This window comes from Maylandia zebra, linkage group LG23, assembly GCF_041146795.1.
Source record: "Maylandia zebra isolate NMK-2024a linkage group LG23, Mzebra_GT3a, whole genome shotgun sequence".
NCBI classification, from domain to species: Eukaryota; Metazoa; Chordata; class Actinopteri; order Cichliformes; family Cichlidae; genus Maylandia; species Maylandia zebra.
The window spans coordinates 7,345,830-7,490,008 of NC_135188.1; the positions used below are offsets into that span (position 1 = coordinate 7,345,830).

The following is a 144,179-nucleotide window of genomic DNA, read 5'->3' on the forward strand; positions in this document are numbered from 1 at the left end:
TTGCATCTGAACTGCGTGAACACAGAGGTCATCCCACATATGGTCCACCCGTTAAAGGGGGACAGAGGGCCTCAGGATCAAGAAAACCTGGACCTTGCGACCCTGGAGTGCATGTTGTAAGTGATCTCTTTCAGAGATCAAAAGGGGGAATTATTAGATTATTCTGTTATCATATGTTACCTTATATATGTAATCAAAGTAGTTGAATTAGAATACTGCTGTAGATCACATTATACCCTTTAATATAGAGTGTGTGAGCTGTATGTAGTGTAGTTCTCATTATACTTTTGAGTTAACAGAACATATTCACATATTAGTTCATTAGATAAATGTGCATCACTCTGTATCCTTGATCTGCTGGGAATGTGTTACACTGTTTTCTTGACATGCTTAATTGTTGAATCATGAAGAGAAGGTTGTAAGCAGGAGACTCTGTGTCTAAAGACAGGGGAGATAGATAGACCACATTCCACACCCCCACCTTACAGAAAGCAGAGAAACAACTGCCGAGGTCATAACTTAGGCGCTGTAACAGAGAAAAAATGTGATGTTTTGGCTTTTACGACTAGCTGGGGGCCACTAGAGACTATAAAAAGCTGAGCAACCCGTCACCATTTTGAGACATGTGCCTGACCCTCTGGTAGCATCTCTCCCGTCCGGACGTTGTAATGCTCTGACTGTTGAATTGTATGGAAATAAATGATTGTTGATTGAGCATTGATACACCGAGTATTGTCCCTCCTTCAGCCCAAAGATTCAAAGAATTGGGAGATTTCAACATCATTTTGCATATTATTTATCAAAACATGAATAATCAGTCAGTCACTTGAACTCTGTGATGAATCAATGAAAACCTTTCATCACCTTTTAACGGCCAACTCATCAAATATTACTGACTTTGGGAAGAGTTCTGCAAAGAACTAAACAAAACAAAAAACAAAAAATGCAGGCCTAGTGAAGAGTAAAAGTTTTTCAGAAACAAAAATAAAATGTGAAAGATTTTTTCAAAACTTTACAAAACTGATGGAATCGAGAATATATATATACACACATATATATATATATATATATATATATATATATATATATATATATATATATATATGATCTAAGAATATAGCACCAACTACTGTACAGTCCAGTAAAGTCATGCTACACACATTCAGGAACCAGTTTATTAAGTCCGCCTGTTTCACTGCTCGTCACAGTAATCCACATATCTAGTCAGCAGCAACTCAAAGCATTTATGAATGCAGTCATAACCAAAACAGCCTGCTGAAGTTCAAACCGTATTTCAGACATTGCTGAATTCCTGGGATTTTCCAACACAATCAATTCAATTCAATTCAATTTTATTTATATAGCGCCAAATCACAACAAAAGTTGCCTCAAGGCATCTGGAATGAGGACAGGGAGCGTCAGTTCACTGCAAATACCTTGCTGATGTCAGAGGAAAATCGTAAGACTAGTTTGAGCTGATTGGAAGGCAACAGTTACTCAAATAACCACTCATTAAAAACAAGTTATGCACAAAAGCATCTCTGAAGGTACAGCACATCTGGCCTTGAAGCAGATGGGCTATAACAACAGTAGGCCGCACTGGGGGCCTCACCTGTCAGGTAAGAACAGGAAACCGAGGCTACATTTTGCACAGAGGATAAAAGACTAAAAAGCGTACCCTCCCACTCTCACCAGTCGAGTAGAGCATCCTTGGGATGTGGTTTTGTTGAGCAGCTGTGATACAAGACTGTAGGTTTTTATTTGTATTTGTTGCAAGAAATTCTCTGAAAATGTGTTACGGGATTTGCTCTTTCACACATATTTGAGAAAAGCTTGAAGTAATTTAATTGAAAACACTACTAGATTGCTGGACAGTAGTGAGGAAAGTCAGAAATCTAGAGTTGAGACTAAAAAAAGTACAAAAAGTCTGTTTTGATGAGTTGTCATATTCAAGTGAGAAGTGCATGAACACACTAACAAATATCTTTCGTAGTGAAGTACGTGTAGGAACCAGTGTGTGTAATAGCAATAAAAAAAAAGTCTAAAGTGGGTGAGGAAATGTTTTACTGATTTGAGAAGTGCACTAAAAGTAGTGAGAATGACTTTTCTGCTATGAGAATTGAGGCAGAAGTGATCAAGAAAGACAGTAACGTGTAATTTCATACCATGAACAGTGCTCCAATCCTCATCTGACCCTAACTGTCTTTTTTCTACAGGCTAAAGCTTAAAATGAATAGACAGGAACTACATGTGCTTTAAGTAGTATACTTTCACACACAATGCCATCCTAAGTTGGAAACATGTTGACAGAGTGTTTTTAGTGTTGTTTTTCCCATTATAATCTTATGTAGGGCAGAAATACATGTTTGGTCTTACATGCTGAAATTAAAATATCTATAAATAAAGATATTTTGTTTGATGATTAGGCTTTCATCTTATCATCTTAGAAACAATAGTAACATTTATTCAAAAAAGGCTAACTATTTATTGTCCGGTATCTGGATAACAAAAGGTTTCATTGCGACATTTTTACATTACGGCATGTGTCATATCCCCACACAGTTGGTAAACTTCCGTTCTCCTGCTTTTGTAAATCTCTCTTGTTCAAGCGGAAGTGAAAGTTTTAATGCGGCGGCTTAGTCTAGGCTACAAGGCAGTGTTTCATCATCATGATGCAATATCTGAAGTAACACCTCTGGCTCTCCTGCCCCAAGTATCCACCTATACACATTCAAGTATCTGTGCTTCACCCAGCCAAAACCAGATACCTAACACCACGTTCCTATTACACTCAGGGGACTTTCAGTGACTCAAATATTGCCATATTTTTGGGAAATGTGGGAAATATAGATGAGGCTTGGGACTTTGAATTAGAATGTGACTAACAAAGTTGCAAAAAAGAGCAGCTCACAAGCACACGTTATGAGCCTTTTTTAAATACCAAGTATGACTGACAAATCTCAATGAATAATGCACTTGAATGTCATAAAAGTTTCAACTCTAAACTGGAACTGATGAAAGTGACTGAGATGAAATAAGGTTCTTAGTTTAGAGCCGTTCTTAAAACAATTATAGCAAAGAAACAAAATGCAATGTGAGACGACATCACGGTGAATTTAGTTCAGCTTGTCAGTGAATGACAACCTCTACAAAAATAATAACTGCCTGTAGTGGTCTGTAGTTATGTAGGAACCAACACATTACAGTTTCTCTCAGGTTTAGTGGAAGCACCACACTCGAATAACAAAGGTTTGAGTTTAAGGTAGGATGTTTAAAATAATCCAAAATTTAATAAATCACAAATTTAACCCAAGTTGTCTCCAGCTCGGGGGCTACATGCTGGTCAGACATCATTAAAATGATTAAAAGTTTTCTATATCCTGCAACCTCTTCTTCGGTGTTGTCCTTGAGCTATATCAGATCGAAGATATAATACGCAAACCTTTTGATAATGAAGTTTCAGTCTGCCTGAGCTTTATTTGTTGATATTGAGGTTTCTGGGGGGTTTCTTTTCAGTTAGTTTAGCCTTTAATGCTCCCACACAAATTCGTAACGGAAGCGTAATACTCTCTGTTTGTGCCAAGATCTCTTTTAAACTGTTAACTGGTCACATCCAAGTCTCTTCCGCATGAATTTTCAAATCTATGAAAGTTTCCCTAAAACCCAGAAAAATGGGTGCACAGCACAGTCTTTGACCGAGCCATTGCGATGCCTCGATTCTTTTCTTTTTCAGCCATTCTGTTGTAGATTTGATGCTGTGCCTAGGTTCATTTTCATGTTTTGTGATCCACTTTTGGCCAAGTTTAAGCAGCTGAGCAGATAGTCTCACATTTTGCTCTAGAATACTTGTGTTTGACCTGTGGCTGGAAAACAAGTCCAGTTGGTATAGTATTTAGTTTCTTGGTTTTTACCAAAAATGCCATTAGGTGAACTTCTCCACTTTGTTCTTATCAAAGGACACTGATAATTATTAGCAAAATGAAATCATTCGACTTGTCATTTCGGTGGTATATGTCCTGTATTCTATAACCTTTTCTTAGGTCTTGTCCTTGAGCTATAGCAGATCAAAGATAGTGTAAATGCCAAAATGGCAAAGCCACTTTACTTTGTGCTTTTATTTACAAGAGTACCTTAGCACTTCCTCTTTTATTGTGTCACACTACCTGTTCTGTTCTCAGTAAAACGACACAAACACGTTGCTTCAGAGTAAAAAAAAACTTTACTTTTGGAAATATTCATGTAAAACCTTGTACTTTATTTGCCTGTCACATGCTATAACTTGGGAACGTTTATACAATGTGGTTGAATTCTGTGTTTTTCTATATGCATGTCATTTGTTTGTGGTGTGGAAAGACTGGCTAAGAGATGCTCATGGAGGAGGTTGTTAGCAGGTTCAGCATGATTGGCACACTTGGAAGCAGAAAGACTTTGGTTTAATGATTGCAAACGATTGTTTATGCATTTAAGAGACAGAAAGGTTGTCTTTAATTCATTTTATTAAATGCTGTAACATAAATTATTTAAACGCTATTGATTTATGTCAGTGTCATGAATTGAGTTCATCAAAATAATTTTCTATATAGTAAAATGTGAACATTTCTGCACTTTCTACTAAAATGTTATAATGGCATTTGTTTTTGCATCTTTATAGTTTTCACAGTGCCACATTGTCCGTGGTTTAACCCTTTAAGACAGGCATACTGATGTGAAGAAATGTTTTTTTTTAATTATTATACGAAAAATGGTTTAATATGATGGCAGAGTGTTACAGGCATGGCCCTTTAAGACTGTAGCCTCATGGGCGGTGTAGTCCTTGCTGCAGGGAGAATTTGTGGGACCGCCCCTCCCGCTGTGTATGTGTGAGCATGAGGGAGGGAGAAAAAGGAAAGTGAAAAGTACGAGGTGCTACCAAGCAGAAATGGGAGATGGAAGCATGTAAATATAAAAATAACCACTGCAGCCAAAAAGAGTGCCTGACGAGCCCAGTAAGCTATTAAGACTCGACTGTACACTGTGTTTGTATTTTCCTCCCAAACAATAAAGTTCTGCTGGAGCAGCCTTTCAACGCCTCTCTCTCGCTAGCAAAGTTGACCCAGACAGTAAAGCTAGTTCCTGGCTACGAGCCCGACATAGAACCCAAAGTATTAGCCAGAGGTCACCTTACCACGGTTCGGAGCCGCGGACCTGGCCGAGGTAACAAGAGAGTGCAAACATGTTGAGGGATTGGCTGTGTTAGTTCAGTGAGAGATTTATTTGGAAAGAAAACAATTTTCACTTGCAGTCGAAAACTAATGCGTACGCTTATGCCTGCATTTTTATTTTGTTAAATACAAACAAAATTGTAGCAAAAAGTGCTGCCATGTGTCTGGCCAGAAAGAGCTGTTTATTTGGTAGTTCAATGAAACGACTGTACTATACTGCTGAGTGACTGTCTTCTGCTCGTCAAATACATTTCATTGCAATGTTGACCCTGTGCTGACTTACATATGACAAATGAAACTGAAAGGCTTCAGATAGTTAATAGTGAGAAAAAAAATTGCGTTCATGTTTGCAATTTTGTCTTGTTACACAACAAAACAAACAAAACACTACATTTTAGTGGGTGTTTTCGTGTTTTGTTTTTTTGTACTACTTGGACACTAAAGTGGCCCTCCAATGAGATGACGGTGCCAGAAGTGGCCCGCGGCTTATTTGAGTTTGCGACCCCTGCTTTAAGACCTACCATAGAATCAAGTCCGCCAGAGCTTATCTTGATATTTTTACATGCTGTAGAGCCATTTTTGGGAGCATTTCAAGTTGCTATACATCAATATAATCGTTATAGCCCAAATTTTAATAATATCTATGCATTAAATCAAAAGAAACTACATAAATTGCAAAAAAAAGTGCACTAAACTAAAAAAATCGTTTGAAAATCTTTTTTTTTTTTTTTTTTTACATATATTTCTAGTTAGAGAAATTTAAGAGGTTGATTGCTCAAAACTGTAAATATAAAAAGTTGCACAAAATAGTTTCCAATCACAGGAAATTTATTTTGAGTGTCTTCATAGTTTTATTTTTGAGATACACCAATTTTTATATACTGCAAGAAAAATGAAAATAAATATTATAATGCGAATTTGCAAAAAAACAGCATGTGCATCAAAATAAACTATTTCCAGCAGTGCAACTTGAGTTCTAAGCATCCCAGAAACCATACAGAAAAGATTAAAGCCAAATACGACTTTTAAAAACACAAGTATAGGCTTATAAGGCCCTGAAGGTAAAAAAAAAAAGAAATTCAGTGAAAATGACGTCATATTTCTCCTGTAATGCAATACATGTCTATGTTTAAACTGTGACAAAACTATCAATAAAAATTACAGTGCCAAAAAAAAAGAAAATGACGCCACTTCCGGTTTCGGCCAGGTAATGGCGGACATAGGATAGTTTGCGCTGACGTCGATTCCAACATCCTCCGGTTTCATATGCAAAATAATTATTGTGCTACCTTACGTGGTTCCAGTTCTACAGAGATTTAAAAATAGCTATGCTAAACGGAGCGTGCCCGCTCCGATCGGTTTTAAAGGGCTAAAAGAGGAGAGAATAAAGTTGAATCTGTCGAAGCTCTCTGCGTCACGAGTGGTAATTCCAAATGGGCAGCTACAGATAGTGCACGCAAGTCTGTTGATAATAGATAGTAGATTCAATCTGTCTTAACTTTATTTTTCCATATTGAGGTTTCTGGGGGTTTCTTTTCACTTACATGTACTGTCATAAAGTTTAATATTGAACATGCTGAGGCCTATAAAGTCTGAGATGCATCTCTTGGGTTTTTTTGCAGTTTCTCTGCACATCGTCTGGTTTTAGGGTAAATTTGCTGGGACATTCACTTCTGGGAAGACAAGTGTCTTGAATATTTTCCACTTGTGAATAAACTTTCTTGGTGTATAATAATGGACTTCAAATTGTTTAGAAATGGTCTTATAAGTCTTTCCAGAACTTGCTCTGATCATTTTATCATGCATGCGTCTTGAATATAGCAAACTGTCTCAAACAGAGTGCCAAATAAACTGATCTTTAAATATAGATATATAGACTGGCTGTTACAAAAATAAACACGACCCCATTTACACAACCAAAGAAAGTTGCTCAGGGACAGATCTTACTCATTTAGAGAGGCACTATGACAAGGTGAGGCAGTTTCAAGAAATTCTACATAGAAAACAAATGTATGTTCTTCGTGATCCAGATGTTTAAATTTGCAAAGATTTATACCGGATGTCCTTCCTGACGCAGCCCTCTGACGATTGGGGCTTGTGATTCCCACATAGCTGGGTTCAGACAAAATGCAACATATACACACACACACAACACACAAAAACTAGTTTTATATTGATATGTAACTGTATATTGACATTTTCAAATATAAATAAATGATTTAAACAGCATCTGAATTACTTTGGCTCTCAGAGGAGGCGGGCGCATCTTTCACCCTCTCCTTCCCTTATCTCCCCTGCTGCTGCTTCTATGTCTTTGTGTACTCACCCTATTAGAGCACTTCGCTCTCGCACTGCAGGCCTACTTGTTGTTCCTAGAGTATTTAAAAGTAGAATGGGAGGGACAGCCTTCAGTTTTCAGGCCCCTCTTCTGTGGAACCAGCTTCCAGTTTGGATTCGGGAGACAGACACTATCTCTACTGTCAAGATTAGGCTTAAAACTTTACTTTTTGCTAAAGCATATAGTTAGGGCTGGATCAGGTGACCCTGAATCCTCCCTTAGTTATGCTGCAATAGATGTAGGCTGCTGGGGATTCCCATGATGCATTGAGTTTTTCCTTTCCAGTCACCTTTCTCACTCACTATGTGTTAATAGACCACTCTGCATTGAATCATATCTGTTATTAACCTCTGTCTCTCTACCACAACATGTCTTTTATCCTGTCTTCCTTCTCTCACCCCAACCGGTCGCAGCAGATGGCCCCGCCCCTCCCTGAGCCTGGTTCTGCCCGAGGTTTCTTCCTGTTAAAAGGGAGTTTTTCCTTCCCACTGTCGCCAAAGTGCTTGCTCATAGGGGGTCATATGATTGTTGGGTTTTTCTCTGTATCTATGAAGCACCTTGAGGCAACTTTTGTTGTGATTTGGCGCTATATAAATAAAATTGAATTGAATACTCGTCTAACTCTAACCCTCAAAGAGTCTCTCAATCTTGTTCTCTAAAACTGAAAGGATTATGGATTTGATCAACTGATTCCGTAACGAAATTGACACCCTCCTGGGCTTGGGAGAGCCTAATTGTCCTGCTGAGACGTTTGCTGTCGTCGATGGTCGGTTGCATCATGTGTCTGGCGACACTCTCGATGGAGGACATTGAACAACATCTACCAATTCGGAACCACGTTCTGGCTGATTGGAGCTGGCTTTGTGTATTGTATGTATGGTCAGCAAGGTCTGTCATCTCTGTTGTGGGCAATTGAAACTGACAAATAAAGGCTATCTCATCATCATCATCATCATCTACATACAGATGTGTGGAGTGTTTGATTCACAAGAAATTTGGAAGCAGGGCCCACCAAATCTGCAGGTGTACTGAGGCTGTTACTGCTGAAACAGAACTTACACATGATGCAATGATATCACAAAGCGCTTTATTAAGAACACCTTTAATGCACTTATCCAATGAGCCAGTCATGTAACGACAATGCAGTATATAAAATTCAGATACAGTTTGTAAGCTTTGGGATTAGGAAAGCCTTAAATGTGATATGTTTTTTTTCTCAGGATTGTCTAAGTGTTTCTAAAGGAGAGCTAATCTCCTTAGATTTTCAGAACTACAATTTAATTCTCTCTAATTTGTGCAAAACAACAAAACCCTCACCACCACCCTGTATCAATATGGTTTTCCTACAAAGCTATCTTCAGGCCTGAAAAACTTAACCAAACCCAGACACATTCCAGGCTGTTAAAATGTACTGGCGAGATCAGTTTTTCCAAAACCTTGAAGTTTGGGGAATACCAATATCATTCCTGTGGCATTCTTGTTTTGGTTACTGTGAGGAGAGATAAAAGAAATAACATTTGGGTGATGTCTAATCTGCAGACAGTGGTTCAAGGCCATGTTTCTGTCTCGTCTGTGACAGAAAAACTCATTTTCTAAAACAGGTCCAAAATAAAGGTAATCCCTATAAACTACCATTTGTTAGGGGGACGGAGGAGCCCTGTAATCAGGCCAGAATTGCTAGTTATATGGCTGATGGAGTCAGTTCACTACCAGGAGAGAATTTACTAAATAAGAGTCTGCCTGTGTGTGTGTGTGTGTGTGTGTGTGTGTGTGTGTGTGTGTATGGATGTCTTATAATGTCTTTTTTGGCCGACTCTTGATGTTTTTTTAAATGTGCTATATAAATAAAGCTGACTTGACTAAAAAATAAATCAACAAAGGAGACAAAGAGATTAAACATAAAAATTACAAATAGTCTATCTGGCCAGAAAGAATGAACAGCGCTGTGTGGCGATAGGAATAGATAAGAATCGAATGATTCCGATTCCATTCTCAATATCACTAATCACTTATTGTTACTCAAAACAGTAATTTATTACACAGAACACTTTTCTTAAAAGTGATTGCCGCAGTGATTCTACTCTAGAAACATGAGCAGGTAGAAACGGAGGCTATAGTCTGAATGCTCATCATTGCTTTTGTTACCTGTTAAACTTTAGCATCTGGCTGCTGGGCTGGGGTCGCCATTCAGTTTTAACATCATTCTGGGCTCTTGGCAGGATTAGCGTTAGCATGCTGTCTGTGCGGATGCTTGCAAAAAGCCAAAGTTATATTAGTAGCACAATGCAGTTGTTTCTGTCCTGGATGTAGTTTTGCACTTTTCCATTGCGCCCTTGTCCTTTTCAGCAATAAAAGTAAAAGTAATTTCCATGCTGTGGACAGCACCCTTATTTCCCCCCTCCAGCACATGAACAGTACAGCTGAGATCACTTTCTCAGAAATCCCGAAGTTCGGAGAATATAAATGTCATTCCTGTGGCATTCTTGTTGGTTACTGTGATAAAAATGCGGTAGCAGAAATAACATTCGGTTGATGCTTAGACTAATCTGCAGACAGTGGTTCAAGGTCGTGTTTCTGTCTCATCTGTGCATTCATTTTCTACAACAGCTCCAAAAGAAAGCTGCCATCCTACAATGCATAATCAAGTCGTTTTTAAAACTATCTTTACAGACTGGCACAAAAATGGTTTCACTATCTTTGGATAGATTCAAAACAACTGTACAGTGTAAGGTTCTTAAAAAAATCTCATAGCTGTCTGGCAGGCTGCACCTCCGCTAAAGAGCTGTGAAAAAGTTTTTCTTGGTTTTTTTTAAAAAATTTGGTTGGTTTTTTGCATATTTGTCACACTTACATGTTTAAAAAAATAGCCAGAGTAAATTAAAAAAGCAGTTTTTAAATGATAACTTTATATATTAATGGATGTAACAAAGATGTTTAAACCTATCTGGGCTCCATTTAAAAGAAATGTCCTCCAAACCCACTGAGAATATTATAATAAAGCTTTGATTCCTTATTTGTCTCAGAAAAATCTAAATAAAATTGTCCACACTTTTCTTAAACTGGTCTGGTGTCAAGAAACAAAAAGTACCAATGACACAAATACTTGAAAAACAAAAATCTTTATTTAGAATTGTGTTCATTAAACGTTGTAATAAAGCATCCTTATTTGATCTCTCACCCAACCTTTAATGAGCAATCCACACATGACAGGCTTTCATCCAAAATTTGGGCAAAACACAGTGAGTAACTCAGGTTATCAATAACAGCTATAAAAGCCCAACTGTGGCTACTACAGGAAAGAGGGCCAGTGGCTAACTGTAGCTGGTCAGAAACATTTATTAGGGGGACAGAGGAGCCCCATAATTATATGGCTGTGTAACGGCCTGGGGGATCGGCGAGACGCTGATCGGCCTTTTTCTTTCTTTTCTCTCTCTCGCGCTCGCTCTCTCCTCCTCTCTGTCGCCGGGGCGGAACTCATTGTGGGTCTTCGCTGGATCGTTGTCTACCACGCGACAGTGAGAGTCAAGCTACAGCTCAAGATAAGTCAAGTGTCTTTTGTGAATATCGCACTCATTCCTGTTTCCTCATCTACAGACCCCCTGGATTACCTTTCCCGTGTGAATCTGTGTGTCAAGTGTGAAGAAAGGAACTGCAGTCGTGTATGTGGAGAGTTGGAGAGCGAGTGATTCCCCCCTTGGATTTCCCTGGAGCCCCGTCCCTCACATTGTTGTATATAGCACTGCCCGGCACTCTCTGTATATACACCTGGTGAACTCTGTAAATAAATACTTGTGTTCAGCTGATTCAGGAGTCCCGCGTTTGAGTCCCCTGCGTTGAACCTTAATAGGCTGATGGATTCAGGTCACAATCAGGAGAGAATTTACTAAAATTTAATGAAGAAAGGAGACAAACAGAGATTAAACACAGAAAGCACAAATGGTCCATTGTCTAAAAAGAATGAACAGTGCTGTGTAGGGACATCCATCCAGCTTCTTCTGCTTATTCGGGGCCAAGTCGCGGGGGCAGGAGCCTAAGCGGAGAAGCCCAGACCTCCCTCTCTCCAGCCAACTCCTCCAGCTTGTCCGGGAGATATAATCGTCCCGGTGGGACATGCCCGGGAGGCAATCAGGAGGCATCCTTGTCAGATGCCTGAACCACTTCAAATGGCTCCTTTTCACTCTGAGCTCACTGAGCATGGTGCTGTAATAGTCAGTTCCTGAAGTATATCCCCTCTTAAATATTCCACAATCAGCCATCTGTGGTATTATTGCAAAATGGAACCGTTAAGCAACTAAAGCAACTCAGACACAAAGTGGCAGACCATGTAAAACTGTGTGCTGAGAACTTCACGGCAGGGTAATGTGTAGGTGGCCCAGAACAGCCAGTTCAACAAAAGTTGGGAAGCTGTTGTAAAATGCAAATAAAAGCAGAATTAAAAGATTTGCAAATGTCATAATCCCAAACTCTATTAACAATATCAAACATTTAAAATGAGAAAATATTACTATTTTAATAGAAATAATGGCTTGTTTTAATTTTGATGGCAGCAACGTGTCTCCAAAAAAGTTGGGACAGGGCGGGAACTGAGGAGACGAGTTTCTGGACTTCCCATTGTTGTCTGATAGGATTCTAGCTTTTGTTTCAGGTGAAAAATCTGGGCTTTGCGCAGGCTGGTTCAGCAGCTGGGGTCTTCTACTACGATGCCATGCTGTTCTAATAGATATACTATGCAGTTTAGCATTGTATTGCTGAAATTTGCATTGCCTTCCTTGAAAAATACATCAACTGGATGGGAGCATATGTTACTCTAAAACCTTTCAGCTTCTATGGTGCCTTCAAGTGTGCAGACTGCCAATTCAGTAGGAACTATTGCTGGGTATACAGTGTGCAATTTTTGGCTAATTTTGAGACGATTTTTCAGTCGTTCGACCGTTTTGGTGATCGGCCCGAGTTTTGCCTTCATCGTGTGTCGTGCATCGTGGAGGTACGTGGAGTAACGATAAGCGATTAACACCCCACGACTAGCTCCCGATCATCAATCGCTTGGTTGTGAGAAAATCAAACCTGTTTGAAATCCTGGCGACCATCGTGAGGGTGTCAACGCAGCCTCTCACACTGTGCACGCGCAAACACAGAAATGAAAGTGAAAAGACAGAGCAGCACAGCAGTGCAGCGTGTGATCTGGACACAAGCGATTGAGGCACAACTTGTAAAGCTTTGGCAAGCTCATCTGAGCCTTTTTGATGTGGCCGCACAAAATTATCATGACCACAACAACCGTGAAAATAATTGGATGGACATTACTACTCAATCACAGCTGATTGATCAATGTTTTTCAAAAACAATTTAGCTAAGTTGATAATGGTGGTGTGCGTGTCTGTGTGTGTGAAAGACAGAGAGGGAGAGAGAGGGAGAGCAAGTGACAGATTTTCTATTATAACCTTCATGTTATGGATGCACAGTGTGAGCACTCAGGTCGCATCAGAGCATCGGGCCGTATATTGTGAGACCCTGCATCATGAACTCCAAACTTCTAACTCCTGCAAGTCAATCGTGCAGTTTGAGCAGAAGCTGAATAACGTGACTGGAAAAAAATCGCACAGTGTATGCCCAGCTTAATGCACCTCCCAAGACATATGGTCCCTGTCCTCTTATCAATCAATCAATCAATCAATCAATCAATCAATCAATCAATCAAGGCTTTATTCGCCACGTGCAGGTTGCCCTGCAGTGAAATAGGAACCCCCCCCCCCTCCCCGACCTTACACACACAACACAGACATCACATGGGGATACAGGTCAGAGATCAGTAGTGTTACAGAAAAAAAAACCCACTGAAATATACACTACAATGGGAAAGTACAAGAGGAAAAAAAGAGACCTCTACTCATGCTGGGCTCCTGGGAGGACAGCGTGAGAACAGGAAAAAAAAAACTCCTCTGCACAAAAAAGCACATAAATGTCCACAGCACAACATTATGGGACACGTGACAAGCCACAGGGTCGGGTGGGGGGATGAAGTGTCTATGTTTTCAAAGAAATTCTGCCTCCGTAAGATGCTTTGTTTTGTTTTACCAATCATGTCACTGATCTGTTGCCAGTTAACGTAATTAGTTGAAAATCTTTCTCTGTTATTTTAATTACCATTTAATTCTATAGACTTTGTTGTCCCTATCCCAACTTTTTTGAGACATGTTCCTGCCATCAAATTCAAAATTAGCTTGTAATTTTTTACAATTTTGACACTTGATATTTTTTCTGTTGCAAATAAAATATTTGGTTATGATATTTACAAATCATTGAATTCTGCTTATGCATTTTTCAGAGCATCACGACTTTTGCGCAACTGAGTTTTATATAGATAATTCAGTGTTTAAAGATTAATGTACAAAAAAGAAATACAAATTACATTTAAACTGGCATATACAGTTGTGATCAAAGGTTTAAGTACCCTCTTCATGGATACATGAATGGTATGCTAATTGTGTGCTTTTAATGTTTTTTTGAACTGTTCTTGTCCATGGTGGAATGATTGTACTGCATACATCATACAGCATAAACAAGTTTGAGGGTCAAAGTATACATACAGACCCACTAATATTTGGTTAAATATTCCCAAAACTTCAATCTTAACCCTATTAAAATTTGTGGATTGTGCTTAAAAGCTGTGCTTCTGCAAAAAACAAAACAAAAAACAGCCTAGTTTTATGAATTCTAACATTTCTGTCATAAAAGTCAAATATCCAACCAGAATTATGTCAGAGACCTGCTGGTGAGTGCCAAAAGTATCAGATTGCGATATACAGTGGGGCAAAAAAGTATTTAGTCAGCCACCAATTGTGCAAGTTCCCCCACCTAAAATGATGACAGAGGTCAGTAATTTGCACCAGAGGTACACTTCAACTGTGAGAGACAGAATGTGAAACAAAAATCCATGAATCCACATGGTAGGATTTGTAAAGAATTTATTCGTAAATCAGGGTTGAAAATAAGTATTTGGTCAATAACAAAAATACAACTCAATACTTTGTAACATAACCTTTGTTGGCAATAACAGAGGTCAAACGTTTACTATAGGTCTTTACCAGGTTTGCACACACAGTAGCTGGTATTTTGGCCCATTCCTCCATGCAGATCTTCTCGAGAGCAGTGATGTTTTGGGGCTGTCGCCGAGCAACACGGACTTTCAACTCCCGCCACAGATTTTCTATGGGGTTGAGGTCTGGCTAGGCCACTCCAGGACTTTCAAATGCTTCTTACTCCTTTGTTGCCCGGGCGGTGTGTTTTGGATCATTGTCATGTTGGAAGACCCAGCCTCGTTTCATCTTCAAAGTTCTCACTGATGGAAGGAGGTTTTGGCTCAAAATCTCACGATACATGGCCCCATTCATTCTGTCCTTAACACGGATCAGTCGTCCTGTCCCCTTGGCAGAAAAACAGCCCCATAGCATGATGTTTCCACCCCCATGCTTCACAGTAGGTATGGTGTTCTTGGGATGCAACTCAGTATTCTTCTTCCTCCAAACACGACGAGTTGAGTTTATACCAAAAAGTTCTACTTTGGTTTCATCTGACCACATGACATTCTCCCAATCCTCTGCTGTATCATCCATGTGCTCTCTGGCAAACTTCAGACGGGCCTGGACATGCACTGGCTTCAGCAGCGGAACACGTCTGGCACTGCGGGATTTGATTCCCTGCCGTTGTAGTGTGTTACTGATGGTGACCTTTGTTACTTTGGTCCCAGCTCTCTGCAGGTCATTCACCAGGTCCCCCCGTGTGGTTCTGGGATCTTTGCTCACCGTTCTCATGATCATTTTGACCCCACGGGATGAGATCTTGCGTGGAGCCCCAGATCGAGGGAGATTATCAGTGGTCTTGTATGTCTTCCATTTTCTGATGATTGCTCCCACAGTTGATTTTTTCACACCAAGCTGCTTGCCTATTGTAGATTCACTCTTCCCAGTCTGGTGCAGGTCTACAATACTTTTCCTGGTGTCCTTCGAAAGCTCTTTGGTCTTGGCCATGGCAGAGTTTGGAGTCTGACTGTTTGAGGCTGTGGACAGGTGTCTTTTATACAGATGATGAGTTCAAACAGGTGCCATTCATACAGGTAACGAGTGGGGGACAGAAAGGCTTCTCACAGAAGACGTTACAGGTCTGTGAGAGCCAGAGATTTTCCTTGTTTGAGGTGACCAAATACTTATTTTCCACCCTGATTTAGGAATAAATTCTTTACAAATCCTACCATGTGAATTCATGGATTTTTTTTTCACATTCTGTCTCTCACAGTTGAAGTGTACCTCTGGTGCAAATTACTGACCTCTGTCATCATTTTAAGTGGGGGAACTTGCACAATCGGTGGCTGACTAAATACTTTTTTGCCCCACTGTATCTTGCTAAGGGACAGTAAAGTAAATATGAGCCTACTTTTAATGTATATATTTGAGCCAGTATGTACAATTTTGATCCTCTGTGCATGAGAGGAAATCCAAATTAAATTCAAACCTGTGTACCTAACTTTTTTCTCTTTTTTTAAAGTCTTTGAAGTAGTACACTCCAAAATCATTCCACTTTCGAAAATGAACAGTTCAAAGAAATCATGAAAAATTCCAAATTACGACAACCACGATGAAAAGATGGAAATTTTTTACCACAACCGTATTGCATATGGTAATCGATACTTTCCCAAATAGGAAACTAGTGAAACTGAGAGCAGTAAAAAGTAAAAACAGCATAAATATATCACATACACTAAGTATCAAACTATTCATTAAGTATTTGGAAAAAGTGAAGAATCTCTCTTTATAATAACGTATGATCATGTATGTACTTGTGTAGGTGGTGAATAATCTGAATACCTCTGACCTTGCTGTAAGGTCATGGAACTGTATGTTGTAGCTTGCAGGTATACGCAGGTGTCACAGAGTGATAGAGAGCAGCCAAGGTGAAGACACTGATGGGTTTATCTGTAAACGTTTAAAAGGATCTTTTTCACACACGTATCACCATTTAAAACTCTTTTCTTAGGAACAGCATGCAAATCTCGGAGAACTTTGTATTCTCAGTGGGGAAGATTTTGAATAGTCATAGAACAAGATGTCTCTCCTCATTTCAGTTGATCATTTCACAAACTGTAGAACAGTAGAAGATGTCAAATAAGTCAAACTTTTAACCTTATTACTTTTAACCTAATATTGCTTGCATGATATCTTTTTTACTTTTCCATCTCTGAAGGAGGTTTTAAGCTTCTATGTGAATGAGGTCATGGTATTATAAAGACTTAAAATACTGGTCAACAGTGTAGGTTTATTTTCCAGCAAGATACCCTTTACATTTTCATTAAGTGTGAGAATATAATCGTGTGAAACCTTACCACGTCTACACCTACCTATGTTAGCTGACATTTCTGGTAATTTTGATCATGGTCTTGGTTTGTAGGTGATCAATGTCATCTGGCTCCAAACTTAGGGCTCATTGGAGAGAGAGAGAGAGAGAGAGAGAGGGAGAATCATCAGAATCTTCACTTTCAATTTATCTTTCATTTGATCCTTTTTGTAGTTTATTGTTTTCTCTTTTCTGTTCTACAAATTCATTTGATTTTACGTTTCTTGTTTTAAAGTGGCTGTAATGCAACATTTTTAGAAAGGTCTTGACAGAGTATGGCATCTGTGTGGAGCTCCTTTTTATAAAAGTGTCAATGAATTTCATCTCATTGTTTAGCTGTCACTACAAATTTAACTTTCTGTCAAGATTATGTGTAGTGCTCATATCCGATCACGTCACATACTTACACATCATTATGGAAAGAAGCCCAACCACTTCCCGTGACCACACATATGCATGTAATTAATAACAGAAAAAAATGAACGAGTTGCTTATTCAACTTATAATATTAAATTATTTAAACATGACATTCATGCAGCAATGTAACACTTGCATTTGTACTTGGATATGAAGGAATGCAGTTTTAATTACAAAAAATAATTACATAGTGTAGTGCTGCTAGCGTTAATCTCGTTAAAATGATGTTAACGCCATTAGCGAGTTAGCGTGGATCGCCCCATGCGTGGGGCTGCACGCATTAGGGTGGTTAGCTCATTAACGCCGTGTTGCGTTAACGTCATTTTAATGAGATCAACGCTGACAGCACTTCTACATACACATTTCAGTTTCTAATAAAGAGAAAAAAAAAGTTGTAGCCTTGTAAGAGTAAATCTTGAAAATCAGGGTAAAAAGACTATTGTTCATTAGTGTGACTTATGTTTATTTGGCCCATACAGTGTATATGAGAGATGGACATAATTTGAAGAGTTAACAGTGAATCCCCTTAAACCACTTTCATCCTTATATATATATATATATACTGCATATATGTGTACACACATTTTGCTTTTTTTGTATTATTGTTGGGTCCTTACTAGGGGTGGGTTTTTATAATCGATTCATCGATTAAAATAGATTCTGGCTTGGATAAAGTAAAATCGATTCATTAAAATCCTGAATCGATTTTTTTAATATAAATTTATTTTGCCCGAAATGCCAGAATCTCTGGTGACATCTCACAAAATTTCAAGAACCACCAAACAGTTAAGACAGTAAATGACAGCAGGTACACAGATTCTAAAAAGAAAAGAAAAAAAAAGGTACATGGATTCTGCACATAGACTTAAACACACAGCGCGACCCGCGGATCAGAATCAGTTAGATGTCGCCTTTCTCACGGTCGGGGCTGAAAGCCGACAGCTCGCTGATTCTGATCTGTCGGCGGGTCCGTGCTTTGTGTTCACGCCCTTTATGAGCCGATTCTAAAGCTGTTAGTTTGATCTCTCTCCAAACAATATTGACCGAACCAGCAGCAAAAGAAGACCCAAATGCTTCACATAAACATCGTCATGACTTCACTCTGACTTTTACTGTTTTGCTTCCACCGTGATGCACAGCTCTCTCTCTCTCTCTCCCTCCCTCTCTCTCTCTCTCTCTGTACTTCAAGAACAGTTTCCCTTTCTTCATTATTCGCTTGCTTGTTACGCACCAGTCTACTGTTGTTTACAGCGCTGTCAGCCGCTGTTTTTTTTCCCTTTTACATTCTTCCGAAAAGAAAACCTCATTTCTGCTGTTCAATACTGAACAAATTTAAACTTTTTAAAATTATTCAAAATGCAAAACGCTTAACCGTGTCTCTAATAAAACCGCTGTAACTTCAGAGGTAATGTTCATATGTTGATTAATGGTTTTCTTTCGTTTTTGATGTACTGCAGAATATTTTTATAAAATCCCAGGCCAGGAAAATCACCTTCATGTTTTTCTGTGTTTTATCTTCAGCTACTTTGACACAAAGGCATCTGCTGTGATGCTCACACCTTTGATAAAGTCTTGCGTGTGTCAGCTTCCTTTTTATTGATACAAAAATATGTAAATGTACTGATCTGAATTATAATATTTCTGACTGTCAAAATTTCCCAGATTTAAATCGAATCGAATCGAATTAAATCGAATCGTGGATCGAATCGATTCGGGACCTTGTGAATCGGAATTTAATTGATTCTAGAAATCAGTGACGATACCTAGCCCTAGTCCTTACTATACAACAGGGGTTGGCAACCCTGGGCACGCGTGCCACAGCTGGCACGCGAAGGGTTAACTGATGGCATGACCATAGCTGGACTGGCCATCGGGCATATTTGCACATTTGCTCGGTGGGCCGATGGTGATTTTTCGTTTTTATGGGCCAATGATTTATTTATTTTTTTGTAACGGCATAAACAATGAAAGTAACATTAGCAAGTGGTGAAGGCCAGCAGGTACATGAGGGAAAGGGGAGGCAAGAGGAGAGACCTTCAGGTAAGAAGTTATGACCTGCAGTCTATCTGGGTCAGATATAAACAAAGTTTAGGTGGAGTTTATTTTTGTTTTGCTGACTTTTTACAGTCAGTTACAATAACTCGTACTGCATGCTAGCTAGCATGACGGAGTTTCTATACAGCTGGGTGGGTGCTATGATGTTACTGATAGTGAACTTTATTTTATTCATAAGGTTAATTAGTAGAGTTGCCAACCATCCCGTAAAAAGACTGAATTGCCCCACATTCAGAGAAAATATTAGGCATTTCGTATTGAGCTGAAAAGGAACGCAGTTTGTCCCGGACTTCAGCTAGAATGGAAAAAGACAGAAAGCTGGAGTTATTCTGTGTCTTTACACTGCAGCTGCCTCTTCTTTTCTTATTCTCTCCCCCTCTCCCTCCTGTTGCTACTTCAATCATCAAACTGATCAATGATCAGCTGTTGTTAGAATTTATTTAATATTAATTTCTAGTATCAGCTGATGTTTGCTGGAGCCACAGCTGTAAAGCTGCTGGTCATTATGTTGTTTTGGATATGTGAGAGGGAAACATACAGATGAAACCAGGAGATGTTCTTACTGAATCATCAGAACTGAACAGGTGATGGAGAAACAGGTTTACCTTTTAGGTGACATGAATGAGTTGAAAGGAAGTTGTGAAATTTTCAAATGTATATCGTGATAAATATTTTTGGTCATATCGCCCTGCTCTATTTGGCATCATTCTTTTCAGCACAACCTCACATGTCTGAATTTACTTATTTTTTCATTTTGACATACTGTATCAACACAACTGATCTAAAATCACACAAAAAGCATCTCTGAGTAGAAAAACATGATACAACCATTTAAACCAACTACTAAAACTAAAATTAGAGAACAAAAACGTGTCACAATAAGATGCCACACAAATTATTTGTGGAAGTCCAGAAAATATTTTCTGTCAACCACAAAAGGAGGAGCACACCGCAGGCCTAAAACCTGCAGGCCTGACAGCAGGAGACGTATCACTCCCCCTGTTTTCCACCTGGACACAGCATTTGTATTGCAGTTTACATTTGGTGACTTTTTAGCAGCAACTGTGACATTCACTAGTGCCCTCATTGTTGTGACACACAAAACAAAACAAATGACCACACCGCACACTAACTACACACTCCAAACATGCTAAATGTTACAAATCTCTCACATGTGAAAACTCGCTTGCTCACTCTGTCGTGCCGCCGTCACTCCCAAAACATCCCCCTATTTCTAAACAACCACATGTTGCCATATAATTTTTTTGTCCATCCATCCATCCTCATCCGCTTTGTCCGGGGCCGGGTCGCGGGGGCAGCAGCCTAAGTAAATAATTTTTTTGATTGGTCAATATGGTACATTTTTTCACCAATATGAAAGGGGTCATGGTTTTTATTCATGCACTGTCCTGTAAGATTAGGATTTGACCCCAGGGGGTTAACCAGTTGATGACTTCATGGTGGCTAGAGGCATCTTTTATTTACGGTCTGTGGTTTGTACTTTTTCTCTTGATCTCTTATCACCACCACATCTGCGGTAACAATTATTTCCCCCATTCAGATGACATTACTCTTTCCACCACAGATGCAACGTTGACCCCTGAGTTGGTTGTTCAGGTCTCGTATTCAGGAAACCTGCTAGTTCTTTCACTGTAACTTTCTCACATTTTTGGTTTAAACGTGGCAGAAGAGGAAATAAGGGTGATGGTTGGGGATTTTTTTTTTTGGTAAGCATTGATCAAAACTTCCGTTTTTCTGAGAATCAAAACTTAAAAGAGATTAGAGCATGTCTTGTGTCCTTGGTTTTTGGTCATAAAAACCCCCCAAAACAAACAAAAATGCATAGAGATGACACAGGTAGTGAACTGCTTGTGTGCATGTGCCCTAAATATCAGTCAAACTAATGAATTATTTCATAAGAAGGTCATCACAGTTCTTAGGATAATGTGTAACATAAGCAAACAAAAACTCACTGAAACTTGACCACATGTTTTAAATTGTTTAGCATGCTTCCCAGTGGACTCAGAGTAAAAGACGGCCCAGTGAGTTACATGATAGTGAAGATGACATTTAGCTTGTGCTGAATGTGCATTTTAGGAAGTTCAATCAAAGCATAAACTGGGGTTAGTATATATATATAAATATTTTTCCCTTCTTATGTATTCGGGAAAGTCTGTGGTGTGCTGCTGTACGTCATAAAACCATTTATTTTTCCATCTATACCACAGTCCATCAGGTTGCCCCGAGATCAACTTTATACTCCCCCCGCTGTGTCTATCTGTGTTTCTGTGTGTATGTCTTGTACATGTAGCGCACGCCCACAGTCTCTCCACCATCATCCATTTCCTCTATTTTTTTCCTCAGCCGGGGGAGGTGAAGCTGGAACACACTATGTCTAGCATTATCAGTGGTCTTAATTTCCGTTGTGACACATAAACATCCTCTTTCTGTCACCATAGATCGCCCCACACAGGCCAGCTGAGTTCCTCTGTAACTGCCTGGTGCTCAGGGCAGGTAAACAAACTGTCCATTCAGATACTCTCACATATACTCTCAAATTTAGGTATAGTTGATAAATTGATTGTTTATTCAAACTCACAGTCATAGCATTCATATGATTATATTCTACTGTGAATGATAGAGTTAATTTGTGTTTTGTTTGGTTCGTTGCTTTTTTTTGTCTGCAGTAATTGATATTTGGCGTTATGGTGCCGCTGTGGGATCATTGTGCTTTAATGCACATATATGGAAAGCTTAAGGTTGGGTGTGCAGCAGTAAAAGCCACAGCTTAAGGACTTTTTTGGGATTACTGGTGTTGTTTTACAATTGTTTTTGGTTGTATCTATCTGAGAGATCTTTTGCTGTCTGTATGCATCTAGTGTTGTCTGAAACATCAGTTCTGCCTTCCGGGGTATCTCAAGGATCAGTTTTAGGTCCGGATCTCTTTTTGCTTTACATACTCCCTATAGACCAAATTATCAGACGTTACAGTAATATTTCTTATCATCTGTTCTTTTAAAGCTTCTGAGTTTTATAAATGGTCTTGTTTAAATAATTGTCTGTCAGAAATCAAACAATGGTTAAATGACAACTTCCTCCAGTTAAATACATATAAAACAGAAACTTTGATTATTAAACCTGATCACACGTTCTCAGAAATTAAGCAGCATATCAGTTTTTTAGACCCTGCATTTCAGTTGATTCTCAGAAATGTAGGTGTTATATTTGACAGTTCAATGTCTCTTGAAAAACACTTCAAACAACTGTTTCATAACTGTTTTTATCATTTAAGAAACATTTCTAAACTCAGACTACAGGTGTTTTAAGCTACGTTCACACTGCAGGCGAAAGCACATCAAATCCCACTTTTTTCACCCTATGTGACCCATATCCGATCATGGTATGACAGTGTGAACAGCATAAATCTGATATTTTCAAATCCTATCTGGGTCACTTTCGTATGTCGTACTTCTTCTCGTTTGGATTATTTTAATGGTCTTTTTACTTGTCTCAACAAATCAGCTTTGGATCAAGACTCCTAACTGGCACAAACAACAGGTCAGACAGTTTCGGCTTCTCTTCATTGGTTGCCAGTAAATTTTAGGGTTCATTTCAAAATTTTAGTCGTAACTTTTAGAGCTCTTCACAGCAAAGCTCCCCAGTACATCTCTGACCTGTTGAAACCTTATGCTTCATCCTGAGCACTTAGGTCTTCAGGTCAGAGGTTACTATTGGTCCTACGTACTAATTTCAAAACACGTGGGCATTGGCTTATCAGGCACTGGCACCAAGGCTGTGGAAATCTCTTCTGTTGTCTTTATGCTGTCTAGACTCCACTGACTCCTTTAAAAAGCAACTGAAGACATTTTTTTTTATACAAACAAGCTTTTTAATAAATTTTTCATTGTTTTATATTATTTTATTTATATTTCTGGTTTTATTGTGAAGCACTTTGTGATTTTTATCTGTTAAAAGTGCTATGTAAATATTTTATTTATTTACTTACTTACTATCTCAAATAGCGAGACCTGATATGTCACTGATTATGTCAAACATTGTATGAAAAGGAGGGGCTGGAGTTGAAGTTGGTTTGCAAAGAGGCTCATCATCTGTGGACAGGTAAACGGTGAGCCCTATATTGATTTGCCAATTGAATGCACGATTGGCAATTGGCTAAGCTATCGGCTATTGTGCTGACATCAAGTGAGCTTAGACTTTGTGACCTGCCTGTCTGATATACTTAATGTAATAAGTCTCTAAAGGTTCTCAGTCATCCAGGTGATTGTAGTCTAAGCAGCTTGGAAAGAAAAGCATCTGGACTTCTTTAAGTTGCTTGAAGATTGTGGTCTGTGGTTTCAGGCCCAGCCACACACTCAGTCAAAAACTGATTCATCCCAAAGACAGAACTCCTAAACAAAAACTTAACAATGTGGTGTATGCTGTACAGTGTAGCAAGGAATGCCCAGACCTCTACATTGGAGAGACCAAACAGCCACTTCATAAAGCCATGGTACAGCATAGAAGAGCCACCTCCACTGGACAAGACGGCTGTCCATCTGCATTTAAAGGACAAAGGTCACTCTTTTGAGGACGCCAACGTTCACATTTTGGACAGAGAAGACAGATGGTTTGAAAAAGGAGTAAAAGAGTCCATCTATGTCCACTGTGAATGACCATCTTTGAACAGAGGCAGTGGTAATGATACTAAGTGCCTGTCATATATAATCCAGTTTTGAGATCCTTTCCCAGACGCCTTAACGCCTACTCACATCCTGGGCCTTTTGGCCTCCAGAAATCACATGATTAGGGTGGGGCTAGGTTTCAGAATGGGTTCACCCGAAACCTTGGCTGATTGTGACCTACACACATTTTCACACCTTGGCTTGTGCAATTAGGTAGAGGATCAACAGGGGGTCCATGTCTCTCTTGGGGGGTCACTCCCATAGGGCGTAAACCTGGGACTCTCCACCATTTGACCTTAGAACTGAAGAAGCTTCTCGGATGAGAGGCGAAACATCTTCAAGCAACTTAAAGAAGTCCAGATGCTTTTCTTTCCAAACTCCTTAGACGACAAGGAGCTTGTCGTCATGTAATAAAATGACTATTCTCTGAAAAGCAAAAAAGACAGAACAATGCTGATCTGAAAGAATAATAATGGTTTGAAGTTACATTATAGTCACAATCCACTTCAAATGTTTGATAAAAAATACATGCATAGTGCTTTCAAGGGTGAGAAAACAGTGGTCCAAATGGAGATGCAATGCTAAGGCTGTAATGAAGAAAAGGTCAGTGATTCAGGTGCAGATAAAGGGGATTTCCTTCAGTGTGTCACGGCATTAATGGTAATAAAGCTGTCACATCCGAGTCTTCATCTTTCCTTTTATCTGTGTCTCTATCTAAGTGGAAGAAACCATTGAAAGTAAACAGATCGTGGAGATACTGTGGTTTCACTAATCGGTTTATGAACCTGCAATTTTTTTTTTAAACCTGTCCTGTTCAGCAGTTGTAGCAAGCAGAATTATGGGCTGAATGCTTTGTTGTGGTAGACGTATTTTCTTTCCCAAGAGGAGCACCGTAGACTCTCTGTTGGCATCTCTTGGTAATGTTTTTCCCTAGTGGATGTTTTGCTGGAGCAGACAGCGGATAAAGGCCAGATGCTGGGTCTCCAACTGCTGCTTCCACCCCAGCCTCTGAAGTGTGGACTGACAGGTGCCACCCCATAGCCAGCAGTGATCCTGGGATGCAGTTAACCTGTCCCTAGACCCAGCCAACCCCAACGCCAGAATCGTGTAGGAAGTGGGGATGTAGAAGACCCGCCTACTCCCCCTCCCTGCTTGTCGATGTTAAAAATGGCCTGTTTGATTCGTGTGTTGGTATACGTGAGTGAATGAGATGTAGAAAGCGAGTATGACTGTATGAAAACTTGAATGCTGTTAAAATTCACATGAGCCCATTGGCAACAGCATACCCAGCAAAGCCACTTGAATGGTCCGACCAACTGTGGTCTATGCAGCTCATGTTCACCCACCGAGACCCTACGTGTGTCAGTGATGTGTTGTCAGAGGAAGTGGGTGGAAGAGAAGGCTAGGGATGATTAAGACTGAGATTCAGAGGAGAGAGCCAGGAAAGCAGGTTCAGTAAGCTCTTTAGTTTTTATAATTATATTTTTATATTTACAGTAATGCCTTTGGATTTAGTCTTTAACATTTTAAGGAACACTGCAAACATATTAAGCAACTATTTATCAATGAAGCCGATGATACAAATCCACTAGTTGAATTACAGGCACGTCTTGAATTCATAAATTCAGACAAAACTGAATTTATGAATTAAATGAATTAAAAATCTGAGAAACATGGTGTCTAACCAGATACCGATAATGCCACAATCAAAATGCCCATCTTGACCAGGGTATGTCCTTCAGTATGCATATTAAACAAATATGTATTTATATTGTGCATTCGCCCAATATTTTCAAACGTAAAAATTTAAATAATGCCATAAAATATCTCTAAGCTGTCTCATAGTCATGCTGAGAAAACTGGGCTCGATTATTATCTGGTTCTAAAAACTATCCCTGAAAAGTCTTCACAGTGGAGGCTCCTTTAACCTCCTAGGACCTGGCATCCACATATGTGGACACCACATTTTGGGCAAAATACTCAATTTTGCTCTACAAGGGCCTGATATCCACTTACGAGGATATTATACCATTACTGTTCTATCAAAATTTTAAACAAATATCCTCATATGTGGCTCTCATTTTCCTAGAAACAAAAATTAGGTAAAAAAAAAAATCTGGTAATTCTTTGTTTTTACATTCATCAGGTCCCAATATGCCCAAATATCAAAGAGAAATTAAAAATGCATGCCATGAATGAGTTCGGGTCTTAGGAGGTTAAAGCACCCATGTCCTAACTATCTGGTAAAAAAAATTGTATGTAAAGTAATTAGACAATTTAAATAAAAAAAAAAAAGGCATATTCTGACATAAAAGTGAAATAATGTGTCTGTTTCTATCACCAAGTATGTTTAGACTTTGATTTACACATATGTATACAGTGAGCTTCCTCGGTTGCTATTCATCAGTGGTTAAGCATTTAAAACTTGGCTACACCTACAAAAACAAATGAAAGTCAGAACTCGATTAGAGTGGGCAGAAGTTGTACATGACATCACCGTTGTCACCCACTTCAACCCAGTGAGAAAAGTTTGTGTCCTACATCATATGCTCAGATACCAAATGAGAACATTTATTTTAAGGGCCTTCAGAGGGGACCTATTAGGCTCTTTTGCAATTCAGAGAAGTTCCCAGTTCTATATAATAATGTGTCTTAAACTTGACCTTGGAGCAGCAACTTAGTTCATCCACTGCCTGAAATTGTGCCTTTATGTCAGGAAATATTCATTAATGTTGTTTAGGCATTCAGCAGTTATCCGTCGCGCCACCTGTTAATCACAATTTTCTCACATTCCACACTTTGGACTCAACCACATTAAGATTAAAAGAGTCCCAGAAGTCTTTCTTTAATGGCCTAATATATTACATATTGCTTTTAAATGCTTTTACCCAGTGGACCTTGTTGTGATGGCAAAACACAGACTCTGCTATTAGTGTTTCTTTTTTTACTCGCCCTGTGTTTATACACCACTTTACATTTAATCATTGGTTGTTATTATTAATCTCTGACTCTTTTCCACAGTTTGACCTTTGTCCTATCTCCTTCCGCTCACCCACAACCAGTCGCATTAGATGGCTGGTTCTGCCAGATGTTTCTTCCTGTTAAAAGGGAGTTTTTTCATTCCCACTCTCACCAAGTGCTTGTTTCTAGTTTTCTTTCTATTATTGTAGGGGACTGACCTTAAAACATAAAGTGTCTTGAGGTGAGTGCCTTGTTGAGATTTGGTTCTATATGAACTGAATTTAATTTAATATTAACAGAGTCTCATCCCAGCTACCATTAATTTTATTATAATGATCACAGCATTGGCCCACCATTGCTTTGATATACAGCTATATCAATACTGAGTTCACAACTTGTGCCTGTTGTTCCCAGCAGGGGAGGCCAAACAAACATTTAATCAGTTACTGCAGATTTCAATATTTCAGATTTGCCACTTTATTTCTAAAGCCTCTTCCTGATGCTTGTGAGTGGCACTAGGAATACACTGGATGGAGGTGGAGGTAAGCACTGATAACAAGAGAAATGAAAGTAAGTAGAAGATGTGTGTAAAACAGAAATAGGCAGGTAGAAAGGTAAAAATGCTAGTAGTAGAGGTCATGAAAGTGGATGAGTTTAAATAACTGGGTTCAGTCATCCAAAGCAATGGATAGTGCACAAGGGAAGTGGAGAAGAGAGTGCGGGCAGGGAGGAGTGGGTGGAGTGTTAGGAGTGATATGTGATAGAAGGATAGAGCAAGAGTGAAAGGGAAGTTCGTGCGACAGTAGTGAGATATGCCGTTTGGTTTGGAGACAAACAAAAAGGAGGTGGAGTTTGTGGTGGCAGCTGAAGATGTCATGATTTTCATTGGGAGTGACCAGGATGGACAAGATTAGAAATGAGCACATCTGAGGGACAGCTGAGGTTGAGCAGTTTGGAGACAAAGTATGAGTTGTAAAGACGAGATGGTCTGGATATGTGCGCAGGAGGTATAATGTTTATACTGGACAAAGTATGTTGAAGATGGGGCTGCCAGTCAGGAGGACCAGTCGAGGTTTGTGGATGTAGTGAAGGACATTAAAAGGGCTGATGTGACAGAGGAGGATGCTAGGATAGGGTGAGATACAGGCTGATGGTCAGCTGTGCTCACTTCTAAAGGAATCGGTCAAAAGATCTGCTACTAGTGTCAAAGCTAAAACATTGAACCATGCTGTTCATAAATCGTTTTGTGAGAGGTTGCAAAGGCAGCATAATTATCCTTATTACCCTTCTTTGCAACATTACCACTCTTTCCCATGCACTTGATTTGCATTTATAGAAAAACACTTTCTTTCCATTTTCACTTTTTCCAGAAATTTACATTTTGTGTAATTTGTGTGTCTTTATCTTTATCGCACTTTCAGGCTTGCAATCTTGGATGTACTGATTTAAATAAGTAAAAAAAGATAAATTTTTTGTATTCTTGCTTTCCAGTGAGCTTGTCCAGAAAGTAAAAACCGCTTAGTTATTTGCAGAAATGATTGTTTGTTTAATCAAATGATCTGCAGCCCACATTTCTGGTAAATTCATACTTTCCATTTCATTCACACAGGGAGAAGATGGGCACATTTCTTGGACAATACACCCACACTTTTTGGTACTCTGCTCCCAAAACAGCAAAGTGTGATGGTTGTGGGGAGTGGGGAGCACTGTGGAAAAGTTTTCTGCAGCTGGCTGAGTCATTATGAACCTATTTATGCATCAGAAAGGACAGAACCAGAGGGACAATGAAGGGGAGAGAAGCCTAGATAAACATTTGACACTTTTCTATAGAAAATCAAAAGTGCACACGTGGCAGGGCAAGATCAAACTACAGTGGATAGATAGGAGATTGAAATTGAGATACAAAGAAAAAAGAAAGGGAGAGGAGAGGGAAAAAACTGACAGCGAGAGAAAGAGAGAATCAGAGACAAAAAGAGAGATAGGTGTCCCTACATATGGACAGGGGAGTCCCCAAGGCCCTGCTATGGTGAGGCTTATTTGTCCCACCTCCACATTGGGCTAGAGGCTTTATCTTGTATCTCGAGTGGGCTTTTGTCAAAAGTGTTTATGTCTGGCTATTTAATGTCACCTTTCCTAAACAGACTCATAGAGCTTTAAGATGGTATGGGGATTCCCCCCTGTAGCTTTCTGCCCGTATCTGTCAAGTTCTCCAGCCTGCAAAAAGCTTCATAGACATGTTAAAGGCATTTGTGAGCAATTTATAGACATTAAAGGCATACTGTACAATTCCAGGAAGCCTTCTGCTGACTAAAATAATAAAAACTGGTGGACCCCCTTAGAGCTGTTGTTAATGCACTGTCAAAAGAAAAGGTACAGTCCCTGTAGACATTGGATGCCACTCTAGCTTTTTTTTTTCTTTTCTTTTTTTGGGAGAACGTTGTAGTCTCAGTTTCAGACAGGCAGTTGAGTTCTGTCTATGAGTGCTATCTTCATAATAAGTGAAGTTTGAAAGAATCAGTTGAGATTACATTAGAAATCGAGTTTCTGTGACTGCCGTGTTAGTCAGTGGCAGATGCACAGAATGATAAAGATACTACAAGAATGTATGTGGAAAATGCTGAACACTAATCATGCAAATTACACATAAGTATAAGCACGGGCTTGACTTGCATCTTTGTACATCATTCACAGTGTTGGCTTCTTTGTCTTTTTACCCTATCTTGCACAGACACATATGGGTTAGATGCTTAATGATCTCTTGAGACCTTTCTGCAAGAGACCATGTTCTGCAAATTTCACAGAGTCAGAGATCTGTGTGTGCATGGTTAAGGTCAAGTGCATTACATCAACAATAGAAACGGGAGTGCTTAATGTACCTATAAGTAGAAATGATTTCATTCGCTATCTCATATAATGATGTGGCTTTTCAAAGTGTAGCCTGCAGACCAAAGATGTATGTAACACAATCTCAGTGGTGATAGGATTTAGGACAGGACCACCCTCCCCCAGAGTCTAAATGGTGGTGGTGGTGAAGATGAAGACTGAGGTTTGAATGGACCTCTGGTTTAGGTGTCTGAGGGGAGGTGGGGGAGGGGGGGGGGGGGTCTGAAAGGGAGATTTAAACCATGTGAAGCACAAGCTCCAAGATGATGGGTGAGAAGATTTGACTACAGTACTGATGTCAGTATTGTGATTGACAGCGTGGGAAAGATGTAGTCATGTAAGGAACAGAAAAGCAGCCAAACACCCAGGAAAGCAGGCAGATGAGTGATTACAGATCTACCTTATTAAACTTCATAAAATAGAGATAGTATCAAGAATTCGACCAGCCATCTCAACTAGTGGTTAAAAAACCCCCCAACAACACATGAGCACCAATATAAAATACTAAAAGTGCAGGCATTTTCCCCACGCAGCCTTTAATCATATGCTCATACCACTCAGTCATAAATGAATAATTAGAAACTTGAGCTGTATTTCAGGAAGGCAACTTTAAGTGTGATGATTTTATTGATAATAAATGAGAAAAGAGACAATTTGCAATGTTACGGGAAACATTTTGATTGCTTTTACCAAATGTAAGACTGCTGCACCTGTGCAGTTTGGTGTCTCATAAATCCTTTCATATATGGCACAGCATTTAGAACAATTTAACTCCTGCATGGCTCAACAATGGCACAATTAAAGCCAGTGACAAAAGTCCCTATCGTTTTAAAGTTTGTAAGATTAAGTAATTTAGGACTAGTGTTTAGTTATTCAAAACTTGAACTAATTAACTTGAATATTAAGTAGTATGAAAAGGTGAAGGAAATGCCTTATTAATGTTTATTATTATTATTATTAGTCAAATTTGTCAGTGCAACCTGTCTGTTGAGAATTTTTTTTTTTTGCCCGCCCCGTTTGGCTATTTTGCCATCAGAATTATTGTCTAAAGGCGTCCGTTGAGATTTTGAGATGAGGGATGTTGACATGACTGTAAGTAAATAAGTCTGTCCTACACTATTTCTGCAATAACTCAGAGGTTAACAATACTGATAAATTGTAGCTAAAAGTGGGATGGGTTTTTCAGATCACAGCTACATAAATCAACCGTCAGTCAAGAAAAGACCACAACAATGGAATGATTGCATTCAAATCTGCCAGTCATATTGCTTTTACTTTTTTGATATCACAGAAACCAACCTTTATGCTGTGGGAGGGTGATATAACCAAGTTTTTGTTTACTGCTGAGTAAATGAACCGTTTAACTGTTTTAAATGTAATTAGTGGTGGGCCCCAAGTGAAACCTAAAGGGCAAATAAACTCACTGTTCAACTAAGAAGGTAGTCCCAGCTTTGACGTTACTCATTTTTCATGCTAATGCAGACACACACTGACAAGGTGAAAAAAATCCATACACGTGCTCACACACACCTTCACATATCTTAGAAACATTACGCATCATTTAGAAATGATTTACAGCAACAGTGGGGATCTCAGGTCTGTTTTGACCTCCTTTCAGTTTATTCTTTTTTTGGCTAGGAGAAAGATAAAATCTGTACATCGAATATGAAGAGAGACATTGTTAGCTTAGTTGGAATTTAAAAACTGTCATTATGTGAAATTGCTGCCCTGTAACCAAAACCCCAAAGCCCCCAAATTAATATTTTATATCTAATTTGTTACATCTATATGAAAACCAAAGTTCAATCAAGAGCAACATGGCTGCATAAACCTTAACCCGTAGTTAGAGTCAGGCTATTTCTGACCCACCCTTTGAAATCTTGAGTAAAAAAAAACACAAATAAAATCAGTGATTAAACTAGCAGGTGAAAGCAGCAGCTTCTCTTTTTCCATTTTTTCTTTTAGCCAAAAATCTTTAAAGTTTAATTTTGGCTTTGATAGTCTGTTGTTTTCTCTTAAAAGCTGAAGTCTTTTTGTTATCTTTGTTAATTCCTTTAATGCCATTTTCCAGGGCTGACAATTAGACTCCTGCTTTGGATATAGCTTACAATCCAGTTCTAGAAGTCAGAATAGAAACGGAGACTATTTTTGTTGCAGGTATTCCAGAAAAAGATACTACGGATGTGGGTGGCATGGTGGTGCAGCGGTTATCGTGCGAAGCAGGCTATCACTTTCCTGGCTGTCTAAGGCCTTCTTCTCCTTCTCTGGAGTTCCTTTTGGTATTCAACCTTCAGTCCAAAGACAATAATGTTTGGTTCATCAGTGACTTGAGGTGACTTGACTGTAGATGTACAGATGTATAGACTTCTGTATAGCTTGGCAGCCTTTTCAGGCTGTAGCCCTTCTCTCACCCTGTGACAGCTGAAAGAGACTCAAATCTCCCCATGACCCTGATTTGGATGAGTGTTAAATGAAGGAAAACTGTTATCTTTGCTTGAGTAAATAAAAGAAACCCTGCAATAACAGAAAGCCCACTAATTAAAATGTTGTATCTGAGTTACATTTGTATGAAAACCAAAGTGTAGCAACAAGTAGCGTGCATATTCTAACATAACTTTGATATTTCTGTTTTTGTTTTTTCTGGGCAATCCTGCTTCCTCTGGGAATCTATAGAAATCGATGTTTGGTTATTCACTGACTCGAGGAATTTACTGCAGATGTGGATGTGAGAGTGTGTGGTGTGTCTCTATTTCTCTTTAGACTTGCAACCCCTGCAGGGTATTAACATTTTGCAGACACATGACCACTAACCAAGAGACATTAACTTAAATTTTGAACAGGTGATAGTCAGGCTGACAGTTTATGGTAAAGTGTCATGCAGGCCTGCAGGCTTTGGTCAGCGGTCCCCTGGCAACCACCCCTTGCTGGAAAAACATGCATTGCCCAACTGGGTGGAAAAACCTTACATTGCCTTGGTCATGCTATCATATTGCTGTGGTCGTAGTTTAAATGAAAGTGATGGATTTTTCTGGAAACTCTGTCCAGCTACACTCCAAGCTGAAAAGTGCAGCACAAACAGGTAAAAAAAGCAAAAAGTATGCCTTTTGAAACACCTTCTCCGTTATTTATTTTGTGTTGCACTATTTCAAGTTTAATAGAATAGCCTATTATTTTCATTGTAAATGTTCAACAGTTACAGCTGTTGAACATTTACAATGAAAATTGTAAATGTAAAAATTGTAAACCCCCCCCCCCCAAAAAAAAACCAAACAAACAAAAAAAACAGCATCCCCTGTTTCATCCAAGAGTCAGCAAGCTCCATAAAGCACTGGCAGATAGTCGGGAAAGCACATTTTTCCCGGCAACAAGTGGTTGTGTCATGAGGGCCAACTCTTGAGCAAAGTGCAAATTGACATGAGAAATCTCAATATCCCACCTCTATCTATGTGTCACACACACACACAAGCCACCCACACACACACCCACGCACAGGGCTAATACGTAAGGCTAATTCTTACCTGCTGTTATGAAATACCTTATGATTTTTTTTCTTTAAAGTTTCATTTTGGGATTTTAAATGTAAACATGAATTTTTGTTTAATGGCTTACAAAATTTAGTTATCTCTGTTATTTTGTAAAACACTGAATTGTTGTGTGTAATGTCATTTCACATGGCAAACAATAAATACATTTGGAGAACTTCTAATCTTGTACAAACTTGTTCTTGTTCTTGATGCCACAACAGAAAGTGAGAGCATTGGCATGTCAGGTATGCCAGTAAAATATGTTACTGTTGTTTTTGTGGGTTACTCAGTTCCTGGTTTCACCATCCTGGTGGTCTGGGGCCTTTCTATGTAGAGTATGCATCTTTCTGTGTCTCTGTAGATTTTCTGTGAATATTCCAGGAAATCTACAAATACCAGAGGAATAAATGTTTGATTAGTCAGTCATGACTAATCAGTTGATAAGTTTGTAAACTTTAAACTTTTCCTTGTGATTTGGTCTCTTTTCTTTTCACATGGAGATAAATCCAAGTGAACTCCAAGTGAACCAAAATGCACCACTACAAGCCACTAGAGAATGTTCGGCTTGCTTATTGGCCAGGTGTGTAGGACAGGAGCAACAAAAGGTAATACAGGAAGAAGGTGCTGGGTTCCAGACAACTGGAGAAGATGGAGAATTTACATTTATTTCATGGCTAGCTGCCCGAACAGACCTTTGCACATCTATAGTACCTTGTCGTATTCAGAATTAAAAGCATATGTGTCTACAGGAAGTCTTTTTTTTTTTAGCTCATACTTGCAATGTACACTTGGTAGTTGGGTTGGATCAAAGTAAACAAACAAACCGCACTGAACTTCATTTGGAGGAGACCACCTCCTCCAAAGGGTCTTGGTGCGGTTGTTTTTGTTGGCACCTGAGTGCGATTACTGTGTTCACACATACGCAAGCGAACCACACCAATGGGGAAAATTCACCAGTGACCACAGACCAGCAACACAAGTGACATCACACCAATGACCAAATGACCACTGGCATGGATGTAATTGTGTGTGGTTGACTCTCTCTCTCTCTCTGTTAGCTTGTAATGGACTGCCTACCTGTCCAGGATGTATCCCACCTCTTGACCCATGACAGCTGGCAGAGGCTGTTTACTTTTTGCAACCTACTTTTAGTCTATTGTTATTTGTTGTGAAACTTCAAATTGAACTGAGCTATATTTTGAACAATATTTTTCTGGATGCACACATGTCAACCCACGCTAATGATGTCATGATCAAAGCTCGGAAAGTTCCAATTCAAATGCCAGATGCTTAACTTAAAAATAACCATCTTTATCTTAAAAAGCATCTTTATCTTAAAAATCCGTATTGCATGACTGAAAAATGAAGCAACTCAAATACTAAAAGACAAAACAAAAACTGGAGCTGCAAGCCATAGCAATGGTCGAGCAGAGCTATGGCTCAGGTGTCATGCACACTTGGGGTGCACCGATACACAAAATTCACGGTTCGATATTTTTTTGATACAAAAGAATGTTCATGCCTTTTTAATTTGTCATTTATTAAAATTACAAATATATATTTTAACTCAAAAGTACCGTTTTTAAATTTAATGTTGCTGAAACAACAAAGTAATAAAAAAAAAAATCTATCTGATGGAGAAATCACTCATCTTTGGAAAAGAGAGTTTATTACAGAGAAATGGCTCTTTCCAAAATAAAAGCTATACTATATGCTTCTTCTGGGCTATATTCTCAGCAGCATATTAAACATATCAGGTCCCCATAAGGAGAATCATGTGCTAACGGCTGTCTAAATGACTCGGGTAAAGTTTGTAGCATGCGTGCTTGTTGTTTTTGTCTGCTTCCACTTGTCTTTGCACTAGGATGCTGTCGGCGTAAATGTGCCGTCATATTCGTTGTGTTCCCACTAGTGCTGTCAGCGTTAATCTGAAATGACGTTAACGCCACAACACGGCAAATCTCTGTTAAAGAACTACCGCGGATCGCCCCGTGCGTGGGGCTGGACGGCCAACACCTTAACAAGCTAACTGCGCTAACGCACTAGTTCCCACCAATGTAATTGAGCATTGCGTGGCACATCCGACATGCTGTTTTACTTTTGTCCATGACGCGCTTACCTTCAGGGTCATAATTCACATGAAAACCAAAATAGTTCCAAACGCCAGATCTGAATGAGGGTGGGGGAGGTTCAATTTGCCATGTTGCAAGGAGAGCTTAACTTCTGTCTCGCTAGCTTGCCCTGTGCTCAGTGAATCTGCGTTGCATCCCTAATTATCACCTACAGTATATTTCTTGTTGCTACTAGGTGGCACTATGACTCTGACAAAATATTGACACCTACACACCTTCACATTTGGAATCTGGAAAACCTATACTTGAGACATAAAATTTCGGATACTGCCACAAATGACCCAACTACCGCCATTACCACATCCTTTCATTCAAAATTTAACAACACTGAGATCTTTAAATTGAACTCCCCAAAGATCATGTTGATTAAATTAAATCTCCGGGAGGATTTTGTTATAGTACAAGGCCCGAGAATGGCAAAAATGTTGGCAGCATTACAAAATTTAAATCAAAATGGCTAACTTCCTGTCGGGTTTAGAGTATAGCTCCAAGAGACTTTTTTTTCCAACCTTAAGACATTACATAAGGCTGCTGAATCTCAGAGACCTTGATTAAACTAATATATATTTTTTTATATTGTAGGTGGCACTATGGAACCAGTTTGCAAAACCCAGAAAAAGCCACCATAAATTTTTAAAGCCATACACTCCCGGAGGGTGTGTGCTAAGTTTCATGACTTTTTAAGCTTTCCAATCCTCTCCACAACAACTTCTTTTTTCATGGCAAATCGCCATACCACCAGGGTCTGCTGTTAAATAAAAATTCAGAACTTTCACACTGAAGCGCTGCAACTATAGTTAACTATTATCATAGTCATTTGTTCTGGACTGGACAGGTTATCACACTACTATGAGATTTGGGCCTGATTGGATAATGTACATGTGAATGATAGCAACTTAAAATTTCATGGCTGAATGATCAAAATTTAACATTGTGCATTGGACACACTCTTCAATAAAAACAGAAAACTTTCCCAATTTAGATTGATTAACTTAAGCTGATAAAATCAAGGGGCCTTGGGATTATTTTGTACATTGGCATTTGTTTACCAAATTTCATGTAGCTCGAACTATGTGTAGGTTATATTCTAGAGCAGTGCTCCCCAGCCCCTGCACCACAGACCGGCACCGGTCGTTTGGTACTGCACAGCGAGAGTTGAGGCTCAGGTGTAAAATGAATGTTTTTCAGGGTTTTTATCAGTTTTTAGCGTCATTTTTAAAAATAAAAAATCTTTTTTATCGTTAACTTTGTTTCCCTGGTTCTTTCCCCTTGTGTTATGAATAAATCTTCTCTTTTTTTGTTGTTGCATTTATCCGCGACATTTTAAAGGCCGGTCCATGAAAATATTGTCAGACATAAGCCGGTCCGTGGCACAAAAAAGGTTTGGGACCATTGTTCTAGAGTCATTGCACAAAGCCCATTTCCAAAACCAATGAAAGAGGTAAAATTTCACCAGACCTGATGTGAACTTTTATGAGTTTCTAAGCATGGTTAGGCAATCTAAAAGGTGATGAGTTATTCCATTGATGTTTAACCCCACACACTGCACTACAAACTGTCATCAAGACAGCAGTTTTATATCTGAGTGTGTGTACAGTAAACATATAGTATCATCACATTTAGTCAAACTCAACATGTCACATACAATTTACGTTAAATTTAAAGTTGAAATTGAACATTAGAATTGGAATTATCGGAATTAATACAATATTTATGAAGTAATTTTACATATGCAAAAGAGTTACTTGTGCTTCCTAAATACTGGCTGGCAGTACCAAGGAGTGTTATAAAATGATAATTTGGCGCCCTCTAGTGATAGAACCTGAACTTGCATGTTGACATAAAGTGAATCCAGCGGTGGGGAACCCCAGGCCTCAAGGGCTGGTGTCCTGCAGGTTTTAGATCTAACCCTGGGTCAACACACCTGAAACAAATAAATTACCAGGCCTCCAGAGAACTTCAAGACACGTTGAGGATGTAATTTAGCCATATAAATCAGGACACATCTAAAACCTGCAGGACATCTGTCCTTGAGGCCTGGAGTTCCCCCAGCCTGCATTATAAAGAGCAAGGTTCTGGAATATTACACATTCAATTATTTATTTATTTATTTATTTCAATTTTTAAGTAATTTATGACACATTTCATTAATTAATTATATATGTAATTAATTATTGGCACATTTAATTGTGGGTTTTTTTTTTCAAATTTTAATTAATTATTGACACATTTAATACATTATTTAATGATGTATTTATTTAATTCAATTTTTCATTTCTGGCCCTCCATACTGGAAATTTATGGAGCATAGTTATAAAAGGTCCTCTGCTAACTGCCGCTGACAAAATAACATCAGCACAAAAAGGAGCTTCAGGGCAAGGGTTTCTATGGCTGAGCAGCACCTGTAGGCTGTGTCCACATATAGATAATATAGTGGCTAAATATTATTATTAATGCACAGAAAGAAAATTAAATTCAGTTTAAAATTGCACATGCGCTTGTATATGATAAATAATCACGTTTCAATATTGTCTGTGGCTGAAGTGCTGTGGTTTCTAAACGCTTCCACTTTGCAATATTACATCTTATGGCTGGTTGCGAAATGTCTAGGAGGGAAGATTTGATAGACTGACATGTTGCAATGATGACACCTTATTACAGCACCATGGTTAAATGTAGCAACCTCTTTAAAATAACCTTTACAAGTTGTGTAAAAACAGAATGCATGGACTACGCTCTTCCTCACATCAATGGGAAAGATTCCAAGATAAAACATCTATACATTTATATCTTCAGATTTGAGCATTTATTTCACTGGCATTAATAATTATATTGTTATTCCACCAATCCATCCATTTATTTTTATATATTTAGGGTTTCCAGCGGGCTGGTGCCTATCGCTGTTATCATAGGGTGAAAGGTGGGGTATGCCAGGTCACCAGTCTATTCTCACATTCACACCGATTGCCAATTTAGAACTGGAGTCCATGCATATCTTTGGACTGCTGGTTGCTGGTGCATCTGGAATGAACCCATGAAAGCAGGTGGAGAACATGCACTGGCAGGCGGATTAAACGCCCTGTTTTGTTTTCTCTTTTCTTTTCTTCTCTTTTCTTTTCTTTTCTTTTCTTTTCTTTTCTTTTCTTTTCTTTTCTTTTCAGGAAGAGGCTTTTCATTTTCACAGTATAGTTTTAGTCTACCGTAGTGTGATGTGAAAGTAGCTCAGTATGTAAGAATTTTTCTGGATGCACACGTCTGTATAAACACCCACACTAATGATGTCAAAAACAAGGCATGGAAAGTTCCAGTGCTTATCGCTCATAAAATCAGTATCGCATGACTGAAAAATGAAGAAAACTCAAATACTAGGAAAAAAAAGGGCAGTTCATGTGTGATAATGACTTGATATGGGGAATTTTGACATAGCTTTGTATCATGAAGGTGGTCCCGAGCAACTGAAACTCTAGATGTGTCAATAACCGCACTACATGAAATTCCCGATTTAGGCTCTCTTTTAAACAATGTTGCTGTTTAACCCCACTACAAACTGTCAACAAGACAACAGTTCTATATGTGAATAAGTTTACAGTTACTTTAAGTGCAATATTACCTGCCAATCATTTTCATAAAAAACTATCAAGTAGCACAATTTTATCTTCCAACTCAAGTTGTACTTCAATGTATTGTTGTGTTCTTTTCGCCGCAAAATTATACGTAGTTTAAACATGATTTTCACTTGGTTGCACGGTCGGTTTGAAGTTTGGTGACTTCATAGTTTCGTGCAAACATCTGCCCACCTGTGGCTGAAGATGAATTACAATCAGTGCCATGATGTGCTTTTTGATAGAGCCAGTAAAGGGCGCCAAAGTACTACTGTTTGGATTTAATGTGAATCAACCTCTATGTTCAGGAGTAACATCATTACAAGCACCGATATTAATATTCGCCTTAACCCCGAAGAAAATGATTTAGTTCGCCGAAACAGTGTAGTGAGAAAAAATAAAGTGAGCCGTAGCCTTTCACTTCTTGTCACAGCTTCAGCCAAATGATGGTGCCAGGCACATGACTCAGTGGCTGTGTGACTTATTTACAGTAACACAACAGAATAGCAAAAGTTTAGAACAACTGAATATCTGTTCTCAAGATCTAGCCTTTTTTTCTTTTAGTATTAATCCGCTATTATTTATTCATTTTGCTTTGCAAACCCAAAATCTTCTTATTCCGGCTGCTCCCTTTAGGGGTCGCTAAAGTGGAGCTCTAGCTGAGATCCTCCTCTGCAACACCAAACCGAAGGGAGACAAGCCATGCCTCCCTTCACTAAACCTCCCCTGTTGTGTTTTCCTCTTACCTGTGTATCCACCATCTCTCCTTTTCACATTTCCACACCATCTAACCGAGCCTGTCGAACTTTATCAACCTGTGTGTGTATATGTAGTAGTCAGTCTTTTTCTAATGGATGTTTATTTTTTGCTTTTAAACCACTTTAGCTTCAGACACACACTCAAGCTCTCCTTTTCACACAGCGTGTTTAATCTATGTCTCCAAACGCGTCAGTTCCTACAGCTATTTAATGGTGAATCACATTCACCGTAGGCTGCGCCTTTCAGTTTCAGTTTCCTTACCAGCTAACGTAGAAGTCTTTTTTCTTAAATCTGATGAGTGTTTAGTCCAATTACTGGCTGCTACACCGCCGAACAGACATCGGGAAAGGTTTATTCCTGCAGGCCTACCTTTGATGACTGCAGCTCTGTCAAGGCCACGTGCTGCCAAAATAACTGGTTTATCCAAACTGCTGCTTGAGGCTTCGGACGAGGACCTTTGTGATGACTTTGTCTGTTGATGACTCTTACGGTGACAAACTGTTTGTGCATCAAAGCTGGAACACGTCTCACGTGTAAGCTAAACCTTCCTGCAGCCGCTTTGAAGTCACAGCTACGTGGTTTTGCTTTGTCTTTCAGCCTGATAGATGTGAAACCTTATGAAGACTCCTTTGATCTTCCTCAGTCTGATTTTTTTTTTTTAGATGAGTCCATTGCTGAAGTGATCTGTCTTACAAGTACTGAAGGGTAAATTAAGACATAAGCACATAAATAACCTCATTATGATTTGGGGAAATGCTCTTGTTTGAGTCTGATTGCTACAGGGGTGTGTGTTATTTCTTTTAACCAATCTGGACGCTGCTGTGTAACTATGAGATCAAACTTTATTTGATTGCCTTCCTTACTCTATTAAAAACAAAACCCCCTGCAGTTTACTGAATATCAAGCCTGTGGCCAGAGCCGTGGGTTAACCCCTTGAAGTTAGGGGAACTGAAATAAGTGTCTCTGTATTTGTTCTTGTCTGGTGTGTAAAACAGGCAAAACTTAAATTACCTGCCCCACACACTCGAGAAACGTATATCATTACTGTGCCAAAAAGGTGATCCACTGCCAAAAAGTGATTTCCGGTATTTGCCAAAAACTGATTGCCTGTATTTAGAATGCTATAAATGAATTGTTGGCCTATAATATGTGAAGCATATGCCAAATGTATCCCTATAATAATTCATAATATCAATTCATCTTGAGCCACAAACAGCATTCCTGTCACAGGGTAGAAGCCACAATCAAACTTATATACAGTCAAGCGCATAATTATTCATACCCCTGGCAAATTTTGACTTAAAGTTACTTTTATTCAACCAGCAAGTTTTGTTTTGGGGTTTTTGTTTTTACTGGAAATTACACAGGCGTCTCCCCAAAAAATAATAAGACAATGTACAAAAAGCATCATTGTGGAAAAAATATTTCTCAGCTTTTATTTATATTTTAGCAAAAAGTGTCATGTCCAGAATTATTCATACCATTCTTAATAATCAGTTGAAAAGCCTTTATTGGCATTACAGCAATCAAACGCTTCCTATAATTGGAGACCAGCTTTTTGTGTGTCTCCACAGGTATTTTTGCCCATTCATCTTTAGCGATGAGCTGCAAATCTTTCAGGTTGAAGGGTCTTCTTGCCATCACCCTGATCTTTGGCTCCCTTCACAGAATCTCAATTGGATTCAAGTCAGGACTCTGGCTGGGTCACTGCAAAACATGAATGTTTTTGTCTGCTAACCATTTCTTCACCACTTTTGCTGTGTGTTCTGGGTTGATGTCACGCTGAAATGTCCACTGGTGCCCAAGGCCAAGTTTCTCCGCAGACTGCCTGATTTTGTTGTTGCGAATCTTCATGTATTGCTCTTTTTGCATGGTGCCGTTTACTGTGATTAGGTTCCATGGTCCATTGGCTGAAAAACACCCCAAACGCATTAGGTTACCACCACCGTGTTTAACAGTGGGGATGGTGTTCTTAGGGTTGAAGGCTTCTCCTTTTTTACGCCAAATGAAGGAAACATCATTGTGACCAACCAATTCAATTTCTGTTTCATCTGACGTAGGCTGCCGGGGATTCCCATGCATTGAGTTTTTCCTTTCCAGTCACCTTTCTCACTCACTATGTGTTAATAGACCTCGCTGCATTGAATCATATCTGTTATTAACCTCTGTCTCTCTTCCACAGCATGTCTTTTATCCTGTCTTCCTTCTCTCACCCCAACCGGTCGCGGCAGATGGCCGCCCCTCCCTGAGCCTGGTTCTGCCGGAGGTTTCTTCCTTCCTTTTCCTTCCCACTGTCGCCAAAGTGCTTGCTCATAGGGGGTCATATGATTGTTGGGTTTTTCTCTGTATCGATGAAGCGCCTTGAGGCGACTTTTGTTGTGATTTGGCGCTATATAAATAAAATTGAATTGAATTGAATTGACCATAACACAGAAGACCACAAGTCTTCTTCTTTGTCCAGATGAGCATTTGCAAAGGCCAAGCAAGCTTTTGTGTGCCTTATCTGGAGAAGTGGCGCCCTCTGTGGAACACAGCAGTGTGCAGTGTCCGTTGGACTGTCTGCCTTGAGACATTGCCACCAGCAGAGCCCAGATTCACCAGGATGGCCTTGGTGGTGATCCTTGGATTCTTTTTCACCTCTTTCACTATCCTCCTGGCCAGCACAGGTGTCACTTTTGGCTTCTGACCACGTCCTCTGAGATTTTCCACAGTGCAGAACATTTTGCATTTTTTAATAATACTTTGCACTGTAGCCACTGGAACTTGAAAACATTTAGATATGGCCTTGTAGCCCTTTCCTGACTTGTGAGCAGCCACATTGTGCAGCCGCAGGTCCTCACTGAGTTCCTTTGTCTTAGCCATGTCTGTCCACAAACCAACTGCAGAGAGCTGCTGTTTTTCACCTGTTGAGTTGATTAAAACAGTGATTCTCAATTAACCAGGGTACTTAGGATGCTTTAGAACAGCTTGGACTATTTGGAATGATATAGAACTTTGAATTTTCCCAGAGACTGTGACAGTTTGTGAAGCATATGAATAATTCTGGACATGACACTTTTTGCTCAAATGTAAATAAAAGCTAGGAAATTTTTTTCCCCCATAATAATGCCTCTTGTACATCATCTTATTATCTTTTGGGCGACACCTGTGTCATTTCCAGTCAACAAAAAAAAAAAAAAATGCTGGTTGCATAAAAGTAACTTTAAGTTAAAATTTGAATAATTATGAGCGTGACTGTATCCTTTATTTACCCAGTTAAATAAAGTCTTGTTGACATCAAAAATGTAGTTTTGAAATGTCCAAGACATTAACAGAGATTGCAGCTAATATAACATCATAATTCTATAAAGATATTTTAAGTGACCAAAAGGGACTGGATTGATTATAGTGAAGGTACAATAATGCAGTCATAAAGATACCTCTTTCATAATTTCTTTATTTTATATAGAAATTTATTTATAAATCCTGTTCACTATAGTCTATTTACTAATATAAGTAGACAAAACACATATTAAAAAAACACATTAAAACAATTGAAATCACTTTTTGCCCGGCTTACACACATTATTCTAACACAGGTGCGACCTGGCCCTCAGAAGTTTAGGAGATAAATATCCTGAAATATCCAGAGAGGCACCAGCTTGTTCAAAATGTCTGTAAGGACATTCATCAGGGACGGTGTGTGAATCTCTTTTGTGTCATGGTGGTCGATAACCATGTTTTTAATCCCAAATTAGAGAATGATACTCAGATGAGGGGAAAATTCCAAGAATTTCCAGGGGGATGAAGGTCATTAATCTGATGCTTTTCTAACCTTGTAGTTGGTCTTTAGCATGTAACGTCATTTGAATCAGATGTTGTACACCATAGGACGTGTTTCAGCATCTTTATCTACAGTACTATTGTTTTCACTTTTGCACGGGTCTTGTGATGTCTGCCTTTTGCGACAGGGGGTGCTGCAGACCCCCGCCTCCCTCCTTTTTGGGTTCTTGCATGTGGCACTAAAAATATGATGAAGTGTGCAATTTGAAAAAGGTTCTTAGGCTTTGGAAACAGGGGCAGTTGGCAACACAAATGGTAAGGCGGCGAATTGAAGCTTTAATGAAGTGATGTATCAGGCAGCAATTACTCACACATTTAAATTCACTTGATGAATAAGATCTCGGTTTTTTTAAATTTGTTTTTATCACTATGATCATGGGTTTTAGAGCATCACCCTAACGTATGAGACTTATACATTAAAAAAAGAAACTCAAAATCACACCTTTGCGTATTTGTTAAACGTACCACTCCAAAACCATGCCCACTACAATAAAAACTCCACTCATCTCAAGACTCTGGAACTGCAGAGAACAGTGAGGTTGATGGTGATAACGTGAGAAGGTCGGTGTGATGCTTTGCATTCCATCTGAAACTCAGTCGGATACTCAGTGTTGTCAAGTGGGCAGAGCTTGGTTGGAAAAAGGTGATGACAATGGGTATTTTCCTATTTAATCATTAAAACAAACCTCAGTATTTAGAGTCCTTGTTACTTGCATAAATACATCTCAACGTACAAGTTCAATTACTATGAAGCTGTTCTGTGAGTTGGCTCCTAAAATATTTCTATATTGACCAGAATTCTTTCCTTACTTCACATCAGCTTTGGTAAAACCTTTGGCACAGAGAGTGTAACTTCGATCCTTTGATCTCTTGCACTTATTTGGAAAACACTACCACCGTCACTACTACTATGCATAAGAAAAGTAGAACAGAGCGACAGTGCGCGAGAATTCATAATAGCAAAAAATAAACCAGAGACTCTGTATGGGTGGCAAATAAATTTTTAATCTTTCTAGTCATCTACTTGACTTTAATTTTCAACATGTTTGTGTCAGCCTCTTTGGTGGATCTAAAAGCCACAGGGGATGTTTTGCTCAGGCAGAGAGTAACCGCTTATCGCTTAGCTTGATCGTGTGATTGAGTTATACATATATCTATATATATATATATACAACACTCTTTTGCCACATACTATCTAATCTAGTTGTCAGACGTATAAGGTTGCGATTAAGTCTTACCGAGGAACTCATTTTAATGTGTGTTTTTGTTTGGCAACTTTTTACGCAAAGTTACAAAAGCTTAAACGTAAGGATTTCAGTTGCAGGGCCACCACAGTGAAATGTGTGTACAATAAAGATTGTGCAGTAATGCAATAATTTGGATTTGTTTTATAAAGTGCAGCAATTATATTCCTGTCTTCAGAGGTTTAGAGGGCTTTGGAGGCAAAAGCGAGACTTAGTATAGAGTATTGCTTTCAACAGCCAGTATCGAGATGATTATAAACAGTGAATATTGGAACAAGATGAAACCACAAGCCTAGACCAAGGCTTCACCAGACGGATTTATACCGATGAGTTAACGCTGAACACCTTCACAGCAGTGGTTTGAATAACGCTTTCTAGATAACTCTGTACAGCTGCATCTGGAGGAGAGGCCTCAGCAAAGTAGAACAGACGTGGTTCACTAAATGACGTTGAATTTGTTTAGCACAGCAAAAGAAACACAATTAAATGCACTTCACTTGCTCAACTGTAGACTTCCTTTAAGGACTGCACAGTGCATGAAAAATATGTTTCATTTTTGCTCTTACTGATCATTAAAGACTGTGAAAACAGTAACTGCTGAGATAGTTTAATCCAAATTATGATGTTTTAAAGGATTAGTCAGGTCTCATTCACAGTTGTACAAGTGTCTTTTAAGCACAAAGTCTTTCACATAAATCAGGATGCACGCATGCACGACCCTCGTGATAGTCTCACAGGAAGGAAACACGTCAACCCTGTTTCAGTTTTGTCCCTTCATTTGTGCCCAAGCTGCATTTTCTCACATCTACTAACATGTGTGTTTGTGGTGTACAGAAAAAGAACAGAGCAATGAGGGTGCTAAACTGAAAAAAAAAAAAAAAAAGTTGCAAAAATGCAAGTACAGATGCAGCGTGGTCTCTAAATCATCTATGAAACGATTAGCAGGAAAAGGAGCTTTTAATGACTGGCTGGTTTTCAGGCTCCTTTTCAGATTTAACTGAAAGCTTTAAAGAAAATCTCCTGAAGTGTTAAACTGATGCTGAATCTGAGTGGAACATATGGAAATGAGGGTCATTATCAGTAGTAAATTCAGGTTGGTGTCTTCATGTGAATACTTTCCAGTGGTCATACTCAAAACTCATGTAGGTGTTCCTCATAAGACAGACTCCTCACACACCAGATGTCAAATGGAAATACTTTATTTATTAACAAATGTTTGCTCTTTCGTCTCCTGTTGAAAGAAAATAGGAGTATATACTTTATCTGTATATACTTTTAAACTTAAGCATAACAACATTAGTTTTATAGACAAATATTTAGATCAAAACCAAAATAAATACTTAGAAAATGCTGAAATTAAATCAGAACTTTAGTGTCAAGTGACTCCCCCATTATCAACAAAACACACAATACTTCTTTCTGCATGTGGTTAATTTAATGTCACTGCCTTTTTTAAGGTGCCATTCACGAGAATGTGCACTATTTCCCTGTTTTTACCTTCAAAGATCATATTATGCAGAGTGCAGTTATTGTGTATGATAGAAATAACATTCGATATATCAGTCAAATAAAGTAATGAGTAAGTTTCACTTCTGCCTGAGTTGTTTACATTCAGTTGCGTACAATTTCAATATAGGACACAATGCCCAACACCCCGGATTCTTTAGATTTTGTATAGACCAAAGAAGTTGCCATAATGCGAGTGACTAAGATATCTTGGGTGGGATACATTCACATAAACTCTGTCATATTTTTCCAAGTGCTCGACCGAGCCGAGGTAACTCTCTGTGGTCCACGAGTAGCTCGTCTGCTGAGGGCAGAAGCCCCCCCTGTGGGCTTTCATCAAAGTCCGAGGTCGGGTATCTGTTGCTCTCCTCACAAACACAGTGTGATCAAATGAGGATATACGTGAGCATTCCTTAAAGATCAACTCAACCCGTGAGTAAATGTGGTAGAATCCGGTCTCATTGACCTGCAGAGCACCATCTGCAGTGAGATAAGCCACTGCTCCGGAGATGAATGCCCGACTCGCCCTTGAATCCCATCTTAAAGTCATAGGGTATTCTGTTTTCTCAATTCGCCCTGCCAAATGAAAGATCTGATGTTAACAAATGTGCAGTTTGTAACAATCAAAGAGCATGGCTTAAATTTAAAAAAAGACTTACCTATCACATGTGCTGCAGATCTTTTGCTTTTGTCCTGACCATTAAGGCCAGATTCATCAAGACCTGAAACAACACACAGATTAGAGTCACATCATCTTTTCTTATTCTTTAATGGGAAAAAAAAAAAGCTGTGTGATGAGAGAGGCCTACCGATTTGCTTCTGGGGTACACTAAACTCAGCCGCAGGTTGGTTCACCTTCAGTAAAACAAAAGTGACATAGAAGTCTCAATACCACATCATAGACGCTGTGTCTCAGTGCTTATTTCTAAAACTCGCAGAGAGAGGATATCCTGTCTCACTGGACTGGTGACCACAGATGGAACAATGAAGCCCTTGGTATGCCTTTTAAATGTCAAGGCACAGCTAAAGAATAACACATCTGTAAACAGTGCCAAACCGAAGTTAATTAATTAGTAAACTTTGCTGGTCTGCTAAACTTTCCAACTACTCTTCCATTCTCCCACCTTACACCTACCCATCACTCCCCCTCTATGCATGGGTGACAGTAGTCACCTTTTTCACTTTTGGTGCGTGTCACCAATTAACACATCTGAAAAACCAAAACCGAACATAAAGGAATGTTATTAAAATTATGTCTTTGCAAATGTTACTTACTCCCCTGCTTTGTTAAGAGTCATCACATCATTACTGTATCTCTTTCTTGATTGCACTAATCATTAGCTTATTAACTCACTGTAAGATCGTTGGATTTGTTCATTCTTATGAATTTTCCATGTTAGTCCTTACCTCTCCATCACTGTTCCTCAGTTGGTCCTCTATCCTGGAAATCTTAAAGGCTTCAAATCCCAGGGCTGCAAACACGAGCAGAAACAGAAAGAGCACGACCAATGCAAGCCCGGGGCTGATTCCCATGCAGCCCTTACTCTTCCCACGGCTCTTCATTCTCTCCTGGGCAGGCGGGAAGGACCAGCAGGGTATAAGACTTGGAGGCTGAGCAGAATCCTGCTGTCTTCCTCCTCCTCCTCCATCCACAAGAAACATTTGTGGAAATGGATAGTTCTGCTCAAAGTTCACGGTGCAGGCCATACCACTGATCTGTGATGTGTGACAGATATGTGCATCTATGTCCTCTGCAAAAAGGTGGTGTGTGCTTCTGTCTGAGCACCTCTGACTTAAAAGAAGCTGTCAAGGCATTCACCACCCACAACCCTCCCACGCATTGAAGAGAGCATGTCATTTTACATGAAAATTTTAACCACTGCTTATTTCCTCTGGGCTGTTTTGTTGTTTTGGGTTCGTTTGTGTTTTTCAAAATATTGCCATGTAACTTTTTATTTAAACTTTATCAAATAATTTGGTTTTTCTATGCTTCATAGGTCACCTATATGAGTGTACTGTGCAACTAAGTCTGAGAAGAAAGGAAGTTAGAGGTTTCAATTGACCCTCACCTCACTAACCACCTTACAAGTCACTTGAGACATGAAACTTTTTCACAAATTCCACAAAAGGAAAGATTGAGTAACTACAATCACCTGCACTGGATGTTAGAAAAGTGTAAAAAGTCTAGCTGCCCAGTTGACATAGTTCTGAGCTTCTTTACTGGCCTTTCTGGTTTGACAAACTGAAACTTGAAATTTGAACCAGAGAGAGATGTCGCACAAATCTGAATCGTTTTAGAGAATAAACACGTCATTGTCAAATGGTATTTTTCCTTTGATTTACTCTTAATGAGACACAGTCTGTTAGTAAACAGTGATACAGCAGTTTCAATAGCACACAGAGTATTCTTGGTGGGATGATTGTGCTGCCACATAAAAGAACGCACATCTCTGCACTGGCTTTCCTGCCGTCTGCTTGTGAAGACTTGACAGCAACGATACTTCAGAGGTGAGACTCAACCCCAACCAATACCTCAGAGATGGGCTTCCAGGAAAGCTGAGCACACACCGCTTCCCTCCCTGCTCAGTGCATTGTTAATAGCGTTGTGGTCTTACTGACATTTTGGGTTGGTTTCCTAGGATATGGAGCAAATGCGCCTGCCATCTCATAGTTGTGGGTGCAGCAGTTTCCATTACCTATTATCTTTCAATCACAAAATTCTGCTTACAAGCACAAGTAACCCCTATTAGTGGGCTCTTGGGACAAAAAAAAGTGTCTTTCGAGTTTCGACCTTGCAGCTGTGAGAGCTGCAAGACATTTAGAACTGCATCGAAGCAAACGATTTACATCAGCTGTGAATTTAACTAATAACGCCCATTGTCTAGATTCTGTAGTCTTTATCTTTTTTTGGTATTGGTATATTTTAATCAGTTCGGTGCAAGTCCTCAGTCCTGTCCTCAACTGTTTCATTTTTCCAAGTTCATGCAGAGACAGTGGGAACTCCACCATAAAGTGTGCAATAGGTTCGAAGTAAAATGGCAACTACGTCACACTTAACCATAAATTGCACAGACTGCATTTAGTCTACAAGCTGATGTATCTGTTTCCCAGAAGTGTCATGCTGAAAGCGGTCCTCGCAGCAACAGTAGCAACAGCTTTAGCAGCAAAGAATGGGTTAGGTGGGAGGGTGGGGTTTTGGGGTCTAACCAGGCCGTCTACGCGGCTGCTCCAGTTAATATAACCTGAAAGAGAAGACTAAAATGAATCACTGAATCAGCAAGTGACTCTATCAATTAGTTGTCTTCTCACACATTCTTCTTCTGTTGCATAATGGAAGTTGATGTGGTCAGGATGACTGACTTTGCTCAGAGGTGCCTGAAAATGACAATGAACTTCTCTACCTGAAATCAACGACATTACTCATCCTCTTTGGAAACATGCAATTTCCTTACACAGCAGGTTTTGTAACTTTGTCCTAAAATACTTCATAGTTTTCATAAATGAAGGTATTGTTATGACATTATATGACAAGAGACATTTATATGCTAATATAAACTTTGGATGGATGTGCTAAATGAACACAGGAGATGAAAGAGTTTTCAATAAACCATTGTATTATAAAATATGTAATATAAAAAACAAGTTATGTGTCAGAGTCATCATCAGAAGAAGAATAACAGTCTAGTCCCAAGACATGACCAGTCCTTTCCTCCATTGTCTCAATGTTGGATGACTTCCCAGGTATCCTCCCTGCTGCTCCACAGTTTGAGTTATTCTCTTGGAAGGCAGCTTTCTGCCCAACAGTCTCTGATACCCCATCTTTGCTTTTCTCTGAATATATTTGTCTTGAATGGGAATTATTAAGATTTGGCAAGCCACACTGCAGGATCCTGGCAAGACTCTGCGTTTGAGAGGAACTAGGCTGAACTGGTGTTCCTCTGAATGAAGCAGCAGCCACTGCCAGCCGAGTTTGATCAAAAGAAAGCGGCTGGTCCTGAACTGCGCACATGGCCTTTGAGGTTTCAGAGACCAGCTTAGTGGGTGCAAAACATCCTGCCATTCTGCTAATAAAGACACTTTCATTTTGCTGACTGCCATCGTTTTGTGAGTCACAGGTCCGAGGGTTTTTAACTGTAAATAAAAATGAACACACGTGAGATATATGTATGACCAATACCACTGTCTTAAAGCAACAACAAAACACACAATGTTAATTTCACAGGATAACAATTTGTGTTAAAGATGATTATGTTTTAATATAATTTTTTTACGCTACATCTGGCAATTTAAAAATTGTGTTGTTACTGATATAACTGTTTGTTCTAATTTTTATATTGTTATTTTTTTTCCAGGTGGTCTCAAAAATATTATAGAATATTTTACTGAGTATCAATATGAGAGATTGAAATGCATTATGTAGCATGAACGTAATGATGCATTAACCTTCTCTTTCATGGCGTGCATTTTTAATTTCTCTTTGCTATTTGGGCTGATTGGGACCTGATAAAAAAACAAAAAAACAAAACAAAGAACTGACTTTTTACCTGACTTTGCTCTACAAGGGCCTGATATCCACATGAGGACATTTGTTTTAAAATTTGATAGAACAGTGGCAGCATAATGTCCTTGTAGAGCCAAATTTAGTACTGTGGTCTAGACCAGCAGTCCCCAACCCCCGGGCCTCGGACCGGTACCGGGCCGTGAGAGTTGAGGCTCAGGTGTGAAATGTGCGGTTTTCAGGGTTTTTATCGGTTTTCAGCGTTATTTTGTTATCGTTTTGATCGTTAACTCGGTTTTCCTGGGTCTTTTCACGTGTGTTATGAATAAATCTTCTTTTTTTCAGTACCGGTACTAGTTTTATTTTGTTGTATTTATCCGCGACACATTAAAGACCGGTCCGTGAAAATATTGTCGGGCATAAACCGGTCCGTGGTGCAAAAAAGGTTGGAGGCCGCTGGTCTAGACAACCCAAAATGTGATGTCCACATATGTGGACACCAGGTCCTAGGAGGTTAATATTTACAAGGTAAACACCTTACATTAGTCAAATGTAATGTCAGCTCAAAATAAAAAAAAGATGTATATGCTAACTCACAGATTCTATATTGTTTAGTAAAGTCTTGTTACAAGGCCTTGCGTTACAGTTGTGGTCTGCAGTTTCCATCCAGTCATCATGAGCATGAATGTAAGGATAGTTGTAGGCTCTTCATGATTTCCTTGAATTGTTTTTTTTTTCCAGAGAAGATTAATTATGTAACATTAAAATTAAATGACTTTAAAAAACAGGAATTGGGGCGCAGAAGTTTAAATTATCACTTATTCTAATTATTATTATTGAATTTCTCTAATTCACACAAGATCAAAATTTAGGATGAAATATATAATTTGATAACTCTCGCTGGATGTTTTACCACTGTTCTTGGCAAAATTACTAGAGTTCATTTAAATTGGTTATTTTCATGTCACAGACCTGGTTATTCAATAGGATTGAGGCTGTGGCTTTGGCAAAGCCATTCCAGGATCTAAACACATCAAAAAACATGTGGACACTTGTGTCCATGTTTCAACCATTTGGCTGTTAAACTGAAGGGAAGTTGTAGAAGTTGAATGTAGTCCCCTTTCATTATATCGTCTACTTTGTGTAATGTACCTGTTAGGGATGGGTATCGAAAACCGGTTCTTGTTGAGAACCGGTTCCCACTGTTTCAATTCCTTGGAATCGTTTGCCATTTTTGCAAACGATTCCCTTATCGATTCCAGTCGCCCCGAATGACGTCACCACGTTGCGGAGCGTCATTTACCTGGCAGGAAACACGGCCCCTAAGCGGCTCAAACGCTCAAAAGTTTGATTATACTTTATGAGAACCGATGACAACAGGGCAACTTGCAAAGTAGATATTTCATTTAAGGGAGGAAACACTACGAATATGCAAAAGCATTTGCTCACAAAACACGCGATGACACGCGTTTTTAATTCCGCTCCGGACTCGTGACTCTCAACCCAGCAGCAGCGCTAACGTTTGCACGTCCTCTCCCGTTAATGCGGCAGGTAAATAATCAACTAACAGTGCATATTATGTTAGCGCAATCTGCCTTATTACAAGACCTGCCATTACTGTACATGTAGGTGACCATGATGAGAGAGACAGACAGAGTCTGGCTCAGATGCTGGCAGTTCTCGCTGCAGTCTACCGGTAGCGTCTCCTTTCAGGCCAGGATAGACTAATGTCACCGAGCAGTGTCTAAGTTTGTGGTCAAAGGCTTGCACCCATTTGCCACAGCACATGCCCCCGATTTTTGGTAAGTGAATGTGTTTAATTGTGGGCAGGGACATTACTGGATATTCTTGTGTAATTGCCAGAGAACAATTTATGTTATACTTTGTTATTGCTACAGAAGAATGTTGCAGCTTTAAGGCAGGGATGACTCCTGGAGTTGCTTTCTCACTGCATATGCTTTATTTCACAATCAGATCGATTCGATAACAAAAACATACAGCAGCTCCTCTCCTACTCCTAGCCCTTCGCTGCGGTGGAAAAAAGAACGACTTCAATCCCCTTCAAGGAACATACGTACAAAATAGTTTTCCTGATACACCAATGGGGCGTTCAATGCCATCTTGTAAATATGAGTACTCTGGCAGAGTAACAGTTCAAATGAAAAATACACCAGAACAAACAAGCAAACAAAAAAAGAAGTGTGGGGTACCTTTGAACCAATGAACAAAGTATAACAATTTATACTTTTTAACATAACCCGACCCCGTCAATATGTGATATGTCTCACAAGAATATTTATTTTATTATTTTACATTTACAATTTTTTTTCCTGGGGACCCTGTGACACCCCATTGAAGAGCCGTAGGCTGGATCTCTCAAGATCTCACTGTTGGGTTTGTAAGGCCATGTTACTCCTAAATTTCTATCTTGTTCAAAGAGAAGATATAAAACAAAGCTCTGAGCTAATCGACCTTAGTGTTCTCCTTTTTTAAAAAAAAAAAAAAAAAAGAATCGATAAGAGAATCGATAAAGAATCGAATCGTTAAACAGAATCGAAAATGGAATCGGAATCGTTAAAATCTTATCAATACCCATCCCTAGTACCTGTACCACTGACAGCAAAATGGCCCCACAGCTTCATGCTACCACCATTACCAGATTTACCTGAAGGTGCATATACTTTTGACCCTCTGAAAAGAAAATTCAAAAACTCATCCTGGAAAAAGAACTGTTCAAAGAAATCATGAAAAATTGCCATTCATGGTATTGATGGTACCATTCATTCCTCTTATTCATGCCCATGTTGAGTGTATACAAACAACTAAGTGTTTTCACCGTCAACATCTTGGAGTTTTGAAACCTGATGCCACGAGCTGGTGATGGATCTGAATGCGAAACTCAAAGAACACACTCACCAGCTCAGCTTGCCCTGGTCTATCCTGCTTTCTGAAACTAATAATGGCCATCATTTACAAATATTTTATTCAGTATGAACTAAAAGTAGCAAAGTTGTTACTTAGGAGTCACTTAAGCTTTAGCTTCACTTTTCAGACTTGGAAATTATGTATATGGTTTATCTTATTTCCACATTACACATTCAGACTGTATTTTTTGTGACATTCTAAGATGAAATATTCTCATAAGTCAAAAAGAAAAACTATTAGTTTCACTCAAAGCAGAAGATTAACTACTTACCAATTGCTGGAGAATCTTGCATATCTGCTCTTCGTTTGCAATAAGCTCGAGGAGTCCATGGCTTGTGTTTACAAGATGGATCAAGAACTCGTAGTTTGGCAATGAAGCGTTTGTACTCTTTCTCTAAGGCCTCAATGTGCAGCTGAAACTCTCCTATCTTCCTCTCCGGGTAATGAGAAAGTTGTGATTGCTGGAAAAACAACAAGAACTTGGTAAAGTATAAATAAATAAATAATAAAATAAACCCAATCTTGCTTTGTTACAAACACTCACCTGTAGATAATACTCAATTTCATTCTTGATGCTGGGGATCCACTTTTTCACAGCAGCAGCTGAATTAAGAGTAGACTGTGAAAGGAAATGGCTTGATGAAATTAGCCAGTTAAGTGAATTATGGTGACAATTTCATGACTTTTGTGTGTTTTGTTTGCTTCTTCATTACCAGCTTTGGTCGACGCTCGTGAATATCTCTGAGGCGTCCCTCTGTAAAGGAAAAGAAACCAGTGTAGCCAAAGTCCATCTAGAACATAAGTGAGCCCCCCAGCGAGGTGCAATACCATCTTAGATAAAGTGCACAAAGTGCCAGTGAATATCTTCATCAAAACATGGTCAAAGGTCACAAGGAAGATATTACTAATAACATAGATAAATTAACTAACGAACAAAAAAATCCTGCTAAATATTCTTTTCAGTAGCACAACAGTTACTTGCCTTGAGATTCTTAGCATAATGTTGCCTCTTATTAATTATTTTGTTTTCCTGCAGAATAGCCCGCAGGCCATATTTTATGTGTCTGTAATCTAGAAACATGTCTAACCACTCAGCCATCTTGGTCGACCTAAAGGCAGTTATTTGGGCAGTTATTCTGCAGCCTTATGAAAATGACCTTAAATTTCATTAGCCATCTGGGCATGAAATATTTATTTACAGATTCACTTGATGAAAATGCTTCTAGTATCATCCACCTAACTTTATAGATAGATATAGATAAAAGTTACTCCCCTCTTGTTTTATATCTGGGGAAGTTTCTGATTAAGAAGTACTTACTTGTCCCTACTGGGAAATCATCCACAATCACCTTAAAGCTTTTATGTAACAGTCATCTTACTCTTCTTTTTTCTATTTTCGAACATAACAACAGGTAAAAATGCAAACTTATATTTTAGTTGCTTTTGTCTCTGGTTATCTCTGGGTTTCAGAAGGGATCGCTTATGGTCGGATATGCGTTTTCACGTGGGCTAAAGCCTGTGTATTAAACCAAGTGAATATGTGAGAATGAGAGACAGTGGACAAATAATGCTATGTAGTCCAGCAAAACTCCTACTTTTTGAGCTTTGGTGAGTGTGTAAACTACAAGATTTCAATGTATGTTTTTAATTGGACTAGCAGCTGAGGGTTAGCACTACTGTAGTTAACAGGCAGAGCTAGCTGCCCCCAAAGCGGCTTGTTTTTATCAACTGAATGCATATCGCACTAAACGTATTACCCGCTTACCCTCTCTCTCTTTCTGGAGCCACAGTCTGTTCAGTCTGCCCTGCTGTTTTTCCTCATTTCTCGCCATTTCCACTTCGTCCACAAAAACCGCTGCGAATAAGGAAAAACAATATCACGTGACACACAACAGCCCTCACGTGATCTCAACCAACATAACGCGAGAGCAGCAGTTAAAATCGCAAAATACATGCAATCCCTCGTAAAACCAAACCCAAAATGTTTGTCTTGTGGTTCGTTGGTAAGCGAACGAAATGAAATGTAATATATGGGTTAAAGCGTGCAAACCAAGTGCATTTCTTTTTCTTTTTATTATTATTATATTATTATTTTTTTTAAATATTATTATTATTATATTTTTTAATCTATTACCTGCAAAGGAGCAGGAAATCCGAATATTCAAGCAGAATCTGTGTAGAAAATAGTGTACATAACAATCGCCCCTGTTACAGATTTATTACATGCAAAGTTGTTAGACATGATTAGATATGTTTTGTGCTGGATAATTATTTAAAAAAACAGACATTACTTAAAAATATCTAATAATACTTAAGTAGCTTTAAAAAGTTCGGGCGATTTAAAATATAATTAAGCTACTTAAATGTAGAATTGCACTTTTCATAATCACAGACGTTATACATATTCTTAAATGGAAATTATTCATTCATATATGTGCATATCAATTTAATGCAGCCGCTGATTAGTTTACTTACTCATGTACTGATGAGTAAATGTATCTATAACAATTAAGTTGACATATCTGCAACAAAATGTAAACAATCATTTATACTGTTTATTTTATTTCAAGCAACTAAGACGTTCAAATGAATTATATGGAGTAGAAAGAACAACATTTTCATCCAAAATATAGAACAGGGAAAGTAACAAAAAGCCCCTTTAAAAAAAGACAGTAGCGCAACATTGAAATACTAATATAAATTACATTAAACCTGTACTTCAGTAAGGTATTTGAGTAAATGTACGTTAAGTTACATTCCTAATCGCTGTCATTGATATCCAGTGACGTTTACCACTGTAAGATTAACAGCACTCTAGTCCAGCCTAGTCAAGCACAACAACTACTGGCAATATTTGGGTAACAAAATACATCCTCAAACATATTCTTTAAATTTGTTATTTACATATTTCTTCACAAGCCTTGACATGATAACAGTCTAGCCTATGGGTGTGCAATCTGCTCCATATATGGTGGCCTCCATAATGTTTAGGATAAAGTCACATTTCTATAGTTTTGCCTCTGAAGTGCAGATTTTCAAATGTAATTCAAGGGTTTTTACATAAATCGTGCATGAACCAGAATTACAGCCATTTTTATAAACAGTCCCCCATTTTCAGAGGCTCAAAATGAATAGGAAAATTGACTGACCAAGAGGTTTCATGGTCAAGTGAAACCTGTTTCACTGTTATTTCATGACAAACAAAGCAGACATACATCTCAGCAACACCAAAAGGCCAGAAAGATCACAGAAAACAGAGAAGTGAATAATTTTGTATTATAAATTATTTCCATAGTTAAGAATAACAGCTTTGCAATATCTAACCAAGTCCAGAACTGTCAAGAGACATAAACCATGAAAGGAAATACTGAGAGTGCAAACCACTGATTACACTCAGGAACATAAAGGTCACATTTGAGTTTTCCAAAAAACATCTAAAGACGCCTGCTTAGTTCTGTTTAAAAAAATTCTTTGGAAAGTTGAAACCAAGTTGAACTTGTGCCAGAATGGGAGGAGACAAATATGCTCATGAACCAAATTGCATTATCTTTCAAACATTGTGGACTTCAAGTAGTCATTGACTGCAAAGGGTTTTTTTTTTTATCCAAGTATTAAAAAGAGTCTATAGTTTTTACATTTATTTTAGTTTGTCCTATTAATTTTGAGCCTCTATAAATGGGGCACTGTGTATAAAAATGACTGTAAATCTTAAATGGTTCATACAAAAAAATTTAACACCTCGAATTAAAGTTGAACATCTGCACTTGAATCAAATATTGATTGTTTGATTTGAATTGAATTTGATTTAAAAGTTGTATCCAAACTTTATGGATGACACTCATTTGGGAGTTTTTTGGAACCTACATTGACTGAAAAATGGCAGTGTGCGGCCACTGAACCTATAGTTTAATTATAAATTTGTTTAAAAAAGGAGCCGTATCAGACTTGATGACTTTATAAAGCTTTTCAACATATTTTATTTACACTTTCCTCACAGTTGCTGTACACACAGTTAGATGCCGCTCTCCCGCTGCCAGCCACACAACTCCACAACAACAACGACATAGGACCCCAGTCAGTCTTTTAACCCGGCGAGGCGTGATTGCGGATGCCGTTGCAGATGCGTTCGCCTACCCTGTAGCGACACCGCCGACCACGACCCGCCACACGACACTTTCATCGCGCAGCTGGGGTGAAGAAATATAGAAATAAAAAGAAGAATCTGTGAATTCTTTCAGTGAATCAGATTATAGAACTAGTCCAGGCAGTAAAAATGCATTTAAGCTTTTACATTTCCAATATACCCACTTGATGAGACCTGATATTACCTAAACGTTAGGAAAATTTAGTCTAGTTCTTTGAGGACAGAGCAGTTGACCTCTATCTAATTTGCATTGATCTATATTTTGTGTTAGTAAACTTGTAAAACAGGAGCGATGTCATTTAGTTTTACCCAGTGTAGCAGATGGTGTGAGGGATAGCTGAGCAGTGGAAGCACAGATGAAAGGGCCTAAAGATAAAAGGCCAAAACTAAATACAGCAACTAGGAAAATCGTTCAGGCCCAGTTTATTAGTTTATTTTGATGACTACTAATGACGCTCAAGAGGAGTTGAAGTTCTTGCCTAAATAGTCCAGGAAGGACTCTTCCTATTCCTTGAGACCAAGTAACCATAAAGTAAAGTCCTGTGCATAAGTCTTGAGTCACATCTCTCTCTCTCTCTCTCTCTCTTTTTTTTTTATTAAAAAAAATTGTTTCCAATGATTCAGTTTTTCTTGTAAAATTTTCAAGTGCTCTTTTTATGTCTACTTTTCCCTCATTTTTGGCCCATTTTCAGATGATTTTTTTGGAACCACTTTACATTGACCTTTGGGTCATTCATCATGAACAATGCACATAACTCAAGGGATGAACCAGTGTTGTGTCTACACATAATAGAAAACCTAGTAAAGAATCAATTTTCAATTGTATGATTTGCCACTCTTTTTTTTTTTTTTAGCAATTAGACTCTATATGGAATCCTTACGTTGGGTGAGTGCTGAGTGTTTGTATATGTGTGCATGAGGGTGGGAATGCATGTTTGTGTCTGTGTGTGCCTGTTTGTCTGTGTCTATATGTCAGGTCGGGTCTTAGACTCCACCTCTCTGGGAACTCCCAGGCCCTCCAAGGCCTATCTCCCCTCACCACACTCCCTGCTGGTGACTGATGCCCTCAGGGGTCGGTGTGTTGGTGGTTCTTGGTGTCCGGGGCTGGGCACTCAGGTATGTACCAGCTCACTCCCGGTGGCTACCTGGCGGGGCCTGGCGCCTGTTGCTCGGTCAGGCCTCCTCCGGGGTGCGGGGGGCCCTCGGGCCTCCGGCCTCTGGGCCTGCGGCTCGGTTCACTCTGGCACAGCTGGCTGCCGGCAGAGCCGGCGGGCACGCCAGTGCAGCCCCCTCTAGCTTCTGCTCGGTGGCTACTGGGTTACACCTCGTCTGGGGATCCTCAGCCCTTCCCATGAGGGTGGCACGGATGCCCCTCCGGTGGTCCTTCTTGGGCTCTCGCACTCTGAGGCCTCTGGATGTCTGGGGCCTGGATCTCCTCCATGCCTGCTTCATGCCCTAGGGGACGGGGCTATGGCTCGCTACATCCTCTTGCAGACCATTACATGTGGAAACCATTTGAATACAAGCGCACAGGTATGCACACGGGTGTTCACTGCTCGTAGACTTAAATTACACCTTTCTTGGCTGCTACTTCAAAGCACATTGTGCGCTGTCTGTCCTGCGTGCTGCACAACAACATTGAATATTTAGTATTTACTGCTGTTTACACTTAGCTAGATTAATGCGATGGTGTTGTGTTTAGTATATTGCTTTGTTTTTTTTTTTACTTGTTCTCTATTCTTCTTCTCTCAACAGGTGATCCAGGAGATTTTTTTTCTCCCCCCCCTTTCTCACTGTCCCTCTCCCCTTCTGTTTTTCTTTTCCTTCCTCTTTCTTTCTCCCTTTCCTATCCCTCACTCATGTCTGTCCCATCTGTAACATCTGAAAATAAAATATAATAAATAATAAAAACAAAGGTCGATCAAATGGACCAATACGGCAATGCCACGATGATCCATTTGGCAAAATAAATCCATTGGGTATCCTTGTTGGTCTTCAGACAACAATTCTGATGGCTAAAGAACCAAATGGGACAGGCAAAAAAAAAAAAAAAAAAAAGACTATATGGAATTATTGTTGATCGTCAGATCAGTCTTTTGACCTTGAAGGAGAGGTCAAAGGTTAAATGGAACACAAGCTTTTACATTTGATGTTGTACTTTCTATATGTTAATATTGTGATGTGAGAGTGGCTATAAAACTGACATTTTCTGAATCTCTGAAAAAATCTCTAAAGAGTATACTGATTTAATTGTGTTTTTGTTTTTTTTTGGACACATTTTCAGTGAATTATTTTAGTTCACTAGTTCCAGGAGGTCAAAGTTCAGACTTGTGATGTCATCAGTAAGTGCAAGAAGGAAAAAAGTAAACAGCGTGTGGAACGTGACAGCATGGGTTGCTGATGATATGCTATGCTGCCTGTAAACTCCAAACCTGAACTGAGGAAAATAAAGTTGCCAAAAGGAGAACGGAGCCATGTCTGTCTGAGGGTGCAACATTAACAATACGCATCACACTTGTGAATGTGAGAACTGAGAAACTTCACAGACATCTTGTGACTTAAAAGGCTTTTTGTAAAATTTCAACCAACAAATCATTAAGTTGACCTTGCAGACTCCGGTGGATGTAAGCCAAGTTTTAATGGATTGTTAACACAACCCCACTATAAACACCCAAAAAGTTTAATCACAGTTCACTCAAATCTATCTTGTTTATAGATGGAATGATGACACGCATTTGTGCTCACATGCCTGCAAGCATACGAGCACACATGCATGCAATAAACGCTATCAAAAACATAACCACTCAGCAGAGATAAAAATCCAGCAAAGATCTGACATGAGTCCCGAGAGCTGCATCTGGCTGTTTCATACGGTAAAACATAACCATACAGCAGGGGAAAAAAGCTGCATCTGGCGCTTCAGTTGAACCATCTACACTTTGCCAAGCCTAATCAGACCTCATCATGCGCTTAGTGGAAGAGCAGCTGTCAAAAAACATTCTTGAAGAAGAGAAACAGGGACAAAAGCTCAGGTGTGCAATATTAAACACAGAATGAGCTAAAAATCACTGGCAAAAAATACTGTCAAATTGAATCCTTATATAATTTGTCATAATTCTATTACTTAACACCAAATAATACAATACATTTTTATGATGAATATTTTAGCATTGTCCTACGATATTTTTGACCCTTGATGGAAAAAAGTACATTTTACACACTTTAACAGTTGTTAGTGCGAAGTTTCGTTGACATTTCTTATTCATATAACAGCGTTGGAAAAGTAACAGTTAGCCTGATGAGAAGGAAGCGCACATTTTTCCTGTTGTCATTAAACCTCAAAAAAAAAAAAAAAAATCCCACCCTAGTGCTAATAGGTCTTCAGGGGTTTTGCTGCCAGGACCACAATCACACAGGAAGATCTAAATGACGGTAAATGCAGATAATAATCACCGCTGCACAATCATCTACAACATTTTGCAGCTATACCAAGCTTTTGTAAAGCATTTAAATGCATCAAAATCTGTGTGAGTGAAAGATAATCTAGTGTGTGAAATTACTGTTCTTAGAATTTTCAGGTATTTGTATTTTACTCAGCATTGTATTTTCATAGTTTTTATTTTCTCAGAACTTTCCCCCCAAGTTTTCACACAAATTTCTACTCCTACCATTTGCAAAATAAACTCATTGCTTTAGGTTAAAGACATTTGAGGCAAGTTTATATTTATCATCACTGCAGGCCTTCAAACATCAAAGTGATCTGAGCGTGTATTCTCGATCACTGGAGCTTATCAGACAGAAAGAGATAAAATCATATCGTTTATGCATCATTTATAGCAGTTTTAGAAGTGGAGCGAGTGTAAGAAGTAATGTTTTTAAGTGGCAGGTAATTTTAAAATGCAAAGTTTCTAAAACTTCAACAAAAATCAGCAAAATACAGAAAGTAACTCTATTACAGATCTTTTTGGGTTTGTGCCAAGAATACATTTGTCAAATCAAATATACGAGCTATCTGTTGTTGTGATCCCTTAAGGGGGAGCAGCTAAAAGAATCTAAGGAGGCAGAAAGTAGAGTAACATAGAAACACTTAAGTAAATTAAACCTTTACTTCAGTAAGATACTCAAGTACATGTACTAAGTTAAATTCCTACCGATCCTCACTATTCCATCCAATGATGTTTGCCAAGATTAACAAGTCCAATGTGTTGGATGAGTTGCTTAACCTAGTCCAACACAATAACAGCAACTGGCAACACAAGTGCCAGGAACCAAGCAATAAGACATAAAGACAAGGACAAAGGTATAAAAAGTACTTTTTGTAACTTTAATTAAATGAAAAATTTTTAACTGTATCACTAAAATCCAAATCTGTATAGAGAAAGTAGATAAAAGTAAATGCTAAATAGGAGAAAACTCAAAATGAGGTCAACTAAATGAAAACCCTACCCTACCAAGGTTAATATAACATAGCTGACTTGCTTACCAGTTAGTGCACAAGGCAACATTGGCTAGCCTACCAGACACAAAAAGGGGGCTGATGGTTACACAAATACCACATAAATCTAGAAACCCTATAACATACGGTAATTCCATCCTAACCCTAACCCTGCCTTAACCTCCTAGGACCTGGCGTCCATATATAGGGACATCACATTTTGGGTTGTCTAGACGACAATACTAAATTTTGCTCTTTCAAATGGCTTTTAAATGAGCCATATTGCTCAAAGGGGCACAATTGTTGTTTTTCCTTTTGTTTTTGCACTCAGGAAAAATGCTGCTGTGTTCAAACACCAAATAAGGAGTTTTGCACATGATTACTCAATTGTGACTTTATAGTGTTCGAACACTATAAAGTCACAACAGCAAAGAGAAATTAAAAATGCATGCCATGAAATAATTTGGGTCTTAGGAGGCTAAATAAGGCAACATTGTGCCATCTCATTTCAATATTTATGTGAAAAATAACCACTAACCACTAACTAAACAAAAATACTTACACTGAAGGGTGCACTGTAAACCCGAATGTTCAAAGTAATTAAACAGATTAAGTAGTGTATACTCAAAGTCTTTAAAAAGTTCTGTTAACTTAAATATGTCAAGTTCGTATAACATGTTCTTCTTTTTGAGTAAATGAAACTAATAATATTTGATTGAATTGAACTATTTCTATATTAAGTAAGCATCACTTAAAATCATAACTTAAGCACAACGTAACACAGTTAAGTTAGGACATATAAGAATGGTAAAGTCCTGTTATTTTTGTTGTTTCAAGTAGGATTTAATAATAAACTTAATTTATGTAGCACATGCTAAAATACAATAAAATCTCAAAGTGTTTCACCAAATAAGTAAAATCAAATTGTCTTAAATGCATTAGTGGAAGACAAAATGTATTTATTTTAATATTCATTGTTTTATCAATGTGTCCTACATATATATTTTTAATTTTTTCCGTAAGTGTTGAGCAGCTGCAGGAATCAATTTTTATTCCGAGTTAATCTCTGATTCACCCTCCGAAGCGGAAGGCGGCGCTAATGAGCATTAATACGAAACACAGAAGAAGTGAAGGTATATGGGCGAGAACAGCACCAAAGAGGCAACACGGACGACTGGAGAAAGTTGGACCTAACGGCAGCAACTAGCATCACTGGACTTACAGTAAGTTTTCAATGTTGATATTAGTTTATTGTTAAAATACGAATATTTAGTTGTATTTTGGGTGCGTGTCGAAAAGAATAGCAGAAATGTCGGTCCGTGTTTTTTATGTGCTTTGCTGCTCTCCCCGAAGGAAACTTTGCGCTTGCAGAGCTAGCATTAAGTTGTTGTAATGAGGGTCGCAGGCTGTTTAAAAAGTTAGATACTACTTGTTCTAGAGGTGGCGCCTGGTCGCCTAGTATAAAACAAAGTATTTTAATCTCTCTAAATTTTTAAACCCCCTCTCATGACTCAGAATAGTTGGGTCCAAACAAGCCCGTTGTCCCTGCAGTTACACAACGGAGATGCCTGTCTGCAGTGAGAGTGCTTTCAAGCAGTTTTCTTGTTAGAAACGCTATATTTTAAACTATATGTTCAGGGTTAGGGTTGTGAAGGAGCTCTTGGACCTCTGGCCTGCTCTAAAAATGGAGTCTGAGGTAATATGGATCAGCTCTGTTTAAAATGAAAATTGTAATTCTTACTCATGTGGCAGCTTTTTGCTGCTTTATAAAGATGTGCGAGATTCTTCAAATTGAACTGTATTGTCCTTCTGCTGTAGTTGTATGCAGAGTTTCAGCGGATTACAAATCAGAACCTGCCCAATACATTCTACGCTGAACTTGACCGCCATCTTCCTCGACTGATGACCTTATTCAGCCAGGGCATCAAAAACTGGGAAGACAGCAGATGCCCTGGTTGAAATTCTAAGAATTCACAATGAACAGGTAATAATAGATTGTTACACATTTCATAGGTTGAACCAGTGGAACATTGGACAGGTTCAATGATTTAAATGAGCTTTTTGAATTTTGCTATTACTCCACTTTGTGTTTGCTATTTGTCTGACTGTATTAAAGATGTGAACAGGTTATTTGTGGACATATGTTCTGATTTGACTGTTGTTTTTGTTGTTGTTCAGTAAACTCACCAGTATATAAAATTCTGTTTTTATCTGGAAATAGGAAATCCATGATATCCACACCAAGCGCACTACCGTTCTCCCTGCCCTTCCTGTCTATCTGCGTGAGGATGTCTCTGGATTTTTCAGAACCTGCACTGTGAGTGTCCTTAAGTATCTAACAGATACTACTGTGTATATAAACAGTGCATCAAAGTACAAACATGTATTTTGATGCACTGTTTGGACTTATCTTTGTTTAGTCTACCCATAAGGTTTCCATGTATGGTCTTTTCTGTCTCCTCACTACGAATGAACTGAATTGGTGTTTTGTTGAAAGTGATAAGATGTTTAGTAAAACATTTTCCTGTGTATTTCCTTTAGCTTAGTTTCAGTCTATCTCACACCACTTGATTCTCTGGTGAATTAGCTGATTTATGTGTGCAGAACATGGATCTTCTGTTTTTCACCTCTTACAGTGAGACTCAGGTCTCCCTTGTAAAAGAGGTATTGGATCTCAGTGGGAGTTGGTAAAATGAGAAATTATATGTCGTCTGTTGTATTTCTTGGGTTAGATTGTGATTAGTATCTCTTATTCATTAATTCAGGACGAATCTGATGAGTTGGAGCTTGATGGTGTTGAAGTGGCCCTCTTCACTGTCATCAGTGACCATGACACAACAAGTCCAGTTCACTACCAACCTGTGAAAATCTCTGTCGTCATTGTAAGTGATGCCGTGTTCAGTCTCCCCAGATTTGGTGAAGCCTTCCTGGTAATGTTTGGACTGATCTATGCACTTCACCTCAGCTACCCCAAAGGCCTGACCAACACTTTAGAATTTACTCAAAAGATTTTATTTGGTCTAGAAAGTGGTAAACTGTCACCCAGGTTACAGACCCTCAAGAATGACTTGGTTATGTAGGAACTCATCTGAAAGAAGGATGCAGGGTGAAGCATTATAAAAGGCTAGTTCAAAGTTCTCTCCTTTCATCTAAATAATGCCTCAAAACATTATTAGATTACTCTACAGGTGTTCAGCCAATAGGTCCAAACTATACAACGTGCCTTTGTTCTCATTAACATAATGCAAAGCAACACTAATGTTTTGTATGTTTTAATGTTTTTCGTAATACTATTTCCAAAACATTGTGGGCTGCGCAAGATGACCTAAATTTCACTGTTTGATACTGGTTAATGTAAAACAAATAGCATTGTAATTCACTCAAATTGCTGCCTTGTTGTCTTATTCAGATATTAGCCAGAGAGCCAAAAGCACATTTTGATATTATTAATTATTATTTGGCATTATTTTTCATTACTCTGACAGTTTTCCTGACTAAACAATTTTTGGTCTACTTATTTTAATTTATAAATGTTTTTGTTAATTATTTTTAATTAATTTAATTTTTTTTTTTTTAATGTATTTAATTTCAACATAGTGCTAAAAGGGAGCAGGCAAGATACTGTTCAATGGCAGATGTTTATGACTTTTGCATATTAAGTTACCGATACTCAGTGTAATTGAGGCAATCAATTGCCTCAAAAATTTTAAGTTTTGGGTCACATGTTTTTAAGTATCAAGTAGTCAACATATTTGACTAACGTGTACTTAAAATAATGACAACACAAACTAATAAACATTTGAGTTTTGTTAACATAAAAATGTTGTAGTTGTGTACTTATTTTTTATAAGTTCTGTGAACTTATTTCTTTGAATTTGTAAACTTGAAACTTTAAGTCATATTAACTGCAAATATTTGAGTTGACCGTTCTCAAAAGATACAAGTACCATGTAATCCAAACTTTTATGTTCTGGAAAAATTTGACTTTTGAGTTGATCAACTCAAAAAAATTGAGGCAATCGATTGCCTCAATTTTTTTGAGTTCTGGTAACTTATTCGGGTTTACAGTGTGGTGGTGAAGCCGTCCCAATCGAGGTAACACATTACATCCTCAAAACTAAAATGCTCAACTTTTTTAATGTGTCGTTTACATACTTTTTCATAAAGCCTGACAAGATAACTCAGCATGATAACTGATTTTGTGAAAAATGACCAATATACAGTGACTACTGTAATGTTTGGGACAAAATTAGTTTTTTTTGTTGTTTTTTTGCAGTTTTGCCTCTGTACACCACCACCACATGGATTATAGGTCAAATATATGTAAACAACCATATTGTGATTGAAGTGCAGACTTTCTGCTGCAATTCAAGGGAAAAATGCATTAACTATTTTAGAATTGCAGCCATATTTATACACAGTTTCTCATTTTCACAGGCTCTCCTCTTCCCAAGGAGGCCCAAATCACTGTCACTTTATAAGGACCCTTGATTTTTATTTTATTCAACTTAAGTGCATGTGTAATTTTTTCCATGACAAATTTTTCTATTCTTTCCTTTTCCTAATGCAAAAATGGTATTGCAAAATTATGTTAATATATTTAAGACATGCAAAACTTTACTTTCACATGATAAAGTCCAGGGGTGGGTAGAAATAACAAAAGAACCAAAAAACGACCTGGCCCTAAAAAAGTAATATTTCCCAAGAAACATATTGCAAATAAGTAGCGACTTACTATCTGAAGTTGAGGTGTTGAATTTGTATTTTATGGATTTTCACTGTAATTATGTCATTGTCATTTTAAATGTGAGACCCAAAAGAGTTGTTAATGCAAGCCATGCTGTGGCCATCATTAGGCTGAAAACTCCAAATAAACAGAGAGAGAGCAACAGCGCTGGAAGTGGACGAATAAACAATCTGGTGCATTGTTAAAATGAATGAATGACTGCACTGACCAGCTCAGCAACACTAAAGGGGCTGAAAGACCACAGAAGAAAACCAACCAAAGTGGATGATGATTTATTTCCATAATATCAGCAAATACAGAAGCTGTTTGTGTGCAGTTTTTCCACATAATGTGTCTTCTAACTAAAGGTCGAGCTGCTGCATTTCCCAGAAAGAGAAAAGAATGAAAGATAACTTAATTCAGAGATAAAGACAGATAAAACAAGAAGGAGCAGAAGAAGAGAGTTTATATATAAAAGCAAGGATTGCTCAGTGTGTTTTGTAATGTCTTCATTTTTAAATCAAATATTGGATCTGTATATGATGTGACGTTATTTTTTTTCTATTGTGAAACATCCTTAAAAACAAACTAAGCTATATCACCTTTGGATTATTCAAATTCTCAGCAGTTTAGTGCAGGGTAAACAGGTTAGTTTGCCATATTGTGGTGAATCTATAGCACTGAGCTGTTCAAGGTGGGAGTTAGGATACATCAAGAGTAGCAGAAATGTATTTGAATGTAAGCTGATGATTAGATTCCTTCACTGAAGTTAACCCTTATACCAGCTGTATGCTGTCTTGTAAAGACGGTATAAACCGAATGCTGCCAGTGTTCGGGATGGAGCTCCGGCAACATAGCATGGGAAACGTGCTTACATCTAGCTGAATTCAGCTGTGCAAATCCACAAAAAGCAGCAGCATAACTGCAAAAAAACCTACTGGAGCTCGCATTAGAAATGATTGTGAGTTGTGATCCTTCCCCATGCTGAGCCACTAAAACTGCTCTCTCCCCACCTGTTCCCCACCTTCATCCCTGGCTGTAATCATTTTTCTGGCTCCCTCCGGGTACTCTGGCTTCCTCCCACCGTCCAAAGACATGCAGTTTGTGTGGATAGGTTAATTGATTAATCCAAATTGTCTATAGTTATGAAGGCGGGAGTGTGAGTGCGAATGGTTGTCTGTCTCTGTGTGTTGGCCCTGTGACAGACTGGTGACCTGTCCAGGGTGTACCCTGCCTCTTGCCCCATGACAGCTGGGATAGGCTCCAGTGAAAAGGATAAGCGGAAGCGAATGGATGGATATTATTTTATTATGTTACAGCATGAGGTTCAGTTAGCTTTGCACAAAGTTCTACAAAAGGGTACTTTTTACTTTCTTACTTTCAGTACATTTCAGAGCCTGAACTACTTCTTTTTTTTTACTTTTATTTGAGTAAATAAGTTGAATGAGTACTTCAGTACTATGACTGGAGTATTTTTCTTAACACAAGTATCTGTATTTTTACTGAAGTGAAGAACGCCCGTGTCACTTCTTGTGTCAACAACAAACCACTTGTTTTCAACAACAACCTAAAGTTGCAGATATCATAACACTTCCTTCCTGCTTTTTTTTTTTTTTTTTTTTTTTTTTTTAGATTTAGAGATGGATTAATTTAGTGTCAGTAGAAAAAGAGTTAGGTATGCTTAAGTTATACCTACATAGCTTATATATTTTGATATAACAAAAATATCTTGGCATCAGAAACTAATATTTCCAAGCAGAAATAACTTCCAGGGGTTTGCATTACTGTCAACTATTAAGTTTAGTTCAACATTACTTATAGTGGACCAATTCGGCAGTCTTCAGGGAACTTTATGCTCCAAGCTAAACATGGTATACAGAGGAATACCCTCTATTCTCTTCCCTGGGTGGATGGGGGGAGCAGAAGCTAAACAAAATATCTATGGAGAAACAGCAAACATTACCAGATTAGAAAATGCACAAACTGTGCAAGGGACGAGAACCAAAGCTAAATTGTGTCATTTGCAAATAATATTCTCTAAAATTGGTTTGCTTTGACTCCATCAACCAATACAAATTATTTGAAAGGCAATAGATAGACTATTGTGACTTAAGTTAATCTTTTTTTATTATCTTAGATATTCTGCAGTCCTTTTCTAAAGGCCTCGGAGAGCTCTGTAGGTCTTGGCATCACACTACCCCAGACTCTCAGCAGCTTCACCAGCCTCTTCCTAAGGAGGCCCAAATCACTGGCACCTTATGAGGACCTTTGATTCATATTTCATTTAGCCCAAGTGCATGGGTGTACCAACTTTTTCATCACTAATTTTTCTTTTCTTCTCTTACTGCAAAAAGCTATTGCAAAATAAAATTAATATTTTTTTTGAGTTTGAGTCCCATTAAAGCTGGCTTGAACTAAACTTTAACAGTAGTAATGTGATGGTCTGAGGCTGCTTTACTGCTTCAGGACCTGAAAGACTTGCCCTAATTGATGGAACCATGTACCAGAACTCATTCTTGCTAAAGGGGACAATCATAGCTTCTGAGGCCAAAAGCTTGGGTTTTCCTATTACGTCAAATGATATTTTTATAGAGTATTGTTCAAGTAGGCCACCTCCATATACAGACATTAGACCTTTACTTGTCCAAAAAAAACAACAACAAACTGAAATAAAAATAAATAAATGGAGGAATAAAATCGTTATTCAGCTTGCCATGTGCTCTATTCTTATGAAGGATGTGGTTCAAAATAGCTGTCACCAAGCACTGCTGTCTTTCTGTGCTTGGAGTTTGACCCAACGCTTGCAAACCCAGGCTTGCATACAATTTGCATAACCTTTAAAGAGGATCTGCAAAGGTGTAAGCTGGGCTAGATGCTATCAACATACTTTCCTGTATGGTCGTTGAAGTGACTAACTCTAAAACCACAGGTGGGCAAAAAGAAGCAATGGTTAGATTTTTTTTAATGCTTCACCACAAAAAGGTATCAGTCAGCTTAGCCGAAGGTGTATTCGGTAGAAGGTGCTAGGAAAAGTCTGAGTTTCATTTTAATCTGGATGAAAGTAGAAGAGCAAAAAATAATCGACCTTTAGGTGCATGCCTAAGAATAAAATATGAACAGTTGACTGCAAGAATACATAGCAAACAGGAAGAAATACAATGAATCAAGAGCGATATATGCAAAACGAGAAAAATATAACCAAAAATAAGAGAAAGACACACACTAGAGAACAAGTTGCAAAGTGCTTGGATCAACATCGTTCACAAATTATGATGCTTACTTCATAAGAAACATCTTCCTCTTGAGTAAAATTGCAGTGTTCTCATGCTCTGGTGTGTGTTTAGTTTCTGCAACTTGCAATGGTGTCTTCCCTATATTATTTTTAGCCTGCAGATTGGCTTTATTCCTCCATCCTACATTTCCAGCTTGTCCCCAGTTTACAAGTATTTTCATTACTTTGTGGTGTCCACCACGTGCAGCACAGTGCAGAGGTGTGTCTTTATTGTGATCTGTAGCATTTATCTTGGCCCCAGCTTCCAGGAGCCGCAGAGCTACACTATCATGTCCCTTCTCAGCTGCAGCATGAAGTGGTGTTTTCCTCCATGCATTCCTGTCTTCAGTCCCCTTATTGTTGAGCGGCTGAAGAAGGGCTGTAACCACACTGACGTGCCCACCAGCTGCTGCGTAATGAAGAGGAGTGGAGCCATCCATGTCTCTAGCTCGCCTCTTTGCCCTGTGGGAAAGCAGTGAAATCGCCACGTCTACTTTTCCCTCCATAGCAGCCAGGTGGAGGGGAGTTTTTTTCTCATTATCAGTGGCATCTGGGTCAGCTTTGGCTGACAGCAGCAAGTCCACCACACAACTATCTACCTGGGAAAAGGCTGCCCAGTGCAGGGCTGTCCTCCCCAGCCGGTCTTTGACTCCAGGTTCTGCCTTGTTATGAAGAAGTTGGATCACTGTGTCTGTGTGACCCTGCATGCTGGCTATATGCAGAGGGGTCAGACCATCCTGGCCTACTACATTTACCTATAGCAATGACACACAACTTTGCATTAATATACTGAAAATCTACAGAACTGATAGCAACCGTTAATGCTTTGACAATTACCTGTGCTCCACCTTTTAACAGCAGACCAGTTATGTCAGGCCCATCACATTGAGCTGCCAGGTGGAGAGGGGTGTGGCCTTTAGCTCCCTTAATGTTTGGGTCCAGTCCTTTTTCTAGCAGTGTGTGCACTATGGGCTTGCTACCACTGCGAGCAGCCAAGTGCAATGCTGAAGAGAGGTCAGATAAAGTAGCATCCAGTTTTGCATTTTTTGCTACGAGAACACTAGAATAAAAAAAGCCAAAATGTAAGATATTACATATTTGGCTTAGCTGCTAAAAAAAATACAGAAAAGGGACAGTTAAAATAGATGCATATGCTCTGCACCAAATATGTACAACACAACATAAATGATGATATATATAAAACAAACATGGAAAATACATATTTGTTATAGAAGGACAATGATGAGCATTTTGCCTTTTCTAAACCCATTTGTGTCATTGCGCCTGTACAGTCGTGATTTTATTCTGCTATTTGACTTGGACCAGCATCTGGTGCCACAAATATCTCACTGCTATTTTTTTTTAACATATACATAAATTATATTTGTGAATATAAACATTTATGAGGCAGGGTGGATTTTATAAAGGTAGTTAGACAGTGTTCTTCTTATTCTAGTATGTTCTTTAAGTAAACTACATAATTACGTGATTCCCACAATGATATGATTGATTTTGTTGAAATGCTCTTGAGTGTGAGTGTGAAGGCCTACGGGGGCTACTTTATTGCCACTGAATTTATTTTGAAAGAGGTCACCTGAAGACTTCTGAGTGTCCCAGCTCAGCTGACAGTAGGAGAGGCGTATATCTGCGACCGTCGCGCATGTTCACATCTGCTCCACTGTCTATCAGTGCACTCACCGCACCATCAAAGTTCATTCGAACAGCTGAAAAGAGAGCAGAGCCCAGGGCATCTTTGTTCAGGACTCCTCTGGCATTAGCTGTGGTTTGAACAAAACTGACCGTGAGCTTGGATGTTTTGCAGGTTTATTCTGTATTTGTGTAACATCTCAAAAACAAAGCAATGAATTGAAATAGAACTGGACCAAACTCACCAAGCAACAGCTGGAGAATTGATTCTTGATGAAGATTAATGGCTTCATATATGACATCATAGTCAGCTTTAGCCCCTGCATTGAGAAGGACAGTCATTGTTTTCTCATTGCTCTCCTTGACTGCATAAAACAGAGCTGCTTTGTTATGGCTGTTTAAGGCATCAACAGTGGCCCCGCTCTGCAACAGCAACTCAGCCAACCTCCAATCATCTTCCATGGCAGCCATGTGCAGAAACATATTCTGTCTGTGACTTTCAGACTGCCTGGCTTCCTCCTCCACCAGGAGTTTTACAGATTTCAGATGCCTATTTTCTGCTGCCAGGTGAATGGGAGTTTTGCCTTTCAAATCCAGAGTATGTATAGGGGCCCCAGCCTTCACTAGGGTCTTCATGAGCTCTGTGTGCCCTCTGCTGGCTGCTCTGTGAAGAGCTGTGTGGCCAGCGTCATTCTGGAGGTCCAATCTAGCCCCTTTTTGAATCAAGAGCTCAGCGATGGATAAATGCCCATTTTCTGCAGCTACATGTAATAGAGTTTCTTTGGAAGAATTGACAGTGTTGATATCACTGTCTTTTAACAGCTCCTCAAGTAATAAGAGATCCCCTTTTCTAGCAGCCATGTAAATGAGGCTTTCTGGTTTACTTTGAGCTGGTGTATGCTCTGATGTTGCAAGTACTATGGTACCACTTCCTTTCTTTGTAACACTAGATCCTTTTTTAATCCTTTTAGTATAAGTTCTCTGGGTTCCAGTTTGATCTGTTAATTTTCCCCCCCATTCACAATCTCTCTCCAGCAAATACCCAATCAGCTGTCTCCTGTTATCTTGAACTTGCTCGTTCATACTCCTTACATAGGTCTTGATTCGCTGGTATAGTTCAGGTTCTGCCAGCATAAGACACGGATGGAAGAATTTCCGACATGCTCGTTCACCTCTGGCCTCCAGGATGTCCAGGACCCTGGAGTTCTGATCTTTATGGGTCCTGATGGACAAAACAATAGATCTCCTTGCTGTTGTCATAACCCCCTCTGCAACCAAAAGATTCAGGAGATCCTCAGTATGTGAGATACCATAAACCAAATCCCTTCTCTTTGTCCGGATCACATCCACGGCATAAGGGTTCTTAGAATTTGATGCTGCATGGCTTTCAAAACCTTTGACATTATTCCACATTTTAAATTTGCAGGAAAATAAAAAAATGTTCCTTCAGCCTTCATGCGCCACAGTTGTTAGAATTTGTTGTTCTGATTTCTGTTTGTGTATTTTGTACCATATTGCTTAGTAAAATACCCCGCCCATAGCAACTACAACAGACAGAAGCCTTTCACTGTACAGATTCAGCCGGCTCAACCTGACCTTTGTGCAATTACGCGGTCAAGTTTCCATTAGATGCAGTTAATTGTTTTATCTAGTAATAGCACTTCAATCCTCAATCACTGTGAAATTATTGTATTAGTATTGTATTAGTAAGAGGTGACAAGAATAATAGCAGTGTAAAAATAACATTGTTTTGCATGTTTGTGAAAGCGATAAAATAGATAATGGTGTGTGGGGGAGAAGAAAGATTCTCCCTTATGTCTGAATCACTCTTGGCCTAAATGTCAAAATCGGTTTGATATATAATAATGACAACTTTTGATTTCCTTTTATCATTTGATGAAGAGATATAGAGCTATTAATAATATTTATGAGTAAAATTAGCAGAAGTTTTATACCCTGAAAGACACTCCCCCAATACAAGTACAGTTAGACTTTATGCAGCAGAATGCTGCTGCATAAAGTCTCATGGAGACAGTCTAACAGTATTTATTAGCATGAAGCAGCATGTTTTTGTATAACAATCCATTTTATTTTATAGATTAGATGCGTAAATTAAAGACTCTATAGTGTGACTAAGGGAGTGGCTGAAGCCTGTACTATAATGCAAACATTTGCGAAGTAACTTTAACTTTCAAATACATGTAAACTTCTTTAGTAAAAATATACATATGCCCCCTTTGAATGTGGGGAAGTTTAGGTATAAAATAGCCTGGATACCAAGCAACTAGATCGATCAACATATTATTTCTGTTCTATTGTTCCTATTATCATTTATGTGAGCTGTTAGTGAACTATTCTACAGAATGCGGATTTTGTTAAAGAACGTTTGTTTTTATTATGATCTCCTGATATTTAACATCTAGACGTCTGCTTTTAGTCGCCCTTGGAGTCATTTGATGGATTTGCCTGTTTAATTAAGTCCGGTCTATTCTTTAGATTACGTCTCAGGACACATCGTATTATGCAAAGAGGAGATTATGTAGTCAGTCGATTCACTTCCCGTAATAAACGCCTCCTCGGTCCTGACGTGGGTCTTCCGAGCGTTCCCTCTCCTTATATGGCAGGGGAGGGCACTGCTTTCCGGAATGATGTCACAATGCCCCAAGTTTGAGAAATCAGAGCAGATTTGTAGAGAAATCGGGATTCCTGAAGGAATAATTAAAGGGAAAGGGAGAAAAGTGTCTATTTGGATATGTCTCCCACAGAGATTGTCTCTATTAAGGAAAAATAATACAAACAATTAAAACAAAGACAACACCTGAATTCCCTTATTTGACGTGTTCAAACAGGTTGTGTTTTAAAGATATTTGATGTTTGTTTGTATATAAAAGAATTAAAAAGCAAACAAAAAATAAAATCGGAAAATATAAAGATTGAAAAGAAAGAGAACATTTAATATTCTGTCAGCCTTAGCATCACAGTGTGTCAGAGACTTCGTTAGGTTTTCAGTCAACAACCCGTTCTGTTTTATTTACACTCTATATGACAGTCTCTATTAATTTCCACAAAAATTAATATCTGATAACCCGATATAAATTGCAACAGATCTGTGGAGATTTCGAGCACTTCAGGCAATTTCACCGGTAATCCACCCCAATGTATGTCGCCCTCCAGTGTTTCATTAAGAGCAGCACACGTGCTGATGTCCAGCAGTATTTGAAAGCCCACTCCTTTTATCTGCTGTAGGCCACGCCTGAGCTGCACCTGCTGCGTAAGCATGAACGAGACTCACTTTAATTGCTGGGTTTAGTGAAGACATCAAGAAAAAAAATTTACGCCTGTTTTTTTTATAAGTGAAAAATTTGACCCCCCCCAAAAAAAGAAAATCCCAATTTATTTCAAAAGTGCTCATAACATATTTATAGGCCCACATTGCTGTACCGTAAATAAGTTAAAGAATATTCAGCACTTTGAGATACTGAGCTCCAGGCTTGTATTTTCTTTTTTCTTGTGGTTAAAGCCATCACCACAAAGCCTTTGTTTGGGTTATTGTTTGTTCTTTTAGCTGGTACTGACTGAAAGATGACTATGTGATTAAAAAAAAAAGACTCACCATATATATACATAATCCCACCAAGCCACAGTTTATTGTATTAATTTATCCCATACAGAGATTTGCACTTCAGAACCTAACACTTCTTTTTTTCCTTTGACATGCTGAAACCTTTTTGAATACTTACAAAAGGACAGAGCAATGGTGAATAACTGAATGATGAAATAGCAAGGGAGATGTCGTATTAATCAAATCAGTTCCAGATTTCTTAATTAAGGGTTGCACACCTTAGCCTATTGTGACTGAGTGTTACATGATGTGAAAATGTTACTTATTGCTCAAAGCAATGGGAGACTTTATAGGGCAGTTACACTTTTCTTCTTCTGAGCCTGTGTGAGCTGAGACACAAAAGTGGAGATCGCAAACTCTACAACCCCAATTTGCAGAACTGGCCTCCATCAGGAGTAAGTGAGCCCGGCCTGCCAGCTGAAACACAATCACTCAGCTTCAATCAATACCAGTACTAATGGAATTTAGCTTGAGGTACTCAGCACTAGCAGCTCTTACAACATGTTGCAACATGTTTTATTGTTTGACTTCTTCGTGGCACACCCACTTTTTATGTCACACTCTTACAAGTACACAGAGGCGATGTTGCTTCATTTTATCTGGTTTATTTTCTTAAATATTGATTAATTTCTTAAGTGCTCAGAAAACAAACATAAAAAATTATACAGTATTCTTATTACAAATGGTAAACATAAGTACTCCAAGTTGATCTTATATACATATAACAATGAGTGAAACCCCATTAACAGCTTTAGAAAAAAACAAGTAAATCTTGAAGCTTTTCTAACTTAATTTCTTACAATTAAGAAAAAAATGTACATTGTACTTTAACTCATGAGTCAGGCAGCATTTGTTGCAACTTTTCAGCCGTTTAGAGTTGACCAACACGCCTAAAAAGTGAGGCCATTAATTATGGCTACAGCAAGAAAAGTCTGTATTGCGTGTGATTTAAAAAAAAAAAAATCCTCTAATACTGAGTTTTTCCATTGATGGTCATGATGAAGTCCATGCAGGGCTCGGTGTAAATCAAGAAAACGTCAGTCCTGTCCAGTTCTGTAAAGAAAAACAGCACGACACAGAAACAGAAGGGGTTTCTGCCTGTTGCCATGTCCCTTCTGGTTCATGGCTATTGTCACAGTCCTGAGCCCATCTCTAGGACGCGCCACTGGGGAGCGCGTGGCACTCAGTTTGGTACTGTCCCCGGTCCCGCCAGTGTCGCGCCACATCATCCCAAATACCGGAACGATTTCGGGAGTCGCAGACACTCACTACCACAGGAAGCGTCCTATTCTTTCAACTACAGTCTTTTCTCTCTCTCCTCTGTCGCTGACACCACCTCAGAAGGTCTGGAGCTGCTGCGTTAACATAAGCTGGCACCCGCTGTTTACGTGGTTCATCACCTTCTGCTTCAGCTGGGCCACCTGCTCGCGCAACATGTTGGCGGTGGATGCGAGCTCGGAGTTCTGTGACTTTAGGGTCTTCACTTTCTCCTCCAGCCTTGAGATCCGCTCCAGCTTCCTCTTCCGGCATTTGGAGGCAGCGATGCGGTTTCTCATCCGCTTTCTCTCAGCCTTGATGCGCTCCTGACTCTCCATATCGATTGGAGAAAGAGGAGGGGTCTCCCCTGGCATCTCGGGCACGGTTTGGGGCTCCTCTTTGAGCGCAGTGAGCCGGGGGAGCTGGGCAGGGGAAGGCTGGCCGTAGATGGGAAGCTGAGGCGGGGCAGCAGAGAAGGACATAGTGGGGGCTGAGGTGGTGTAGTTTGGTGCCGACACGGTACTGATGGCCGGGTTGAAAGTGTTCAAGTCCTCATAAACCGGCGACTCAGAGCGCATGGCAGCATTGTTGTTGTATACGGTGGCACCGGCAACAGATGAAACAGGCGGCAGCGCAGTGTTGACAGTTGCCGGTGGAGTCGAGGTGACACTCACGTTTGTTGTGCCCGGCATGTTCTGGTGGTGGAGCTCAGCCAGGGCGCGCACAAACCCCTCCGCGAAGCCCTCCTGCTCGTCAGTGACATTCTTGGGGCACAGGAACTGGGTCGGGGTCGGCGTGGTGGTGATGAGTCCGTTGCTGGACTGGATGATCAGCCTCTCCAGCTCCGGAGAGGCCAGCTTCAGCAAACCCACGTCGGGGGAGGTGAGGATGTCGCCAGCTTTGGCGCGGAGGTGAGGTTTCAGAGCGCTCGGCGGGTCGGTGAGGTTCAGTGTCATGTTGTGTTTCAGCGCTTTGGGGTTGCTGTATCCGTAGCCGGCGTTGTCGTGCTGGGAGAAAGCGTTGAGTGAGTCGTCATAGAAAGTAGTTTCCATCTTGGTATACATAGAAGAAAAAATAAAACAAAAACCGAATGTAGCTACACAGTCTTCTACAAAAACAGCTTTCCGTCCCCCCTTCTCTTCTTCCTGGTTACCGAGGAGGAAAACACTGGTTTCCAAACGTCCTCTCTGTGCGTAAAAACTTCCAAACTTTGAGAGCGCACTTTTCTCGACACAGGAATCAGAACTTACTTCTTTCACCAAGCGATGGTCGGTTGTTCTATGTTGAGTGGAAATTGTTCACAAAGCTTTTGTCAAAGTATCCAGACTTATATTGAGTCCGTGAATGAAAAGCGCCTCGCGGCTCTAACTTTTCCTGTCAGCCACCGAGCGTCTCCGGTGTGCTCACCGCTTGCGTGTGTGTATACTCTGAGCGGTCCAGCGTGGAGGCAAACCTTATCTGCTGCCGCTGCCTCTCTAAAAATAACCATGATGTCATGACGGGGCTCTCCCATTGGCTGAGGGGCGTGTCTCTGAGGCGGGGCTGAGTCCTCCGATAAGGCGCGTTGCCTAGACGACCACCACCCAGAAGATTCTTAATCTCGCGGTGGATTGTGGGATGAGGTAATGCTGTAAAGGAGAACGTAAGCGCGCTGCATTGTGGGATGACGTATTGTTTTTGAATATTTGGTTACCCGCTTTACTGTCAGTGGCGGGACAGGCAGCGATCAGAGCAGCGCGTCCAGACCTCAGTCTCTCTTATTACGATGATTTTGTTGTGAACCAGCCCAAATACTCATCTGCTAACTTTTACTGTTACTTTTATTTATGCCTTTTTTTATTTGCTTAAAGTTTTTTGCACACATGGAAGCTTTTCATTTAGTCGTTTAGAACCACGCGAAAGTAAAAAGAAATCATAATATATGATGAATTTCATCAGGCTAAACTTTTCAAAGTTTCTATGACTTTAAAATAGATGATACTATGTGGAGAAGTGATATTTTCCTTCAACACTCAAACTGCTTGAAATTAAATACTTGTCTTTTTATATAGGGTAAGAAAGGTGTATGCACTCAGTAATAGCTCTGGTTTACTAATAATGATAAAGAATATATTGCTGAATTTGAGACAAAAAAATCAAAGTTACACCTGACTCATAATATTTTGTAGCAGGCCTGTATTTGTTTCTTGTTTTTATCAGTTTGTAGAGTTTTATTTAATTTTATCTATGTTACTTTATAAAAGTAAATAAATTGTTTAAAAAATAATAAAATAGGGTGGCTTTAAAGTGTTATATATAGATTATTATTATTATTTTTATTTTATTTTATTTTTTACAAATTGAACTCTTTTTATTGCAGGTTTCTTTGTAATTAACCTCATTTCTTTTGTTTTTGTTTAAGTAAAACATGGATAATTCTGAAAACTTACAGATGAAATCACCGAAACCCTTTTTGTATGAACAAATTACAGCTTATTTTTCCATGTATATGCAGACTTGCGATGGAAAGTCTTTGTGACGTTTTACTTATTGGTCTCGGAATATTATGGTGGTCTTGGGTTGGTGGTCCCATATAATTTGTCTTACCTAGCACATAGACACACCCTGCATTTCCTTGTGACTGTACTGTGTACGGTAAATGCTGAGGGAGTTAAAATTTGACACCTAAGAAAGGTTAATATAAACACAGACATATTTAGTCACAATCCACCTAGCACTGCACATTCTGGGTGGATTGGCATCAACCAGTAGTCTGACATTTCAAGACAACTGTCTGTTGATTCAGTCATCAAGAGACATGTTTTAATCAAGTCTCTTGCTTCTGCAAAGACGGCACACTGCAAAGCCATATTTAAGACCTTTTATTTCTGCTAAAACTGCAAGTTGTTAAAGAGATCTACAGACGTCTGTTTGTTCTCATAAAGAGCAAGTATATGTCCTATTATCTGTGTCAGGGTGTGTAATTAGTGCAGTACACTCCATTGTCCCATGGCCCTTGGTCAGAAATCAAGCTGGTTTAATGGCAGGAGGTTAACTGGTGTGTCTTATGTGTCTCCCCCACACTCCCACTGTCTGGGTCATCCACTGCCCTGCCAGCTTTACTGCACACTCTCTCCAGCACATCCAGTCTAAATATGTCCCCCTTGTGTGACAAGTAAATCAGTCCCCTGGCGCTAGCTGGCTCAGAGAGGCACCTAAGGAGGCTGAACTGGATCATAAAAAACCACCACCGTCTGACTTTTTATGGCTGCTAATGTTGTCTTTATGTACTGTTGTATGTGTCAAACTCGGGCTATTAATAAAGTAAAATATAATCTGATCTAACTGGTTGGCTTAACAGATCTTATTTTGTTTCAGTTATGAGACAAATTGCTTTTCTTTAAGGCGACGGGACACATTAGGAAACGCTTAAGATGAGTTTTGCAAAGTAAATTTATGCAGTGTTTCCTATTATGTTACGTTCTGTCAGTTTCATTCACTGTTTTGTAGTTTCATAACAATCACTCTAGTAACAAAATAAGAGGAAGCAGAATATGTACGAGTTCTTTAGATGCCTGCTTACGATGTTCAACCAGCACATTCTGAAATATTTATCCATCTTTGCTCATTAATCTATTCATGACTTCTTTTCATTTAAATTAAAGCACACACACACACAAAAGAAATCAGTGTTCTTGTGGTCGCCACCAGACAGCAGGGATCCATGTGTATGGCTTCACCCATTGTCCTGAATAGACGAATTAAGTTAAGGCAAAACATATGATGTCATTTAAAGTTATTATCTCATTTAAATTAAAGTGCTTTTAAGAGTCAAATCCCATGGCAAAAGTCAGGCCTTGGTGAATTCTGTTTTATATACTTTCAAATGGTGTTTAATACAGAACCCTTAAATGCTTCAATATGACTGAAGCCTGGATGAATGAATTGGGCCTGCTTTTCTTCCCTGGTTGCCATGCATAAAAAGTTATAAAGGGGTAACCACAGCATGGTAGTTTGCCAAAGTGATTTTCTGTGCAGGAACGTATGGGATAAGTACCCATACATTTACCATAAGAGTAAGAAATCATGTAGTTGGCTGTTCCCGGACCTGGACATTTAGGCAGCAGTGGATGCAAACATCAAGTAGCCATAATGGTAACCATAAAAAATATATAATGTTTGACCTGTAATTTTTACATGCACTTTTGCAGTCATTGTTGAGCATATTTAAAGATTAACATCCACAGTTTCTTATATGATTTTCCTCATGCTCACTAAAAGAATACATGAATATGTTAATAAGTAAATTTAAAAAAGAAAAAGAAGCAAAACAAAACAGAGGTCATCAACATTTTTAAGTGAAAAAAAAAATAGGATGTCATCGTAATATTTAATCCAGATGTGAAAACAAAAACAGATGTTTATTTATAGGACAGATTTTACAGAAACACTTTGTTTTATATGCAACACAAAGGCCAGAGACACTTTCCTGGCTGCTTCTGGGGTTTATTTTCAAGATAAAGAATCAACACTGTCACACAAACATGTTTTTTTTTGTTGGTTTTTTTTTTTTGTCTTTCTTAGTGCTTTGTTCCTGCTCAGCTGCATCCTGTCCCGAAGTGGTACAATTGTGCCTTCTAAGTTGCCTCGTCTTTCCTCTGGTTAACTAACCCTTGCTGCTTGCTCAACATTTGTGTATTTTATCATAACCTTTTCCTCTCCGGCCTTTCATTCGTATGTTTCACCCCCTACATTCTTACGGTACCTCTGCGCTGTTTTCCCTCTGGACTGGATCACAGATGTCCTCCTCACGTATCCCCCCACACTTTGCTTTTCTCTTATCATTCTCATCCTCCTCTCTCACTCTTTCTCTCATCTCACTCCTATCAGTGGCCAACCAGGCAGCAGGATTTCCCCTGTGATGGAAACAGGCTGTGGCCTAATTGTATTGTTACAGCAGCTCATTTCAGTAAAATCTCAGACTGCTCTCCGTGTTTGTGTTGGTATCAGTAGCTTAAACTGAAACACTGGCCAAAGCACCACACAGTGAGAAAGAAAAGCACAAGTGCAAAAGCAGTGAAACGTTTTAGAAACTTTTGCTCTTTACGTCAAACTGGGCATCCCTCGAGATTTGCAGGGTGAGTGAGAGACAAGGAGACAGACTGTTGAAGCGTTTGAGACAGTGCACACACACAATGGTCTTACGCTGTGAGAACAATTGTTGTTTCAGCTGCTATGTGACGGAAAAAAGCACCCAGCTGTGGCGATTGTGTGTGTCCTGCTGGACTGTAAGCAAGCTCGCACATTCGGCGTATGTGTGTAAATGTCTGGGTCTGTAGACTGAGGCCATCATAACACCTGAACCACACAATTAGAGTGCAGTAAAAGTGCACAAAAACACTGATCAAGCAGATAAATCAGTTGATAAACATGCAGATGAAAAGGAAAGCTAAACTTTAGATCCAAATGGCTGAAATATTCAGCTGAAAGTAATGGATTAAAGAAAGAGCAAGCATTTGCTTTAGAGTACAGCTCCAGCTCTGGAGACTCCATGTGGTAGTACTCTCAAATGGACCCGGTTTACAAAGGAACTGAAGTTAAAAATGATCACAATTAAAATATTTCATGCACAGTTTCTTTGGGATTTTGAGGATCATGTCAGAAACTTTAGCTTATACTTCTTGAGAAAGTCATTTACTTTATTTTAAGGTATGTTTAGGATCTGTATGTTGTTTTAGAAGCCATTCTATTCAGCTTTTACATGCATTGTGATGTTTGCCTCCAGGATTTGCTGTGGATTAATTTAATCCTTCCATTCCATGCTACTGACTGCACGATCCATGCAGCCCTGTCCTCGGGATTTGAAAAGGTGTTGCTTTTATACATTTCCGCACCCCTTTTCCCTCAAAACACATTTGCGTTCATTGCACGCCCTCTGAAATTTCATTTTACCATCATCAGTCTACAGGACTGTTTTTCAGAATGCATCAGGTTTGTTTAGACTTTTATTTGCAGAAGTCTGGATGGAGAATTTTGGGTTGTGGATAGTGGAAAGTTTTTCTTCTGATGATTCTTCCATGAAGGTGGCACTCTATTTGTGCAGGTGTCGCTGCTCGGCAGAACTGTGCACCACCACCACAGAGTCTGCTAAATGTTCCTGAGGGGCTTACTGCTGTCAAATGGGTGCTCTGACTTTTTTTTTAAGACGTCAACTTGACCTCCACTGTTTCGTGTTTGCATTATGAACTGAGGAACCAGCGTCCTAAAAATATGTTGCTTCAGCTCTTCTGGTTTACCGGCATCAGTTATTTAGTCAGTTTAATTTTGTGAGGCTTAGAGGAGTCTCGACGGTGATAGTTAGGCAGACACAGCATATAGTTGAGGACACACCGTATTTGGAAGGCTTTGAAATTTGCTTCGCCTCGACTTTTGTAAATGATAACTGTGAACAGATCATAGCCCAAAACAAGCCATTCAAAGTTTGAGATCTTGCTAAAAAATTTCAGAGAGATAAAATTTTCTCAGGACCTTTCCCCTTAATAATACACCAATTTTGGTAAATATGTTGAAAAGAAGGTCTGAATTCTGACTTTGGGTCATTTGGGGAAAAAAGGTTAATCTTTTATTTACATAATTGTTCAAAGTAACACAATTTCTAGTTTTGGTTTCCAAATTTTGCAATGCACATGGATGCTTAATTGTTAGATTAGACGTAACTGAGTGAATTTGAAAAATAGATCAACTTGAGCTATTTAAGTTTATGTTATCTGTCACAAGGATGCCAACCGCTAATTTACTGGTTTAAGAGTGGACAAACTTCACTACAAAGTTTAAACTGAACCGAGGCTCTGAGACAAAAACAGTGGCACAGTTCATCATCCATAACAATGTCATTTTCCCCCTCATGCTCTCCTTTGTTAGCCTCTGCGTCTTTATCCTAGAAAAGATCTCCCCCCCACCCCCCACCCCCCTCCTTGCTTTTTTTTTAACCACCATTTGAGAATTATGTTGGGTGCATGCACACTTTCACGTGGACCCATCTTTACACATGCTCATAGCTCTTACACGGTAATAAGATACCGTGGCAGCAATTTTTATAATGAAAGAGGAAAGACAGTGCTAAATGACAAATGTCCCTCTTTCCTTTCTAGATTTACAACATGGAGTAAAGGAAGGAATCATTGTGTTTGATTATTACACACACTCAGACACACATTGAATCTCCCAGATTGATGTCTCTTTGTTCTGCCCTTCCCTGAGTGTACAATGACTGTTTGATGCCGGACTTTGACGGGGATTTTTAAGGCGCCGTTTTAATTAATTTGCTCGTAAAATCAACACGATTCCCAGCAGCCTCTCTGGCACCCTCACACTCAAAGGACTTTATTAGCTTAGCCAATTAATCGTTGCTAACTACCCTGACTAATCACATCTTAGATTTATTGGTCAGAATCATATGGAATATCGATTGGCTCTCCCTCATTTTGACCCTTTTCAGATCACTGTAACTCACTCACAAGTGTGTGATGACGTCATTGGGTGAGGGTGGGCACACTGCAGGTTCTCAGAGTTGACTTTTTCTTTACAGTTGCTCTTTTACCACGGCCAAAGCAAAAGAACAACTCCAGTGAAAGGGTTACATACTGAGATTTGTATGTTTGTAGGGGTGCTTGTCTGTATTCATTTTTATTTGTTGTCTCAGAGTAATTCAATCTATGAGAGTGAGCCTGGGCCTCATTATGTAAATTAAATAACCTCATCTAAAAAGAAAGGCAGAGTGAGCCGCAGCAGGTCTCTTTCATTTTCTCTCCACGCACGTTTACACACGCACACACACAGACCAAAAAAAGGGCTTTTTGGTACTGTATTATTAGGTTGTGTGCAAATGTGCAGTGTGTGCCTTTATGTATACTCTTGGGGACCTGTATGAGTCCTCAGCTGGCTCTGTTTGGCCTGTAACAGGGAGGTGAGTGTGTGAGTGTGTCACCAGGGAAAATGATCGATAGCTATTAAAACCCACCAGTGCCTCAGTCCAGATGGAGCACTATTAGTGTGTGTCCGTGTCCATGTCTGTGTCTGTGTGTGAGCCTTTTTAGCCACGATCAGGCACTGTGTTTGTACAGGTGGGACACTATAAGGCAGCAGTGCTAACCTGTTCCACTCCATTTACCTCTGCAAGCTGGGGGAACCTTACCCAACCGCACAAGGTGCGTGTGTGTTTTTGTTTTAGTATGTCTCGGGCTGCATTTGTGTGTTGTTTGTGTGTACAAGTGTGACTGGGAGGTTGTCAGCATGTGTTTGGACTTGCTGGTTATTCCAGCCTGGCTTTTCAGAGGCAATAAAAAAGTAGAGGGAAGGGGGAGGGAGAAGAAGGTAGAGGGAGGGAGAAAGTGACAGGACTGAGCGATTGTTTTAAGCTGAGCAGCAGTTTTAGCCTGTGGGTGAAAGAAGGAAGAAAGGATGTTTGTTCTTTTGTATTTACTGAAGAGGAAAGAACATAAATGCAGGGTTGTCAAAAAGCTTAAGATAAATACAGAGTTACTCAGAGCACAGTGAATGTTTTGTTTAAATTATATTCAGGTCTACCTGATATATATATGAATATACGCTATCTCTATCTTGCTGAATGCTCTCCTATGAAACCAGAGATGTGCAACAGTAAAAAGAGACTCTCTTCTCTCTGTTTTCATCTTCCTCTCTCTATCTCTCATGGATCCACACATGTACAGGCCAGCACATTAACACACTCCAGCACATAGAGATCTTTCTCAAAACACTCCTCTGAGACGGCTATGAAACCTGATCATAGATCAATATTGAGTGGTATTATGATTTTAGAGGAGGAGGCTCAGACTTTGATCGCTCTTTGGCTGTTAACGATGCTGTATTAACACTGTAGCAAATACTTCAGTCATATTGGCTTACATGTGTCCATTAAAATGACACTCTAGACCACCAATTTAAATTTATTTTAAACAGAAACATAAGCATTTTAAAGCAGATAGTAAGTTTCTATACTGTAAACTTTCGCAAACAGCCACCGAAGTTGGAACAAGACAAAATTACAATAAATAATAAAACACAGAGTAGCAACAGCAACATGACAGGGTAAGTATTATCTTAGATAAGTTGCTTGTCATACTGATGTGGCAAGATCTGCAGTTGTTCTGAGGCTAGGTCCAAAGCCAGGTAAGCTCCCACAGACTAGAAATTAGTACTAAGGGCCCTGAATTAAAGCAAGGAAATATCTCCCACACTATTACACCACAACCAGCAGGCTGAACCGTTGATACCAGGTGGGTTGGATTCATGAAATTGTGACTGTGGCATCAGAATATTGCAGCAGAAATCAAAGCATTTTTCCAAACTTCTATTCTGTTCTGTTGACGGGAGAGGCAACCGGAGTATTCTTCTGCTGCTGTAGGCCATCACAGCACATCAAACCTTCATGGGTGCTCTCCCAGAGAACTGGATATTTTCTTTGATTTTCTCTGTAAAATGTTAGAAATCGTACCCAAGTAGAGCAGCAGTTTCTGAAATATTCAGACCAACCTGTCTGATGCTCTCAGCCATGTCGCATTCAAAGTAATCTAAATTGCCTTTCTGCTCTTTGCTGGTGCTCAGTTTGAAAAATGTCTGCACGCCCAAATACACTGAGTTGCTGTCAGATTAGATATTTGGATTGGCAAGTAGGTGATCAGGTGTACTGAATAAGGTGTATATGTTGTCTACAACAAGGTACAGAAAATGTTTTGGTGTCTATAGTTAATTTCCCTGTTAATGAACCCTATATGTCTGTCATTGGAATTGTATTAACTTGTAAGATTATGCATGATTAAGGGCGTGGTAGCTTAATCATTACAGTGTGTGCTGACACTGATTTCTATCATCTTCATCAGTTTATTCTATATAAACAGATTCTGCATATCATACGGAGAATCTGTAGGCGAAGGACAAAATTTTAGCAGCAGAAACTTTCTTCTCTGTAGCTTTGGTTGCATGAATTAGATTTACTAAAATGCTCAGACAGCCATTGGTTATTGTGTGATGGTAATTTGGTTTTATAACAGTTTTTAAATATTTATTTGTATTCCTAAACAATTACTGTTCAATGAAAATACATATCTTGGTAACTACAGCACAATTGGTCAAGAGAGTAATCAAAGGATTCACAAATGACTGATCTGGACTTCTTGGCCATGTTTTTGATTTTTTGAGTATTTTTAACCAGCAGACCACCCAAGAAGTCTTTCCTCCAGTGTTTACAGTGCGTGGAGCTTGTGGGGATGAACAAAAGCTCTACTTTCATTTTTATTATGTTTGCACTAATTAACTGGAATCTGTGTGTCTGTGCATTACAGACATTAGAAGATAACGAATTTAATGCACCGAGTGTTTCTTCTTCACTCACGGGTGCTATATAAATAAAATTAAACTGAACTGAATTGAATTGAATAATAAAAATTAACAAAACCAAATGATATCAGTGCCAAATTTTATATACGGTTATCAGATTATACGATTGGGGAAACCTGCAGTCAGCTGAGACTGAAGAAGTCACTTGGATGAGTGACAACACGTTTCTCCTACAAAACGCTATGTCCAGATGAACAGAATCAACTTTTGGAGATTTACTTACCTGGATGATTGAGCACGCATCAAGACGTGAGACTGTCAGTTTATTGAACTGAAAAAGTTTATAGCTTTGCATTCACTTTATCATTTTTGTTTCTCAAAGGGATAAAGACTCCCAGAATCTATTTTGTTCTTTTTTGCATTGTTAACTTTCCACAGTGTGCGCTAGTAATGGAGCATTACATTTCCTAATTTGATCACCTTGCTGTATGCATCATCATATATGGTGACAGCAGACAGCAGAGAACTGGGAGAACATGGGAGATTTCCCTCCTTTGTGTGTGTTTAAGGCTAAGTTGGGTGAATCTGAGGGAAGCAAACGGCCTCCATAGTTGAGTGACAATAGTTTGTTCTGTTCGCCATGTGTTGCTCCACTTGCAGCTGTGTGCAGCTACAGATACCTGTAGCTTCCACTGTACGTGGTTATGTGAACATGTTGGTATTTCCACCCTGCATTTACCAATGTAAAGTCAACAATGAAAGTCACAGGCTGTCTCTTTTTATTGTTCAGCCCTGTTGTGTGTGCGTTTTTTTTTAATGATAACTTTTTGTTCCCTATCACGGCCGTCATTCCTTTTCACTGGGTGTTTCCTCTACTTCTCTGGACTCGCTGGTATCGTGGTAGGGATTTGCTAATAAACACGACGGTTGTCCTGTTGCCGTGCCGACAGAGCAACAAATATTTTGGAACAATGTAGCACCTTCCACCAACATTCCAGGATCTGCTGTTTTGGAAAGTCTTTCTGTCAGTCGTCTTTCTCTTCTCTGTCCTCGCTCTCTGTTAGTCTTCGCTGCCTCCTCCTTCTCTCGCTGCCTCCCCTTAGATAAATGGACTCTTTGTCTGCTGGTAAAATGAACTTGAAAACAGTAGTTGGGACAAGTGGTTTTGTCTAACAGCAGGAACACACACTATGACTGGGCAACAGCACAGATCTGGGACATCAGCTGCTTTGTTATTATCTGCATCTGTACTGTACAATTTATCTGAGAGTGACAGTTATACCAGATAGAGGTATATGGATATGCAATTTCATGCTTTTCTTGAGTTTAGGCTGGGGAAATACAGCATCACTACATTAAAGGGTACTTCAGATTTAAAAAAGTCAGTACATTTAATCCAAGTAGTTTTCTTGTAGTGTTACCTTTGAGTCTACTAGAATAGAAGCAAGCTATTTTTTTAGCTCCTTTTCCTCTGTTAAGCCAGCTTTGTTCTGATTGGCTGCCCCCTGCAAACCGAATATTAGAACAGTAGGTGGGTGGGGCTTCTGTGCTTACAGCTTAAAGAGTTGTGCCTGAGATGACACTGCTCTCATTCAAGCTGATGTCAGTGAAAAACTTTATGATTAGAGCAGCCCAATACCTGAGCATCCATTACTTAACTCTATATAAAAAATATATATATAGTATATTTATATAAAATTCCATATTATGACATATTAGGACATTATGACTCTTTAATTATCCTTGTGAAATTCTTAAGTGCTGCTTTTCAATTTTATGCTACTTACTTTTTGTACATTTTGACAGATAGTGCTACAATAGAGACTTGATGGTTGAAAATATGAAGTCGAATGTTTCCAAGGTTATAACGTTGCAGTTAGGCCCACCTTTGCAGAGAGCTGGAAATACAAGCATATGGTATGTAATGACTTCGAGCGAGGTAAGACTGAGATGACAGATGAGAACTTCCCCTAACTGACATGCTGCTTCGATTTCATTTCGAGTTTTCCTTCCTGTTCGTTCTTTTTAAATTTAAATCAGTGTTGGGCGGCTCTTTGGTTAATCATTGCATTACCTAGCAGAGCAATACTGGGTTGCTGGAAGGCAATCAATTCCTTGTGCACGAAATCTGAAACTTCTTGCATGTTGTACACAGCTGGTCCCTGAAAGTGTGCCCGCTTAAGGATTTAGATGCAAGCTTGCACATATACTGTGCACCCATGTCAGATCAGTTTGAGGAGTACGTGCTATAACTTGCATGCACAAACATTTGTAAGTGTTGTAATGGGCAATAATGCAGCATGCTGATGGAAGCCTGAAGCAGTGGAATTCTGCAAAATTCCAGTTCATCTGGTCCATCTTGTACAATTCATCTAAAAGTGTTACACCATGATTTTACAAGTGTGTGCTAGATGAATTTTGCTTAAATGTGCAGAAAAACAATGTATTCTCTGTTTATTGCTGTACAGAAGAAACGACAGTGACTGTTCTTGTAAACTGAGCTTTTTAGCATCCTGTAACTGCTCAGGCTACAGAATTTATGGGATCAATGCATCTCATTTTCTTTGGCTGTGTGGGGTTTGTTTTGTTGTTGTTATTGATGTCTTCTGTGTTTTAGGACATACATGCAAGTTTTCTTGGTGACCTTAAATCTGTAGGAGACCTTATGTGTCTCTAATTAAACTGTGTTTGCAACCTAGTCCAGTAGGAAAATGAAGGAGCTTAATGTCTACCTACTTCCTACAGAGTTGACAGAAGAGATAGTAGTCTTGCAATATGCAGCATTAGTGTGCATTTATAGTTTGTTGTGCACACTGGCTAATTCTGTGGAATGCACTTCCAGCCTCTCTACCAATCAATCAGTATTTGCTCAGTGCAGACCGGGGCACTCTGGCCGTGAGAAATCTTTCACAAATCACCTCTCTACTTTAGCACACTTGTATGCACATTTTTGTGCATGTGTTTGTTTCTACTAGTGTGTGTGTGTGTGTGTGTGTGTGTGTGTGTGTGTGCGTGCGTGTGAATATGTGTGCAGTCAGACTGGTTTGTCAGAGAGAAAAAGAAACACGTCTCAGCCGAAACTAACTCCGATACATTCACATGTAGGCACACACTGTCCATGTTTCACATACAAACACACACGAGTGATTGAGAGAGCAGTAGAATTCCTGTCTGCACTTAAAGTTCTCCCTCTGTCTCAGAGGGTTAAGGGCTGCAGCACTTATCACATACTGCGACTGTGAATGCACATGCATGTGTGTGATCGTGTGTGTTTGTGTGCATGTTTGAGAAAACACAGACTGACCCACGGGACTTGCTCAGGCTGTATGTTTTGGCTCTGTCAGGCAGACCATTACTATGGCGTCGAAGGTCAGGTGGTCTGGCAAAAAGGCCCAGATATATTTCTGTGTTTGAATTAGATATGCTGGCTGATGAATAATCTCACTGGGAAGTAGATGTGCACTTCCTTAGTTGCTAGTTGGGTTTGTGGGACTTTCAGGACCAGCATGTATATCTTTTAACTGCTTAAAGGTAAATCTGTAACGAGACAATTCACCCTGGAAGTTAAAGCTTCTTCTTGATCCATCAGCTATTATTTCCTTTGTATGCCATTTTGTTATCGCTAAGATGTGAAATAACAGGGACAGGGACATATGAATATATTTATGTCCCTGTCGTTTTCGTTAAAATCACCTTGATTTCCAAACATTTAATTATGGAGTTACAAGAGAGTGACAAAGTATGTTTTCATTACTATTGCTATTTTCTCAGTGTTTGTTTGGCATTTCTTATCAGATCATGATTAATAAGAAAACTTGAGGTGATTGATCACATATAGCAATGCAACAATCAAAACCAAATACTAACAGTAATACTATTAGTTTGATTAGTGGGATTTCTGGCCGACTTTACAAATTCAAGTTGGGACCCATCCTACTTTACCCAAGGTGAGCGTGCTGAAAGGCTAATATTACTTCTTCTTCTCTCAGCTCGTTCCCAATTCTTCAGTGTTTCAAACTGGTGCTGTTATGCATTTTAGCTGTCTGCATTAATAATGAATGTTCAGAGGCCTCCGTTTCTCTCTTTGTTGTTTCTGTCTTTTTAAATCCAGGTCAACAATCATGTAAATCCTTGGCGTTGAAGGCCTCAGTGGTGCTTTGCAATACTGACTGCCTCACAAGTTTCAGCACGCAAAGGTAAAAGGGCAGATATTATCAAAATAAACGTCTTGAACTTACCTAAGCTTCTAAAGATATCTGGAAGCTGTATTTGATGCTATCTTTTAATTCAGAAAAGATGTTCACTTTTTGTCAGTGTTTTTCTCCTGTTCTTAAATGGGATCATATTTATTCAACTTATAGTTGGACGTTTTTGATGAAACACGCTTATTCAGTGTTCTGGCAGAGAGTTAGATAAGTTATTTGCCTCCAGGGTTTGAGTTAGATTAGCTAACAGGCTCCTGGCAATAGCTTCCTAATAACTGCAAATATTTGCATCAAGCTGTCTGCAAAAATTGACAGAAGACTCAGAAAATTCAACAACTCATTAAGAAATTCACATTTATTAATAAAACATGGCGCAAATGTAAAAGATACATTTTAAAACATTTTGTGTCCACTTGATGCACCTGTGACGGGAAAATAAACTAAAACGTGGTCATTTAGACTATGATTGTATTCTTTCTGTTAGAATGTGTGCAGGTTGTAATGACCTGCTGGATGTCAGAGGTTGCAGCTGAAAATAAATGCCGTATTTAAGTTTTGTCAGGACATCAGCTCTTATTTGTGAAAGCATTTGAGAAAGTAGTTAGTAGGTAAAATGCACGTGATTTACATTAATTGCAAAATTGTGACTAGTCTGCCAAGCCCACATGCTTAAATGGTATTTCCACACTGATGTGCATTCAAATGGGCAGTGGAGGAAGTCATTTTGGTGTAATAGCAACAAATGAGTGGGCTAACTGGCAGTAATTACCCATTGTGCATGTATGTGTGTCAGAGTGAGTGAGTCTTTGACAGGTTGTACAGACACCAATGATAACACAGCTGTGTCTTATTCCCCTGGGTCTGGGAGTGATTAAACTGAAACTGAATAGTCCCCTTTTTATTATTGCCTTACCATTTTTATTTAATATTTGTCTTATATTTTAGCTTTATCTGCGCTCATGTTGTTCCTATTGTTCTCCGTCTGTCTTGCACGTGGGATGGAGAAATGGAGAAAGAGATGGAGGTGGAGAGAATGGACAGACGTCACTGTCAGTCGATGTAGGAACAATCAGACACTCACACACTTTCATTCAGCTCATCACAAGCGCTGCCTTTAACTGTCTGGGTGCCATGCCGGGCAGCAGTGGGCGTGTGACGTTATAGGGGGAGTAGGATTCCACTCTTTGCTCTTGACGTACGTCCGCCCTCAGCCACGCTTGTGTGAGTGTTTGTGTTGACGTGGTACTGTGAGGGGACGTATTTGTATGTGTGGTTTTGCAGAGCGGAGAAGCGAAACCAGTGAAGCCTCAGAGCAGGCACCATCCTCCCTGTATCAACCAGAATATAAAATTCACAAATCGAAAGAGCTTCATGTCACGTACAGCCACCTCACAGACCTGCAGTATCTGCTGGTTATTTTGCAGCAACAATTACAATCTTGCACCAACAGCAGAAGTTATAACCATGCTAAAATAAAGTTTATGGATTGCATCTTGACAGTGACACAGAGATATTTCATATGAAGAACACAAAATGTGAGGAATGCACTGCTACCCAGAAGACCAACCTATTTTGTCAGTAAACCATCACACTGGCATTTTACAGTGCTATGCCAGTTTTGGGTAGCATTCTGCCACAACACTTAACAGCTGTGTTTCTGGTATCTTGGACATCACTGGCAAAAAGACAGGCCCAGTAAAGCATAGTTATGCCTTTCGAGAACTGCAGGAAGGACTTACAATACAACTACTCAGGCTGCTTCCTTTCTGTGCAGAGGCTCTGAAAGAGAGGCACAGGGCCAATTTCTCCTCCCCTCGCCTGAGGTGGGGTTTTTATAGTGTTCTGCTCGAGAGTTTGGGAACATACAGAACAAATAGCGTGATAGGCTGTTGACTGATTGATTAATGACCGTGTTTGTCAAGGTGTTGCAAAAACGGTTCAGGTGTGGCATTAATACACATTAAAAACAGACCACGTTATTACATGGCTGTTTTGTTTTATTTCCTATGTGCAAACTGTTGAGTGAATTTTCTTGCATGCACCTGGTTATACGGTTAAAAATAAGGCAAGGTGCTGATGCACACACTCGAGTCATTGTGCTTCTGCACCTGAAAGCTGTGTTTATTTTCACTGCTGCTGTAAATGCAAGATCTGTTTTGTGCTTCAGTCCTGAGAGTCACTTCCTGAGGTTCCCTCCAAGCTTCCTCTCGGAGAAGTCAGAGGTTATCTGCAAATACCGCCCCTTTCAACCCACACAGGTCCACGCAGATGTTTCCTCAGATGATTATGGATCAGCCTGATTCACACACACATGCATACATGTACTGGGATTTAACAAAGGCTGCAAGAAGCATACACATTACTCAGAAAATTATGTTTCTGCAAAGTTGCAATGCCCTTTCATGTGAGAGGGGGGGGGGGGGGGGGGGGGGGGGGGATGCTTTTCTGTATCTGATGTGTTCCATAACTTCCCTTTTTTACTTCAATTTGAGTTTGTACGTGTTTAGAAGAGGTGAAGCTGTACTTTCAGTTCCAGGACAGGAACTACATGCTCCAAATGTGTGTTTGCATCAGTGTGTCTCTGCATGTTTTCTTTAACATCTGCTCCTTGTTGGCTCTCTTTTCTGTATCCTGCATGACCCACCCCTGCAATGGGTGCCTGACTCCCAAGCTGTCTTATTGGCTTTCTATGAAAAGGAGAGCAACAGAAAGGTGAAGTAAGGGAGCGAGATAGAAATAAATCAAGATGCAAGTTTGTGCAGTTAATTTTTTTAGTAAGGTTTAGGTGTTTCTATCTCATCAGGTTATGAAAGCTGGTTTCTGCAAACTGTAGTGTGCCATTCAACTTTTTTCCTCTTCATACTTTCTTCAGTACACTTGGTCTCTGTGTTCAACTTCCTTATAATAGCAGATGTTGGGTCAGTGTCCAGATGTTTTATGTTTATCACTCTTCAATCACATCTGTAAAAAAACCCTCTCATACAGTAAACATTTACGGAGGTGTCTCGTCTACTCTACTGGACAAGAACAGTCCCGAGAAAAGAAAGAAAAGCAATACTGACATGACACAGGCAGCAGAATAGAGCAGAGTGTGAAAATGAAAAAAATTGTTGTCACCTGCACATTCATATTCTTGTTGCTAAGAGCTAAAGCTGTCCTTGATTTTCTCAGTTTATAAGATGAACACACAGTGTACTGAAGCACACACAGACACATGCACGTACACGTGGAAAGAAGTGTGCATGCTCCTCACAGTTTCTGTACTTGTTTGAGTAAAACTTTGCTTTGTGTTTACTTAACAACAGTCAGTCGCCTGTTGTCAGACAAAAGGAAGTCTTCAGATCTTCTTTTGCACTCACTCCAGAAATCATTCATTTCACTCTCTGCTGGCTCCCCTCTTGTTTTCATATCTGTGGCTTCCCCAGATATGAAACGAGAGGGGAGTAACCTTTATCGATTTCTGTTTTGCATTTGACTGACAGACATAATAATTGTATCCCTGCTGCTCTCTCACACACAATTATGAAATGTAGCATCAGCTATAAATTTTAAGCAACTCAGCAATGATATACTAATAATAAGACGATAAATAATTCTCTTGGTCACCTGGCTGAGACTATATGCTAGTTATTAGATATGCATGGACAGAACCAGCAATAATAAACTTAGCTCCTGTACCCCTCCTTTGCTGCTGTTGCATGGACAGAGTTGCTTTCCTTTGCTTTCCATTTTAAAACAACTGCATGTGAGGATGGTTGTGGGTTTGGGGGTGACATCCACATTTCTTGTTACTTTCAGTTTACCCCAAGGCTGACACTGTAACACCCCTTTCGCTCCTTTTCTATAGCCACTGCATTGTGCAATCATCTTTTACATCACAGAGCTAAGATGAAGCCAAAAACAGGTCTGTAGTCAGTGTTAAGCAATAGCTTGTAAATGTCTTTATGCCTGGCAGTCTTGGTCTGACAGCTGGCCACCATTGTGGTCCAGATATGACACTTTTGATACCCAGAAAAAAAACAATTATTCGTTTAGGTAGTGCCCTGACTTTTCTTTTGTCATTACACTGGTATTTGTGGCTTATGTGGCTTAAAAGATGTTTCCCATAATTTCAACATTTTAATTTGTCCTATTCTTTAGTGCATGACTCATCAAATTTTTTATTCAAACAAAGATTTTAAAAAAAGAAAAGGGGATACTGAGAAAGATAGAAAAAGCAGACAAGAGTAATGGCATAGGTAAACAGCAAAGTGAGACGCAAAAAAGAGGCTTAACGTCAGTTGCACGTGATGCTAGAGATGAACAGATAAGTTATATCAATTAACAAGGGAGAAAAGGAGGTGGAAAGGATGTGCAACAGATTAGGATGATTAATACAGAGCTGAACAAAGTGAACAAAATACTTTGAGAAGCTGTTCAGAATCCTAATCAGAAGCAGAGAAACTTTATTAATCCCAGAGGGAAAGTGAGTTGTCTTAGCAGCAAATATACAGCAAACAACAAGCACTCCTATAAAATGAGTGTAGAAACATAGTTATGATAGATAAATATTAAGATAAATAGATAAATATAGAGATATAGGTATAAACATAAATATACAAGTATGTGTGCAAATATGTCATGGTGTACAAAAGTGACAGTGTGATTAATTCTGTTCCACATGTGTGGACCCAAGTGGATGAATTAAAGAGTCTGATAGCACCTGCAAGGAACGACCTCCTGTAACGTTCCCTCAGACAGCGAGGTTGAAGGAACCTGTTGCTGGAACTGCTCTTCAGATTGTCTAGTGTGTTATGGAGCGGGTGCGAGTCATTGTCCATGATTGCCAGCAGTCTTGCCGCCATTCTGTCACTGATCACCTCAGCTCAAGGTGCTGAGCTTCATGCCAACAACAGACTCGGCCTTCCTGATGAGTTTGTTCAGTCTGTTTGCGTCCTTTGCTTTGATGCCTGCACCCCAGCATGCCAACAGACTGATAAAACCTATAGAGCATCTAAACATATAGATACATGTGGAAACTAAGGGGACAGTTAGTAAATCAGGAGGTGTGAAGGATTAGAAAGGAGGACAAAGACTGAAGAGGATGAAGAGCGAAAGAATACCTCAGGGTGGTATGAAAATGTCTTGGAGAGAGTGGCGTGGACTTTGCAGGACATGTATGAGAATAGTGAGACACTGGTGAGGTTTGTGCTCGAGTACCAGATGACTTCAAGGAGGGGGTGGGACTACATCAGTGATCGGCTCGGAGCCCCTTCCTGTTTGGGATGGTGATGGACAGATTTACAGATGAGGTCAGGCAGGAGTCTCTGTGGACTCAGATGTTTGCAGATGACCATTGTGATTGTAGTGAGCTTAGGGAGTAGGTAGGGAAAAATGGAGGTATGCACTAAAGAGAAGAGGAATGAAAGTCAACAGAAACAAGGACAGCAGGAAGAATGAAAGGGCAGCCAGGGAGTTGTCCAGAAGTACTTGCCAAAAGAGAAACATTAACAGAACATCATCTCAAGCTCAAAGCAGAAAGGCGCAAAAAGAGGTGGTTGTTGGAAGAAGGTTCATCAAACACACAGACTTTAACAAGAAACGGCCTGATTACCACACTGGTTAGGCAGACAATCTGGAGACCGGATGCAAGAAATGACACTGAAGTATTAGTTAACTGATGACGAGAATCTGCAACAGGTGCAGCGGCTCCACCCAAAAGTGAGGCCTTGCCCATCCCAACCTAGTCCTCAGGAAGAAACAAAAGACACAAAAACAAGCACAACCATTGACAACCATGACTACAACAGAGGGCTGTGATGAAACAGGAGGATGCTGTACAGAAGGTGAGATGGAGGCAGATAATCTCCTGTGGCAACCACTAAAGGCAACGTGAAAGAAGAAGAATAATTTAGCGTGTCACTGAAACACCAGTAAAATAAATGACATTCTTATCAGCCTCAGCCGCACCTTTTTAGCCTGCATAAAAAACAAACAAGTAGTACGGAGCTTAAACAGATAGGTTGGTAACATGGTAAACCTCATACCTTGTTACTATGTTTTTAATGCTAGTTTATGCATTTTAACATTTGCTTAAAAGGGATTGTATCAAAAATATTTTTTTACACAGGTTGTGACTCTTTGTCGTGTTCTGTGAAAGCAACTGTCATTGTTTTCAAAAGAAAAAGATACCTTATCAGTCATTTCAGCATAATGACATTTTAACATTCAAGTGCTCTCTACCAGCTGCGGGACATACTGCTATTTATAGTGCAACAAAGTTTGTGTAAAGACGAGGTTGAGATGGTTGCATGAGTCAACAACACAGCAAAGTTTAATACACAAGGTTGTCTTGCATTCTGAAAACAATCTTGTGTATACATACTGTATGCATATAGTATAACTGCAAAATTTCCACATGTTAAGAAGCAGTGTTAAACTTTTTAACAGTGAGTTGTTCTGCCGACAGTAGCATCAGAAAAACACTTTTTGTCTTATTTATTGCAAATAGACAAAATCGCATGGCTAACAAGTCAAGGTGCAAAGTATATGGAAAGCAACAAGGGTGTCAGCCTGACAGGTCAGCGGAAAAGAAGCTAAAGGAGTGGCAAGCAAAGTGACAGCAACTAATATTCCAGTGAGTAACAATGCTGAACCTCATGTTGCTGAACTTGACCGCAGGCCCAGACTCTGACATGGAAGTGTGATCCTCGGCTTGACGACATTCACAAGGTGCTGCCAAATACAGGGGATTCCCTCCATCTCCTGCTCGCCTTTCCTCTGCTCCCATTTCACTTTTTCTTGTGTTCACCTGTTCTGTTTAATGTCAGAGCTGACGAATGGCCAACGGTTTATTACTTCCACAGGCACTGCAGATATGGACCCACCTCACCTCCTTCTACAACTGCCTTCCACCGCTTGTTTTTGACAGAAAGCATACTTCTGTATCATACCTTTTTCACTCCTGGTTTCTCCTCCTCTTTTTGCTCTCAGCTCCTCAGCACTTTGGTCATTCATCTCATCGCCCTCCCAGGTGATGACATTCATCTCATGTCGAGTCAGACTGGCTGCTTTGTGTGAAGTCCAGGTGCTTAATCCTTTACTTATATTCAGTTAGCCTCTGTTAGCCCTGTGACACACCGGGCCGGGGACATGGAGCCAGGGTGTGAGCACATCAGACAGACACCTGCTGCTTTTAGGGTGGCAGCCCAACCCCATGCAAAGGTCTCTCCAAAACACAAAGGCTTTTTTTTGACGTATAACCAGATGAGGACGGTACATTGCGTACCTCTTGATAATCATAACCTTATGCCTCACAGCTGAATAGCTAACTCTGCTCTGTCATTCAAATCTTTCCTCTGCAAAGACATATAACGTGTATTCAGTATAAAAACATGAACAAAGGGACTGCACATGTAGAACATGAATATTTTAATAAAAGGGGAGGAAATCCAGCAGACCAGACACCAAAAGATGTACCAGTTGGGGGTGTCGGATTTGTTAGTTTTATATTTCTCACTGAATTCATCTTTATTTGTCATATTTGACTACAAACAGACATTCAGGCTAGACAGTAGACAGTTCTATTAGCTGGAACAGCTCAATACAATTCATAGAAAATGGGAATGCAGCAGCAGTAGCACTTGGCCTTTATAGGGAAGCTTTTCACTTCTATGTGACTGGAAATGAATGATAAGAAATAAGTGATGACTTTCCTTCTCACACTTTTGCTGGCAACATCTGCCTCCATATGACAGGAAATAGTGAGAGGTTTAATATGAAAGCTTACTGGAAGAAAAGTACCCAGGATGGTAAGATGTTTGTTTATGGCTGAAAAAAAAAAGAGTCTGCTAGTAAACAAGACTGCATATGAGGATACAGAACACACACATACACACACGCATGCACGCACGCACGCACGCACGCACGCACGCACGCACGCACGCACGCACGCACGCACGCACGCACGCACACACACACACACACACACACACACACACAGTAAAGCACATTTACTTCTTCCACTTAGTGGTTCTGAGAAGGAGCTTTGCTCCCCATAAAGTACTGAGTCATGAGTATGGCCTAGAATTCAATCGTCACTTTCCCTCTGCTTTCATAGCTTGATTCCCTTCAGGCACACACACGCATATACATGCACATACACACGTATGGTGTCTTTTTCCTATCAAAACAGACTATTGTCCATTGGTGTTTAGTGGCTAATGAATTTTTGTGCCCACCAAGCGATGTGCTTCTCTAGTCTCTTATAAAACACAGGGCCAAATTGGGTTAGTGCATACCCCTGGGTATATGAATAATTAAATAAAAGGGCTGATTTTATAGTAATTGCTTACAGTACAAGGCCCATCCCATAAGGTGCCTGGCTTCCATTTTGTTTATTGTTTTAAATGGAAATAGCGGAAAGGAGTGGATTTCTTGCTTGTGTCAAATATGTTTTGAGAAAAATGTCAATGACAGTTGGCTGAAAAAAAACATATTGAAAGAAGGCATAGAGAAAGGAAAGTGAGAAGATGCACTGATAGAAGATGTTTGGTGGGTTTCAGTTTAGGGGAGGCGGAGGAGTGAGATAGGATGATGAGGAGTATGTGAGATGCAGAGGTCATGGAATGAAAGTAGGGGAAGTCCCTCAGGGAGGCTTATCTGTCCACATATGTAATGAAAAGATAGTGATTCGTGTACCAGCCTAATGTAGTGTATTGATGAACAGCTAATAGCTGCTCTCTCTCTTGCTCGCTCTAATCATTTGTGTTAGCTGAGAGGTTACAGGCTTTGTTGAGGTCTCCCTGCTTGGAGGCAAACCAGAGCAACTCCGTGGATTGTGGACCACCCTGTCCCACAGTGTATGCACTCTATTCCTCTCTATCCCCAGCTCTGTATCATAGGTCACGGGTCAGGAGCTGGCAGGTGATTGGATGTTGTCGTGGTAAGGGAATACTGCACCACTAAGTGCTGCAAAAACACCAACTGTCTCTGATATTACTGCCCACAGGCCTTTAGACTGCCTGTAATGAATGTGTATGAATGTGTGCATGTGTGCATGTGTGTGTGTGTGTGTGTGTGTGTGTGTGTGCGTGTTTTCAGGTCAAGAAGGGACAAGGACCAGATTTTGCTGATTTTAGTCTTGAACTAGACCTTGTAAACTCCCCCTCCACCTGGAAACTAACAGGATCCATGTGTCTGTGTGTGTGTGTGTGCACATGAGACCAAATAACTTCACATTAGTGGATACCAGATCATTTTTTGCCATTAGGTTGTAGTTAGAGCTTTAAACAGACAGGCAGTAACAGCTGGATACATACATGCATTCAGACAGCTTGTTTTCTGGACCTGTTAAGTCAGGGGGAGAGCAGACAATCTCTCCAGTAATGTTTTTGTTGACCCAGCTGTGATATTGTAAAGTAGAACCAGTATGGGGGTGTAAAGGGGAAGATACAGTATATTAAAGACAAAAAAAATAGCTTGTTGAATCAACTGCCTCAGGAAAATATTTCTTGAAGTGCTACCTAACGTTTTGCTTCACATGCTATGTGGTTACTGGGATGCTAGGTGTTAAATGGTTGCAAGTCAGCTGTGGTTGCTAAAGGCTTACTTGTAGTAAAGACTACTACAAAGATTTATAGCACTTTCCTGTTTTAGCTGCAGGGCGTGATCATCTTTAATGCGTAAAGTTTAATGCATAAAAGACAGCACAAAAAAAAGTTTAACTGATCAGAATTTGTGTGTGTGAATATGCACAATGAACAAAAAGTAGACTCTCGCCTCGCTTGTATCTACAACTGATCAAGTTTCAAGTTTTGAGGAGCTGTGGTCTGTATCAGCATGTGTCAGCGTGTAAATGAAAGCAGCAACACACTGATGACACGTGATGTGACATTTATAGAGTGCGTACATAGATTTTGAGATGTGACTCAGAGTTTGGTAGCTAGATGAATGACACAAGTGTGCACGCACAATCACTGTTTTTCCAACAGAGGTTGAAGAATGAAAGAATTCTCTAGTAATTGTGGGTCTGTTCTCATCACTCTTCATCTGAAGGCTAAAGTGCTCTCTTGGCATTCCCTTCTTCTTTTTAGTTTGATTGAAAAGCCTCTGGTTTAGCTGAAAAACATACATTACATACACACAGAACATGCAAGTGATAGAAACAAAACACAGATGCAAACGCACACCGCAGCTGTTGTATAATATATATATATTTTTTTTCAGAATTGTTGTCTAAAGGCAAAGAAAGATGCCCAACGGATTTACTTTACCAAACTGACCATCCCAGCCTTGCCGTAATGGTCCATTTGATTCACCTTTTATTTGTTTATTTTATTTTCACTTACTGAATACGGGACAGACTTGACTGGGGGAAAGAAGGGGAGAAAGAAAGAGGGAAAGAGAAACAGCTGAGAAGAGGGACGGGGGAGAAGGGCAAAAACCAAAAACCAACAGAACGGGCAGAGAAAAAAAGAAAAAAAAAAGAAAAAAAATGCATATATCAATCACCTGGATCACCTGCTGAGAAAGAAAAAAGAAAGCAAGCAGAAGAGAACAAGAGTAATAGAATAAACAACATCACAGTGATATATGGGAATATGACAGTAAATACTAAATGTTAAACATTATTGTGCAGCACATAAGATCAACAGAACACAGTGTGCTTTGAGGTAGGAGCCAAAAAGGGTGTAGTTTGTGGGTGTGATCACCCGTGTGTACACCTGTGAGCATGGACGCGCTTGTTTTTTGTTTTTTTAAAAGGTTCCTTCATGTAATAATCTGCTAGAGGGTGTGGGGGGGCCACAGCCCCGTCCTCCAGGGCGTGAAGCAGGTGTGGAGGAGATCAAAACTCCAGACATCCAGAGGCCCCCAGAACACAAGAGACCAAGGAAGACCAACAGAGGGGCAGCTGCGCCACTGTCCCGGAAAGAGCTGAGGAGAGTCCCAGATGAGGGCTCACTCAGCAGCCGCGGAGCAGAAGCCAGGGGGAGTTGCAGTGACGCGCCCGTGAGCTCCGCCGGCAGCCAGCTGCGCCTGAGTGACCGAGCCCCAGGCCGAGAGGCCGGGGGCACCCCACCTCCGAAGTGGCCCGAGCGAGCCCCAGGCTCCAGGCCCCGATAAGCGGCCGCCAAGGAGTGAGCCGGTGTGTACCTGGACGCCCATCCCCGGACACAAAGAACCACCAACGCACCGATGTCTGAGGGGGTCCGCCACTGGCAGGGGAAGTGGTGGTAGGGGGAGATAGGCCTCCAAACCTTGGAGGGCCTGAGATGTCCCCAGAGAGGTGGCGCCTGACACCCAACCTGACATATAGACACAGACATACAGGCACACACAGATACAAACATCCATTCCCACCCTCATGCTCTCATATGCACTTACTCCACACTCAACCAACGTGGAGACAGACATAAAGAGACGTTGTACACACGATCACACTCCCCAAGCGTACTCTACAAACCGGGTCTAGGTACCCTTGCCCCTGGAGGGGGGAACTGCACCCAGACCCAGCTGGTGTTTCCCTTTTCCCTGCGGTGGGGGGAGGCAGACCGCCCCGACTCCGCAGCAGCAGGAAGGCTCCACACTCCAGACCGCAGTCGGACGGCCAACTCCTCCTCCTCCTCCTAGCCCCCCTGCTCCAGCAGGTCGCAGAGAATGGGGGTGAGAGAAGACTCCAAACCTCCCTCCACCCGCTCATTGTAATGTTGATGCATGTGTGTTCTAAGGTGCATTTAAAACCCAGGAGGGCTTGGAGCTACCTGCCAGAGAGCAGCAGGTAAGCGCATGGTCCCTCCTGCTAGCCCTCAATGTCTACGTGTATTTAAAATTGAGAGGTGGGCAACGATGCCAGGGGTGGGGTGTACACCCTGATGGTACTTTGGACTCCGTGTATCGTGCCCACCCCCAAGATGTTGTATAATATTTTTACGAGTGCACAATGCTCTCTTGGCAGCATCTTGCTTCATCAAAGTTCAAGCACCCTATAGTTGATATTCTGGGTTAATGCCAAACTGACTCACTACTCTCTCTTAACACACACACACATACACACACATACACACTCGTACGCAGCCCTTAAGCTTTGATTGTTCAGTGCCCTTGCCAAATGTTTCACTGCAACAGGGAACTGACTCCAGCCATTCCTCATGTAAGCTGCACTCTTCTCTCACCTTTTCTCCACTGCTCTGGCTCAACACTCCCTATGCGCGCAATAAATAATCACAAAGTGATGCTCAATAATTAGTTGGCATTGGTGTGAGAGGGCTATCAAAATGAGGAAATGCCCATAGGAGTGAGGTGATACTGAGGGAGGGAGTGGAGAATAACGGTAGACTGAGAGGAGACAAAGATTAAGAGGTGATGGAAACACACAGGAACAACCAAACGAACCCAGTGACCTCTCTTTTCATCCAAGTGCTTTCCATTTCTGTTGTTCTTCTATTTTGGCAGCAGCAAGACATCTCCATCCTAGTCTGGCCTTGATCATCCGTTGAGCCTCACCTTGTGTACCAAACACTGGTCCAGACCAGAAGAACAGCGTGAGCCAGCCCCGCCCGACAGCTCATCCAGCCCTGCAGGAGGCAAAGCATGAAACCTCTGCTGCTCACATGAAGCAAGCGCTGGAAAACTTTTATAGCTCCATATTAAACCTCTCCCCTCAACTCTTTTTTCCACTTCTCTTATGAAGCAGTCACATTCTTTGTTCACGTGCCCTAGCTTTCCTGCCTTTATTGTAGCACTCTTACTGCCATCTCATTTTCCTCTCTATCTCTTTCCTTTTCTTTGATTTCTCTTTCTCCATCTTCACCCCTCACACCCACTTCACCACAATCTCCACCATTTCGCTGCCTCTCTGTCTCGCTGGCTTGCTATAACAGGATCATGGGCTTAGAGAGCAGTCAGCACTGAGATCCTGCACAATGCAAAGCAGATGTGTGACACACACAAACACACACACACACATTCACACACGTGGAAGAGCAGCCTAGAGGATTTTGGGCCAGAGGGTGGAGAGAGAAGTAAGCAGAAACAGCTCTGTTGCTAGGATATAGCAAAATAAAACAGACTCTGACGCTACAGTCTCCAGCTGAAACAGGCGGTTTGTTTCACATACGCTACTAACTGTCAAGAGGAGAAAACAATGTTTTAAAAGAGTCCTGGGAAAATGAACGGGTTGAGCCTGTAGACTTTTATAAAAGTTGTTGTGTCAGATGTCGCGTACAACCCCCAACTCCACAAAAATTGGGACGTAAATGAAAAGAGTGCAATGATTGGAGATTTCATAAACCTGTATTTTTTTCCACAACAGAACATTGTAAACAAATTTGTTGTTTAAATTGAATAAATATTCCATTTAAAGAAAATTTTGATGGCAGCAACACGTGGGCGCTTTTAGCAACATTCCGTAAACATCTGGGAACTGAGGAGACCCGTTGCCAGATTTTTGGGAGAGGAATGTGGTCCTGTTTTTGTCCGATAGGGGATTCTAGGTGCTCAACAGTCCTGGATCTGCTTTTGTACTTGTAAAGTCTGAACTGCAGGCAGGCTAGTTCTTCACCTGGACTTTTTTACTGCAAAGCTATACTGTTGTGATAGCTGAGGTACATGGTTTAGCATTGTGTTACTGAAACATGCAGTAACTATGTTGCCTGGATGGCAACATGAGCATCTTTTACGTCTTTGAGTATTGACGGTGCATTTCCAATGTGCAAGGTGCTAATTCCATGTGCACGAATGTGCCCCTCTTTTCTGAGATGTGTTTCAACATCAAACAAACATTTTCCTTTCTTGCATTCTGTTTTTATTTGTATTTTACACAATGTCCCAACTTTTTGGAATTGTGGATGTGCCTTTCTGTCTGTGTCAAGTGAAAAAAACCTGCTTGCTTTTGCATTTTGTTGCTGTTTATATTTCACAGTCACACTTAAGAATCTGGGAGAGTATTTAAGTGTGTTGTGTTTAACAGATTCCTCTGTTTTGGTGGATCAGGTAAAGGCCTGCTGCTTCATGGAGAGCATGGTAGAGCAGTGTGTGAGATGCAGGGTGGCAGATGTTCATTGTTGTGTGTCATTCTTTCATAGGTTTTCTATCATCCACCTCTATATTTATCTTTCTTTTCCTGTTATTTTCATTTTTTACACCTTGCTCCAAAGTCTGCAACAGGAGGAGGTATACAACACAAGAGAGGTGTTTATCCCCAGTGAGGGGATATGTATGGGCAGAGTAAGAAGCCACTTATTTAAACCTAGTCCACTCCTTCACACAGAAGTCTTCAGTTAGTGACAGCAGCTACACACCAGGGTATGGATCTCATTCCTGCAGATTTATACACAAGATGTCCTCTGGTGGTGTTTCATTATGCATTACATCAGTGATTTGAGGCTGTTACCCCCAAAGTTTGATAATCGTAAGACAGGGGCAGCATTTTACAAAACACTGGTATGTGACTTCCAGGGATGAGATGCATTGCACGCATGGTATTCCTTTTAGATGTTTGTTTTTTGTTTTTGACCTAACCTTCCTCAAACACAAAGACTGCAGGAATGCTATTTCCCTGTTCTTCAGAACAGGTGCTATCTTCTGAGAAATCTGATGGTGTAAGTACTGTGTTTCTCTTTCTCTCTCTTACAAACACACACACACACACACACTGTGTGCACGTAACCCAGGACATTGCACTGACTTACATTCATTTCCTGGAGAGTCTAACCGTAACCATAACTACTCCTTGCTTAACCATTGCCTTTACAATAACTTTAAAAAAAGCTTAAAACCTTAAAATATACTGACCTAAGCTACGGGGACTTGCTTTTTCTTGTCGTCATAAGAAACAAATGCAGCCAAATAGTGAATGTGTAAACAGAAGTGCGTCCCCACAACACTGAAACAACCTGGTCCAAACACACACACGCGCATGCTTGCACACACACACTCGCACATACACATGTGCACAAAGCCATGGGGAATTCCTGGGACTAATGTTTAACAGGGAGAAACTGGACTGCACCATCAATTTTACCTTTTTTTCCTGCAGACTCTGCGGTTTACTCTAGATAGCCCGGCCAAGCCTCAGAGATAAGATGACTCTCAGCCTGCTTGTGGGAAAGATGAAAGCATTCTCTTTAAAGCTGACTTCTCTTTTTGCTAACCACTACCCCCCACTCTAAGTGTAGCGTGTGTGAATGTGTGTGAAAGAGCAACACTATGTGAGTGACCTGTAAGCCTTGAGAACATGGAGATAAGTCATGATTTTGCATCTTTAAATTTAGATACATGTTAATGTGAGTAAATTTAAGATAATGCATGCATTTGCAGTCACCATGCACAGTGCTTGGATGTTATTATTACCCATCAAGGAATACAATCAGGGAGACATTTAAATGATCCCAGAATACTAATTCATTCTGAGGTGTAATTCCTGTTTCCAGACCAAACTTTGCAGGTGACTGGATGGGACAAATGGGAAGATATCTGGAAATTTAACATCTTCTCATCATTTCTTCCTAGATGCTATCTGAATGTATTTGCTAGCAAAAATGTGAAACAGCATAACTTGGTGCAAATGTATCAAAAAAAGACTACTTTTGTGATTGCTGCACTGAAATTAGTTTGTAACTATTTTCTTAATCTTTAGGTACGTATAATCAGTACATTATGTTTGTTTGTATTATAACTGTTATTTCTCTTCCCCTCTTGGCCAGGTCATTCTCGAAAATTATATTTTTATTTTCAGTGAGGCTTTTAAATTAATGAAGTATACAATAACATAAAATAAAATAGTTGAATAAAGCACAATGACCATACACATACGCTGCAGCGTCATCAAGTTATTGAGGATACTGAGGAAGCCTAACTCACAAAAGAATGGCGAGTTCCAAAATACGTGCAGCTTCTTAACCTGATGTTTTAAAAGCAAATGCATTTTCTGAATTGGTGAGCATTACTCACTTCACCTATAGCAGCTAGGGAGTTCTTTGCAGTATCATACATGTCAGATGTTCTCTACTTTTTTAATGGGTGGCAAATCAACACCCATTAAAAGATCTTTCCATATTTGTGCCGTTTTGGAGATTAAATACATAAACTGTCATATATGATGAAAACCTGTGTACTTAACCGCATGAAGTAAGACATTTTCAATTTGACTTGGCGACAGCTTTGGATTTTTACAGCTGGATATCATCATGTTTTCCATTTTTGCTCCTATAGTGGCTTTTGCCAGTAACTTCTACAGGTAAGTAATTTCTATTTGCTAAATTTCTGATTCCCACAGTCTTTAAAACACATTATGTCACAGTTTAACACAACATGCATTTAACTGTCATGAATTGTGTGTCATGAATTTGTCTTTCTTTTTTCTTTTTTTCTTTTTTTTTTTATCTCAGTGTGAGTTTATACACATATTTATGACCAACAAGGATAAGCAGAAGGAAAAATAGTGGTTAATCTGTGACTTGTCCAAGCAACCAGCCATCACACACATACTCTGCGCATATGCACATGCACACACTCGTGTACACCCATGCACAAACAGACCTACAATGATGAACCCACTGAGTAACTGTAGATTACAGAGCTGTCAAACTGGCTGCTGAAAGGAGGCAATCAGAGGAGAGGAGGTCTTGCTAATGGGCTGCCTGACCCTGGGCACACACTAACCACACCTACATACAGGCAGAAACAGAATTTCTCAATTACCTTCTTGCCCCCAAACAAAGGCAGAGCACTGTTAAAATTAGAAGCCTAGAGGACTACACATACACACACACTTAAACCTAGAGTTCAGGATATGCAGAGACATGCACCACACTAAGCCCTGACTAACAGGTATGAAAAAGACTCCACAAAAAAAACCTCACTGCAATACTTCACTGTTTCCCAGGATCTCCCAGTTATTAATAAACACTATGTGTGTTTTGTGTGTGCATTTGAGTGGTTCCTAAGACTATATATATATTCTGTGTGCATGTGCGGGTGTGTGTGTGTGTGTGTGTGTGTGTGTGCGCGCGCGCAAGTGGGCGTGTTCCATTTTAGAAACACAGAGGATTCATTGTGATATGTCTATGTCCCTGAAGGCGCTGGAATCTGGCGCATTGTCTTTATCGGAAACTCAAACTATTCGCAACTCTTGACTTGTTTTGATCCTTTCAGAAGATTCCATTTCCTGCGGTCGTTTGGGGAGCGACTGCAGAAAAGCCTCTGGAAGGAAAAGTCTCATTATGGCTTCTGTGTGAGTTGGAAGACTTTACTTGAAGGTCAGTGCCAGCCAGGCCGCTGTAGTTTCCCTCCATGTGAGAAATGAAAAAATGACTGTTAGATTAATAAGCACTGGGAGTTCTTTTCATTGGGAGGTGGTGGACGGGCAAATGTAATCATTTCAAAGGGATACACCTGCTAATAAAATGTGATCATTGTGATGGTTTGTGCAGTTTTTAATACATTAATTAATTTGAAATGTCAGCACGCTGTAGTGTTAATAAAGTCTAAATCAACTATTCTGGAGTTTTCCTGAGTCTTCATGTGCGCTCCTTTTCCACTTCTTTTAATCCCAGGCCTCGCCCTGCTCGTCGGACAAACTTCAGTTTTCTCCAGAATAAGGAGATGGGCCCTCACATCACCTTAGGTTAAGACTTAAAGCCTCAACTTGTTTCTTTCTACTGTTTTCTACAGTTTGCTTTTGCGCCCATACAACACATGTGTCTGTTTGTCAGTTAGTAAGGATACATGTGTGATTTTGAATGTGAGGTAATGTCTAAAGGAGCCACTGTGCCTGCTGCCAGAGTGCCACTGCTCCAGAAATACAACAAGTATGACATCAACTGATGCAAATTTCATACACCAAGTGAATCAAGGAACTGGAGCATAGTAAGTAAAACAGTACATGTGGGGGTTAGGGTTAGGGGAAGCTTCTGTATGCTGCCAGAAGTATGTCACCACATGTCTTGTGCACATATTTTTGTTCAATTTTGGTGCATAGCTTCTATTTTAGTAATATTGAAAGCTAGGCTGTAGACTGTATCACATCATTTACTGCCAAGATAGTATTTGGCATTTTCTTGAAATGTTATCTAGTTTATGGTTGTGGGGGAACTGGTAAATGGTAAATGCACTGGTTCTTATAAAGCATTTCTCTATTTTACCTGAGCACTCAAAGCTCGTTATACAGCTTGCCTCATTCACCCATGTTTTGCTCCACCTCCTGAGCTACAACCACCTCTATCTTCGCTTGAAGATGGGAGCGGCTGTAGCTTAGCTTCACTGGCAGTGAGTGCGAGATGGGGTACATGCTGGACAGTTTGAGAATCCATTCTAGGCCTAAAGTAGAGAGACAAAAAGTAATGATTCCCAGTCACATCCACAATTATTGCCAATTTAAAATCACCAACCAGTCTAACAATGCAGGTCTTTGCACTGAGGAAAGAAGCCAGAGTACCCAGAGAGGACCAATAAAAATGAAAGGCCTCAGTCTGCCAGCAGCTTTGAAGCCTCTGATGCTAACCACTGCACCACCCTGTCACCAAGCTTTGATAAAAACGGTTAATATTCCACAATAGTAATGTAAGTGCACCTCTTATGCTCAATCCCAGCTGCATTTGTTTAGTCTCTGACTATACTAGAGTAGCTATGCATGAGACACAGTTGAAAATGATCATAATTACACTTGGTGTAGCTAGAGATCTCATTTTCTGTGCGAAACAAGCCATTTTAGCCCACCTACCACACTCTCTTTTGATTGGTTGCCTCTTGCAAACAGAAGGTTTGAGAATCAGGTGTGTGGGGGTGCTGTGCCAACAGTCACAATTGTTGCACGTGTATTGTGTCTGCACACACAGACACACATGCTGTCTGTTTGGGGTGAACATGTTCAATGAAGGGGATTTTCTGAGCCAGCTCTCTGACAGATTTCTTCTTCTTTTTTTTTTTGTTTCGCTATGAAAAATGTTCTTTATACATACATGTACACAGATGTATGTATGCAGATGAATGCTGGGTTTGTGTCAGGAAGAAAGAGCAAGAGTGAGAGACAGAAAGAACGAGGGAGAGGTTATTTGTGCATGACAGAGACTAGGCTGTATCTGTAGCGTGTGACACACAGTGCTCTCTCTACAGCAGCTAGGCCACAGTTTAGGGACCTGTGCCAAGGGACAGAATAGCGTGTCTGTTTCATGCCTCTTACTGAATGCTGATTGACAGCTGGGCTTCTTTGTGTGCGTGTGTGTCTATGTGTCCCACTTATGTTACTCCACGCGTACGTGTGTATCAAACTGACAGGCTGGGAGAAACACGCCACACATCGCAGGAAGGCAAATGTAAGGAAGTTGGGTTTTCCACAGAGAAATGACACCCTTTCGTCAAATTGTCAACTATTCAGCGGTGTATTCATCTACTCATTTTCTTCACAATATCGCACATATGTAACTACACTCATGTACACAAGCCTGTAGTTCACACGCATGTTCACATACCAGTCAGCCTCTAATTTAAATAAACAATTTCTCCCCAGAACACGCTGCACTTTGTTTACTCAGTATCATATTACACAGATGAACACGCATGCACACACATGCACAGTCACTCATCCGGATCTAAGTTGCCGCTTCTCTTGAGTGTCACGTTTTGAAGAGCAGAAAGGGACGCTTCACCTCTGACCTCACCGCGGTCCTTCGAGGTTGTGAAGACTGCAGACGCGTAACACGTACATCTGAGATTTCAGAATTCTGAAAGAGGAAGACCAGAGATCGATGAAGCAAGGGTTAGGGTGTGACTGGAGGTCAAACCATCTGCAGAGGAGATAAAGCACAGAGATGAAAAAATAAAAAATAAAAAAGCTGTTTGCGTACAGGAAAAAACTTATAGAGTTAAGGATGCCGCTGAAAAAAAGCAGAAGTTAAAAGTGGTGTGATAGGAACCTGTTTACCATATGATTTGTAATGCAAAAGAGTCTGTTAGAATATTTTGTCCTTTCTCAGGCTGAGTACATACTATAAGAAAGACTTTCAATCAATAAAAATGATTAAATTCTTATGCACTGGCTGACCCATAACTTGGGTTGTTAAGAACAACTCCAAAAGTGACTTCCATGTTAAAATGTCCGATTTAACAACCTTCAAAACATGTTCACTGCCTCGTACAAAACCAATTTTGGTTTCCCGTCATAACAAGTGTCCAATGTGTCATTGTGATATATGATAATTTGCTCACACATTCTCCCTCATTCCGCCATTAGGACGCAAAGTCCACCATGCAAGGCGATGGGATTAAACCAAAAGTCCTGTTGTTAGTGGATACCCACACTTCCAGTGGAGCACTGGCCACCAAGTGAAAGCTACAACTTAGCCGTGAATCCAAAACTATATCTTGTGTTCAGGGTGATTCAAACTTCAAGCCTTCCACAACATTCCTGTTGCTTCTTTTTACTGCTGTTCTCATGGGTATCATAAAAACTCACTAGCATTCAGTGGACAGTTTATCTTGATACAGATCTAGTTGTGTAAGAGGCATTGACTGAAAGTGAGTTTTCCTTTTAAGACAAGTTGGCATAAACAAACTAGGACATCCATTCAGCCATATGAAAGTGTCAAAATAAAAATACTGTATTTACAGAAGATGCATCACTTTAGATACTAGCTGAGTTTTGTTTTTTGCGCACTCAGTGACGCTGTTTGTGACGAGGCAAAGTGGTTAAAAACGATGAAAAGCAGAATATGAAGAATATATGCGTTTGCTGAGGGCGCTGTGTGGTTTCTGTGTTGTTCCTTAACTCGAGTGGTTGAAAAAGAGATGCGAGCAGAGAAAAGAAGTGAAGCAAGGAGACAGGAACTATAAACAACAGAAACTGGACACATCATCAAGAGTAACTGATAGTCCCCCCCCACCCTCGAGCAGCCCCGCCTGTTCCCTGCAGTGAGCCCCCAGAAATTCACTGGAGGACTAAACAGGAATCCCCCACAGCCCCACGACAGACTGACTGACTCTGCATGGTCTACATCACACATACACACACACTGAATCACTCGTATTCACATACAGAGACACTCATATACACACATGAATTCACACACAGGCTTTTACAGACAGTCCAGAAATAGTCCCGTCAGGGGTATTACCATACACGCTATCTCCCCCAAACATCACCTCATCCTATAATATCACTCTGTAGGGCTGTATGTCTGTGCCACCTGGAGTCATTTATATTAAAAAAGTAAATCTTGCTCATATGTTTGCCACTTGGTCATATTCATTTCACATTTTTCACCCTACACTCTTTTTCCTCTGACTGATCTCACCTATTACTTTCTTTTTTGTTTGCCTTTTCTTCTGTTTTCATTTCTGTTTCACTTTCAGTCAGAAACACATACATTAACATGCAAAACTAATCTGTTGTGTGTGCTGTGCTTCCTGAAAGCATTGTTCATACTCTGTTTTCTGTTGTTTTTTAAAAATCGGTTTTCATTCTCCCAGCCCTCCCACATTTCACAATGACACTCAGTGATGCATAGATGTCAGATTGACAGAAAGTACAGATGATAGGAAAGGTCAGGAGTTCCTCAGCCTCTAGTTCCTGACATTGCAACACCTCCCACAGCAGCACCAGTGTGCTTTGGTGTGCCTCAGTGTTCAGTGAAGCATGTGCCTCACGTACCGGGGGGGCTTTCTTCCACCCTTTCCCCTCAGTATTTGCATGGGACTTACAATCAGGGTTTTCCCTCAAACAGAGAATACCACATAAAGTGAGACACAAGGGAATAGTATGTATATTACTGTATGTTGTGTGAATAATTGTATGTACGCTGTGCTGTGTTTGAAAATTAGAGCTCACTCGCAAACTCAGAAACTGGACAAACAAGTTTAAATTGCTAAAAGGTATGACATAACTGAGAGTCCTCATGGACACTGAAGCCTTTCGCGGAAACACTTAAAGGAATTTACTAGGAGCACATTTTCTGGTTTAGGAATCAAACCTTCAGCAGAAAACAGTTTACAGGAAGCTGCCCAACTGAAAACAGCTTATTTTCAGTTGGTTGCTGCTGTGTGCAATCATGTCAGCCTCAATCCCTATAACTGACAATGCAGCAAATCTTTTAAAGTGCCCTCAACTCAGTTTGAGATGAGCTATGAGCGAAAATAAATACAATAAAAAGAAGAAGAATAAAAAATACAAGTTTCCAATATGGTCTGTGAACTAGCTAAGCCTCACACATACAGATCTGTCTAGATTTATATATTTTATTAACTTGATTATCTTGTGTCACTTTTGCTCCTTTTGATTTACTGAAGTAAGTCATTTCATGCCTCCAATAAAGGGGTGAAGCGTCTTCATCAGCGACATTCAGATGATTCAGTGGTTTCGAGCAACAGAGGTACTCAAGCATTAAAGAGTTTTTCATAAGGTTGTGTCATGTCAGCAGCAATATTGGCTGCTGTGTTTAGCTGCTATTTGATGGTGCTAACAAGAGGGCAGATGGCATCATCGGCACATGGCCATGGGCTTTGAATTTAAAAGAATGAAAGCATGATTTGCTTTCTTTTCCTGTTTGTCTTAGGGAGTTTAAACCAGTATATGTAAGTTTGCATAATGCTAAGATTGGAAAGAGCAGGAGTGTCTGTTTATCCCAGTTTTTTTAATCTTATTGCTAACCTATAATTGCTAATAAGTAATAACATGCTTCATATTAACCTTTATGATATTTTCAGCTATCAGTAAGTTATGAATATTCTTATCAAAGTCTCAGCAAGATATTACAAAAGTTTAAATATTTATATTAAAACAAAGATTAAGCCACACAATTAAAGTTATTAAATATTCAACAAACTACAGTGAGAAGTCCAAAAACATTGATAGCAGTTATCAGAAGGTCATGATGTGAATGGCTGGATTCTGTTTTCCTCTGCTCAATAGGCTTGTCCTGGCCCACATGCTAACAACTTAAAAGAAATGAGTGGCGTTTCCACTTCAGGCTGACGTTCAGTTCTGCACGAGGCTGTGGGCAGATTTGCTTTGTCATGATGGCCGCCCAGGACACACGATCCTCCCCGCAGCACGCACCCTGCTGCTTTCTGTATCAGATCAGGCTTGCCGTCAAGTATGCCATCTATTTCTAGTTCGCCTACCATGACAGCTAGTTATAAACCAGGGTTATGTGATTTGGGCTGCCCGAGCTGAGGAGATGGTGGAGGATGAGGAAGATAAGTGTGGGGTTTCCTGAGAAGCTCCCAGCCAGACCACCTGCTGCCATCAGTCTATCACCCTCCCACCACTTCCCTCACACTCTGCCATCATACTGTCACTGTACCTGCTTTTACCCCACTTCTGTGTCAGTGTGTTAGAGATGGCTCTTTGTGGCGAGCAGCAGCAGCTCACTGAATAATTCAAAGAGTGGGCACGAACAGAGGGCGAATTAAGTCCCTGTAGAGGAAAAGGCAAAGCGATGAAACAGCAGGAGGACAGGGGGGATTTTAGCCCATTAGAAATGTGGAAGGGAAATTTGATGGGAGGAAGAGGGTAGCTGGGGGTGCCACTGTTAAACCAGGGGGGCAGCTGCAGTCAAAAGTGAAAGAAGAAAGGGAGGTGAGAGAGAGGAGAAAGCTTGTGAGCAAATGAATGGGCACATGTCAGGTGACCGTGGGGAGATCCCTGACGAGAGCTGGTCACCTGACTGACTGGAAATGCAGCCTGCTGCTTGAGAGCAATTCCCAGAAGTCAAAACAAGTTGTTAACACAGACTACAGTTTTTAACAGCAGTGCTGTAAATGATCATGATGATCATGATCATTTTTTAAAATACAAAATATTTAAATATATAACATCAGAATAAAAAAAAAGTGTATTCTTCAGTCAACCATGGCAGTAGAAAAAAAGAAGATGATGGCCCACAGATGTCTATTATTGCTTAAGTGCTGACAGTTTCAGAGGTGCTGGAAGAGTGGAGTGTGACGGATCACAGTCTAAACTGGGGTAATTCTCTTTTTATTTCTTCTGCTGCTGCTGGACTTTTGGGCCAGCTGGCTCACACCCACTCAGTCACACTCAAGCGCACAATTTTACACAACAAAACAGCCAGAATGGCATTTACAGTTCAGCATGCTTATCGTTTAGAAAGTCAGGGGGATTTGATCAGTTGCCTTTCTCAGAATAACAGTACTCTAAATCTTAATTATACACTCTCTAAGTGGAAGTTCACTGCCAAACCTAAATATGTTCTTGATAATAAGATACCACATGTTGGTCCGTAAGCTGAGGCCACGGTGGTGAATGACTAACCAGTTAGTGGCTATATGTGGGTGTGATCAAGATTGTTTGATCAATCCAGTTTCTTTCATTTGTAAAATGTTTTGCGGTTGAAGATTGTTTTTCCCTTCTCACTCATGTTTTTCAGTTTTATATTTAAATTAGAAAATCACTATTGAACTGAATTGACAGAGCTGTTTTAGATCTATAAGTTTCTTAATCAATATAATGCTTATTGAAGTTCCATATTCATTAGATATGAGCAGATGTAATGCAAGCCATGAGAAATTTTAATTAATTGGGAATGAAGCAGGTAGCATTAAAAGTTTCAAAATAAACCCTTATAATGTTTTTTTTTTCTTTCAACACTTTATCTCAAAGAAGTCTCGATTTCAGCTTCTATAAAAAATAGCAAGGGTCCTGACATAAATGCTTTGAGTGAAAAGTAGTAAAAGGTTTTTCAAAATATAGATTTGATGGATAACTTAAAATGCAGTTGCCTTATCATGCCACACTTCATATGAAGGACAGTGCTGAGAAGTCATTAGTAATAGGGGTCTGAAAGAGGTTTAGAAGATAACTTCTGCTTTTTGGAAAGTAACATGCAACATATTCTGCCCCAAGTGTTGCTCACACCACAGTTGATCAGCATTTAAAGCGCTGTGCATTCTGGGTAACTAAATAAACACATTTCAACCATAGCCGCATAGTTCGTTGATGGACTTTATGGCCCGTCTCACTGCGTGCAGGCACTGAAAAACGCGCTCGCCATGAAAAGACGTTAAATACTTTCCATGCGCACATACTGGTTTATGTGCCCTGGAGGATGCCCTGGCACTAGTTTATACATCCCTGATGGGAATCTGCTTGCTTTAGTTCCGGGTGGTTTGCTGGTCGCTTTGCGTGCCAGTAGCGCCAGAAACAGGACGAGGCTGAATTTCTTTGTTTTTAAAAGGAAGTGCTGTAGCTGGTGTCTCTCATTTCCATCAGATGTCTGTAAAGGAAGGAGAATCGTGAAAAAAATAATCAGCGGTTCCAGGTAAATGTAGGAGAAATAAATATTCTTACAACTTTACTGAAATACACGTAACCAATCTGGTTTCACAGCGCCCACGCCTGTTTCAGAGCATCACTAAGAAACACAGTTCTGTTATGATCTAACGTAGGCCATCATCACGGCAATAATAATAATAATAAACAGCTCTGTTGTGGCAATAAATAATCAGACAGATAACTAGAGAGTTTTTCTGTTTTGCATTTGCTTTCCCTTGCCACTGCCCCCACCTTGATTCATCTCTCTCCATCTCTCTTCCTCTGTAGCATAATTGAAGCGAGTGAGCTTTTGCTCTCCTATGTAACCCAATGCTCGTCCCACAGCACTGAAGTGTCGTTTGGGCAGCAGCTTAAGTACTCTGTGTGCTTTGTGCTGTGCTCTAACCCTTACAGATCAGCAGAAACCCAGATTAGACAGATGAATAATTCACATGATTGCCTTAAATGCAGTTTGTAGTATAAGACGGTATTAAAAACTATTAGACTTCTGATTCTGTTTATTTCACTGTTGTCACTCGTGTAGCCTGTCTTGACCAACAAGATGGAGCAGATCAAAGCAAGTGGAACTGCAAAGTATCAATCTTTTGCTCTCTTTCTTCCTTTTAAGGGTGATCTCCTCAGAAGTATGCTTACTTGGAGGCTGAACAACATTTATACACAAGGCTGTGTGACGGGCAGAGGCGGGACCCAAATGCTGGACTGAGAAACACAAGCTGGTTTAATTAAAGTAAAATGAAACACAAAACAACATGAATAACGAAACTCACACCTTTGCCACACCAGTGACCACAGACTGCTAGGGAGGACTGTCCCATGAGAGAAATGCAGACAATATGTACACAAAGAGGATAACGAGCGAACAGGCCACAGGTGGAGCACAGCTGACACTAATCTGACTGAAGAGACAGGGGAAGCAAAACCGAACATAATACACAGTAAACAGAAGACTATCAAAATAAAACAGGAAGTCACACACACAATGAGACGCAGGCTAAGACGTGTGCTTCATACAGGAAATAGGTAGAAACAGATGAATAACCAAAGCCAGAAACTAGAAATAAACTCAGCAAACTCAACAAACTGAAAACGCTGGGTCAGAGATCCAGGACCATGAAAGACATTAATCATTTACTGGTAATTAGTTTGAAGTTTTTCAAAAACTGAAAGAAACGGCAGTAAATGCTCAGATATTCAGATCATCCAACCTTCTATCTGATCTATGCAGCATCTACTTCCTCTTCTTCTTCTTCCTTTTCTTTTGGCTGTTCCTGTCAAGAGACGCTACTGCGAGTCATCCGCCACCATCCCTTCCTCATCTTGCATCTTTTTTATCCTGTCACACCAACAATCCAAACATTCACACTCACTACATCCACAAACCTCTGTGGCCTTACAATGCAACCTGTCCTTTGTTTTTGCTGCCTCAGAACACACCTCTGTCATCACCCAGCAGTAGCACAGTTTCCACCAGCACCCTCCTTGTTGACATCATCGGTGGTGTTATCCCAGGCCAATTCAATATGAAAATCTACTTCTTGATGATCTGCATGTTTTATTTGGCAAAGACTTTATGCCAAATGCACTTTGTGACACAACTATACTCATTTATCCTGGCTTGGAACCAGCACTAGGATTGTGGATGACTTTGACCTGTGTAATATTGTAATGTAAATTAAGATGAAGATGATGCCAACATCAGTTATTGATCAAGAATAAAGTATAATGCAGGTTGTGTTAAGCAAAGATAATGTTACATTTTAGTGCTGATACTCTCCAAACAGATAAGGATGATAAAACAATAATGTTTTTAATCTGTTTCTGCTTTGTGCTGATCTGTATCTGGGTGAGATTAAACTGATGATCTCATACTCTGGGTGATGCAGTGTTACCGCAGGTGAGTCATCAGGCGATGCTGTGGGCCTCTTACTGGAACTAAGATATGTTCAGATGATCTCCTCTGCAGCATTTAGTTGCTGTACGTACTGCTGCATCATCTCCCCATCCTTCCTCCCTCTGCCTCCACCTCATCACACAGCACATCTCACATTCCTCCTTCATCCTCCACCCGCTACACTGTTATGACTTCACTGTCCTTCACTCTCATCTTCTTTCAGTCCCCACAATCCGTGGGTTGTTCTGTTTCTCCTCTTCTTCTCCAGCCTCACCGCAGTACCTTTTGTCTTCTTTCTAACCTCAAATCAAGGTACGCTAACACATAAAAATTACAATTCAGAAAGTATAAAATTCTGACAAATTAACTTTTGGAAAATTAGCTGTTGCACAATAAAGAATCCAACAAAAAAGAACAAATACAGGTGTAACCATATTCACAGTTAGAACAGCACAAACACTAAAATCAGAAAAGACCAGTGTTTGTAATTTAATGAGTCATTTTTATATTTTCTTGGACATATTAAACAAATAAGGCTTACATGTTAACTGGTGAACTTTAGAGATTATTTTACATTTTGGCATATCCAGATAAGCTATTTCCCTATATTTCCAGTCATTATGCTATCCTAATTGAACCAGCTGCTGGCAATGCCTTCATATTTACCAAGCAGAGATCACATTTCAGTAAGAAATAATTAGACACAAATGTCAAACAATTCCCACTGCACCAAAAGCCAATAAATAAATGTTTTTTTCCCTCAAAGCCTTACTTAAAGCCGACTCCTCTCTCATCAGTTCATTTCTCCTTTCTTTGTCCTTTGCCTCTTTTCATCTGGCTCTATGTCACCATGCCTTCTATTTGCATTTCTACTGCTGCTTGTATTTTATGCCCTCCATCACAGAGCAGTAAACACAAGAGCCGCAGAGACGGCTGGTTTGTTTTTTTAATTAGGTAAATGGGCCTAGGTCTGTGGGACCAGACAGAGAAATCACTCTTTGGACTCCAGATCTGTCATAACGATTTCTTAAATTAATGAGCTTCAACTCAATGTTATTAAAATCTTGCTGTGTAGTGGATTATGCATACAAACCCACTGCTTTATTGCTTTTCTTTCTTAACCTCCTACAAGGTGAATGCTCCACTTTCCAAGGACCAAATATTGTTGATGCCAAAAGGGGGAATTCACCCACACAGTGGGTGACCTCAAACCTCAGCCTTATGCCTGATCCTGACAGGCTGCAGTCTCACTCTCCCACACCCACACCTGGCTGAGTTCAGCTGGTGCAGAGGTGGCACTGCCCATCTTTCCAGGGAGGATCCTTTCAGACACAACAACAAACATGCACTCAGACAGAGCGGTATTATCTGTTGTTATCATTGGAGATAATTATGTTGGATAATTATATCTATTAGGTACACTGTGTCTTTTTAGCCACTCCAATGTCAATATTTTTTCAATTTAAGTCTTGAGTGTTCGGGAGCCCCATGGGAAAATACTGTGAGGTGGTTGTAGAAGGGGCTTCTCGGGACCTAAAAAATGAATGGGTTCTGTGCATTTTGTTTAATTTCTGGAGTAAAGCTCAAATAATAATAAGTTAAATGTTTTGTATGCGTGCAGCGATTTTTGAGGCATGTAATGACACGTCTGATCAAACAAGACAAAGCCAAATTATAATTTCGTTTTTTTAAAAATCACTTAGAATAAAAAAAACTGAAAAAATGTGAAAATAGTTGCTATTAATCAATTCAGTTTACTCCACTAAAGCTATGATATTAATACATTTTATGTCAACCTGTTGGCTTAATAGAAAGTCAAGTCTACCTTTTAACTTATTATGCTCAACATACCTTGTTTTCTTGTCGTAGACAAGCATTTCTGACTTTTGAGTGACTGTTTCGCTCACAGAGGGCTTTTGTGTGCTGCAGGTGTTGAGGTATATGAGGCTGTGCTGAGGAGTGTTTTATTCCTATGGGCCCCCTGAGGCCCCAAGGCCTGTTCCAAGAGAAAGACCAGAAGCTGTTTCAACTTCCTCCACTGTTTTTTTGCATGGAACACCACTTCAAACACTGTACGTCAAAGCACGTAGCTGCACACACAACACATGAATACAGCATGTTTTTATTACACAAACTGCCCACAAAATTAAAGCTGTTTTTTCCGTGGGGTTTCTAAAATAAAGACATGACCAAGCATTATTTTAGCCTTGAACAACAATGTTTTTTTCTTTTCCCCTTTTGTAAAAAGACAGCTTAAAACTGAACTTTTTGTATGGTTCAGATTTTCTAAAGTGAAAAATTTGCAGTGACGTTTCAATGAAGGAGTGAACTGATATGATTTTGGCAGGTGAAATAATCAAGCAAGTGTTTGCTGATGTTATGCTGCTGAGCTTTCAATAAAAATCTATTTTGAGCTTCTCATATTGTTAAATTTTTTTTTTTTTAAAGTAGAGTATGTGAATCTGTACTTCTAGCTCAGCTCAGTTATATACCATGTGTTATTTTTTTCAGTAGTGGAAGAAATGTTAAGATTGGTTGCCAGTTACACAAAGTTAATATCTTTAAAAAGAAATAAAAAAAGCCCTTTAAACTACACACACACTGCACACAAGTAATACATATCCAGAATTGTACTTTATTATTTTTCAGACACGTTGCTAAATACATAAAGACGATTCCTTTAAAATATAACAATCATGTGTTTTGCATTTAAAATCTTCATAGCTACTGCTGTAAAAACTACAGTAAAACTGTATAACGATATGAACATTTGTTTAATATGGTTTCTTGTTTCCATTTTAGGAAATATTGCTGGATGCGATGTCGGATATAAATTGGATATCTGAGTTTTCCTAGACGGCACTTCTTACTTTCAAGATAAAACAACTTTAGAATGCAATTGTTAAAAGATAAAATCCCCACAGAGTAATTTGTGCTAAATATAATATAGAAAATCTGAGTCCAGAGATAACTGATGATATATGGTGATATACTTTACAGTGTTTAATATTAGACTGTAGCAGTAAACGGAGTCCAGTAAACTGGTACTGTAGAGCAGGAAAGCAGCAAGCTCCCAGAATGGATTTTGTTAACGTCTCTAAAGCCCCTGGAGCCACAACACTGACCTTTCCTGTTATGGAAATGTACTGCTGGCTGTTCTAGGCCCTCAGCCACACGCTGCCTGTTTGAATGGTCACACAGGCCCCCTTTTGCTGCCTGCCTCTTTCCTGAGGACTGCTTTTGCAGTTTGTGCTGCTCTGTGAGTGCAAGTTCATAGAGCATTGTTCAACATAATGGGCACAACTTGTTCCCTTTTTATTTTATTCTGTCTTTATTTTGGCACCCTTTTACTCTACGGCATGGCACAATTGAGTGGAATTTTACTTTGAACAACCCAATAAACAAAAGCCTGCTTCTATCTGTGTGTGTGTGTGTGTGTGTGTGTGTGTGTGTGTGTGTGTGTGTGTGTGTGTGTGTGTGTGTGTGTGTGTGTGTGTGTGTGTGTGTGTGTTGGATGCAGACCAGTTGATACGTGACTCAAAATAAGACTGCTTACTGATCATCTTGCAGATCACTTCAAGGCGCCTGCCTCCTTCCAGCCAGTCGCTGTGATTATTGGCTAAACTGGGGCAAATGAAGTGACATGTTTTCCTTTGCAATGAAAACATAGCTGTGCTAATACTTGCATACAGCCGAGAAGCAGCGCCATGCTCTGTCCGCCATTATCTGAACTTTCCATGTGTGATGTGATTACAAAGCAATTTGCTTCTTGACAATCTGACCCAAGAAAAACACCTTCTTTATTAAAACAAAACAAATTACCCAATTTAGCCCAAAAGACACAGAACTGAATGGTTTAGCAGCCTTCAATACATCACATGGGTGGATTATTATAAACAAATGGAGGCTTTAGCAGTAAATCAGAGAACACAGAACATGATCCATATCGTGATGTTGATTGTAGCGGTCCCCTAAAACTGAAGGTCTTAAAGAAACCGAGTTGAACAAAGCTATTTAAGCCAATGTTTCTAAGTGTCAGAATTTTAGTAAAGCATACACAAAATTTCCCACACTGTTTGGCATCTAGGTCCCCCATTTTAAAAAGGTACTTTTTATTTTATCCTGTGTAGCGTAGAATGAACTTCAATTTTCTGCAAAGCTAGCAGAAGCATGCAAAGGCTTTTTATATGATATTGGGGTTGTATGCATCATTTAAAAATGAAACATATTGCACCTCAGGGAATTAAACAATGTTGGATTACATACAAAACAAGCTACCTTGTAAAATAAATGTTCTTTGATTGATGTGGCTTAAATTAGAGAGATCTGCAGCAGTGTTTCCAACACGTTCTGTATAAATGGGATTTTAATGACAATGCCTTTGGCTAGAGAGCTGTAACCACAAGAAAGCCTCCTCAAGCAACGGGGATTAAACACTGTGATATAAACAATGATCAGCCTTTCTGTGCTTGTAAAAATAGATTTACTAAACATCTTGCCAGCAGGAATTTGTGTTAACTTGGACTTGGATTTTTATCCTAGAAATGCCATGCAGCTTAGCTCTGCTTGTGCTTGTGACGTCTTTAATTGTGAGACTGGGGGGGGGGGTTCCCAGCAAGCCCTTAGAGAACGTTAATCGTCTTCCCAGGATTGGTGAGACATTAGAGCGCAATAGTGTAGATTAGTCAGCTGTAAGCCTAGATTGTTTCTGATTTGTCAGAGAACATAAGCACAGCTTGGTAATTGTGAGGCTTCTGGAATGTCCTTTCAGTTTTGATTCTATAGCTTTTGGATGTTGCACATACACAATGAGGAGTTTTTAAAGATTTGTTAGACTAGCAAACCTCAGCTGGAGGTGTGTTTCACTCAGAAATCAGTTTCAGTTCTGAGGTTCGGCAGAAATCTGTGGTACGCTGTGCATTTTTTATGGTTGCAATTTCCAGGACACACTTTTCCCCAGGTGTTTTCAGATGAGTCCTTTGTATGAGAAAACTCTATCAAGCGTGACAGTGGTCTTCTGTAGAAACTCAAGAACTCTCGGGGTTATCTCCCCTTTCCAACAGGGTTTCTCTGTATCGAACAGGGTTACCCCCCCCCCTCCATCTATCTTTATCTCCTAAAGACGGTAAGCTCTGTAAAAGGAAGGAAGAGCAGTGGCTCCAGCCTGACATATATTTCCTGTTCCTCTGTGTTCTGAGATGGACTGTTTTCTCACTTCTATATGCAAAATCATTCTTCTTCTTTTGTATGCTTCAGAGGATATTTGCTTTCAGCTTTTTGGTGAGGTTTTTCTTCCGCTCGCTCTCTATTCCGCTAAACATAGATGTCCAGTTGGTCTTTGTGTCCGACTGTGTTGCTTTTTTTTTTTTTTCGTGAGTAGGATGCAAGACAATGATGACCAAAAGCAGGAGCTTAGACACGTGAAAACAAAACTAAAAATACAATTCTGAGCCAATATTTTTATACAAGTAGTTCCAAATGTTTTCTCATTACGCTGTGCTTCATAGTAAAGTCTAGACAGATTTTACTGTTAAAATAATGATTAGGGGTGGTTGCAAAAGCATCAGTCATGAAAACAGTTTGGGTTTTTTAAATTTTTAACTGGATTATTACAGTTGCCACATTTACCTTGATTGTGGTACATTTATTTTCAGTTTTCTTAACTAAGCTTCAGGCTTAGCTTAACGAGAAACCAGAAAGTACACTAAATACTACTTCAATATCCCCCCACTAACAACATAACCTCTGAATATAATTGAACCGTGCTGGAGTAGAGCACGTCCAAGTCACCAAGCGTCGGTTCAGATTCGCCGGTCATATCCTTCGGCTACCGGACCCGAGACCCGCCCGCGTTGCGGTCCTGTGGAACCTGAGAAATGGAAAGAGACAGCGAGGAAGACCCAAAATAATGTGGAGGAGTACGTTCCTCAAAGATTTACACTTGGTCGAACTGTCATGGGATGAAGCAGTAACCGCCGCGATGGACTGAGTTCGATGGCATTCTCTTGTCGTCCAATGCGCCGATCAGTGCGGGAGGACCTAAGTCTAAGTAAGTAATGGAATAAACCAGTAATTTATTGGAAAACGATTTAATTTTAGCAAGCTTTTTTTTCTATACACAACAAAGTGCTTGCTTACTTTTCCTGTCATGATTTTAAGTGACCTTTTTGCTTCACACAGCCTGAAATTAGGCCCTACAGCTATGCTACTACTTAGTGGTGCTCACAAGGCATAACTAAAGCTATGGTGCTAATGGCATTAGCTTTGCATGTAATTGTTTAAAGACAAAACTATTGGCTAAATTCAAACTTAAAGCTGATTCTGGTCCCAAAAAATATCACAAGAGTGATTTATGACCTTAAATAACTTTAATGTTTCAGTCTTGTGAGGCAAAAGTTAGCATGCAGCTGGCAGGACAAAAATTAAGACAATCATTTCTTTTTTATTTAACAGCCTACAGCAGCGTGGTTTTAAAGCTAAGACAAACTTTTGTCTCGCTGCTGTTAAATGCCAGAGTCAGCCGAATATAGCACACATCTGCTGCCAGCGGTCACGTCTTAATGTCCGTTAAGAATATCAGACGCATTGATGTTTCACACATTTGATTTATGAGTTGAATTTAGCAACGGCTCAGTATTATTTGAAAAATGACCCGTTGCGTTCTCTGGCAACAAGATACCCACCTGACTTGGCTATACAAGGATTTTAAGCAAATGATACTTTGTTTTTCCAGTATTTATTACGACCACAGTGACAACTCCAGGCCAACGGTAAGCAGGAATCTGTCTTTCGAGGAGTTGGCCTACTTACACCAAGAACACAAAAGTCTAAATCTGTTCTTTCAGCACTTCTCGGCATCACAGCAAGACAGACAAGGTTTCAGCACTGGTGCCAGCCCTAATAACATCCATGCCTGTTTAACGACCTTGTGCACGTGCATGAGTTTGCGAGTGTCAGCACGGATGAGTTTGTGTACAAGAGAATGAGAGTGTTAGTGATTTTCTGTGAGCAGCGTGGTTGGCTGAAAAGAGAGATGAAGCAGATGCTATTTCTCAGTTAGGATAAACTCTGGACTGTGCCATGAGGCAGCAGGGACTAAGTGTGCATGTGTGTGTGCATGTGTAGTGTCAGACTAATTACAAATGTATTAGCTGTGCCCTTATACAGGAAAGATGGGAGTGGGATATAGTGTTCTCACACTGAAATGCTATATTAAACAAACACCATGCAGTGGGTGGTGAAGCAGTATGTGTGTGGAGAAATGGTGTCTATCTCTGTGTGAGGCCTTTACTGGCTTCACAAGCTGGAACACCACAGTCCTCTTGGTGTAAAAATAGACTTTTACATAGTTTTACTTTCTACTTGCTCTGTATAGACAGCCAAAAATATTCAGGCTCAATTATTGTTAAGGAGAACTGTTCTTCTTAAATGTACTGGTTGCATGAAAATGGACATGAGGATATAATTGCGAATATTATTACTGCAGGACGGTAAAACATTTAACAATAATCACATTCCTCAGATAAGGTTACAAAGATTAACACAAAAACATAATACAAAGGCTGGAAGTTTGTTGCCCATTGGGTTTTTGAACAGTTTAGTGATGTGTGTCATGAACTGTGTCCCCCATCAGAGTATTTATAGCCTAAAGCCTCAGTCACATAGACCTAATGATTGGTCAGTGACCTCCTGACAACCTTCCCAACCAGTTGGGGTGTGGCTGCCTGGGGTTTCTGGTTGTTCCTGAATGAAAATGATCACAGAGAGGTTGTTGCACCAAAACCCTTGAGACATTGTTGGTGACTAGCAGAATGCTAAGGTCGCCCATGGTGTGAATTTACTTGCGAGTACTCATTAGCTAACCACCAAATCTTGAAAAAGTGCAAAGCATCTCAGAAATTCAGTATATTTGCCTTCAAAGGAAAACATGTGCCTTACCACTGACACCAACACACTTCCAAATGTGGAATTTTTACTATGAAGGCAAATAGTTTCCAGTTTTTGTCCCAATGCTCTTAGTAGTTTTTGAGCTATGGGCAACCACAGCATCCTGCTGTTGTCCTAAGGAATCACAACCTGCAACCAAATTCACCTAGCAACAGCAAGCAATCTTTCACAACCATTCGCCAGCAAATTGAGGAAGCAGTCCTTGGCAACCTGTTATTATCAAGGGGTCACTGACCAGTCTTTAGACCTGCGTAAAGGGGTCTGTAGGAGTTGATTTCACAGCAACTTCCAACAACCTTTGTATAGACAAACACTGCATTTCGTACACTACAACCATAATTTCCTGTGAGTTAGTTATGTTCTGTGACGGCAGACTGCCTCCGACAAAGAAGGCTGCATACAGAAAGGTAGGTAATGCCCTTAAATTCATTGAAAGACTACGACAAGAAACATATATCACAATATCAAAATCTAGATTTTTTAAATGATTTTTTGGCTTCATATTCACTCATAGTTTGATGTGTCTCAGTGTTTAAGGTGTTTTCCCTTCCCCTTTCTTCCCTTGTTCCTTCTTCCTTCTCTCAGTTCTCATCTTTCCTCTTGTTTCCCTTAAGGTCACAGCTGAGCATGTGTGTGGCTCACTCCATCAGCTCCAAGCAGCTGGCCCAGATTGACCCCAGCGGTATGATCCAGCACCAACACACGCACACACAGTAAACAAGAAGGCATACACAGAGATGTCTGCATAAAACACACATGCACACACACACAAGCAGTTTATTATGTCTGTGCCACGTTGTGTTGTGTGAATCAGGCTCTATGCATCTGATAAACTTTCACTCCTCTTTTATGAAAATGAAGAACACATGGACACTAAATTACTGGGTAGAACAGTCTACTTAAAAGAAGCTAGAAATATATAATTAAACATACTTGCATCATCCTGTCATTTTAAAATCCCAATAATGTGTTTTTAGAAGCTATTTAAGAAGCTCGTGGAGAAGACTGGACTGCTAGACTTTCACATCCTAGGTCAAGTGGCTGAACAAGACGTTAAACTGTCTTTCACTGTGTAGCAACCCCCACCCATGCACATTAATTGATTCATTAAGAGTCTTTAGCTCCACTCTTTCTGCTACAAATTGAGTGATTTTTGAAAAAGTCAAAAATGAGCATGCAGCTACTAGAGTAGTAAACATATGATTCATATCTCTATACAAGAGGCTGTTCGCAAATGTCAACCTTTGCATGCATGCACATGGCTTTATAGTGGAAACGTTTGATGATCTATCTATCTATCTATCTATCTATCTATCTATCTATCTATCTATCTATATATATATATATATATATATATATGTATATATATGTATATATATATATATACATATATATATATATATATATATATATATATATATATATATATATATATATACATATATATACATATATATAGATATTCCATTTTGGAATTTGCACAATTTGGTCATTTAATGGGGTTCTGATTAAATTTTATTGTCTGCCTTTGAAAATGTTGATTAAAAATGAACACTAAATCAAAGTCGACATAATTGACCCAAATCATTTTGCTCTGTTGAGTCTCACTATTGAATGAGCATACAGTTGTTTTCTGGGACTGGAACCAGCAGAGCATCTTTACTATACTCTTGCCCAGAGAAACAATGGATTGGCTGATTCTTAACATTGGGGTGTTTATGCTGCTCCGTGGGTATCCGTGTCCATGTGTGTTAATATGTGTAGGGCTCCTCGCAGATGTAGGACTGGCCGTTTGCCAGCCATAGGGATCTTTGGGAGTAGGCCTAGGCATGATGTCATTGCCAGTCAGGCCAGGGAGCTGCAGTAATCTGTGACATGATGCCTTTCAAGGAAAAAGCCAAGCAGCTTGTGTTTTAACATTACTACTCAATAGTGTGTGACTATGCACATTTGTATGGTGATGGAATAGTTTTTTTTTTTTTCAGCTTTCTTTGGATCAGTCACACGCCTTTATGGTCTCCTCTGTCCGATCATGGAATGATGACCCTCAGATATTGTTTTGCGGTATATATTTCTTAAGTGTGAGAGCATTTGTGTGTTACTCTTGGTAAAGAAAGGCAAGACTTTCTTGCTGTTTTTCCTCATCTATTTCAGGTTTGTGACTATGAAGAAGAACAAGCAGATATCTAATGGGATGGCAGTGAAGCAGTGACAGTCAGACAGTCTAATCCAATTGGTCATTTTATTGAATGGAAACAACAAAATTTACCATGACGCTTTTTGCTTTTACTTGTTCACTTACAGGCTGGTGTTTCTTTGCGATGTATGGAGGCTGTCTGATGCTTTTCCATGTCATATTTATTTATGCTTGGAAACTGACGAGAGAGGTGAAGGGTGAGGTTTAGAAAGAGGAATCATTGAAGTGTTTGCCAGTGTTTATGTTTGTGTCTGGGTTTCCCTCTCTCTCCTTTCCATCACACCCATAACAGCAAGCCACTTCATTCTCGTCACTACACTCTCTCGCTCGCTCGCTCGCTCACCTTCTTTTCCCTTTCACCCTACCTGTCTCACCCTCTCCAACTCTGAAAGTACAATTCAAGTCAGCCCAACTTTCCCTTCACCCTGCTGTCTCTCTATACACCTGCCAAACCTTTACTCTCCTGCCTGTGTTTGTACTCCAGTCTGGGTTTTGGCGTGGTCCGTCTGGACGCAGAGGAAGAGGAAAACCTATCAGGTGGGGCGCAGATGGGAGGAGCTTCTGAGCTGCACAGAAAGAACGCCTGTGGTACTGGTTTCAGGATTTTCCATTGGAACCCAGACGTCTGTGCAAGCTTTATCTGGAGGAAGTTTGCTTCAAATGCACATGCTGTGCAATAACACAGACTGCTTTTGAGAGAAGAAGATGTGTGCTTGTTTGCGAACTCTTTCTTTCTTTCTTTTCTTGTCAGTGCATGCTTTCGTGAATGTGACCAAATTCAATCAGCACTTCAGGTTTCACATGTCACCAGAGTGCTCTGTTTTCAGAAGCTAGGTTTCAAATGACAACCCAGTCCCGTGTCTGCATCTCTTTCCAACCAAACACATTAACACTCACACTACTGCTGCAACAAGGCCTCTGACCTATGAAGTATGACATTAATCCCGCAGTCTTTAACTTATTTTACCCCATTTTAGCACTTCAGAGGTACCACCACATCAGACATACAAAACCACTAACTGTTACCACTCAACATGATGTAAGACATGATATAACACCTCCACCCAACTCTGGATTTTTGAGCGGACCATAAGCATTAAATGCTGAAAAGTATAGTGCAATATAGTAAAATATGTGGTAATGCCTTTTAACCTTAGAGGATCTTTGTCATTCACACAACATGGGCATGAAAGCTACCATGCAACTGCCATGCAGAGTAATTTCAGAATTCAGTGTTTTTATAATTGGACCACCAACCATGTGCAAAAGCCACCCAACACCTACTACATAGGATGCATGCCTACATAAAACACACAGGAATATGTGTAATATGAAGATAACTGAAATATTCTTAAACCAGCATCCATTTTTCTCCAGCATCAACGTGTTTTGAGTTACCACACGCCAACCGCATCTGCGTGTGTTATTTCCAAATTAGGCTACTTGCTTCTGCTCTATTCAAGTAAATGTCACAAGTTTGTGCCCACACATACAGTAACGGAGGACTGCTGTTTTCCCAGAAGACAAACAGTCAAAATGGCCGGTCATTTAACACAGGGCCACCAAGCTTGTCAGCTGAACTAACTTTTACTGGAAGTAAAAGTTTGTATTTTCAGTATGACTCCTTCTTGTGAAACTGCAAACTGAGCTCACTTTGTTTATGCAGTGTTTGTTTTTATCCTTTTCCAGGTGAAATTGATCTCTCTTGATGTTTATGAAGTTGCATCACATAATTTCCCTTTTTGCATTTTTAAATATCAGGAACGTATCAACACACTGATATAGACAGTCATCAAGTTAAGGCTTCTCAGGACATTTGTGACTGCTGGTTTACTTGAAATTAAGGGAAAGTTTCCACGACACCTAGCTGTTTCTCAGCTGGGATTTTTTGGTGTAATTTACAAATGAGAAAAGTGTAAACATGTGAAGAAACCTTTGACCTTTCTGTCCACCTCTGCACCATCTGCAGAGCACTGAATCTCTACAGCGCAACTTCAACTACTGAGGTTTAATTTATGCGTACATCTGTATCCTTTAACTCACCACACCTCTTCTGAGCAGCCTGAGAGGGATTCCCAGCTAGTTTATGGTTAGTTTTAAACCCCCCTGCATCGCTCTCACCTCCCACCTCCTTTGTGGTTTTTCTTGCCTACACTGTGGTGAGCGTGTCACTGTTTGTGAGTCAGTTAAATGCAAAGGTGGAGAAATGCTGTGGTTACCTGATCTTTATGGAATCCATAAGGAGACCCCCATCTCGTCTACTCATAACCGCACAAGGACACAAATACAACAAATACAAAATCTGCACTTAAACTCTCGGTTATGCAAAAATGAAACTAAGTTAAGTGACAGGTTGGATTGTTTTTGCAACTATGAGATAATTAGTTTTTCCTAAAGCTTGACATTGTGTAAATATTACATATCTATGGTGAAAAATTATATTAACTTTATACATCATGGCAACCTGTGATTGTTAGGGAAAATCGTAAAGCGGGTAATGCAACAAAAACTTCCTCATGTTTGCTTTGGTCTCTAGCAGATTGCTGCAGTTGCCCATAATTTGCATGGAAGATGAAAACTGTAAACTGAGAAAGTTTGTCTTCAAAGTAAATTTTGCCCCTCACAGCTGCAACTAACACCTTTGAAAAGTTGTCACTTTTTCTTTCAAGACAAATGTTCTCTGTTTCTGGTTTGCATCACACATTTTCACTTGGTGTTTACAGACAAATCAGTAACTTCTATGCAAACTATAGGCAAGCGTGGCAACCAAAGCAATCCCAAGGAGGTTTTTGGTGCAGCACCGTATACCTTTTGTGACCAGTTTCCAGGAAATTCCAGCAACCATTTGCCAACTGGTCACAGAATACATATTTTTCCAAGTAATGGATGGTTTCTGGGGATCACTAAACACCAGGCCTGCGTGAACAAGGCTTTAGCAATTGATTTTAGAGTGAGTCTGACAACAAGTGGTTAGGAAATTATTTATATTTTTTAATACCAACTGTAAAGCTGGTTTTGCCACCTAAGGTAGCATGTTAGCAGACTTGTTTTTACCCATGAGCACTAAACACAAAGAGTCTGTTTTTTGTTTTGCAGGAATTTACCCAGATCTCACCAAATTGCAGTGAACCAGAATTGCACTTTAGATGCTCTGTAACTGGGTGTAACAGTAAATCAGAGGACTCATTTTCTTCGTTTTTTCAGAATTGACCTGCTGCTGACAGATGAGTTTTTGATGAGAGAAAATTTACCATAATCCGTCAACCTTTTACGATACCGCATTTTATTTAAATGTCACTTTGTGGTGCACAGGGGATCCCAAGAAGACACAAACCCAGCAGAAGATCACAAATGTAAGCAGAGCGCTGACATGGACCCCACGCTGTGTGTGGGCAGAGTGATGCTCGTCAGTGTCTCAGCTGTGGGGGAAACTTGTGAGGGAAAAGGAAAGCCCTCATTGCACAAATTTCATGTGTCTGTGTGCATGAGTGAGCACTGACGGTTGACAGACAGAGTTGAGGTTGAGAAGACGGTGGTCTTTATCACACCCACGCATCCTCTTTTTCAAACCTGAAGCTGCTTTACTTGATTTCGCCAACTTCCACTCATTCTTAATCTGCCTCACTACATTTCACACACTTTGTTCTGAACCACACTTAGAAACGGATTAAGTTTCAGAGAGGCATTACATCTCCATCCATCAAACATGATCCTTCAAGTGATAGATGCCATTTATCATGTGGTTTAAGATGAAGTATGTTAAAATTACAGGGTTACTTCTTTTCTTTTTTTTCTGCTGCTGCTGCTGCTTGTTTGTTTTTCATATATGCTGATTACCAGTTGCCATCCAGCAACATTTGCAGATGCAGCAATAAGGAAATGAACCACTCCCACTAGCACTGAAGCCAGTTTTCTTGCCAACATATTTCTGTTAATTAAAAGTGCAGTTTCACTATTTTGTGAGGACCTTAATCTTACTGGAAGTCCCAGCTTTGTATGACTGGTCATGGGTTCAACTCACAGCAAAAGAGGATGCACGACCATTTAGCATAAAGGTGATATAGTGCTGAACTTTAGCTAGCAGAGGATATGGGGACTTAGCATAAAGCTGCGAAGGCGCTGTTGTTCTCAGCAAGTGGCTGTCCTGGTCGATAATTAGGTCAGCACAGCCCTCCTGGGAGAGGAGGGCAGAGGGGACACTGTAGAAATCCCTTAGCCCCATCACAGCCAGATGAAAAGAAAACAGTCCCAGTACAGGTTCCACATGTCGAGGCAAAGGGTAAAAATGTGTTTTAGATTTTCCTCCTTCCCTCTCCTCTCTGCTCTTGTTTGATTCTGAGCTGCAAGGGGATAACCTCCTAAGAGCTCCTATAACACCTTGCTATCTTGGCCTTTAGGTTTTTTCCTACAATATATGAGTTTGTGTGCATACTGTGATGTGGTCTAGCATATCTATTTCTTCCTTCCTCTGGGTTTTAGCTAATCCATATCTCTAGGCTTCCTTCCCAGAACAGTGAGACCTTTTTAAAGAAAACAGAGCTGAGCAGCACCTTGGAAATCCCACCACCTTTCTCATTAAAGATGAGGATGAAGACGAAGTTGATTTTCCTGATTCAATTTAAGCCCATGAAACTGGACCTTAGCCACAGCACTTCAAGAAAGGGATGAAAGAGAGACAGCTGGAGAGAGAGGAGGGGTGCTTAAGTGAGCCATGATGGCTCTGTTAAATTACTTTTCTTCAGTCCTGATTTCAGGATATACAGGTTACTGTGTGGGGAGCATGTTTTTAACATCTGTGCATGTGGTAGGCCAGTGGGTCAGTCACGGCTTTAGTGTGACGCAGTCAATAAAAACACTGAAAAAATATTTTTGTCCTTTTAATATACTGTTTGGTACATACTGAAATTTTGGCAATCTGATTAGTAAATCTGCAAAACACAGAAAAAGAAAGCTAGGCGATAATCGCAGTTATATGCTTTATGCTAACTGCGACTCTAATGCAGCTAAACTGTCTTTCATTTGAATGCGGGACAGTTTAGCTGCATTCAAATGTCAGTTTGACTTTAAGTTGACAAGTCAAGAGGTAATGTGAAGAGGATGACCTTAAATTTAGAGATAAAGACAGACACATTCGCGTGTGTGGCTGTACCCTGCACGTGCACATCCAAGCACGTGCATGTGGTTGAGAACGACATAATGACCCACCAGCAAAACTGCACGCCACGCAAATGACAGACCTACACAGATAAAGACTGTTCTTATGTTCATGTAATTCAAACAATAATCTACTGTGGGCTCACTGATATCCTGCCAAGCTGGGTATCTTCTCTGTAATCACAGTTGTCACGTTTGGACAGAAGAAGAGAGCAAAGATTCCTGTTCTCTACCAGGCTCCTGCTTTCTTTAAATCTTGTATTAATGCCCTTATAACAAGAATACTTAGTCTGTAGATCTGTGACGCTTGGGTTAAATATATAAAATTGTCACGCATCTAAACATATACATATAATGTGGGATTCAGCTGGCCCCAACTTCATCCTGGCTACATTCAGAAGGCTAGAAGAATCATTTTGGGAAAGTGCAGAGTTTTACAGATTTCAGGTGGATAGTTAAAATCCTCCTCTAACATATGTGAGTGTCCACTCTACAGTACATTTGTCTCTGTCAGCAGGCCTTCAGCAACAGTGAGGATCAAACCCATAAAGTAACAATCCAGGAAACCAAGCTTGCTCAAACTGACCAAAGTCTACAGTGTCTACTGGCAGAGGAAATCAGTAAAAATGTTTTTCTAGGGAGATATTTTTGTCCCGCTTTGGAAAAACGACAGTTGAAAAAGGGAGAAAACGAATCATGGGCAATAGAGAATTATGCAAAGGTGGAGTTTAAAAAAAGACTGTTTCTCCTTAAAACATTAGTAGTACAGATGAGTGTTCAAAATACCCACTGGGCAGTTATGCCTCCTGTTTTTTTTCTGGACCAGGCGCTACTATCTGGTTTTTATGAATCACATGTGGCATCTGCTTACTGAAATAGGCTCTTACTTACCGAACTAAAAAAGGGATATGGCTACTGTATTCTCAATAAGATTAACAGTGAACATTAATATGAGTCAAAATAAAGTTAAATTGAACAGAAAATGACAATTAAATCTTGCTTAACCTAATCTTTGTTGTTACATTATCTTAAACTTAAGAGCCAATTAAACCAATGGCTGACTGTAGTTCCCCTCGGAATATGGTTTTCTATCTAGACCGAAAGTGTGTTTTCACAACGTTAATCTGAGACTTTTTGGTCTCATCTCATACCACCAGCTGTGTTTTTGTTGTCTTTCCCTAAGTTTCTGTCTTTCTCTTCATATCAGAACAACTGTTGACAGGGTCTTTCAAACATTTTGAAGATTGCTTTTTCTTTAGACTCTTTCACTATTGTTCACTCTGAGTTGAACTGTCAAAGTCTTTATGTCCACACAATGCATGTGTAGACTATATTTAAGCCTTCAAATGCTATAAAGAGTCCAGCAGCACTTCATTCTATGGTCCAGATTGTAATGTGTGTGTGTTGTATGAAATAATCAATTGTGTGGCTAATTGAGTATATTAAGCAGATGTCCACCCGTGATTTAAACCTATGGTCGACAACTGCATATCTGCTGGAAAAATCATCCTCTTCACACACCCCCACACCCTTAACTTTAAGCTCCACACACATCCCCTACAGTCTCTCTGGGGAGCTACTGCAGGCAGCCTGGCTCCAGTGTTCTTCACTATGACCCAGGGGGTCTGCACATACCCAAACTGTGATTCCCTCCTGGGGGCACAGGTACACTAATCGTCCTGGAATCACTGGAAGAAGAAGGTCATGTGTGGTCATAAACACGGTACAAACACGTTTAATGAGTCCCAGTAAATCCTGTATCTTGGCTGACATTCTGCATTGTTTGGTGGAAATTTATTCAGGGAAGTTATTGTGGAAAATGTCTGTCTCCCAACGTTTTCACTCATTATCCACAAGCACTCTCTCTGCCTCTCTTAAATCTTTTCCTAAATGTGACCTTCAGTAAAAAAAAGAACTTTGTCTGAACTCAGAAGGGAATTGAAGTTATGTAAAAAAAATAAATAATAATAATAATAAAGATTGCATTTCTTACATTGCTAATGCAACAAAAGGTCACAAAACCAGCAGTCTCTCATTTTGATGCATTTCAATTAAAATCTGCCTGCATAGAATCCTTTAACACTTGATCTTTTTTTTTTTTAAAAAGAGGGTTTTTTATGTACAGTTTGTGTAGCATTTCATAAACTAAACAAAGGACATCTTAACAGTCTTAAGATACTCGATCACACTTCAACTGGCATTGCCAGTTATTTTATTCTTGCTGACGTTATGGCTTTAGGAATTCACCTCCACCATGTTCGACTACCTTTAGTAGCCATAACTCAAAATGATTTTCTGTATGATTGGCTCTGTATCAGTCTCTCTTTCGATGATGCATCAATTCATGGGGGTTTGTTTATGCAGAACTCTCTTGAAGTCTCTTGAAGTCTGGACTTTGACTGGGCCATTGCATCACTTTGACAGGTCAGACAGGTCTCACATTTGATTCTTGAATAGTGTAGCATGCAGAGAGTTCATAGTTGACTCAGTGACTGCGAGACAACCAGGTCATGTGGCTGTCAAGCAAGCCCTAATACACTAATACTAATACACTGTAATAACTGGCACACTGACATGTTATGCATCATTCACACTCTAATGAGCACAACTTGGGGTTCAGTATTTTGCCCAAGAATACTTTGGCATGCACACTGGAGCAGCCAGGGATTGAACCTGAAACCTCCTACTTAGTAGATGATCTGCTCTACCTCTACTGAGCTACAACCAGACCAATAATAATAATACTACTAATGCAGATAATTCATAATTATGATTGGTAACTACTTTATCAATGCAGTGATTATCATTCTCTTTTGCAGACTTCTGTTTTTGCCTCACTGTGACTGATTCATTTGTGAAATCCCCTTTTAGAGACCCACAGGCCACTTAGAGCCTGTTGACCTCTGACCTCTGGGAGGGGTTAAGTATGGGAATGAGAGGGTCACTGAGAATTCAAGGGTTAATTGTCGTTCTTCTTAGAAGCAATCGCCAACATCTCCCACACTTGATACCCTCCCACTGCCTCCAAGCAGACACACACATATATTTGACAGCTACAACAGCAGCTCGGCTTTCTGTCCTCTGCAGTGTCTCCTCGTATCCTAGCCTGCAGGCAAACAGTTCCCCTTTCTGTGGACAGATAGATGTTCTTCTTGTTTCCTGCTACATATTTAGCATACCAAAGGGAGCTAGAAGGTCAAGCCTTGCCAAGGCCTCTCCCCTAAGGACTTTGTCTGGACTCTACCCAAGGGATCCAAATACACAACCCCACCACAGTTTCAGACATGGAGCCCCTGTTTTGTCTGGATACATCAGGGACCATCTTCTAGTCTGATATAGCTGAAAGTTTTGGCCTCTGTAGATAGTTTACTCATTGATAACAACACTGAAGTGGGTCTCACAACTGTGTTTGTCATGTGGGGAGCATTTTTACTGGAATTATCTAAAAAATCATATCAGATCAAAAGAACATCTATCTGTCTACAGAAAGGGGAACTGTTTGCCTGCAGGCCAGGATACGAGGAGACACTGCAGAGGACAGAAATCCGAGCTGCTGTTGTAGCTGTCAAATATATGTGTAATAGCTGTGACTATTACAGCAGCCATCCAAAATGCTCACATTTCAGTTTTACTGAGAGAATTTTCTAATATTCCATTAGTCTGTTACTTATCAGTAGGCACTTAGAAATAATTTGCAGTAACTGTGTATGCACACTGCAGTTTATGGATGCAGCTTACTACCATTAGCTGATAACATCACTCCACCATCTCATCCAATCACAGTCACTTCTGGCTCCAAGAAAATACTCCCAAATAATGCTATTATGGGTGGGTAATGTCAAGGTGGTTACATTCATCTTTTATGTTCCTTTTATGGTTACATCCCAGGACACTTCGGAATGATACTGGAAAATGTAACATTAGTTGGAGTGGAATTTTCTTTTTTTTTTTAATAATTCTTAATTCTTTTATCAATTATCGTATATCAATTTATTCCAGCTGTTCATATGAAGGACACTGGCACATGTGTGTGAAGAGTAACAGGCATGTGTGTGGTCATGTGAAGCAAAATAGATCTGATTAGTGGACTGGATGGAGCGCAGCAGGGTAAGAGGGTGAGATGCAAAGACAGAGGAAAGCCAGGTTGGAATGGAAGGGTAATTGGCTAGGATGAAAAATGAGAGTCCTTGACCTTTTGTTACCTCCAGGGATTGCTGATAGCATGAGAGCCCATCCCATTGCCCCATCTCTATGCCACTCCCTCACCCATAAAGATCTTTAACTACAGGGATGGAGGACAGGAGGGATAGAGGTAAAAACAGCCGGAGAAGCTTGAGGGTGGGGGGGAGGTTCTTGGCCGTTCTGGGGTGTGGTGGTGATCTTTTATTGTGTGTGTGTGTGTGTGTGTGTGTGTGCGTGTGTGTGTGTGTGTGTGTGTGTGTGTGTGTGTGTACATCAGGGTCTCAGCTGTCTTTGCCTCCATTAGTCCTTAATAGGGCTGTCACTCTGGGCTTTTAACTCTGCTTGTTAGCATGGCAGACAACCAGCAAACTCGCTGCTGATGGCTTTCTGTTCACCCGCTTCCAGTTCCACAGATGTCTCCATTAGAATTCCTATCAATCCAGGTCAATGCCCTTCATGTATAAATAAGAGCGTGTATGCATTATGAGGCCTACCTGAACTCCAACACCTGGAAAGATTCTCAACAGTGCTGCTTTCTTTAGAGCAGATCAGCAACTACTTCATAATCTGATGTGCAGTACAGTTTAGCAGGAATTCCCCAGCGCCCTCAGTGTGACCTGCTGGGTCTGTGCACAGCATGGTGACAGGTGTGTCCGTTAATTAAAGCTCTGAGGTAATAACAGGGTGGCAATTGAAGCCTGGCTGTAAAGAACAGAGGCCCAGGGGATGGAGAGTTACTGGCACGAGTTTACCTGTAGACTGAAAAATCCTCTTTGTTGAAGAATGGTGAAGTCTGGTGAACAAAAAGGTATACTGATTTTGAATTTGAAGTTTTCAGTAGAGTCAAGTTAAATTTATGCATGTTGTTTTGGAAACTGCTGCTCAAGGTCGGCCTCAAATGTCCACTCTACTTAAAAGAAGTACATTTTGCGCTTTAGGGTGTCACAGCAAGTGAAACAAGCGACATAGCCGTCAGTGTCAGGGAGCTAAGTGAGTAAATAGTTTGGGCTAGTTAGTCAGAAAAAGTGATCAAGGAAGGGTTTCAGAGAAAGGATTCAACTCAAGAGAGCAAGCAGCTGTGAGGAGGTGCAGTTTGTCCTTGTTAAACTCACAGCCATATGGCTGGCATCTGAGCTGGTTTTGGAGGTGATTTTTATGGCTGCTTTTATAACCTGGCAGGCTCACACCGCTCCAATGAGAAAGTGCCTGCCTACCTGCCAGTACACGACCATTCAGCTGATGGAGAGGAATAAACGTGAATAATGTGCTGAACTTTATTCTACATTTGGTATATTAAAAGGCACCGAGATTCTTGGTCTTGAAAAAAGATTAGTGAGGATAATTAGGAAATACTTTTAGTGGCTGCTCACATGTCCTTACCCTTTTGTCTTTGCTTTTCTTTGTTACATTACTTTGTCCCCTGCTCTATCCATCATCCATCCCTTCAGGCCCTTTACGCCTATTAAAGGCTCCCAGTGAAATGTGTCCATTTGAAATGAAAACAAACAGTGCTAATTTCAGTCCCCCCCCCCCCCCCCCCCCCATTCTCTAACCTGATGGGTGTGCTACAATAGCTGTGTGTGCACTGAAGACCTCTCTGAAAGTGTCTCTGTGAAGTAGGATTGGATCACAATTTAAGTTTCACCAACCAGCAAAGAAAATATTTTACCCTCCACTTGTTCTCCGTCACATGTATCCCATTACTTGGCCATTGCAATCAGCGATAAATGCTTAACAAACAATTATGCTTGATACTAAAAACAGTGTGATTACTGCATTTTTCTTTAGATCTGCACATGCTTATCTGTGCACAGAAACAATTTTTTACTGTTACATTGCTACATGGTTTTCTTCTTTGTTAAACAGTTAAAGAAGCTCAATTAATTCTAAGAAAAACCATGGTATGGGAACCTGCCCTCAATCAGACTCACACACATGCATTATATCTGCCACGAAACTAATTGCGATTCATCTTTTCCCACAAAGTTCATTAGGTTCTGCTGCCGTTGTTGTTTGACTTGCCAAGCCTTTCCACCAAATTGCATTTCTCAGGCATTTCTTTCAGCGTTTGAACTTGAAATATGAGGGAGATCAGGTTTCTACTGAGGAGAATTACTGAGTGCGTGTGTTTGTGTGTGTGGCTGACTGGCGGTTTCTCGTCTGCTGAGAGACTCCTGTGCGGACCAACAGATGCTCCACACACAAGCAGAGAGAAGGGGTTAAGCTTTTGCACTCAAAAATCTACTTTTACTGTAGATGTTTAACGTAGCTTCTTGTTGTTCTCAGTTTGATACATCTGGTATCAAACTAAAACGGTAATGAAAGACTGCATACTTTGCCAAAGCAAACAACCCTTCTGGCTCATTTTATTATCAAGAACATTATCTGGATCTGCACCAACGGTTTATGGTCTTTTCCTTTAGCTATATGCTCCTCCTCATCGAGTTATAAGATTTCCAGCTCAGTAATTTTTAAGTAATCTTGCTGACAACCGAAAAAGCAACAACAAATAAACTTCTGTCTTCCAATGTGCAGTGGAAAATAACTGTTGAAATAAACAACAGTTTAAAGCATCCTTTAAATTTCTCTGAAGAGACAAAAAGCTTGCAACATATGAAATCATGAAACAACTTTATCTTCATGGATTCCATCATTTGATTCTTATAGTCTGTGGGTTTTATTGAATTAATACAATTTATGGCACAAACTGTTTATCTCTAGAACTAACTATTCATTCCGTATGGCAATATTCACTAATGTTTCCACCTGCATGGAAATTCTATTCAAATTTGTGCTAAAATAATTTTGCATTATATTCAAACACACTATGTAAACAAATAACTTCACATTGATCTGAATGAGAAAGCTGAAACATTTTAGATGTGTCAGAGGTAAAAGGCCAATCCTCCACTGTACACGGTACAGTCTAAGATAAACTTTAGATCCTTCGTGAAGATATCGGTCAGAATTGATCATCAGATTTCCATCCACCAACCTGGCAGCAAAGATGCGCTTGAGATCAAAGTGAAACTCACACTGACGCACATGTTGGCTGGGGAGGTGATTCAGAAGACTGATCGTTTATCTCTGTGTTCAGGTAACCACATCTGTGGGTGCTGTATTCATGTTTACATCACGATGATAGAGTCTCAACTAACCACACTGCTTCACTCCTCTCTCTCTCTCTCTCTCTCTCTCTCTCTTTCATCGTGACATTGTGTTGTGGAGGACTCATGGATCACGGCCAGAAAGCAGTTCCCCCTCTCCTCCACCCTCCCCTCGCCTCCTTGCTCTCACATCAAACCTGACCTTCAGAAATTAACTGCAGGCCCACTTCAAGCTTGTGTTGCGGTTTTGGCAAATGGCAAAAAGAGGCAATGTAGGAGGGAGATGGTGATAGGAACGCAACAATTACATTGGAGGAGAAAAGATGGTTAAAAAGATTTGATTTGACATTATTCATGCAGCTATGTGGAGGCAGAGAAAAGGATAGTGGAGGGGAACTGAAAAGAAGGGTGGTACAAAGCTGAAATCTGAACTGCTGCCAAAGTATTGTAAGAGTAACTGCTCCGCCTGCAGCTGTCCTGGTAATCTTTCCCACAGCACTCCCCCCCCCCCACCCCACCTCCACATCTGTCCTCATTCCTCCTCTCCTCTCCTCTGATGAGGATCCGATCACCAAAACAAAGGAGCATTCTTGGTGCTATAGGAAACCTGGCCACACACTAACATAATCTAAAAGTGGGTTTTCCAAAGAAAGAGAGAGACAAAGTTGAAACGACTCCCGAGCTGATGCACTTGTGTTTAAATGGAGGAGAAAGGAGGGGACGTTAAATGGAAAATGGCTGTGTGCCAAGTGGCAAAGTGCCCTTTCAGCTGTCTGCTTGTTTTATACCGACTCCTCCATCACAAACATTGCCGAGGACAAGCTTTGGTTTATGTGTGCGCGCGTGCAAGCGTACCTGCAATAACTTGTTCTGTTTACCACCCACTGTAAAAGGCCTTGTTTCGCAGACAGTTCAGACGTGTCTGTTTTGGACTGGGGACAGAGAGACATGTAATTTAGAGTGCAGCCTTATTTCCTGTCAAAGACTCATAAAGACAGATGATAGCACACTCGTGAACGTGTGCCTGTCACAGACCTCTTGACAAATATGCTACTATGTGTGTGTGCGTGCCTGTAAGTGCGCTGATCAGTCAAACTCCTCTCTTCCCTGCATGCATTCAAAGAAATGTATTGTCTGCTCTTATCTGTGCATCAGTGCAGAAGGAGGAGAGGAGGAGGAGCTGCAAGGGTGTAGTTAACCCTCCTCCCCCATCCCCCCATCCCTACCCTGCTTTTGAGCTGTGAGATATATTCACCTTTTAGCGCTGACAAAACAACATATAGTGCATGCTACTGAATGATGAATGTTGCTATTGATGGCGAAACTGGTGTCCTCTCAGTCTTTGAGACGACTTCAATTAACAAGGCAGAAAATTAAAGATGGAAAAGCAAAGACAAAAATATTATACATATGAATGTTTCCTTACAGAGGGGCTGAATGAGCATACAAAATGTGGACATTATATATATGACCATCATTGTCAGCAGCTCCCAAACTAGGTGACTACATATAAAATGTTTTGAAGAAATATGTTAAACCACATTCATAACAATACAAAATCGTTCACAATGAAGCCAATGTTCCCTTAAGCCAGTACTATTGACGAACGGTCTTCATAAGACCCTTCATGTTGCTCTTTTCCATATCTTGGCATTTATAAGGAAAATGTAACAACATCCAACCACAGTGTATGTAAAAGGTGAACAAAGCATCAACTTTTGGCATTCCTGATTTTTAGAGAAACTTCACAGATCCTGGTGAGTCTAAATGAGAAACTAAGGGATGCTGAATGCTAATACAATAGCAATGTGTGGATTACAAGGTAGCCAGGCTCTAAGAATACCCGGCTTTCATTTTTATTTCATGCTACATGAAATTTAAGAGGCGTTATGTTGAATTAAATAAGACATGAATCTACAAAATCTGAAGATAATCTGATTAGCAAAACAGTCACAGAAGCTATAAAAGTGAGCGGCAGGGACATTTTTTTCACAGGCGTCTATATAGTTCAAGGATCAAATAAGTTAGCCCCTTGTCTACCATTGAAATCATAATTTCTATATGGTCTGTGCATGGAATAAATATAAAATATGTATTTAGAATATGTGTTTACTAATAGTGTCAAAGAATGCTAATCCACGTAGCCTTTATCGTGGTACCGCTAGCGCAGCCTTCTGGGCAAATAATGGGGAGTTTATTCCTGTTTTGTGGTGAAAGGAGCCACTGGTTGCTTTGTCTTGCTGCTTTGTCTCTAATTCAGAAAATGTTTTATAGCCCTTGTCAGCATGGTGGACTTGCAGCCTTGCATGTCTCCTCATGCAGGATCAACAACATACACTATTAATAAGGGGAACCATTACAAGCAATGTTTCAGAGCAGAACTGAATGAATAAATGAATGCAGTTACACTGCAAGCAGGAAAATTTAAAAAAGGTTAAAAATGTCTAAAAATCTGTGAACTCATCAACATCCTCCAAATTCTTTTAAAAGTCTCCTTCATTCATTGACAGTCAGTGAATGAATATTGATTTCATTTATTATACTTGATTATACCTGAAATTGACTTGCTATTGGAAAAATATAATTACTGCATTAACGTTGTCAAGTAGAGCAACTTATATTAAGACATCCAAAAAGCACAAGTGCATAAAAAACTACTTAACCTCAGTATGAGGGTACTTGTGATTAGTTAACTTCCATAAGTGTTTAAATGTTAAGTAGTTTGAGTTGGCAAACTTGAGTCTCTCAGTACAGTATGGTAGCATTGGTATATAAAACCATTCACTCTGGTACAGTATAAGTATTGTTTCTGCTTAGTTCCCAGCAGAGTAGTAACAACAGTGAATGCAATAAAACAAA

At 39.9% G+C, this 144,179-nt stretch overlaps 4 protein-coding genes and 3 long non-coding RNA genes across 8 annotated transcripts; 2 read left to right on the forward strand and 5 right to left on the reverse strand.

Annotated features, from left to right (window-relative positions):
• Positions 1-10,712: 10,712 nt before the first annotated feature.
• LOC143415027 (uncharacterized) lies at positions 10,713-40,508 on the reverse strand. 2 transcript variants are annotated; one of them, XR_013095633.1, is made up of 4 exons: positions 40,311-40,508; positions 16,931-17,012; positions 16,408-16,508; positions 10,713-11,422 (listed from the first exon to the last, which is right to left on the reverse strand). It is a non-coding gene; the product is annotated as an uncharacterized LOC143415027 (long non-coding RNA). The 2 variants fall into 2 exon arrangements; XR_013095634.1 differs by lacking the exon at positions 10,713-11,422 and having other exon boundaries at positions 16,361-16,508.
• A 5,717-nt stretch (positions 40,509-46,225) lies between these two features.
• On the reverse strand, positions 46,226-49,976 carry faslg (Fas ligand (TNF superfamily, member 6)). Its single transcript, XM_004557235.3, has 4 exons — positions 47,921-49,976; positions 47,323-47,368; positions 47,173-47,235; positions 46,226-47,089 (listed from the first exon to the last, which is right to left on the reverse strand). The coding sequence occupies exons 1-4, from the start codon at positions 48,218-48,220 to the stop codon at positions 46,671-46,673; spliced, it is 828 nt and encodes a 275-aa protein (XP_004557292.2). The 5' UTR covers positions 48,221-49,976; the 3' UTR covers positions 46,226-46,670.
• A 130-nt stretch (positions 49,977-50,106) lies between these two features.
• si:dkey-86e18.1 (uncharacterized) lies at positions 50,107-55,858 on the reverse strand. The gene is made up of 5 exons (XM_004557234.3): positions 55,702-55,858; positions 54,650-54,690; positions 54,481-54,555; positions 54,208-54,397; positions 50,107-50,644 (listed from the first exon to the last, which is right to left on the reverse strand). The coding sequence occupies exons 1-5, from the start codon at positions 55,766-55,768 to the stop codon at positions 50,157-50,159; spliced, it is 861 nt and encodes a 286-aa protein (XP_004557291.1). The 5' UTR covers positions 55,769-55,858; the 3' UTR covers positions 50,107-50,156.
• A 7,790-nt stretch (positions 55,859-63,648) lies between these two features.
• On the forward strand, positions 63,649-66,336 carry LOC143415101 (uncharacterized). Its single transcript, XR_013095708.1, has 4 exons — positions 63,649-63,738; positions 64,334-64,499; positions 64,737-64,832; positions 65,281-66,336. It is a non-coding gene; the product is annotated as an uncharacterized LOC143415101 (long non-coding RNA).
• A 3,454-nt stretch (positions 66,337-69,790) lies between these two features.
• caiap (CARD- and ANK-containing Inflammasome Adaptor Protein) lies at positions 69,791-73,572 on the reverse strand. The gene is made up of 4 exons (XM_023155398.3): positions 72,405-73,572; positions 72,107-72,290; positions 71,350-71,572; positions 69,791-71,267 (listed from the first exon to the last, which is right to left on the reverse strand). Exons 1-4 carry the CDS (start codon positions 73,570-73,572, stop codon positions 70,518-70,520), a joined length of 2,325 nt encoding a protein of 774 aa, XP_023011166.1. The 3' UTR covers positions 69,791-70,517.
• Positions 73,573-75,780: 2,208 nt separating this feature from the next.
• On the reverse strand, positions 75,781-78,490 carry jun (Jun proto-oncogene, AP-1 transcription factor subunit). The gene has a single exon (XM_004557233.4). The coding sequence runs from the start codon at positions 78,100-78,102 to the stop codon at positions 77,119-77,121; it is 984 nt and encodes a 327-aa protein (XP_004557290.1). The 5' UTR covers positions 78,103-78,490; the 3' UTR covers positions 75,781-77,118.
• A 30,154-nt stretch (positions 78,491-108,644) lies between these two features.
• Positions 108,645-118,565, forward strand: LOC143415099 (uncharacterized). The gene is made up of 3 exons (XR_013095706.1): positions 108,645-108,815; positions 109,113-109,425; positions 117,450-118,565. It is a non-coding gene; the product is annotated as an uncharacterized LOC143415099 (long non-coding RNA).
• The last annotated feature ends 25,614 nt before the right edge of the window (positions 118,566-144,179 follow it).

What these genes read in the sequence shown, in the direction of transcription:
- jun (XM_004557233.4), bottom strand. Translation starts at nt 78,102, where the DNA reads ATGTATACCAAGATGGAAACTACTTTCTATGACGACTCACTCAACGCT.
- si:dkey-86e18.1 (XM_004557234.3), bottom strand. Translation starts at nt 55,768, where the DNA reads ATGGCGAGAAATGAGGAAAAACAGCAGGGCAGACTGAACAGACTGTGG. An exon ending in ACGAGCGTCGACCAAAGCTG is followed by an intron (nt 54,556 to 54,649) that starts GTAATGAAGAAG and finishes TTCCTTTCACAG; the next exon opens with TCTACTCTTAATTCAGCTGC. An exon ending in AAATTGAGTATTATCTACAG is followed by an intron (nt 54,398 to 54,480) that starts GTGAGTGTTTGT and finishes TTGTTTTTCCAG; the next exon opens with CAATCACAACTTTCTCATTA.
- faslg (XM_004557235.3), bottom strand. Translation starts at nt 48,220, where the DNA reads ATGGCCTGCACCGTGAACTTTGAGCAGAACTATCCATTTCCACAAATG. An exon ending in TGTACCCCAGAAGCAAATCG is followed by an intron (nt 47,236 to 47,322) that starts GTAGGCCTCTCT and finishes GTGTTGTTTCAG; the next exon opens with GTCTTGATGAATCTGGCCTT. An exon ending in ATCTGCAGCACATGTGATAG is followed by an intron (nt 47,090 to 47,172) that starts GTAAGTCTTTTT and finishes TTCATTTGGCAG; the next exon opens with GGCGAATTGAGAAAACAGAA.
- caiap (XM_023155398.3), bottom strand. Translation starts at nt 73,572, where the DNA reads ATGTGGAATAATGTCAAAGGTTTTGAAAGCCATGCAGCATCAAATTCT. An exon ending in AATTCTCCAGCTGTTGCTTG is followed by an intron (nt 72,291 to 72,404) that starts GTGAGTTTGGTC and finishes TTCAAACCACAG; the next exon opens with CTAATGCCAGAGGAGTCCTG. An exon ending in GGACACTCAGAAGTCTTCAG is followed by an intron (nt 71,573 to 72,106) that starts GTGACCTCTTTC and finishes TTTTTATTCTAG; the next exon opens with TGTTCTCGTAGCAAAAAATG.